At 47.2% G+C, this 139,556-nt stretch overlaps 6 protein-coding genes, 1 long non-coding RNA gene and 9 other non-coding genes across 30 annotated transcripts; 5 read left to right on the forward strand and 11 right to left on the reverse strand.

Annotated features, from left to right (window-relative positions):
• Nucleotides 1–19,991: 19,991 nt before the first annotated feature.
• On the reverse strand, nt 19,992–20,064 carry TRNAV-AAC. The gene has a single exon. It is a non-coding gene; the product is annotated as a tRNA-Val (tRNA).
• A 297-nt stretch (nt 20,065–20,361) lies between these two features.
• TRNAP-UGG lies at nt 20,362–20,433 on the reverse strand. Its single transcript has one exon. It is a non-coding gene; the product is annotated as a tRNA-Pro (tRNA).
• A 2,424-nt stretch (nt 20,434–22,857) lies between these two features.
• Nucleotides 22,858–22,930, reverse strand: TRNAT-UGU. Its single transcript has one exon. It is a non-coding gene; the product is annotated as a tRNA-Thr (tRNA).
• A 1,286-nt stretch (nt 22,931–24,216) lies between these two features.
• TRIM7 (tripartite motif containing 7) lies at nt 24,217–33,860 on the reverse strand. The gene is made up of 8 exons (XM_032335233.1): nt 33,051–33,860; nt 32,023–32,118; nt 30,665–30,895; nt 29,874–29,896; nt 29,462–29,577; nt 28,921–28,956; nt 26,922–27,460; nt 24,217–26,456 (listed from the first exon to the last, which is right to left on the reverse strand). The coding sequence occupies exons 1-7, from the start codon at nt 33,543–33,545 to the stop codon at nt 26,949–26,951; spliced, it is 1,509 nt and encodes a 502-aa protein (XP_032191124.1). The 5' UTR covers nt 33,546–33,860; the 3' UTR covers nt 24,217–26,456; nt 26,922–26,948.
• LOC116585886 lies at nt 32,668–40,780 on the forward strand. 2 transcript variants are annotated; one of them, XR_004283796.1, is made up of 4 exons: nt 32,668–32,797; nt 38,185–38,335; nt 40,199–40,367; nt 40,691–40,780. It is a non-coding gene; the product is annotated as an uncharacterized LOC116585886 (long non-coding RNA). The 2 variants fall into 2 exon arrangements; XR_004283797.1 differs by lacking the exon at nt 32,668–32,797 and adding an exon at nt 33,990–36,324.
• Nucleotides 36,060–36,131, forward strand: TRNAA-UGC. Its single transcript has one exon. It is a non-coding gene; the product is annotated as a tRNA-Ala (tRNA).
• On the forward strand, nt 36,598–36,670 carry TRNAK-CUU. The gene has a single exon. It is a non-coding gene; the product is annotated as a tRNA-Lys (tRNA).
• Nucleotides 40,781–45,530: 4,750 nt separating the features above from the next.
• Nucleotides 45,531–45,603, reverse strand: TRNAK-CUU. The gene has a single exon. It is a non-coding gene; the product is annotated as a tRNA-Lys (tRNA).
• A 322-nt stretch (nt 45,604–45,925) lies between these two features.
• On the forward strand, nt 45,926–57,488 carry TRIM41 (tripartite motif containing 41). 10 transcript variants are annotated; one of them, XR_004283794.1, is made up of 8 exons: nt 45,926–48,696; nt 52,490–52,585; nt 54,272–54,535; nt 55,100–55,122; nt 55,322–55,449; nt 55,896–56,321; nt 56,647–56,710; nt 57,157–57,184. XR_004283794.1 is itself a non-coding variant. In XM_032335222.1 (8 exons), exons 1-8 carry the CDS (start codon nt 47,887–47,889, stop codon nt 57,276–57,278), a joined length of 1,689 nt encoding a protein of 562 aa, XP_032191113.1. In that variant the 5' UTR covers nt 45,927–47,886; the 3' UTR covers nt 57,279–57,488. The 10 variants fall into 10 exon arrangements, 8 of the variants coding, with proteins under 8 accessions (XP_032191112.1, XP_032191117.1, XP_032191113.1 ...); XM_032335222.1 differs by having other exon boundaries at nt 45,927–48,696; nt 55,896–56,077; nt 57,157–57,488; XM_032335223.1 differs by having other exon boundaries at nt 45,927–48,696; nt 55,896–56,071; nt 57,157–57,488.
• On the reverse strand, nt 45,940–46,012 carry TRNAV-CAC. Its single transcript has one exon. It is a non-coding gene; the product is annotated as a tRNA-Val (tRNA).
• Nucleotides 57,489–58,369: 881 nt separating the features above from the next.
• On the reverse strand, nt 58,370–62,905 carry RACK1 (receptor for activated C kinase 1). Its single transcript, XM_032335240.1, has 8 exons — nt 62,685–62,905; nt 61,494–61,665; nt 60,833–60,980; nt 60,501–60,596; nt 59,984–60,094; nt 59,430–59,570; nt 58,923–59,033; nt 58,370–58,482 (listed from the first exon to the last, which is right to left on the reverse strand). Exons 1-8 carry the CDS (start codon nt 62,791–62,793, stop codon nt 58,417–58,419), a joined length of 954 nt encoding a protein of 317 aa, XP_032191131.1. The 5' UTR covers nt 62,794–62,905; the 3' UTR covers nt 58,370–58,416.
• Nucleotides 61,118–61,195, reverse strand: LOC116587427. The gene has a single exon (XR_004284436.1). It is a non-coding gene; the product is annotated as a small nucleolar RNA SNORD96 family (small nucleolar RNA).
• On the reverse strand, nt 62,333–62,400 carry LOC116587435. The gene has a single exon (XR_004284443.1). It is a non-coding gene; the product is annotated as a small nucleolar RNA SNORD95 (small nucleolar RNA).
• Nucleotides 62,906–62,942: 37 nt separating the features above from the next.
• LOC116585883 (vegetative cell wall protein gp1-like) lies at nt 62,943–83,592 on the forward strand. 2 transcript variants are annotated; one of them, XM_032335237.1, is made up of 5 exons: nt 62,943–63,242; nt 79,529–79,574; nt 80,181–80,235; nt 81,589–81,678; nt 83,192–83,592. In XM_032335237.1, the coding sequence occupies exons 1-5, from the start codon at nt 63,112–63,114 to the stop codon at nt 83,569–83,571; spliced, it is 702 nt and encodes a 233-aa protein (XP_032191128.1). In that variant the 5' UTR covers nt 62,943–63,111; the 3' UTR covers nt 83,572–83,592. The 2 variants fall into 2 exon arrangements, with proteins under 2 accessions (XP_032191128.1, XP_032191130.1); XM_032335239.1 differs by having other exon boundaries at nt 63,153–63,261.
• On the reverse strand, nt 75,268–77,949 carry TRIM52 (tripartite motif containing 52). Its single transcript, XM_032335236.1, is given in 2 exon segments — nt 75,268–76,314; nt 76,317–77,949. Coding segments are annotated over 2 exon segments (825 nt in total). The 5' UTR covers nt 76,885–77,949; the 3' UTR covers nt 75,268–76,057.
• A 6,306-nt stretch (nt 83,593–89,898) lies between the features above and the next one.
• On the reverse strand, nt 89,899–104,160 carry LOC116585876 (class I histocompatibility antigen, Gogo-B*0201 alpha chain-like). Of its 4 annotated transcripts, XM_032335228.1 has the most exons (10): nt 103,850–104,159; nt 103,188–103,304; nt 100,799–100,906; nt 94,525–94,785; nt 93,279–93,554; nt 92,157–92,348; nt 91,132–91,407; nt 90,914–91,018; nt 90,533–90,565; nt 89,899–90,291 (listed from the first exon to the last, which is right to left on the reverse strand). In XM_032335228.1, exons 1-10 carry the CDS (start codon nt 103,896–103,898, stop codon nt 90,233–90,235), a joined length of 1,476 nt encoding a protein of 491 aa, XP_032191119.1. In that variant the 5' UTR covers nt 103,899–104,159; the 3' UTR covers nt 89,899–90,232. The 4 variants fall into 4 exon arrangements, with proteins under 4 accessions (XP_032191119.1, XP_032191120.1, XP_032191121.1 ...); XM_032335229.1 differs by lacking the exon at nt 90,533–90,565 and having other exon boundaries at nt 103,850–104,160; XM_032335230.1 differs by lacking the exon at nt 103,188–103,304 and having other exon boundaries at nt 103,850–104,158.
• Between the last annotated feature and the right edge of the window lie 35,396 nt (nt 104,161–139,556).

Here is a 139,556-nt window from a genome sequence, read left to right on the forward strand (position 1 = left end):
TCTTGTCCTAAGCCATTTCTTTCCAAGTAACCATCTCATTTAGGATAAAATTACCTTCCTTTACCTTTAACAAAATGTATTCCCATTCCTTAAATCTTTCTTACTTATTATCTATTTTTCTATAGAGTTTCCCTTATTTCCATCAGTCTTAGTTACACTAAGCAGAATTTGATACTCTTAGAAACCCCTTAATCTCTAGTGAAGACTAAGTATCAACCAATTGTGAACTGTTACAACAGAATTCTTCAGGTGGTAAACTTATGAATCAGTTAAGTGGCAAACAAGTTTACCAACAGATTTAAATACTCTTAGTTTCTTTGCAGTAAGAAGTCAAAAGCACAAACCTATAACCAGTAATTAACGACTTAGCATTTTATCCTGTTTGGTTAAGACCTAGATGTTCATAATTTAATTCCATTTGTCATCCAAGCAAAACTTTAAAACTTTCAGGTTACCAAAGACTTTGAAAGCTACTTCAGCAATTACCCATTAGAACTTTGAGACAGACAATCAACCATCAGTTTAGTTATTTCTTTGCTAACAAATTTTAATAAATAACATGAGCTTATTTGACCTTCAGTAAACTTTGAAGTTTTACATTTACTGCTGATAACTTAAAAGACAGGTCTTATTTTAATTAAACCAACAAACTTAACTTAGTTCCAACATTGATTTATGTTTCACCTGGACCCACTCCACTTTGAATGTTTACCTGAGACATGGTTGGGAAGATCTGGAGTGAGGGGGTGTTAGGTCCAGGGGGTGCTCTTCTTGCTCCTTGACAGTGAGGAGAGAAGGAGCTGTGGTGCATGATCTAGAGGCTAGTCATGCAGGCTGCGCACACGTTGGTATAGAAACACGTAAGGGGGAAACAGAAGAAACAAAGTGCTGCCAGGAGGCAGAGAAAGGATTCCCAGTTTTGGAGCTCCTAAGCCCCAACAGAGGAGCAGATGCCATGCTTTCCCATTAGCCAGGGGGGAGGGGTTAGGCAGTCTAAGTCAGGCCAGAGAACACAGGGAAACCTCCCCGAAACAAAGAGTTTCGGCAGCTGCTTGGGAATATTCCCTATAGTCTCTGTCCCGAGTCAGACCAACCCCAGTTGGCTCTAGTTATAGCCATCAACACAGGAAGTGAGTAAGGGAGAAGCTCCCACATCTATTAGGAGAAACAGAGAGAAATAAAGCCAGAGTCCCCTTTGCTAGGGATGGCCCAGCAACCTGGGTTTACTAGACGAAGGCTTGTTTACATAATTATTATCCAATATGTCAGGAGGAAATTTACTAGCTGACTCATTGAATCTGGTTTTAGCTCTTAATACCTATCTTTTATATTCCCTTCTGATATGTATGATGTTGCAGACAAGGGGAGGGGGACCTTTCAGGTGCTGTCCTGCTCGCGTCCCTCGCGGGAACTTAGGAGCGTCTTAGCTAAGGTCTATCCGTATAAACCCCGGACCAGGCTACTCCATGGAGTAGATGACCGTTATGCCATATGACGCTCCGCGAGACTCAGGGTGCAGCCCACTCAGACTCCGTAGCCAAAGGCGGTGGAGCCACACAAACATTCATACAGTCAGGCATTCCTCAGATTCAAATGGATCAGACAATTTTCCCTAAACAGAATGTTACCTTAATAACTGATGCAAAGAACATATAGACACTTAGGACGTCGACAGGACAGCCTGGACACAAGAGACAAAAATAGAAATTGCTGTGCGGGTTCGGTTCAGAAACCGAGACTACGGGTTACGGTCAGGAGGAACGCGAGATCCTCTCTAACCGACAGGTGGCCCAAGATAATGGCCCTCTTCGGAAACCCCAAGGCGTCCCCTGGAGTAAACTGAAACCCCCGAGGCGTCCCTCGGTTGCAGCAGGGGAGAAGTCTGAGTTCGTCAACTCCTTCTCAGCCTGCCCAAAAATACGGAGCAACAACGTTGTTGTACAGAACAGAAAAACAGACAAACAGAGAGACAGAGACACAGATGACAGAGACACGGATACTGGCCAGCTTACCTCCCGGTGGGGACCGGCTAGAGTCTTGGGTGGGACTTCAAGAGATCTCGGTGGAACCTCCAAATGAAAGACCCTGGAGCCGCACCCAAGAATCAAACAGCACGCCTCCACTGGATGCAAACTGCAAGAGGTTTATTGGTTACATAGGCGCCTGCGGACGCATCAGCCTTTGTGGGCTGAGCGCGCCGGGCTAAGTTGGGGAGCAGATTATATAGGGCAAGGTTGGGGTGGCGGGAAGCGAGTTTACAGAAGCGGTCCTATAGAAACAGATATGCATGGTTACAGGAGTCTAATTGATTAATTTGATTCAGGCATGATTGGGCGTTGGGGTCAGGGCGTTCTGGCGGTTCCTTGGGACAGCACTCTGGAAAGTCCCGGTACATTTCGTTTCTCATTTGTCTTTCCTTTTGACAGACCAGGTGACCACAGACAATGTTTTGCCATCAGGCTATGGGGACAATAGGTTGCTAAAACAAGCCTTTACCAAGGAGGAAGGGGATCTTTCAGTTCCACCTCAGGGGATGGTTCAGTCCCTCTGGAAACTGAGATCACCAGCTTTAATCTCTTCCTTCCATAGGAGAAACGATAAATCCAAAGGGATTCAGAACCCTGCAGTGACAAGGTGCAAACCCAGCCTTTTCCACAGGAAGGGGTCTCTTCACCCTCCCACCTCTTGCACTTGAGTCTCTCAGATGACATGAGCTTCCCCCAGTCATGGCCAAACGCACTTCTTCTCACCCTCTCCCAGAGGACGGTTGCACAGAACAGCTCTCTCTCTCCCAGTTCTGCGACGCAAGGTCAAGGCCTGACTATCTGTGCGCTTAGCATGGTGGATTAGGTCATTTGTCTTTTTCGTCTGTTGTTTGCAAACTTGTTTACTGAAACCTAACACAAAGGAAAGTACACAAATCCTAAGAATATAGCTCAATGGATTTTCACAAAGGGAACATATCATGTAACCAAAACCCTGGAGAAGTAACATATTACCAACAGCACAGAAGATCCCTCTTGCCTGCCCAGTCCCCCGGGGCTACACCCAAATATAACCCCAGCCTGAATTTCCAAATTTCCTTGCCATTGATGAGTTTTGCCTGTCTGAGCGCTAGGTGAACGGACTCCTGTAGTATGTGGCATTTTCATGGCACTGAGGTCTTTCAACATGGTGCCTGTGAGATCCGTCCATGTCACTGTGTGCAGTTTGTACGAGTTTTTCACTGTTGGCGCTGTGTCATACGACTCTGTACAAACTCTGCCGAATAAAAAAGCATCTTGATTTAGGTAAGAAGAGGCTTTCTTCAAAAGGACCATTGCAACAAGGGGAGGAGCTATTGCAGAAGAGGGAAGGCTCAGACCTGTGAGATCTTAGAGTACCTCAAAGATTAGGTGGGAGTGATCAGGAAAGCTCAAATGAGCTCCCTGTGGGAGGGTGGGGTGAGAGGCTGGAGTGATCAAGCCACAGAACAGAACATGTTTTGTTTGTTTTTATTGTGTTATGCCAGTCACCATGCAGTCCATCATTAGTTTTTTGTTTGTTTGTTTGTTTTTAGATTTTATTTATTTATTTGACAAAGTGAGAGATCACAAGTAGGTAGAGAGGCAGGCAGAGAGAGTGGGGGAGGGGGGAGGTAGGCTCCCTCCTGAGATCATGACCTGAGCCGAAGGCAGAGGATTAACCCACTGAGCCACCCAGGTGCCCCCATCATTAGTTTTTGATGCGGTGTTCCGTGATTCCTTGTTTGCGTAGAATACCAGTGCTCCATGCAATACATGCCCTCCTTAATACCCACTACCAGGCTACCCCCATCCCCTCACTCACCTCCCCTCTACAACCTTCAGTTTGTATCCCAGATTCCATACTCTCTCATGGTTTGTCTCCCCCTCCAAGTACCTCCCCTTTAGTTCCCGCTTCCTTCTCCTAATGTCCTCTGTGTTATTCCTTATGCTCCACAAATAAGTGAAACCATATGATAATTGACTCTCTCTGCTTGACTTATTTCACTCAACATAATCTCCTCCAGTCCCATCCACGTTGATGCAAAAGTTGGGCATTCATCCTTTCTGATGGCTGGATAATACTCCATTGTCTATATGGGCCACATTTTTTTACCCATTTGTCCGTTGAAGGGCATCTTCGTTCTTTCCACAGTTTGACTATTGAGGTCATTGCTGCTATGAACATTGAGGTCCATGTGGCCCTTCTTTTCATACATCTGTATCTTTGGGGTAAATACCCAGTAGTGCAATTGCAGGGTTATAGGGAAGCTCTATCTTTAATTTTTTGAGGAACCTCCACTCTGTTTTCCAAAGTGGCTGCACCAACTTGCATTCCCACCAAGAGTGGAAGAGGGTTCCCTTTTCTCCACATCCTTTCCATTTGTTGTTTCTTGCCTTGTCAATTCTTTGTGGTCAGCCATTGCCCGCAGTGGAGGCCCTTAGCAGGACTTGCCTGAGGGGAAGGGAGCTGCCTCACCCACAAAGAGTGACTGATGCCTGGCCCACCCACCTCAGTGGCCCCTCAAATGGGACTTTTCTGCATGCTCCTTCCAGTTCCACAGCTTCGCTTGGAACAGCTGAGGCCTCAGTCATGACTGCCTTGCAGCTCAGCTTCTCCCGCTGCCCATTTCTGCCAGCTGCCTTTCCAGGTCTTGATCCCAGGAGCACTTGCCAACAAATCTCCTGCATGCAAATCTTTGCCTTGTGACCTGTGTGCTTGGGATGCAACCTATGAGCCAAGTGAGTTTCCATGGGCGTACGCCAGGTGTGACATTCAGGTGTCAGCCTGACGTCAGGAGCAGCCTGAGCAGAATCACACACCTGCTCTGAACCTGGGCATCTTCCCGGTAAAACAGAGGAGAACCTCCTGGGTCATGACTGATGTTTGCACTACTGACAACTGAGAAGTCCTACTGTGGACGGTGTTGTTAAAACAGTTAACACAGCTGACCAGAGTGCATGCTGGTGAGGGGCTCTGGGGCCTGGCATCTGCTGGTCGGATCCTCTGACCACTTGCTATGTGACCCTAACCTCTTGCTGGCACAGTTTCCTTATCTATAAATTTACTTTCTAGGGCTGTGACAATATTTAAGTGGGTTTGATGCCTGCAGGCCAGGTTCAGGGACCGAGAGAGAGGAAGTCCCACAGGACTAGCCAAGCGGGTCCTTGGTTTCCCGTAGGATGAAAATTGAACATGAGCCAGGAGGAGGTGAAAACAGTTTACTGACGATACATATATATAGAGAGAGTTATGGATAGAGCATCCAGGAGACTCAGAAAGGAAAAGAGCATGGGTCTCATTTGCTTCGGGGCTGGGGTTTTTATTGGCAATTATGGTCTGATGCACATGTCCTTTTAGGCATCTGGGAACTGGTCAGAAAAGGATAGCGTCCAGGTGTCTTCAAAAACCACTCATTTCCTGAAGCTGGGGGTCTCGGCGTCAAGGCATTTGGAGTCAGGGGTCTCGGAGAACCTTCATTTATGGTGACCCCGCCCCCTCACTGCTTGGATGTTATCTGTTGTGCTGGAAGACTCTGAAGACAACATTAACTCTTCCTCCCTTACCAGGGGGATGCATACATTTGCTCCTTACAAGGCATGTGTAGAGCGTGGTGGGGATACAGGTCCTGGCAAGAAGAAAAGCAGGGAAAAGAGCAAAGGGAGAAAATGGCTTTTTCTTTTTCATGGGGTCCCTTCAGTTTCCTTGTCTCAGGTTGATCCAAGTCAATGGGTGAGAAGAAAACAGATGAGCTATCTAGTGCTTAGTAAAGGGTGGCCTTTATCAAGGGTGATTTAAAAAAAAAAGACAAAACAGAATTCAACTGAATAAATCTTAAAAATTTTACTGGCTTTATTCAAAAATTCATGAATTAGGTAGCATTCAACCTAGTGGATAGCAGGAGCTCTGAGGTGCCCTATAAAATGGAAAACATTTGTAAGCAAAGGAGCGGAAGCAAGGGAGTTCCACTAAGCAAAAAAGTGAATTGGTTATGGCAAGGTCATGTTTCTTTAGAAGGCCAGGGGTCTACCAGGCAGATTACCTAACGAGAGCTAATCAGGCTGTTCCTGGCTGGCTGGTTTAAGATTCCATTTCTGGGGGGCGCCTGGGTGGCTCAGTCCTTAATCATTGCCTTCGGTTCAGGTCATGATCCCAGGGTCCTGGGATCAAGCCCCACATCAGGCCCCCTGCTCAGCGGGAAGCCTGCTTCTCCCTCTCCCACTCCTACTTTTGCTCCCTCTCTCACTGTCTCTTTCAGTGTCCAATAAATAAATTCTTTAAAAAAAAAAAAAAAAAGGAAAAGATCCCATTTCTGGGAGAGCCAAAGCTATAATTCTCAGACCAGTGATGTGTGGCTTAGCATAAGTGACTCTTTTTGGGGCCCCTTATCTTGGCAACAAGGGCAAGGGTGTCTCCCAGGATTGGGAGGGCCTCAGAAGGGCAGGCCACTCACTTAAATCAGGCTGACTCTGGAGATTCATATTCACCCTAGATCTACAAGGACACAGGTGACAGGGGTTGGTAGGACCCCATCTGGCAGTTGAGAAAAATTTCTGGTATGTCAGGGTAAACTAGGTCTTTGGGTCTCAGATTCTCAGGAGAGCTAATGGTGAAAACTTGTTTAGTTTTGCAGTCAGAATGATGTAGTTTTTGGAATGTTGGTGTGGTCCAGAGCTGATGGCCAAGAAAGAATTCTTGAGATATCTGAGGTACAAAAAGGTGGTTTTGGGGGCACCCGGGTGGCTCAGTATATTAAGTGTCTGTCTTCAGCTCAGGTCCTGCTCCCAGGGTCCTGGTGTTGAGCCCCACATGGGGCTCTCTGCTCAGTGGAGAGCCTACTTCTCCCTCTCCCACTCCCCCTGCTTGTGCTTGCTCTATCTCTCTCTGTCAAATAAATAAAAATCATTTTAAAAAAAGGAATCAGGGGCGCCTGGGTGGCTCAGTGGTTTAAGCCTCTGCCTTCAGCTCAGGTCATGATCTCAGGGTCCTGGGATCAAGACCCGCATCGGGCTCTCTGCTCAGCAGGGAGCCTGCTTTCCCCCTCTCTCTGCCTGCCTCTCTGCCCTCTTGTGACCTCTGTCTGTCAAATAAGTAAATAAAATCTTAAAAAAAAAAAAAGGAATCAATTTGCAATATAGAGGGGCGCCTGGGTGGCTCAGTCAATTAAGCATCTGTCTTTGCTCAGGTCATGATCCCAGGGTCCTGGGACTGAGCCCTGCCTCCTCAGGTCTCACTCTTGGGGGTCCCTGCTCAGCTCAGTGGGGAGTCTGCTTCTCCCTCTCTCTTTGCCCCTCCACCTCTGCTCATGCTCTGTCTCTCACTTTCTCTCTCTCAAATAAGTAGATGAAATCTTTTTTTAAAATCTATAATATAGAAATAAATGTGCTGCAGGATGCATGGGTGGCTCAGTCATTTGAGCATCCAATCCTTGGTTTGGCTTAGGTCCTAATCCCGGGGTCCTGGGATGGAGCCCCCATGTTAGGCTCCGTGCTCAAGGCAGAGTCTGCTTGTCCCTCTCCCTCCACCTATGCTCCTCCCCTGGTGCATGCCCACTGGCACACACACTCTCTCTCTCTCCCCCTCAAATAAACAAAACCTTTTTAAAAAGAAAGAAAGAAATGTGCTGTTTTATTGACCTAAAAATAAGATATAGAAGCTTATCTAATAATTACAGTAATTTTCTAAATCCCAAAGAGCATAAATTGTAACTCAAGGTATCTGTCTCAACTACGATGTAATGTGAAAACATCTGAGGTTTCTACTGGCAATGAAGTTACAAACCCTATTAATCTTGGGGTGCCTGGGTGGTTCAGTTGGTTAAGCATCTGCCTTGGGCTCAGGTCATGATCCTGGGGGTTCCTGGGATCGAGCCCCATCTCAGGGCTCTTTGCTCAGCGGGGAGCCTGCTTCTCTCTTTGCCTGCTGCTCCACCTGCTTGTACTCTCTCTCTCTGTGTCAAATAAATAAATAAAATCTTAGAAAACAAAAAAGTCTCGTTAATCTTACTGGGATCCAGGGACACCTGGGTGGCTCGATGGGTTAAGTGTCTGCCTTCAGCTCAGGTCATGATCTCAGGGTCGCAGTCCCACGATCAAGTCCCACATCAGGATCAAGTCCCACATCAGGCTCCCTACTCAGCAGGCAGTCTGCTTCTCCCTCTGCCCCGCCTTCCCCCCCCCGGCCCCCAGTTTGTGCTCACTCTCTGTTTCTCTCTCTCTCTCTCTGACAAATAAATGGATAAAATCTTTTTAAAAAATCTTACTGGTGTCTGTAGTCTGCATTCATAATAAAAGGAAAGACTTGATTTCAGTTAGTGATTAAGAAAAATATGAGCGCTGATGTGAGAAACAAAGGTAGAAGAAAAACTATTAAACGTCCTTACTACCTACAGCCAGCCCACAAACAAGCCCTTAAAATAGGCAGAGTGACATTCCTCTAGGGACCCAACAGCCTCAATGCTAATATTTTGCTAAGGGCAAAAGGCAACCTTAATCCAATCCCCAGGATCCTGTAAGCCTACTTTAACATATAAAAATTCTTTTGGAAACTCCCTTTATCTCCACTCCTCAAGATACATGTTGGCAATCATCCCCCAAGCATAGGACCCACCGATGTAGGGTCTCATGACTCCGGTTTTACGAGACAGTAATAAATGGCCTTTTCCAAGACCCCTCCAGGTCCTGGAAACCTTGCTTCCAAATTCCTTGGAGATCTATACTATCCCTAACCTCCTCCCAGCCTGACCGTGTATAATGGACCACTTCTCGGGACCAGGGGGCAGCTCTTTCTGTCCACCGGTCCTAACCCTTTTTAAAACCACACTTTTCACTGAAGACGTCTCAAGAATTCTCTTTTCACTGTCAGCTTTGAGCCCTAACGTCTTTCCTACATCAGATGTGTTCCCATCCAGGTTCACAGGCTCTTACTGTTAGTGGCTACCCCCAGAGTCAGCAAACCTCTTTTCTGTGACTTAGGTTGAGTCCCTCACTTCCAAAGTTCCAACTACCGCCTGTCCACAGTAGATGGCGCCCACAGCAAGGCACTCTGGCCCCGTGTGGGGCTAGAGTCCAGAAGACCTGCAAAATGAGAGGCTGCAAACTGTGTTTGAGCACATTGTGTGATTGGGAATGTCATTATGAGCATAACAAAGAAGGTTTTCTCTGGAAGACTGGTCGTGTTTCACGAAATATGTGCCTTGAGGTAGGAAATGATTCACAAGGTTGGTAGGAATTAAGTCTGTCCACACACCTGCCCCCTGCTCTGTCCAGGCAAGAGGGTGAGCAGTGCCTGGTCTTTGCTCACTCATTACTAGAGGTAGTAAGTCTGGTCTCCCCCTCATCGCGAGTGTCTCTTCTGTTTTGTTTCTCACTGCAAATTCTGGGCTTTGTTCACACATCCCTTTGAGCTTGGTTAATGCAGTGAACACAGAAGAAATGACCCTTTTCTGATGCTCTGGTGGTAAAGGGGTGTGAGAGTCCTAACTCGAGGGTGTGCCCACGATCCTGGAGAGAGAGGATGGCAACAATGGAGTTGCTTGGTGGGCATATGAGTTGGACAGCGAGAAGCATTTCCAGAGAGGATGGGGGTGGGAAGGAAGAGGTGATTGGACCATAGAGAGGGCATACATTTGTTCTGGTGTGGAGCTAGAGCTTCTGGCCTGCAGAGACTTGGAGTAGAAATGAAAGAGGAAGCCAGGTGACAGAGCCGGGCTGGAGGTACAAAATCAGGAGGACTTGATCCTGCTGGCATCCGTGGCAGTGGGCATGAGAAGAGCAGAGGCCCAGGCCCATGTCCTGCAGAATCCCAACACTGAGGGCAGATGGAAGAGGAGAGTCAGACCCTGAGTCCCAGGAGCTGGGATGAAACCAGATGTGGTATCATATTACAAGCTCAGTGTGTTGATGTTCCAGAAAACTGAAAACGATGGTGACTTTAGAGTGCTGGTGACTTTTACATGCTTGGAGGTCACCCACCACCGTTGTGAAAACTGCGTTGGGTCATTCACTCACCATCCAGCACGGATACTACTGCTTCCACCCTGCCTGAACTTGGGTTTACAAGATGATCCAGAGATCCCACTCCTAGATATGTATCCAAAGGAAATATAATCAGTATTTTGGGAGATGTCTGCACACCCAAGTTCATTGTAGCATTATTCACAATACCTAATGTGTAAACGACCTAAGTGTCCACTGATAGACCAATGAATAAAGAAAATGTGATCTATTTATAATGGAATATTATTTAGCCTTAAAATATAAGGAAATCCTGCCATTTGTGACAACATGGGTGAACCAGGAGGACATTGTACTAAGGAAAATAAGCCGGACACCAAAACACAAGGACCGCATGAGCTCACATATATGTGGAATCTAAAAATGTCAAACTCAAAGAAACAGACAGTAGAATGGTGATCATCAGGGACTGAGAAGCAGGGAAATGGGAAATGTTGTTGAAGGGTACAAACTTTCAGTTATAAGATGAATAAGTTCTTGAGAACTAATGTACAGCATAATGACTATAATTAATAATAATATATTGTACACTTAAAACTTGCTGAGAGTAGATCTTATGTATTCTTACCGCACACATAAAAAATTAATTATGTGAGATTGTGGAGGTGTTAATTAGCTTAATTAAGTTAATTAGTTAATTATGATGATTATTTCACAATGTATATGTACATCAAACAACACATTGTACACCTTAAATATGTACAATTTTTAGTTGTCAATCCTACCTTGATAAAGCTGGGTGAAAATCTAGATTATGGAACAGCACTCTTGTCTAGGGATACAGGAGCTTACACACAAGCGAGAGCCAGACAATAAAAAAGAAAACCAGCAAGTGACACATGATTTTAGCTCTTGATCGAGGCCTGGGTCAATGTTTGAAAACTCAATCAATGTAATTCACCATATTAACAAACTAGGAAAAAAAAAAAAAAACCATCTGATTACCCCAGTAAATGTAGAAGAAGCATTTGATAAAATCCAATATCCTTTTTTTAGGAACATTTAGTAACAGGCTTTACTTACTCTCCAATAGAAACTTACATAATGTTTATAGTTATACAGCGAGATATAAAGATAACACAAAACATTTTCTGGATTCGTAACTTTTTTATTGAGGCATAATTGACATATAACATATTTCAGGTGCATGACATAATGATTTGTTATTTGTATAGTTGATAATTAATACCTGTTTACACTAACTGAAAGAAATTCAAATATTTTGCTTTTCAGGAAAAAGCCATGACCATGAAAATGCAGGTCTTTGTTTATGTTTTGTTTCTTAAATTCCACATACGAGAGATGCCTGGGTGGCTCAGTCAGCTGGGCGCCTGTCTTTGGCTCAGGGTCCTGGGTTAGGGTCCCACTTTGGGTTACTTTTGTGCGCTCTCTCTCTCTCTCTCTCTGACAAATAAATAAATAAATAAAATCTTTAAAGAAAGAATTCCACATATGAGTGAAATCATATGGTATCCATCTCTCTGTCTTACCAAAAAATCATATTTAAATGGGTTTCTTTGGTTTAGTTCTTTTTAAGAACTTATTTATTTGTTTGAGAAAGAGAGAGAGCACATCCAGTAGGGAAAAGGCAGAGGGAGAGGGAAAAACAGTCTTGAGCAGACTCAGTGCTAAGCATGGAGCCCAGCAGGGAGCTCGATACTAACACCGGGAGAGATCAGGACCTGAACTGAAACCAAGAGTCCATTAAGGTCTGCTCCTGCCGCAACCCCCTGGCCTATTGCTCTTTGTTTAAATTTTCATAAAAGTAGGGGGAAATGATGTAGAAGGAATTTATGGCATGGAAGTACAATAATTATACTTTGTAAGTATCTTTGCAAAGCAAGTTATAAAACAATGAGAAGCATTTTTGTTTTTAAAAAGTGCATATGTTAAAATATGCATGAAAAGAATCCAAAAAGCTCTAAGGCAAAATATGAAGAATTGGATGGCATGGTGATTTTCATTTTCTTCATGCTTCTTTATGCTAATTACTTCTTCTCATACCTGTCTATTTTTTCTACAGTGTGCATATATTAATGGAATAATTTTTAAGTGTCTAAAAATACAAATGGGAAGTCCTAAGGAACTAGAGTAAGTTGACCACCCACATAATACATGCAGCAGGGAAAGCCCCAAGACGCACCCCAGCACCCAAGGGTGCCTCTGTTTCTGCCCATTCTGTTGTAATCTAACAGTGAGCCCACTTAGTCTCATGTGACCAAGGGAAAACAGAAAGTTAGAGTCTCATGTAGCCAAGGGAAAACACGGGAAGGAGGGAAAGCCAGAACTCGCTCATGTTTTCAACAAATACTAAAACAAAAAGACTGAAGGAACTTGGAAAGGCTCTTCTGCCAGGAGATGGTCCCATATCTGGTTCTTGTGTCTATAACTGTGGCAGGCAGAATTCAAAGATGGGCCCCAAGTGTCCCATCCTGGTGTCCACGCCAGTATACTCCTCTTCCCTTGAGTGAGTATGAAGAGATATCATGCCCGTGGTCATGATACATTTTATGGAAGAAGCGATTTTGCAGATGTAATTAAGGCCACTGGTCAGTTGGCTTTGAATGAATCAAAAGTCATATTATGCTGAGTAGACCTGAATTAATAAGGTGAATTCTCAGACAAAGGTGAAGTGCTGGAGAGAGGCTGCCTTGTTGGTCTCAAGGGAGAAGTAAAATGCCTATCGTGCAAGGGCCAATGAACCAGCAAGGGGGCTCTGAGAGCAGCATCCAACCAGCAAACAGCAAACCAATGGGGATTTCAGTCCTACAACTACAAGGAACTTGATTCTGCCAACAGCTAATAAGGTTGGGAGAGAATCCTAAGCCTCAGAGAATATGGCAGCAATGGTTAACACCATCATTTTACCTGGTGAAACATGAGACAGTACCTTGCTAACCTGTTCCCAGACTCCTGACCCACAAATCTGTATGATAATAAATTTGTGTTGTTAGTACATTAAAAGGATTATTCGCCTCGACCAAGTGGGATTTATTCCTGGGATGCAAGAGTGTTTCAACATTTGCAAATCAATCAACATGATACATCACAAGAAAAGACAAGAACCACATGGTCCTCTCAATTAATGCAGAAAAAGCATTTGGCAAAATACAGCATCCCTTCTTGATTAACTCTTCAAAGTATAGAGTAGCGGGAACATACCTCAATATCATAAAAGCCATTTATGAAAAGTCCACAGAGAGTATCAAACGCAATTGGGAAAAACTGAGAGCTTTTCCCCTAAGGTCAGGAACAAGACAAGGTTGTCCACTCTCACCACTGTTGTTCAACATAGTACTAGAAATCCTAGCAACAGCAATCAGACAACAAAAAGAAATAAAAAGTATTGGAATCAACAAAGAAGAAGTCAAACCCTCACTCTTTGCAGATAACATGATACTTCATGTGGAGAACCCAAAATATCCCACCCTCAAATTGCTAGACCTCATGCAGCAATTCAACAACGTGGCAGGATACAAAATCAATGCACAGAAATCAGTTCTATTTCTATACACTAACAGTGTGTGCGAAGAAAGAGAAACTAAGGACTCAATTCCATTTATAATTGCACCAAAAACAGTAAGATAACTAGGAATAAACCTAACCACATAGGTAAAGGATCTGTATTCTAAAAGCTACGGAACACTTATGAAAGAAATGGAGGAAGACACAAAGAGATGGAAAAATATTCCATGCTCATGGATTGGAAGAACAAACATTTTAAGATTTCCGTGCTTCTCAGGGCAATCTACACTTTCAGTGCAATCCCTACTATTTACATTTTTCACAGAGCTGGAACAAACAGTCCTAAAATTTGTATGGAACCAGAAAAGGCCCCAAATAGCGAGAGAAATGTTAAAAAAGGAAACCAAAGCTGGGGGCATCATCATTGCAGACTTCAAGCTCTTTTATAAAGCTGTCATCATCAAGACAGTATGGTACTGGCACAAAAACAGACACATAGATCAATGGAACAGAATAGAAGAGATAAAATTAAAAAATAGAAAAGAAATAAAAATAACAAAATAAAATAGAAAAGAAAAAATGGTCAACCAATCTTTGACAGAGCAGGAAAGAATATACAGTGGAAAAAGGACAGTCTCTTCCATAAATGGTGCTGAGAAAACTGGACAGCCACATGCAGATGAATGAAGGTGGACCATTCTTTTACACTATACACAAAGATAAACTCAAAATAGATAAAAAGACCTCAATGTGAGACAGGAAAATCCTAGAGCAAAACACAAGAAGCAACTCCTGTGACTTCAGCTGCAGCAACCTCTTTCAAGACACATCTGAAAAGGCAAAGGAAACAAAAACAAAAATGATCTTTTGGGACTTTATAGAGATAAAAAAAAAAAAAACTTCTGCATAACAAAAGAAATAGTGAACAAAACTAAAAGACAACCTATGGAACAGGAGAAGATATTTGCAAAGGACATATCAATAAAGGGCTGATATCCAAGATCTATAAAGAGGTTCTTGAACTCAACACCCAAAACACAAAGAGTCAAGTCAAAAAATGGACAGAAGACACAAACAGACACTTCTCCTAAGAAGACATACAAATGAACAACAAACACATGAAAAATGTTCAACATCACTAGTCATTAGGGAAATACAAATCAAAACTACAATGAGATACCACCTTACACCAGCTAGAATGGCTAAAATTAACAAGACAGAGGACAACAAATGTTGGCGAGGATTTGGAGAAAGGGGAACCCCCTTACACTGTAGGTGGGAATGCAAGCTTGGAAAACAGAATGGAGGTCCCTAAAGTCATTAAAAATAGAGCTACCCTATGACCCAGCATTGCACTACCAGGCATTTAACCCGAAGATACAGATGTAGTGAAAAGAGGAGGAACCTGCACCCCAGTGTTCATAACAGCAATGGCCATAATAGCCAAACTGTAGATGGAACCAAGGTGTCCTTTAACAGATAAATGGACAAAGAAGATATGGTTCCTATATTAAATGGAATATTACTCAGCCATCATAAAGGGTGAATACCTACCATTTACATTGATGTGGTTGGAACTGAAGGGTATTTTGCTACGTGAAAGAAGTCAATCAGAGAAAGACAATTATCATAGGGTTTCACTCATGTGTGAAATATAAGAAATACTGCAGAGGATCATGGTGAAGGGAGGGAAACCTGAATGGAAGAAATCAGAGAGGGAGACAAACCATGAGAGACTATGGACTCTGGGAAACCAACTGAGGGTTACAAAAGGGAGGAAGTAAGGGGATGGGGTAACTGAGCGATGGGTATTAAGGAGGGCACATTATGCGATGAGCACTCGGTATTATATGAAACTGATAAATCATTGAACACAACATCTGAAACTATTGATGTACTATACGTTGGCTAACTGAATTTAAATTAAAAAAACACTAAAACAATTTGTGTTGTTTTAAGCCACTAAATTTGTGTTAATTTGTTATTCAGCAATAAGCAACGAATAATTGCTTTCCAATTAAGGAATTGGAATGGTCTTTCCAATTAAGGAATTCATATTTTTTTAGAAAAATAAAACTGTTGTGCAAAGACATCTTTGTTATATAAATATTTTTATATGTACAAAGATCTTAAGAAAGAGAGAGAGAGAGAGAGAGCATGAAGGGGAGGAGAGGCAGAAGCAGGCTCCCTGATGAGCAGGGAGCCTGATGTTGGGCTCGATCCCATGACCTGACAGGAAGGGAGACACTTAACCAACCAAACCACCCAGGAACCTCCCATGTTGTTGTTTCTAACAGTAAGCTAGTTTGAGTCTGCTTGAGCTGCTGTAACAAAATTCCACAGACTGAGAGGCTTATAAACTACAGAAATTTATTTCTCACAGTTCAGGAGGCTGGAAGTTCGAGATCAATGTGATGGAGTTCTGATGAGGGCTCTCTTTCAAGCTGCAGACTGTCGGCTCCTCACTGTGTCTTTATATGGCAGAAGGGACCAGGGAGCTGGGCGCTAGGATTGCAATGTTTGTGGGGGGACACAAACATTCAGACTATTTTGTTATTGTTGTTGTAATTATTCCACATACAACTCTGTAAGATTTTATTGATTCAGTGTAAATATGGTGGATCTTTGGACTTTCTCCGGGTCTGAGTTATAAGCAAAACTGCCGGGAGCATTTTTGCACATAATTCTCGTTATTTCTGCACTCATGTCTGTGGAATTGCTCTGTCATCGTGCGGGATATACTTGCAGTAATTCTAAGATTTGTCACACACAACCTTTGTCTTGACCTTATATAAACACAAGTGTGCGGGGCACCTGGGTGGCTTAGTCAGCTACATGTTGGACTCTTGATTCAGGCTCAGGTTGTGATCTCAACTCAGCAAGTAGTCTGCGTGAGATTCTCTCTCTTCCTCTCCCGTTGCCCTTCCCCCTCTGCGTGTACTCATTCTCTCTCTCTCTCTCTAAAATAAATAGTCTTTTTAAAAACCATGAGCGTGGAAGGTGGAAATTAGTCGGGAGGATAGAGGCATTTTGAGGTATTTAGTAGATTCTAACTTCTGACTCATAAATAGAGAGGTGGTTTTGGAAGAAATCTGGACAGGTTGAAGATTGCTGTTTTTGCAAAACGACCCATGATTATGTAGGCCTTTTGTTTTTACTTTAAAACCTTTTTATCCTCTTAACACAGTTTTTCACAGAGGGAAGGTTTATAATTTATATGAGGTCCAAATTATACATTTTTCCTCTTTGGTATCAAATTTACAAACTCTTCACCCAGCTCTAAGTCCTGAAGATTTCTATTTTTATTCTAAAAAATTTATAGTTTTACATTTTACATTTAAGACTGTGATCTCTTTTGAATTAATTTTTTAATTTTTTTAATTTTTTTTAAATTTATTTATTTTCAGAAAAACAGTATTCATTATTTTCTCACCACACCCAGTGCTCCATGCAATCCGTGCCCTCTATAATACCCACCACCTGGTACCCCAACCTCCCACACCCCCGCCACTTCAAACCCCTCAGATTGTTTTTCAGAGTCCATAGTCTCTCATGATTCACCTCCCCTTCCAATTTACCCCAACTCCCTTCTCCTCTCTGACACCCCTTGTCCTCCATGATATTTGTTATGCTCCACAAATAAGTGAAACCATATGATAATTGATTCTCTCTGCTTGACTTATTTCACTCAGCATAATCTCTTCCAGTCCCGTCTATGTTGTTACAAAAGTTGGGTATTCATCCTTTCTTTTGAATTAATTTTTGTGTAAACTGGGAGGTTTGGGTTGAAATTCATTCTTTTGCTTAGGGACATATATTCTCTTGCCTATGGATCTGAATTGCTTTTACACCTTTGTCAAAAATTAATTGGCGATAAAATATTTGCAAACCACATAAATATGAGAAAGGACTTGCAGCTGAAGTATATAAAGAACTATCAAAACTCAATATTGAAAAAGTCTTCAATATTAACAGAATAAAGGGATAAAAAAACCCACATGAGTACCTCAATTGATGCAGAAAAGTTGTTTGACAAAACTCAATACCCTTTCATGATAAAAACCCCTGACTAACTAGGAATAAAGGGAAACAGTTGAATGGTTAAACAAGGTTTGGTACATCTATACCAGGGAGCATTACTGAACAGTAAAAAGAAATGAACTGTTGACACCTGGAATGAATCCCAAAGGAATGACGCTGAGTAAAGAAACCAATCTCTAGAGACTACTACTCATTCCACTCACATGGAATTCTTGGCATAACAAAATTACAGAGATGGAGAATAGATTAGTGCTTGCCAGATGCTAGGGATGGGGAGCAAGGGAGATTAGAAGGGGTTGTGTGTGGTTATGAAATGGGTAGCCCAAATGAGCCTTTTAGTGATGGAACTGTTCCGTATTTTGATTGTGGTGACAGTCAGAGGAAGCTACACATGTGATAAAACTACTATATAGAGAAATCTGAATAAACCCTGTGACCTGTACCAAAGCCAATGTCCAGTTTTGTGACCATACTGTAGTAATGCAAGATGTCAGCTTTGGGAAGGGCAGGTGAAGAGGGCATGAGATCTCCCTGCATTTCTTTGCAATTCTATGTGAAATCTATATTTCAAAATTTTGGCCAGGGGGAGGGTTGCTTTTTGTTTTGAAGATCTCAGATTCCGAACTGGTTGGCACTCTCTTATAAGAACTTGATACTCTAACTTGGGGAAATGTGTAGACCATGAGAGCCCTGCTAATGGCAGAGGCTGTGGTCAATTCACAGTTCCTTGTGGTTGCGCGGACACATTTTCTAATCTGCGCTGAGAATCTCAGTGTGGGACAGAGATGGTTCTCACTGAGTAGAAGGTCCTGTTATTAAAACAGGAGATACTCAGCTGAGACCGCCTCTGAATGCCCATAAGCCCGAAAGATGCACACTTTGGCTTGAAAACACACAGCTGCATACAGTTCTAAGAATCTCATGACAATCTTTACATTAAGAAACTAAGCAAGAGAAAAATAAATCTACTAGGATGGTACAGTAACCATAGTGTACTCCACTCCAGCACTGGCTACCCACCCCTCAATCTCTCATTAAAAGTCAAAACCCTAGGGACAGAATTCAAGCTTCTCTCATCAGCAAGAATTTAGACCCAGCTTTTCAAATGAGGTTTGGGAAGATTTAGCGACATAATCTAAGTCTAAAAAGCATGCTTCAAATCTGTATCTACAGCAGATAGACATGGTGCAGGGGGTAATTAACGGAATAAGAAACTGGAGGTTAATTCACCAAATACTGATAGTTCTAAGTTGTGGGTTTTCCGGTGAATATTTTTCTATATTTTTTTCCCTGAATGTGCTGTTTCTTTTTTTTTTTTCTTTCCTTTCCTTTCCTTTCTTTTTCTTCTTTTCTTTTTTAATGGATTTTTATAACGGGGAGGGTAGGGAGGATTCCTCGTAGGGTATCCATCCAGCGTGAAGGTTCGATATCTCCAGCTGGAACACCTGTTTAAAAGGGTGGACACCTCAGGCAGCAGAACTGTGACCTCTGAGATCATGGCCACTTCTAAAAGCGCTGGTTCTATTGCCAGAAAAAAAAAAAAAAAAGGTTATGGGTTAAAAATATAATTAAGGAGGTGCATGCAGGGTTCCCCTCTCCTTTATTTAATTTCTAAAAATAATGCACACTCACGGATCAATTTGGAAAAACAAAACAAAAAAACAAAAAACAAAAAACTCTGCAGGTGATACAGGCTTCCCTTCCGCGGGGTTCCCACCCATTCTCCAAAGTGAACGGTGGGCGTTAGAGCCCTTCCCCAAACCAGGGCCGAGGGCGTGCGCTCCGCGAGTCCCTCTCCTCTGCGCGCGGGTGGAGCCCGGGGGTTCTGGTCAGATTAACCCCGGCGGTCGTGCCCTAACCCTAAATTCTTCCCAGCGCTTTCTTACCCTGAAGACCCTTGCAAAGTTATCAGCAGGGAAAGGCGACACCCCAAACCCGACTCCGGCTTGGTAGTGTGGCGGAGCAGTCTAAGGCGCTGGATTAAAACTCCAGTCTCTTCGGGGACGTGTGTTCGAATTCCACCGCTGCCAGCCGAGGCGCGCGGGGTGCCGTTTTGCTATCGATCGCAGACTGGGACGAAGCGGAATCGGGCACTGTCCGCTTTCAGTGTCACCCACCCAGCGGGCGGCCAGACGCCGCGCTCTGCGCCTTCTGTGCGCGAGTGTTCCGGACAGCAGGTTGGGCTGGGGCAGGTGGTTACAGGCGCGCGGGGCAGGCACCCTTGCCTCCGTCCTGAAGGAGCGCACAAAAGGCGCCGACGTCTCCAACTAGGGGGAGAGGATGGTGGACGTTCTGAACCGAAGCCAGGTTTGTCCGGTACAGTCTCCAAATACACCCCAGGGTAATAAATCCCGAATAGTAGTTGACGGTGGATGTTCTAAGCCGGGGCCGAGTTTGGCTCATGGTCTCCCCAGATTTTAACCAGCAGGAAGAAAAGGAAGGAGAAAAAAAAAAAATCATACAGACTGTTTCCGCCCGGTTTCGAACCGAGGACCTTTCGCGTGTTAGGCGAACGTGATAACCACTACACTACGGAAACGCACTGGTACCAGTTTCTCTGTAATGTCCTTAATCGTCGCGAAAGCCTTCCATGGCGGCGACCACAGCGTTCGGTGGCTGAGGAGAGAAGGCACCGCTTCCCCAATCGGCGGAAAACAACCGCGAGCCGCTGTGCGAGCAACTGTCGGTTCCGGAGCGACGCACTCGCTCTTCCACCTGCCCTTCTGTCCGACCCCCCAGCCCCTCGGAACTTTCGGGTCCGCCATCTGCCTGCCTAAGACCCCAACCGTCCGCCCGAGAAGAAATGGGAGTTTAAAACCACGGAAAATGAAAAAGCGGGCTCGTCCGGGATTTGAACCCGGGACCTCTCGCACCCAAAGCGAGAATCATACCCCTAGACCAACGAGCCATCCCGCTCCCAAGCTTTTGGTTCAGTCCATAATCTGGATCTAATTGGACTAGGTTTTGGTCACCAATGGCAACTTTTATTTTTAACGTTCTGGAATTATCTCCTAGACCTCGGGGTCGCAGCCCCCGCATGCGCCGTTAACATCACCTGCGGGCAGCTCGCCCCGCGAAAGTACCCAGATCCCTCGAACCCTCTCGGTGCGCTGGGAGAGCCTCCCCGCGAGCGCGCCTCGGACAGCAGGCAGGGGCACTCTTCCGCTTTGGGGACGGAGATCCCCCCGCCCAAGGGAGCCCAAGCGAGGCCCAAGTCTGGAGGCCCCGGGCCTGGGCGCCGAGCCCGGGACCAGCCGGAGTGCTCCGGGAGAGGAAAAGGAGCGGGGTTTGGAGGGGAGGCGGGACAGACGGGGTCTTGCGCCGTGACGGGCGAAATGAAGCCCGAGTGGTCCCTTCAGGTGGGGCGCCTGGTAAAAGGACGAGGGCTTTCGTGTTTGTCTGTCTGTTTGTTTGTTTGTTTTAATGCAAATGTGAAAAGCAACGTAACGCTTTGCAAAGCTATTTGCAAATGTAGAGAAGTGTAGGGCAGAAACCAGATGACCGGCGGCGGTGCCCGGGTGCCCAGCTCGGGAGGCTTGCACCAGAGCGCGCGCGCACTCGTCGCGCAGGCTGGGCGCCGCCCCGGCTCTCGGCGTGGAAGCGGTTGCACGGGAGTAGCCCTCGCTCGCGGCGAACCAGAGTCCAAGGCTGTGAGAGCGCTCTCCTCCTTCGTCTTGGACCTGCTTTCCCCAAAAGGCTTTAACTGCACTGGGCTATTCGGAAGTTTAAAAAAAAAAAAAAAATTAAAAAACAAAAAACAAACCCATTTTTTAAAAAAACTAATTTTGGTTCCCTTATGTAAAATTCACGAAACTCCACTCAGAGCTGGCCCAAAAATTCCCAGAAAAATTCCCTACGAAGATTGTTGCAAAACAGAGTGGGAGATGAATGGGGCTAACCCTCTTCCAGGAAACACAGTGCTCATGTCCCCACTGCCACTCCAGGATCTTGACCGCTCCATTCGATGCTCCCCTCGGCCTCTTCCTCGGAGCACAAGATGCTAACAGGCCTCTTCCTTAACTGGCACCGTCCTCGCCTCCTTTCGTGCGCGCAAAGTGTTGGATGGGCTCTGTCCTGGGCCACCGTGTGTCCTCGCGCTCTTGGTCACGACCGCCTCCGAGTTGCAAGCATTGGCTTCCCTTCTCTATGGGATTATATCAGAAAAGTGCGAACAGACGTCCTAAACTGGGAACACCTGCCCTAAAGTTTTTCAGTGCGACATTTGCTTTTTTTTTTTTAACCATTTTTTAAAACCATTTCGGTTTCCTTTTAAACACAGAATTAATATATACTAAACTGACTTCCATTCATTTATGTTGTTCAAGGAAGTCAAGCGTACGAAATGCAAGTATATCCCCAGAGAGCGATGGGGGCGCTGCCACATAGGCAGGGAGCCAGGCTCGCGGGAGGGCTGGGGACCCGCCTGTCACGGCCTTTGCCTGCACACGACCAGGCGGCGACCCTGACCCGCCGCGCCATCCCAGCCCGCAGGAGCCCTCTGTCCGGTCAAATGGGACCTTCAAAAAGGTCACCGCGGTAACTCCAAGCCGCACTCCAGCGCCGTGTGGGTTTCGGAAACAACCCAACCCGGTGCCTCAAAGTGGAGAAAACCACTCGCGGAACCCTGGGGAGACGCGGGAGAAGGGATGAGTGGACTGTTGAATGGGCGCGCAGGCCTTGCCATCAGCCCGCTCGCATCCAAAGAGCCAAGACTGCATCAAGGTCCGGACAGATGCGCCCGGCATGGGCCGGGAGCGCACCTGCACCTGCCGGCACCTGCGCGTACCGGACTCCCAGGATTCATCCACCCCAATGAGCCCACCCTCAGGAGCAGGGCACCTCGGGAGCGACCTGGCCTCGGGAGCGACTACCTCACTACAGAGCCTAGATTGTGGGGACCCACGGGCAAGCCAAGCGAGGGCTTAAACCTAGCCCCCCTCCCGACTGAAACAGGTTCCCAGGGTGTGTTGTGGGAAGGTGGGCGTAGACAGCTCGTCTCCACTAAACCAAGATAGAGGAGACGAGGACTCTGCCCTGGGCTGAGTGGGGTGAGAGGAGAACGGAAGGATCCACCGCGGACTTCCCGAGAGCGAGCGAAACGCGCGAGGGACCGCTTCGGAGAGGTTGCGCGGAGCCCGCGGAGCCTGTGGCCGCAACGCCACGGGTGCAGGGGGTCTGGCTTCTCGGGAAATGCGGCCACTTCTCGTCACCCCGCATCCGAGGAGCCAAGACTAGTCAGTTCCACCTAGGGCCTGGCTCCCAGGAGGACGGAAATTCGTGTTGGTTCACGACTCTTCCGCTTTTCCAAAGGAGTGAAAAAAAAGCCGCGTAAAGGCCCCAGCGAGATTTGAACTCGCGACCCCTGGTTTACAAGACCAGTGCTCTAACCCCTGAGCTATGGAGCCAGCTGCAAGCAAGTTTCCTGCGCAAGGGCAGTTGACCGCCACCATCCACCGCGCAGCCTCAAAGTGCCACGGGGAGGAGCCAAGTGCTGAGAGGCGAGCCGCCGCCTTTCAACCGAAGAGAGCCTAATGTCGCCGCCGTCGTCTCAGCAGCGATGTCCGCCAGTGTCAAAGGAGGCAGGTCAAGTCGCAGACCCTGAGAGAACTACCCGCAGAGAGAGGGCAGACGGAGCGCCCCGCCGGGCTGTGAGTAGGAAGACAAGACGCTACGCGGGCAGGGGTGGGACCTCCAGCGGGCGGGGCTTAGGAGGGCCCGAGGTCTTCCGGGGTCTTAGGGGTCAGGGGAAAAGACCCGTTGGCTGGAGAGGGCTAAGACTGGCTGTGTATGAGCTTGAGGGCACGAGGTCAGGGCTGCGAGGGAGGTGTTAGGGGGAGAGTGTGAACAGGCCTGTCCTGAAGGAATCCAGGTGCGGGCTTGGAGGGTGGGATTCAGTTGGGCAGCGAGAGATCTGGAGGGAGAGCCCGAGAGGTGTCCGAGAAATCAGAAGGTCCGGGCGTGAAGGATTAGGAAAATTAGACAAATTAGGAAAAGGCAACCCATTGGGACCGCCTTAACTCTTGCGGAACCAGTTTCCTAAGAGCCCCTAAAGGCCCAAGGGATACGGGGCATGGAGAGTATGAGAGCCCAAGTGAGGGACAGGAGATGAGAAAGTGGCGGGTGTCCGAGATATGGAAGCAGCCCAGTGTCCATCACTGATGAATGGATAAAGAAGGGGTATATTTACACAATGCAATGCTATTCAGCCGTACAAAAAAACCAAACAATAACAAAAAAAAAAAAAAAAAAAAACGAAATCTTGCCATTTGCGAAGACATGGATGGAGCTAGAGAGCCTAATGCTAAAGGATGTAAGTGAGAAAGATAAATATGATTTCACTCGTGTGTGTAATTTAGGAAACAAATGAGCAAAGGGGGGAAAAAGAAAGAGAGACAAATCAAGGAATAGACTCTTAACTGTAGAGAACAAACTGATGGTTATTCAAGGGGATGGGGTGGGAAGAGGGGTTAAATAGGGGATGGGGATTAAGGAGTACACCTGTCATGAGGAGCACGGGGTGATGTAGGGACGTGTTGAATCACTATAATGTACACCTGAAGCTAATGAAACACTGTACGCTAACTCACTGGAATTAAAGACTTGAGATAAAACTTAAAAGAACAATAAATAAAGAAAGAAAGAAAAGAAAAGAACAGCATGATGGCTACAAGTGGTAGACCTTAACCTGGTGGCCCAACCTGCCCCATGGTCCCTGCAAGGCCAGGTGACTTGGGTCTGTGGGTGCCCTCCAGTCTGCAGGCTGAGCCATGTAATGGTCTGCTGTTGTTGTTGGGTTTTTTTGTTTGTTTGTTTTGTTTTTGTTTTTTTGTTTTCAGGGAAATGGCTCATGCAACTCAAGGATCTGGGATTCACAGATGGGATCTGAATGAACCAAGTTAAGCCAGTCATTGCTTTCAGAGACCCAAACATCTCCCAGATCTTGGGATGCCCAAAGGATGGGAGAGAAAAATGCACACAATCACACAAACCCTCACACCTGCAGAGTGATATCCGAAGTCACTACACTGCCCTGGTGACCAAAAGAGAGCGTCTCTTATCCCCAATCTGTGATTGTTATTGTAACTGTTGTTATATTTCTTCAGATATATAGATGTCTGTGTAGTTACTCTGCAAATACACATACTCCAGTAGGCACACAATCCCATTTGCAAACACAAAAGCTGGAAATACCCACACAGCCAGCCAGCCCTGCAGTCCCCAGAGCTGGCCCTATAGGCATCTCTCCAGATAACCCCCTTCTGTGACCTGTAATATATCCTGCAGCACAGTTGTTATGTGACTTTAACTGTGCTACTCAATGCAAAACCCATACAAGCCCAGATACCATTAGGGCTTGATGATAACATCAGCCAATTTAATTAGGAAGTGAATGTTAAAAATGGGTTTTGCTTGTGGAAACTAGTGGTATTCAAATACATGCATTGGCTATAGTGTTCTAAAGCTACTCTCCACATAGGACTCACCCTCTGGAATGAGACAATAATACTGTAGCCTGGACTCTCTTTTTTTTAAGATTTATTTATTTATTGGAGAGAGAGAGCATGAGCTGGTGTGGGGGCGGGGGGAGTTGTGCAGATGGAGCGGGAAAGAGTAATCTTAAGCAGGCTCCACGCCCAGCACAGAGACCCACAAGGGGCTCTATCTCACCACTGGAGATCATGACCTGAGCGGAAGTCAGGAGCCAGGCACTTAACTGACTCAGCCACCCCTGTAGGCTGGACTCTTACATGATCCTGTTCCCAGCCCATAAATCACTAGATTCTGATTACCTGGTGCTTTGTCCACTGGGTCTGCCTCTAGAACAGTATCATGCCTGCCCTGTAAGACCGTTGTATGCAAAGTGTGCTTGAAACCTCTCAGGGACGAGCACAGGAACTCCATGACACTTGCAGACCAGACTATCCAGTTGTCACTGTCCCTACGTGCCCACACACCTGTCTAAACCTGTGCGGGACAGAATAGGCTGAGATTGGCTTTCATCTAGCCAGGTAACCAGGTAGTGGGGGATGAGATCTAGGCCCCTGACCTAAATATGGCGTGGCTAATATTTAACAACAAATGAAAAATAGGGTCTTATCAAACTGACATAGGTCTGTTTGCAATACCTAAACCTTATTCACGTGCTGATAAATGCCCTCTTTGTAATCCACACACATACACCCCTGCCCCCTCCATCCAAGATATTAACACATGTGCACACATCGCTCACACACTTAAACACACCTGCTCACCCAGTCTAGCAGAAACCTTTGCTTCTGCCATGCTCTTGCACTCAGACTGGTGGAGTCAAGAATGAGCTCAGCTACCCTAGAAATGAGCTCAGTCTATATTTCCATCTCCTCTTCCCTTTTCCCTGGGGAGCAATAAGTGGGGAACAGCCCAACACCCCCTCCCCAAAAGCCCACCCAAACAGAAGCTAGGGAACAATCAGCCAAGGGATTAATACCCCACCAGGGCACAGGCTGAACAGACCTTGGCACCAGACTGCTGCTGGCATACATTTGCCAAGTTCCAGAAAGGGTATGTCAGAGGCATGTCTGTGCTATGTGCAGTCCCCTCCTGATGGCAGTTGTGTCTGTAAAATCGTAAGTGCTGTTCTGTGTTTCAAAATTCCATAACCTGTGGTCTCCTTACTCAAGGGAGACTATACCTTGGCATCTGAAAGGGGTTCAGGCATCTGTGAGAACACAGGGCTGTCGTGGCTGAGAATGCACATATCACTCTTTCTGTATCATCAGCTTGAGGAGTACTGGTAGGTAGCCAGGTCCTGGGCTTTCGTCTCGTGTACAGGTCAAGAATCTCCTTCCAGTTCTGGCCCAGGCTGTTCTCTGAGCTGGGAGGGAGTACAGCACTCCTTTCTGAGTAGAGACCCCAGGCCGGCTGGATCCAGGTGTCTGGAGGCAGAGCTGACTGCAGACAAGAAGGTAAACCAGAAGGGATGGTGAACTGGGCTGTCTGGGCCTGACCCTGCGCACTGACAGCACTGGGTTTGGTGCTGCTGGCCAGAACCAGAGGCCATGCCAAGCCCAGGCAGGAAGCCCCAGAGATGGGAAGTACCTCTGTCAGCACTTGGGCTCCCTCCTCATCCCCCTCCACTTCCCCATAACTCAGGCCAGATCCACTTGCTGCCAGCAGGCAGAGGACAGGCCCTAGGGGCCAAGGACTCTCTTCCCCCGCTCAGGTGCCGGCGGAACCCTTTTCCACATCGCCTGTTCCGCTGGCTCCAGTGTTGTGGGTCTGCAGGAGCCCCTCCAAGGCCGCCCAGGCCAAGTCCGAGGAGCGGCGAGTGGGGCAGGCCCGAGGTTACCAGGAGGCTCCGACACTGCTTCCCCTGGGCAGCCGGGACAAGGAGGAAGGCACCCTTGCCTGACTCACCCTCTGGGGCAGGCGGACGAAGCCCTCTCAAGGCCAGATTCGCAGGTAGGTGCCGGTGGAGCAGACGGAGAAAAGGGGGAACACGCGCTCGTGGAAATTGACGCGGAAAGTGTACAGGTGGCGCATGTCCTCCGCGGCGTAGAAGGACACGGCCCCCACCTCCAGATCCAGGGCCACCCGCACGCGGGACAGCTGGCCACAGCTGAGGGGCGTCCGCTCGGGGCTAGTCACCGCCCAGTACTTGCCGCTGTTGAGCTGCAGCGCCCAGACGCCCTCCTCTGGGGTGAAGGGCGTGAGGCCCTTGCGACGCACGCTCTCCCGCGCCACGCCGAAGGCCCAGCCATCCTTGGAGCCCACTTCCACCTCCCAGTGGTGCCGGCCAGAGGAGAATCCACAGGACGCCAGCACTCGCGTGTTGGTGTCAAAGCGGCGTGGGTGGCAGGGCACGTCCTGCGCCCGCTGTCCGAGGCGCACGCTCTTCAGATCCAGAGAGAGAATGAGGCGCGGGTTGGCCGTGTCCGGGTCCAGGGTCAGCTCCACTGAAGGCAGACACAGGGAGGGATGTCCCGTGCAAGCCCCTCGCTCAGCCCTCCCCGGCTACCTCTCCACCGCCATCCCCCCACAAGCACGCGGGGAAGTCAGACAGGTGGAGGGTAGGAACCTGACTGGGATGCCAGTTCAAAGAGATCCACAAATCCCATTTAAAAGACAATGGGGGGCGGGGATTTTGAACACTAGATACTGGAAGGGACTGTTACCTTTTCTAATGGTGACTATGGTTTCATGATTTTCTAATTTTTTTAAAGTATATCTTTAGAGATAACATTTATGGAAATATTTATGGAAAGAACTTATTTGTGATTTGCTACCAGTGGGAAGGAGTGGGTAAGGGTGTTTAAGAAAAATATTAGTTGAAGTTGTGTGATGAGAATGTAATATTCATTGAGATCTCCTACTTTTGTGTATGTTTAAAATTTTCATAATAAAAACTTAAAATGTGCACACTTGTCCTAATTACTATCTTCCAGGACTGCTGTTGCCCAGGGGAATCCCACAGTTCAGTATCCCTGCCCTCCTGCAGCTTCCTTTCTGGGGGGAGGGGAGAAGAGACAATAAAACATAAATATGGATGATAAGAAGAATCAGGAGAGAAAGATGTAATTTCAGAGTGGCGAGGGAAAGCGAAAAAGCCTCACTGCAATTCAGCCTCATTGCAATTCAGCAATGACATAAAGGAAGTGAGGAAGCCCCATATACTGAGGTCTAGAGGAAGCATATACCAGGCTGAGCCCCAGCCAATGCAGTGCAAATGCCCTGAGGTGGGTGTGTGCTTGGTGTACTTCAAGAGCAGCTAGGAGGGCTTGTCATGTCTACACAGAGGAAACCAGGGGAAGAGTGTGCACTGAGGCCTGATCCCTCAGCCTGGAAGACCACAGTGAGGACTGTGGTGAGGGAGACGGGCTGTCCCAGGGTTCCGCACAAAGGAGGGGCATGGTCTGACTCAGCTGGTTTAGATTGTTCCAAGGTAAATTCTGACTTAGCTTGTTCAGTCATCAGCATCAGGAGTATGTGCCCTCCCCTCGCCTGCCCTCCTGTGGGTTTGGCTCCCATTCACCCCAGAGCTCTGCAGTAATCAGAGGGAGTAAACTCCCTTCCTCTCTTCAGTCTCCTCCTGCTTTCCCTGACCACCCCCAACGCGCCACCCCCCAACACACATACAACCTGTGTCCCCAGGAGAGGTCTCTGTCTGTATGGGAGTGGGGAGAGGGGATAGCGCCTGGTCCAAGGGAGTGACCCACAATGTATAGGCCTACAAGTCCCACTGCAGCCCGAGGGAGCCAGAATTGGGAGGCAAGGATGAGGAAGCAGACAGCAGAAAGCAGAGGCAGGCAGGCAGAAGGAACAAACATGCACAAAGCCCAGAGAAACCTCATGGGCAAGGACTGGATTCTCTGCATGGCCAGATAATGGGAACTCCCTTTCACAACAACCATCATACCTTTCTCCTCTTTCTCCAGCTCTCCCCGAAGATCCTCTGAGGAGGAAAAACAAAGCAGTGTATGTGTAACTGACTGGGGAGATTGTCTATTTGGCAATGATAGCAATACCACCTCCTCTGACATTTATAGCCCTACCGGCTCACCCACTCCCCAGATACCCCAAAGGCTGAGAGTTGATGTGCAGGCACTGGGTCAAGTGTCAGGGATGGGGAAGGGCAGTATCCTAGCTCTACCTCTCCAGCTTCCCCCTCTTTTGCCTGAGCTGGTCTGAGCTGAGCTCTTCTTCTTCATCCCTCTTTTTGCACCTATATCCCCCTCTACCCTGACTGTCCCTGGGGGAATCTTTGTGCTAGGGAGATGGGGGGCTGCTGCTGAATGGATTTGCTACCACCATTTCCCTGCACCAGTCTGGCCTCGACACACCCTAGCTCCTATTTTCTCACATCGCTTTTGGAAAGGCACATCCTTGGTGCCTAAACTACCAAAACACAACATGGCCACCAGCACTGCATGGCCCAGCCCCAAGCACAGGCCTCTTACCTTTGAACTTCTTGAGCAACCCCTTTAAGACAAAGGTCTTGAGGGAAACATTCCAGACTTTATTCTTCATCTCAGAAGAGACCGTGGTTGGCTTGGGGCCAGGCACATTGTTGCATCTGCAGGACAAAGACCCTGAGGAAGGCCCCCAAACACTGTCCTATTCCCATTGGGCTAAGACAATTAGGATGGCAAGGTCCTCCTGCTGGGGAGAGTTGAAGAAAGGAGAGGCTGATCTTACACCAAAATATCCACAGCCAGGCAGGTGGACATTTGCCTTGGGGAGGTACACAGATAAGACAGTGTAGGAGCTGGGAGGTGAGAGGTCAGGGGTGAGGGAGTGAAGAGAGACAGCTCAGTGGAAAAAGAGAAGAGCCAGCTTGGAGAGGCCTAAGTAACTCTTAGGTCCACTCACCTCCTTAGTGTGTTTCGGAATTCCTGGAAAGAAGGATAAAAGAAAACCAACTCAGCATCAGGTAACCTCAAGTCACCCTTGATAAAATAAACTGGTCTCTTGTCCTGCTTCTAGAGGAATAAGCAGTACCGTGTACCAGCCCCCACCATCTGCATGGGTCTAGATGGCAATGGCTTTCTGCTGGTGGCTGATGACTGGGTGTCTCATCACCTCCCTTCCCACAGCTTTGCAAAGGCTCCCTTCATTACAGATTCATCACTGGAGCCATGTGCTGGGATCTAGTGTTTCCTGCGCTCTGGACACCACCCCAGATAAGAACAGTCCTTTGGCAATGACTGGTCACTCAGATCAGCATCTTTTAAATGACCATGCTTGACCCATTTGTGACCTGTGATGCTTATTTGTGGATCGTGACTATTTACTTTCAAAGAAAGTAGAGTAGAAAATGTCAAAATATCAAATGCATGTATTAAAGAGAAGCATTCTTTTCTGAGACTTTTGTCACAAGGCTTCTCTATGCCTTGTATATAGCTCTTTGGATCTCCTTTCTGTCTGTTATGAATTCATGAATCGCTGAGTAAAACCAGAAAGATCTTTATTGTGGCTCAAGGTCAAGAAAGTTTTGAATCTTTTTATACCTTTAACCCTGGGAGAATCGGGGCAGTCTTCTCCAGTCCTCTTCTGCTCAAGTATGTGATTCTACTAAACTCACAGAATCTGACTCTGTTCTCACTTGCCATTTGTGATGCCTTAGGATAAATGATTCATACCTCTGGCCAATCCAGACTCACCTGGAGAAAGTCAAGGTCAGGCTTTCGAGATGTCTCCTGGATCTGGCTGCTGAGCTTGGAGAGCTGGGTGATCTCACCCCCAAGCTGAGCTATGTTCTCATTCTGCTTCTGTGTCACCTCCCGGGACAGCTCCTCCAGACGGCCCAAGAGCCTGCCCTCCTGCTCCACCAGGAAGGCCCGCAGTGCCTGGAACTCTGCGCTCACCTTCTCTCTCTCAGCTGCCATCTGCTTCTGTGTCAGGAAAGTAGAAGTTGGACAGGCAATGGCACATCAAGATGTAGCATTTGGAGAGTAGCCTCAGTCATCCCACCGGACAGAATTCCACCCACCTCACTGTTCAGGGGTCAGAGGCTCACCTATACATACCCACCACCCACATCTTCTAGTTTAAATATCCCAACTCTGAGCACACAGCGGCTTCAACACATGCTCCCATATCCCCTGTCACAAATGTGCTTTCTCACCAACCTAGAGCAACAGCAAACTTGCCACAGAACCACCCTGGGCTATAGCTGTCTCATTTGGAAAGGAGGAAGAATAAAATAGGGTCTCTCAGAGCCACTGTATGGATTAAACTGAGGTCACTTCCTCCTCATGCCCAAACACATGTATTCTGAGTTAAAAACAAGACCGGGGGCCCAAAATGGAGTCACCCATGCTAAGTCCCATACCAGGAAACAGAGATGTAATTACAGATTCAATTTTCCCAGAAATAGAATTTTTAAAAAGACAAGCAAGAATCCCCTGATCAGCATTAGTTAACTAACTACCTGATAAACCCCTACCCTCCCTCCCCAAGAGGGAAAGTAACTTTGTAATAACCAATCTGCTTTTTGGCCTAGTATAAATTCCTTGTTCCTGCTCCCTTCTGCCTATAAAATCTTTTGCCTTGTATAGCTTTCCAGAGTTTGGGGTTTTTTGTTTGTTTGTTTGCTTGCTTGTTTTTGTTGTTCTTGTTTTTTTGTGTGAGAGAGAGAGAAAGAGAGAGCACAAAAAAGGGGAGCAGCAGGCAGAGAGGCAGGCTGCCTGACATGGGCTCATTCCCAGGACCTGGGATCATAACCTGAGCCGAAGGCAGACGCTTAGCCAACCAAGCCACCCAGGCGCCCTTTCAGAGTTCTTTCCTATCTGCTAGATGGGCTGCTGCCCCATTCATGAATTGCTGAATAAAGACAATAATATCTGCAAATTTTACTCAGCTAAATGTTCTCCTTTAACATTTGTCATCCCTCCAATTTTCACTCTTGACTTTACTTCTTTTTAAAGAATGCCCCCACAGGGCCAGGATGGTGGGCGATCCTCTGTTGTCACTGAAAGAGGGCCCACCTGGGGGAGCACCAGGGGGGTGCTCAGCTCACCAGAAGCTCCTTGCTCTCCTTCTCTTCCGTGGAACGGAACACCTCATAGTCCTCCAGATCCTTCTTCAAGACCTTCAGCCTGGACTCTAGGAGTTCCTGCGGGGGGGGGGGGGGGAGGGTGAGAAAGGAGACATTATGGGGGAGGACTCTGGAAACCCCAACTTATGCCTTTCTGGAGCTATCCAGGAGAAAGAGAACCTCTTCATTGAATAGAGGAGGCAGGGTTCAAGCCATATCTGGACATAGGGATGGCTACCACCTGCACAGGCTCACATAAGGGAAGAGGGCAACTGAAGGGTAACTCCTAAGCCCCAAGGTCTTATTTCCTAAAGACCATCTGTACACAATACAAGCTGAAATGCAGGCTATGTACAAGCCCAGCCTACCTAGTCTTCCCCTCTGCTTTCCTCCTCACCATCAGAAAGCCTCCTGGATGGGAGGGCTGGAGTGGGGTAAGGACTAAAGAAAGACTGGGGGCTGTGTGCCCATAGCCTCTGTGGACACTCCAGAAAGGAGGCAGGGAAGAGACTGACCCAGATCCGTATCTTTGACACAGCCCAAGACTGCCTTTGGTTCTCTACTCAACCCAGGAGTCCCCCACTGCCTGGCCCCAACCCCTCAGAAGGCCGTCCCACTCGGGCCCAGGACGCGAGGGCGCAGCACACCGCCACGCCCAGGGAAAGGGCTGAGAGAGGGGGCAGGGAAGTGTGGGTGTGGCTGAGACACTGCTGGAAGCCGTGGAGAGAATCGCCAAGTCCGTGGAGGTATCGCGAAGGTGGGCCAGTAGGGAGCCCAGAGGGAAACTCGAGTATGGGTGGGAGGGTGGTGTTGGCGGAGCAGCGGCGACACAGCGAGAGCCGCACTCAGCACCCAGCGCTGGGTAGGTAGCTCGGCAAAGGAGGAAAGAGGCAGGGTCTCCCCCGGGCCCCCCGCCTGCCCGCCGGCCGTCTGCGCCGAGCGCGCGGGAACGCCGCGAGAGCTGGGTCTTGGCTGTCTGCGCGGGGGTGGGGGCAGGGCGCGGCGCTCACCTTCGCTTCCTGCACAGCCTCGTCCAGCGGCAGCACTGCGTGCGAGCGGTGTTCACGGGCGCGGTCGCACACCACGCATATGGCGCGCCCGTCGTCCTGGCAGTAGAGCTTGAGCGGTTCGCCGTGCTGGACGCACCCGGCCGCTGCCGCCTGCGCGGGCCCGCGCTCCCCCGGCGCGGCCGCCGGCAGACTGAAGCGCCGCAGCAGCGTGGTCACCGAGGCCAGCTGCCGGTTGGGCCGCAGCTGGCCGGGTCGCACGGGCTCTCGGCACTGCGGGCAGGGCAGCGGGCTGGACGCCGCGGGGGCTCCCACGCCGGGGCGCTCCCAGCAGCGCGCAATGCAGGAGCGGCAGAAACTGTGACCGCACTCGACGGACACCGGCTCGCGGAACATCTCCAGGCATATGGAGCAGGTGGTCTCCCCCTGCAGCTCCGCGGCCAGTGCCAGCGCCTCGGCCCCGGCGCCGGGGTCCGTCCGCGGCCCCACCGCCGCCATGCGCTCCCTCGGCGTGCCTGAGCCGGGCGGTGCTGGGGAAGTAGAGGGGCCCGACAGTATGCGGCTCCGAGTGGGTTGGCCAGGTCCGGCCTCCGAGTACCCAGTGGGAGAGGAAGGGCGGGGCTGGAGCCGGACTGGTGGAGACCGGAGCTGAGAGCTTGCCCGGCCGGGAAGCGAGACCGGCGCGAGCGCGCGATGGGCGGGCCAGACCGTATTTATCGATCGGATCCAAGTGCGGGCGGGCGCCGTGGGCCCCACTCGGGGCCCCTCAAACACTGGCTTTGATCTGTAGCCTCTTCCGTCCCCTGGCGTCCCCTCTCCGTCGCCCCCCCCCCACCTCGCCCAGACCCTCCGCAAGCCTCTCTAGGCACCCCCAGCCTGACCCAGTCAGCCGTGGGAAACGGGCCTGGACTGGTGGGCGCACAGCTGGACGCCACTCCCGAGCCCCACCTAGCACGGCCGGGCCAAGGGCCTAGCGCCCGGGCCGCAGTGTCAGGTTCCCGGAGTGCAGGTTTGTCCTGGACCGGGGCTGAGCTAAATTTAGGGTCTGGAACGTGGCTCTTGCCCCCACCCCCAAGCGTGCCTTGTATCCACTTCTGTGGCTTCTTCTCCCACCGTTGTTCTCCCCCTTGTTTATTCTTTCTTTAATTCTTGGCTTTGAACAAATAATACATTTACAATACATTTTCCCATTTGAATCTCCACCAAATGAACCCAGTCCTCTACTGTCCCTCCAGAACTGCCAGGAATATTTGGTTCCACCACCATTCCTCATTCCCAAAGGGCACTCGGGGCGGGCAATAGACACCACCCTCCTCAGAAACCACTCTTGTCAAAGTCACCAGTGACCTCAGTAACCTAAAGGCAAAGGCTCCTCCTCGGGCCTACCTCACCTGCCCTTTCCTCTGATGCTTCCTCCTTGCTGACACTCTTCCCAGGCATCTTTGTGGATGCTGTAGTCCCTGGCTCTCCTACTTTTTTCTTGGCCTCCCTCGTGGGTTCTTCCTCCTCTTCCTGCACTTGCTCAGTTCTTGGACCTCTGTCTATACTCACTCCTGATCTCTTGCACTTCCTTGGCTTGAAAGACCCTCTTGCGGATGCCACAGTACACATCCCCACCCAGCATCCCCTGCTGTTCCTGGTTCTCACATCCCACTCCCAGTAGCATGTTCTAAGGGGTATCACACACTCACCATATCCACAACTGTACTTCACATCTGCCCCTCCACCTGTTCCTTCCAGAGCCTTCCCCACACCACCCCATGTAACATCAACTCCATCCCTCCAGGTGCTCAGGCCAAACTGGGAGTCCTCCCTGTGACTCCCAAGAGGAAAAAATGCACATGCTCCCCCCTCAGTCCCTGTGTGTCCTCACTCACACCCTCCACTGCACCATCTCCAATGACCTCATGATCACAACAGTTCTCTCCCCTTTGGTCACACTGCCCTACCCCAGCTTTTCCACCCAGCTCTGAGAACAGTCCTGTTGAAATGTTAAGTCAGATCAATTTTAAGTTCTCCTCTGCTCAGACCCTCCATTGGCTCCCACTGCTCAAAGTAAAAGTTGAAGTCTTTTATAATCCTCCAAAGGCCCTACCTGTTCTTTGACCCCACCCCCTGCACCCAGCCTCTCTACCTGCAACTCCTATCGCTCTTCCCTGTTGACTCCTCTCTTCTCACAGGGACTGCCTTGCTATTCCTGCAAAATGCCAGCAAGATACTATTTCAGCACCTTTGAACTGGCTTTTACCTTTACTGGGACCTCTCTTTTCCCATACTTGCATGGCTTTCCCATACTTCCCACCTCCTTCCAGTTCTTGTTCCAAATGTCATCTCTCAGCAAAGCCAGCCGGGACAACACTGTTTAAAATCACCTCTTACCACACTCTTGTCCTTCAACCTGGCTCTGTTTTCTCTCTAACACTCTGGAATTTGAGCTGTTAGAGGAGATGACGGTGTCAGTTTTGTTCGTGGCTGGACCCCCAGGGTTCTAGAGCAATTCTTGTTGCACAGTGAGAAAAGTAAACTTGTCTTGGGTTGAACTGATTAAAACGTGGTTCCAAATTCAGATTTACAGATGTGGTTCACAGCGAAAAATGTGCCCAGGGTCTATGCTCCAGTCTCCTTCCATCCCAAACGATCAACTTTCCGATTATGAATTATTTTTACACAAATATTATGTCGCTTACTACACTCCCGTTCTTCCTGGTTAATAAACGTAGCAGCCTGTACACAGACTTCCTTTTTGGCTCACAGTTCATTTGGGGCATCGTGCCTGATGGTTTCCCCTGTTTTCCACGGCTGCTTTCGGGTGTTTATTCCGGCCCTGTTCTCCCCGCCAGTGTCCCTCAATGGATACCCGCTGCCCTGGAGTCAGTGAAGGGCTAGAACACACCTCCGGCCCTGCCCGACCGGCTTTGCAAGCATCTGGGCTGTCTTACTAGGCTCGTCGCACACCCACTGTCCATACTAATAAGCAGCCAAGGGAAGGTATAGAAAAGGTTCTAGGAAAGTGGGGATGTAGCTCAGTGGTAGAGCGCATGCTTTGCATGTATGAGGCCCCGGGTTCGATCCCCGGCATCTCCAACGCGGTGTTGCGGTTTCCTTTTTTCCTTCCGTGCCAAGTTTCCAAACGGCGAATGTTCGCAGAGCCCTAAGGGGAAATCCCGCATCTTGGAGTTCGCCCAGAATGGAAACCTCGGCGGCGGCCGCAGTGGCGGGACCCACCCACTCCAATCCCCAGATCCTACCTCAAACCTCCTGATTAAAATATCACAAGGTGAGCGTGCTAGTGACATTAGGAAGCCCACGTTTCCCCCTCCTTTGCGCCCTGCGCTTTCTGGGAGTGGGAAAAGGCTGGGTGGCTGGCAGAGCAGAGCAAGCAAAAAACAGACCCAGGTGGGAGGGGCGGTCGGGCAGGATCTGTGGAGGTTGAGTTTTCAGGTTTTCCTAGCGGCTGGAGTTTGCAAATAAACCCCCTTTTATGTCTGGAGCGGCCTATAACCCGAATCCTACCTTGAATTAAGAATTGTTGAAATATAAGTCCTTAGGCGCCCGGCTAGCTCAGTCGGTAGAGCATGAGACTCTTAATCTCAGGGTCGTGGGTTCGAGCCCCACGTTGGGCGCTATGTGTCCTTTTTTGTTCACTTCTTGACTCCCTCCGGGACGAACAGAGAAATTCTATTCTGGAAATTTCTTGTGTGCGATCCTGTGGATATAGGTTTTTTTGTCGATATAGCTTTGTTCACTAATTTATGATTTACTGCTAACAAAATGAATTTTATAGAAGTGTATGTGAATTATTGGTTTTTAAAATTGTTCAAATATGTGTAATAAAACTTCCTGTTTCACTAATTGTTACATGTACAGTTCTGTAGCTTTACACACATTCACACAGTTGTGCAGCCATTACCACCATCCATTTCCACAACTTTTTCATCAGGCAATACTAACTCCCAGTTCTGTCCTTCTTCCAGCCTCTGGTAACCACCATTCTACTATCACTATGACTACTCTTCATTATATATATATATATATCCACATGCTACACTTTTTTTTAACCCTTCATCTGTCTATAAACACTTGGTTGGGTTCCTTCTGCCCTTTTGGCTTTTGTGAAAAATGTGGCTATCAGCATGGTGTGCAAATATCTGTTCAAGTTCCTGTTTTCACTTCTATTGAGGATATACCTAGAAGTGGAATTGCAGAACATACGTATTTCTTTTTTTTTTTCTTATTTTTCTTTCTAATTTTTATTCCAGTGTGACATATGGTAGTTCTATGTTTAATTTTTTGAAGAATCAACCATAGCATTTAACACAGAGTTCCACAAAATGAATTTTTAAAACATTTTTTTTGAGTAGCTTGTACACTGTACTGTTAAAAAATTGAACCATACATAAAAATATTCAGCAAAAAGGGTCTATCATCTTCCCTCATTAGGTAACAATTTTTGTACTTGTGTATATAGTCTTGCACAGTCACATATCTTTTGATGCAAATATATTTCTATTTTCCTCTATTTTATACAAAAAGATAATTATAACTCATATTTGAAGATCTTTCCATCTCAAGATGTAGAAAATTTTCTAAATCTTTTTTTTGCAGATGCATAATGTTCACCTGTAGATGACTCATAGTTTATTTAACAGATCACCTACCGAAGGACATTTGTATTGTTTTCAATCTCTTGTTATTATAATAAATTCTGCAGTAAATAAGTATGTAGTGTTGTTATTTTGCACTTTTGCACTCATATCTGTGGGCCAAATTCCTGGGAGTAAGATTGCTGGGTCAAGGTTTATATGTGATTGTAACTTTATGGAAATAAATCACTGGACTGTAGATCCTACGGGGTGATTGATAATCCTTCCTGTCAGCCATGAACCATGTTGCCTATTTCTCCACTGCTTTGGTGACAACGGGCAGCTTTAACAAATCTGACATGACTCTATCCCCCCAAAATTCCCTCACTGCTTGTCCTACAAGATAAGATGATATCCATTGCAGGGCACTGTCTGACGGGAAGAGGGGCCTTCCTTTTGCAGCTCACAGGAACATACTCAGGCAAAAGATTCTGAAGATCAGCGTCACTCTTATTTATGGCTTCTATAGGACAACATCATTTTTCTTTTTTCAGGCTTGTTTCTGTGAAGGCTATCATGTTTTCTTCAAAACCATGACATCACTGCAAAGCCACGACACCATTGGAAAGGCCTCAATTATTTCTTATTCTGAGAATTTTCTCCCTTGGACAGAAAGAATCCAAGTAAATACAAGAAATTAAATTTGTATGTGATTTTCCACTTGGTCTTGGTGTCATATGGGGCATATTTAAATTATTAGGTCATGCATGTGACTTGTAGTTTATGATAATTATATATAATTTATAATTTACTTATATAATTATATAAATATATGATCTACATATAAATAAATAAATCAACCATCCTCTTGAATATTTTCATTTAAAACCTCATTTGAGACCGATAATTATCTCCTCGTTTAAGCTATTTACGGCTATTTTCTAGCTAGTCTAAAAATACTCCAATATCAGCTATTTAACAGTCAGTGGTTTCCCTTTACTAGAGTTGGCAAAGCCTTTCTCTTAGGGTCTGTGTAGCATCAGGAGAAATGGTTCAACTACCATCAAATGCTGCCCTGTTTATAGTATATCACATTTGTTTGTGGGTGCAAAATCCCCTAAATAAAAGGCAGGTCTCGGTCACATGGTGTTGTCCTGGGGAATGTATATTTGGGGCAAATAGGAAGACAAAATGTCAACCAGAGCAACCTAATTCTGGAGGACTGCATGCTAAAGGAAGAGTGGCCAAATAGATGACCCAGAATGACCTGCTCTTCCATTTTGTGTCAGGACCAACTGGATTAAAATCACTGGATATTTTGGGAAACTCTCTCTGCTGTCATTTGAGATGTTTAATGTCCAAGGACTAAGGAAGGTATTTTAATATAGAAAAAAACACTAACTTGTTGTGATTAATATTCAATTTATCTAGTTGTAAATGTTAAAGCCTAGTTTTTCTCAAGGTTTGAAGTTCAATTTACTAATACTGTTGTTGTTTTTTAAATCAAACCAGCAGTTTCTGGAACAGGAAAAGTTACTAGTTCCTTTAACTAGTTCCTTCCCTAGTTCCTTCATGAATTGTGATTATCAAAAGGCGTCATTCTGAACAACTGAGCCACTGGTGATATTTTCTTTTAGACATTCCAGGTGACAATTACGGACTGAACCCCCACTGAGTATGGAGGAGAAGGGGGCACTGATTAGGTCACAGCTAGAGTGCAGAGCCAGGACCTGTACCTCAGTTGCTGCTATTTTCTCCCTAACCACCAACTCATAGCAGTTAGAAACACCACGTGTATTGTCTACTTGCAATCTTCTGAATGAGCCTATGTGTTCATTATCTGTCCTTAAAAACTCCACATCGAAGTCCTACTGTATTTCTCATTAGCCTGGAAGTCCTCTTAAGAGTATAGATCCGGTGTCCTCCACACATTTTTCTAACCACTTGTAAACAAAATCAGCAGCTGGTGTGGAACGATTCACCAGAAGTCAGAGCCAGGGAGGTATGGCTGTGAATCCTTATCCTCCAAGTTCCTGGTCTTTCTTTTCGTCTTGAATCCACCAAGCACACTCCTACTTTGGAGCCTTCCAACACTCAGCTCCCTCTCCCAAAGGCCTCTTCCCAAGATCTTTGAAAGGCTGGCTCCTTTTTTCCTGACTAAGCTCACTGTCACCTCTTCTGATACATCTTTTTTAGCCCTTCTCTAATGCTGTCCTCTGTTTGCTTGCCACTCTGTCAGATCTCCCTCATTAATTTTCTAACAGTTCTTTTCACCCTCTGAGATAGAGCCAGTGGGGTGGGAAGAGATAAAATTGGAATTGTAGAAGAGAGAAAACTGAAGCTGGATGATGGGTACTTGGCATTTCATTATACCATTGTCTCTACTTTAAATTTCCTAATAAAAATATTTTTAAAATAAAGCAAAAGGGTATATACTTATGAGTGAGAGATTTAAAAAATTAGATAAGTAATTTTGTACAGTAATGATATTGGGCTTGGGGGGCTCCCCCAAAAGTCGCTGGGCTGCTTCCCTGAAGCCTTCACTTTCTTTCCCCCCTTGAACTCTAGAGCCTGCTTCTACACACCTGCAGCATCCCACAGGCTCCAGACCAACGAGCTGACAGTGAGGCTGGGTGAAGGCGGCTGGGTGAGACACCTCTGGAGGGACTGATGGTCCTTTTGACGGTTCACCACCGCTGAGGAGGACACAGTGGGAGGAATGCAGGATAGATGCCAGGTGGGTTTGCCTTAGGGGGCAGGCGGGAGCGGCAGTAGGGCACCACTTGGAGGAGCAGGGGTGGGCCCCCTGAGGACAGGTGGATGGAGGCCCCAAGCTGAGAGTGAAACCAGGGGGGTAGAAGAATTTAAACTTGCACGTGGGAGTGGCGGTGGTGTGGACTGGCCGCCATCGCCGTTGGCCTCACCCAGCCAATCACTGACAGTCCGCGGGCAGAACCAAAGCTGCTTTCCCCGCGGGGCTTGCTTGAATTTCTCTCGGTGCCCTGCGGCTTTTCCTCTCCTCCATCCTTTAGCTCCCACTTCTGTTTCCTGTACCCCCAGGTTCCCTCACCCTCTGTGAAGTGTCTGTGCGTCAGTGGCGTCACCTGGAAACCGGGGACAACAATGTTACCTACCTCCCGGGGTGGTTAGGCTCCTTTGAGGCTGACCCCTAAAACAGGACCGGACACCATCAGCACAGAGCGTGTGCCTGGTGCGGTAATTACCACTGCTAGGTCTTCCCTGAGAGTACTTTTCCCTGGCCTGCCTGACTTCCACCATATATTTCCAGCTCATGCCTGCTTGCACTTTTTAATATTTCATGTGTGGTTGCGTGGCCTTCTTGCCTTTTGTTGCCTTTTAACCCATCATGCTCGTAAGTTCTTTGAAGGAGTGCTCCAAAGACATCTACCACCTTCTAATACCACAGACCTCGAGGCCTGGACTGTATTGGTTGAAGTGAACGGGTCAAGAATGAGAAAAGACAAGAGTACGTGTAAAAATATAAAAAGTATTCAAACATATATGCACGTAGGTTCCAAAGACAGATGACTGAAGTAAACAAATTCACTGAAACTGTTCTAGATAAAGAGAAAAACACTAATGACTTCTTATTGTTTCCATCCAGTTTTGAACCAGGGACTTTCCACATGTTAAGTGAACGGGATAACCACTACACCACAGAAACAGATAATTGTGTGGTTGTTTCATGAGTCTAATAAGACTTATAGTCATGGACCCTGCCAGGGTCTCTACCCAACCAGGGAGGCAGAGCTCTTAGAACCATTCCTCGTGGCCCCCGGTAATATTGTCTAACTGCCCAACTCCACCAATTAGTAGATCCGGAAGCCGGTCACATTCAGCAACTCAAAACAAAACAAGGAATGAAAGAAAGCAGGCATTGCAGCAAGGAAGGTAAATGCGGCTTTGGAGGTTTGAGACTAGATAATTCTCTCCATTTTGTCTCTTTCCTCTAGCAAAACAGCTCAAGGGTTTAAGTTTTCACCCATTTTGAGCTGGATTGACACTAACGATCTAAAGAATTAAGGAAATGGTAAACATATTCAAAGAATATGAGCTTTGAATATATTTCATCAAAATGTAGATATAAATTAGCCAAAAATAAAATTAGTTTTACATATGCTTCAGAAATGATTGTTTCTTCTAAATTAGGTGGAATTATCTATTAAAAATAAAAAGGATATTGAAATACCAAATTATAAGTCAATGTTATTTAAATAAAGCTGAAAATTTAAAATTTGGAAATGTAATTAAATCTTTTAAGTATTTTCTAAAAATAAAACTAATCAATTCTAGCATTGAATGTCCATATTTGGGATGAGGCTTAACACATGGTATATGTAGATCTCTATATCTGCAAATGTAAGATTATTATTGATGATTTAATATTGCAAAATGGGTTTTTTTGGTCACCTATGCTGATTCTGTGGAGACAGGAATTGGAATAGAGGTGGAGTTCTGCTGAGTCGGGATCCTTGAGAATTTCAATTTGTAAGCCCCTATCCACCAAACCACTGGGCAGGAGGTCCTCTTGTATGAGTCTAGTTCTCTCATCAAGATCACCAGGGGCCTGCAGGTGGCCCAATCCATAGAGGCCTTATCACATTCCTTTACTAGACCATGTATGGAATTTGACTCTATAGATCTGTTCCTCTTTTTTTTTGTACGTCTTGACTCCCTTGGCCTCAGTGGAAGCTTCATTGCTAGCTTTACTCCTATTCTGACTCCTCCATCTGTCTACTCAGGACTATCTCCCTGGAGAATCACACTGCGATTGACAGCTTGACCCAACCTCTACCCCACCCATCTGTGGCTCCAGCAAAGACAGCTCTCCCCAAGCTTCAGATACATGTGTCTTGGACGTTTCGACATGTCCAACCTGTTCAAGACTGAACTCCTTACTTCTCTCTCACCCCCCCCCACTCCACTCCTTAGTATTAGAAGGTGGAGAGCCAGTAATGTATCCTCTAGAGTAAGAAGGCACATTAAGAGAGGAAAAATAAAGCAAGCCACTCCATATTGCTTATGGTGAGTTTCATTCAGGATAACTTACTGAGGGACTATGGGTGGGGACAGACCATCCAGGCGGTGCTGGGCCATTCTCCACAGCTATTCTTTGTGCAGTCCAGACCTTAATCCCTAGATTTTATGGAATGAGGAATACGGTGGTGAGGTCAGAGGTAGTTATCTAAAGTGGCGCCATCTGTACATCAAAGGATCTCTACTAGTTACCTAGAGTGGTGCCTCCTGTGTGCCACTTTAGGGAAGATCAGAACAAACCTTCCCAAATTCTGTGTCATGACATTAATTAACCTCCACGGGCCTGGAACATGTAGTGGGAGGGAGGTCATTGCCCTGGCTTGAAGAGGATGGAGGGCCAAAAGTGGAGTCAGTGTTGGCCGTACTCCTGCCCTCAGACTTTGATTTCTGTTACTAAACCATCTAAAGCAGAACCCAAGGAGCCCCCTCTCCTGCCCAGGTATAAACCTTGCACCTAGTTCCTTCACCCACTTCTCCCATCTGACTGCTGCCTCCCACTGCTGTGCTAACTGCTTCCTGTCTAGAACATGACTGTGTATCTCCAGTTCCTCTCTCTGACTCAGTCTCACTCCCGTCACACCTTCTGGTCACCGTTCCTGAAGGATTTACCTTCTGAAAGGTAAATCAGAGAGAGTCTTTCTGCCTCCATGGCCACTTTCGCCAAGGAGGATAAAGACCAAAACTCCTCCTTTCCTTGTGTTTGCTGAATGTCTGAACTGATCAGCGCTTGCTTCTTTTGTGCTAAGAGCAGCGGATCACTTACCATGTGGAGGCCAAGAAAAACAAGGCTGTACCCACCTTGAGTCTAGCCCTGACATAAGCACAGCCATCTTGACAAAGCAAAAGCTGGCACCTTGTGCCTCCTCTCCACCCACTCCCCTCCCCTCCGTAGTATGTGTGACATTCCTCAGGCACCCCTGGCTGCCCTAAAAGAAAAACAAATAGTTAACTTGCAGAGATCACAATCCTGCAAGACAGGAGTCTCCCTTGGTTTACAAATGTCCTAGAGATTTACAACAAAGAAGCTATCTTAACAATAATATTGCCCTCCCCACCATAAAACTAAAGGAGGCTGATGCAGAAGGAAATGTAAATAAGTTAAATTTCTTCTAAACCTAAATCTCACTAACAAGGACACTTGATAGGAGAAATGTGAAAGTTTATCTCTAAACCTCCAAAATAGTGTCAGCAATCATTCCCAAGCATATGACCCAGTGATATACATCTAAAGGGTCTCATGAGGAGATTTTTATTACTGATAATGAATAACCTTTTCCCCAGACAAAAGCTGGCCCCTCAAGGTCCTGGAGACCTCGCTTCCAAAATTCCTTAGAGACTTACATCATCATAACCCCCTTTGTCCTCACCCACTGCCGAGTCCACCCCTACTCTGCTTTTTAAAAACTCTGACTGTAATCTGGCTCAGGATCCAAGTCCCTACTCTGCTGTGTCAGGTATACTTGGGCCCAAGCTTAAACTTGTCAAATAAACCCTTGTGTGATTGCATCGGTGCTTGGCTCCTTGGTGGTCTCTTGGAAGCGAAAAGTCGGGCATAACAACCAGATGGATTCCCATTTGGGCCTGGCTGGAGGGGCAACCGTGGAAGCAGTGGAGGGGAAAGAGACACAGGAATTGTAGCAAAAGGATGCCCCTAGCTTGCTGGGAGATGGCAACGGGATGCCTGTCCGCTCTGGCTTCCCCTTAATGAAAGCCAGGATCTTTTAGGATGTTTTCCATTTCCAAGGAAGAAGGTTAAAAAAAAAAAAATTAAAACCCTGAAACTACAATTTGCAAATGAATCCACAAATATTTGTCCAAGAAAAAATGTCAAAGTTGAAACTCCTGGGACACAAGCTTATTTAGACGCATTAATTCCAAGCTAAGACCATACAGTAACAGTAAGTTTCCCATGAGCCAGGTAGGACTGTACAAATAGGCAAATCCGCCTATTTTACAAACTTTGAGCAATTCCTGTCCAGACTGCCCTTATAAGGTGTCAGGCTAAACTTCCCCCAATTCCCGTATTGGACACAGGATTCTCAAGACTGAGGGCGATTCAGCCCTCTGCTTAGCAAGTCCAGCAAACCAGCTTTGCGTGCCTGATAGACTTCTCCTGCGGTCTGAGGGGTATCCACGGAGACTCGTCCATACAGAAACCAGAAAACGGACTGAATTTGCAGGACTGGAAAAGCAGCTCAACTGAAGTTAACGAAGAATTTCTGAAGAGACCAGTAAACTGACGATGTTCATGCTAGGGTTTCCAAAATAAAGGATATTTTTACATGCCTCTCTGCGTAGTGGCAACATTTCCCAACAGATGGACCCTTAAAAAGCGGAATGTACTGAAGAGGAGGGCCTCCCATCGGTAAGAGCACTCTTGTGTCCCCAGAACAAGACCCGGGGCACGGCGAGAGCGGGAGAATGCTCAGCCTTTCAGTCACCCAGTAAAGTGGTCGCGAATCGGGCGGCCGTTGGGTCCCCCGCGGCTTCCAGGAGCCCCACCGCACCCTGTGCTCCTGCGCGCCGCAGACACCGGACTGCTAGCCCGGTCCACAGAAGTGGCCCCATCCGCGTTGATCGTAGGCGGGCAGATTTCAGTGAGCGGAATGGTGGCCCAAGGAGCAGGCCCTCGGGCGTTAACTTATCCGCGGGCAGCACCGACCCCGTCCTTGCGGCCTCAGCCAGCGGGGCATGCGCTGGGAGCAGTCTATTGTTGGGCTGCGGGGAGCCACCTGCCTAGCTCCCGCGCGCCCGGCGGAGTTCCACTCGCTGCCGGTCTGGAGAGACTCTCGTTTCTAGACTTTGCTTCAAAAGTTCTATTTTCCCTTTTCAAAAGGATCTGCGCCCAACGTGGGGCTCGAACCCACGACCCTGAGATTAAGAGTCTCATGCTCTACCGACTGAGCTAGCCGGGCACATGCGAAAGTTTCCTGTTCTATCCCAGAAGACTGAAATGCTCACCAGGGAGGAGGCAAATATGGAGCACCTACTGTGTGCCCGACCGTCCTCGTGACTAGGACTAGAGAAGCCGACGATAAGGCTGCCCCAACCCCGGAGAGGAGGCTCTGCGCACGCTTGCGGGGTAAGAGCGAGATCAGCTGAGGAGGGAGCCTCAGTTTACATGGGAGCATTTATGGAGGACGCGCTCCGCACTGTCCCGTCTTACTGCCTGTCTCCCAACAAGAAAAAGAGGGAGACGTGCACACGTCCTTTCCTCATGCACGGGCGGGAAGTGACTGCAGACTAAAAGTTGTTTCCGCCCGGTTTCGAACCGGGGACCTTTCGCGTGTGAGGCGAACGTGATAACCACTACACTACGGAAACCGATAGCAAGATGTTCTAGCAAACACCACCCTGAAGCTACACAGGATCGGGAGAGACCCGGTTGAGCGAAGACGGGATTTCCGAGCAGCAGGGGTTCCCTGCGCCGGCGGCCGAGCTGTGTTCGGGGCTCGCGGCCACACTTCTCCTGGTACGGCCTCGTCTGGTTGCTCACCCACGAGCACTGCTGGTTCGGGCGTGTTCGGCCACCCTTCTGAGGAAGCGGACGTCCTCCGGGCGCATCAACACGGGCGGCAAAGCGCCTCCAGGACCGGGTGAGTAGCGCGCGCGCCCAGTCCGGGCATCCCGCGGCGGCGGCCGGCGCTCCGCGGGAAGTCGGCCCGCGAAGGACGCTCCTGTCACTGCCCCTGCAGGCTTCCCTGTCTTGTTTCATTAAAGGAGAAATTCTTCAGAAGCCTCGGGCATTGTTTCGGTCGCCCCAAAGAGACGCCCTGAGTCCCAAAGCGGCACTTTTAGTCACACAGTCCCGCAGCCTGGACGGGAGCCTCTCGGATAAACTGAGCACCGCAAACCCGGTTTGACGCCCTGCCCTCAGGCTGGGCCGCGCGCACGCACACCTCGAGGCGGTGTGGGCACCGGGCGTGCGTGGCGCCCAGCGCCGAGCTTCATCGAATGAACCGACGGCCCCGAACTCACCCACAGTGCGCTCAGCAACCTGCTAACCACTTTGAAATGACGGTGACTCTAATTTCACAAAACCCTATAACAGGAAAGCGTGCCCTTTACATGAGCAAACGCAGGACGACAAAGTTACCAGATACACCCTACACCCTGTCCGGTGTTGCACACGGCAGCATGACACTTCTCAGCACCTCGCTTTCCTCACCTCACGACATATCCTGAAGAGGATTCCCTTTCTACAGCTAAAGAGTGTTCCACTGTGTGAATGTCCAGGTCATGATTTCGCTCCTCCTTTACGGAGGAGCAATTGGACGACTCGTCTGAACGACACGAGAGCGAGCGCAGGGCAGTTCCTCAACCGCGTGTGGAAACGCCCACTGGCTGAGGGAAGATGGGCAAGGACTCCGATCCCCGCCCCAAGCCGTCTCTGAGGAACTGAGTTCCCAAACAACAAAATCCGTGGCCTAGAAGGGCCGGAAGTACTTGAGATGCTCAACGGGACCCGCCCCTCCGCTTCCGGAATCGGTTGTGGGGAGTCCCTGGTGCAGTCCTTCGTGTTCGGTTAGTAGCATGGCGCCGGGCCGACGCGGTCACGGCACCGAGAGCGGACGGCCGCTAAGCGCTTCCGCCGTTCCCCGAAGTTTGCCTCCAGTGGCGGGGGATGGGGGAGGCCGGTTCTTCCAGGTCCTCCGCGTTCCCTGCTCCTTCATATTACAGACACGTGGGCCTCCATCGTTCTAGCCCTCCCGCCCTGTTCCCGTGTGCCTGCTAGAGCGTCTCCTCGCCGTTTCCTGTCGCCCAGGGGCCCGGGAGGAAAGAAGGGGGCGTAGCGCTACCGCGGAGGGAACTCGCGAGCTTAGGTGACTCGCAGACGCCGGAAGTGTTGGAAGGAAGACCGGAAGTGAGGGGGCGGAGCCAGGAAGTGAGGAGGGGCGGGGGTTTATGAGGAGGCCAAGGGAACGTTGGGACAGATTTGCACTCAGGGCCACCTGAGGGACTTGGCTGTAACGCTGAGCTCTGTCCCCTCTACTCGCAGAGACACGGTTGTCGTCTAGGAGTAGGGAACTCTGTGTGGAGGGGTGGGTTGTCGGGAGGACCTTCCTCTGTCCGCGCTTGAGGCAAGGTGTGGAGAGGCGGGGTGGGGGTGGGGCCGGGTCGTCAGGGCGTCTGAGAGGGAAGACCCCCGCCCCCCGCCCCCCCCACCGCCCATCTACACTGGCTGACTGGACACTAAGATGGCTGCCGTTGCCATGGCACCCAACCCTGTGCAGACCCTTCAGGAGGAGGCGGTGTGCGCCATCTGCCTCGATTACTTCACGGACCCCGTGTCCATCGGCTGCGGGCACAACTTCTGCCGAGTGTGTGTAACCCAGTTGTGGGGAGGGGAGGATGAGGAGGACAGAGAGGAGTTGGACCGGGAGGAGGAAGAGGAGGACGGAGAGGAGGAGGAAGTGGAGGCTGTGGGGGCCGGTGGGGGGTGGGACACCCCCATGCGGGATGAAGACTATGAGGGCGACATGGAGGAGGAGGTCGAGGAAGAAGAGGAGGGTGTGTTCTGGACCAGTGGCATGGGAGGGTCCAACTGGGACAACATGGACTACGTGTGGGAGGAGGAGGACGAGGAGGAAGATTTGGACTACTACTTGGGGGACATGGAGGAGGACCTGAGAGGGGAGGATGAGGAGGACGAGGAGGAAGTGCTGGAGGAGGACGAGGAAGAAGAGCTAGACCCCGTCACCCCACTGCCCCCACCTCCAGCCCCTCGGAGGTGCTTCACCTGCCCCCAGTGCCGAAAGAGCTTTCCCAGGCGGAGTTTCCGCCCCAACCTGCAGCTGGCCAACATGGTCCAGGTGATTCGGCAGATGCACCCAACTCCTGGTCGAGGGAGCCGTGGGAGCGAGCAGGGCATTTGTCCCAAACACCAGGAAGCCCTGAAGCTCTTCTGCGAGGTGGATGAAGAGGCCATCTGTGTGGTGTGCCGAGAATCCAGGAGCCACAAACAGCACAGCGTGGTGCCGTTGGAGGAGGTGGTGCAGGAGTATAAGGTGAGAGAAGTAGAGGATGGGAGCTGAGTGGGGGTGGAGAGGAAGAAAGAGGAGCTGGGAAAAGGAAACATGTCCCCTCCTAACCCCAGAACTTCAAGCCCTGGTGCTCTGATTCTCCTTTTCTTAGCACTTCACTGGCTTCAAGGTGGGTTAGACTGAGAAGGATCCTGCTCACAGACAGCAGAACAGTGAAGACCAGGAAGATTGGCTTCCTCAAAAGAAATTGGGCAAAGCCCGGGTGATAGCATATCATTGGGTTGCATCTCTTAGGGAAAGCACTCCTGTTTCCCATTTCCAGTGTCTCTTAAGTATAGGAGTGCAGGTGACAGGCTCCTCAGGCTTTACCACCAGTCTGATTTTCCTGTGGATGAGTCCTCACTCTGTCCTTGACTCAGACCCCTAGAGTTGGGAAGGACTTGGGACCTCAAGGAAAAAGAAAGTGCCTTAAGGAGCAGGAATGTAGAAATGATTACTAGTGTCATACCCCAGATACTCTGCACTTGCCGTTTGATGGGCTTCTCACCTACCCCCTGATAGGGCTTGTTTCTCCTCACGGACTTTTGCTGGATCTGCATCAGTCTAATGTACTAACTAGAACTTACCTTTCCTGAGAACGCAGGGAAAAGGGAGATGCTTCTTAAGTCAGAAGACTGGGCTCTGCACTTGCGAATATTCACTCAGGCATCTCTGAAAGTTTTGGAACTCTAATTTCTCCAGGATTAAAAGTTAATTTTTACTGAACAGTTAACTTATGATGTACACCAGGAACTGTACTAAGCACTTTTCATGGACTGTCTCATTTAAAACTCAAAACAATCGTGTAAGTTTGATATAGTTTCTATCCCTGTTTTACAGGTTAGGAAACAGATTTAAGTAATATACACAGGGCCACACAGTTATTAGTAAGTGATGGACTTGGTTATGATCCCCCTCCCCTGTGCCTGTGCCCCTGCATACTGTTAACAGTGTCACCACCATTTAGATGTCTTGTTTGACTTTCCTGACATGTGACTTCTTAGAGTCTGATTCTAGTTTGGTTAATACTTTGCACCATACTTCTGGCCTTCAGTCTTTGGGGATACCTATGAGACAGCCAGCACAAATAGTAATACTTAGTGAAAGCTGGGATGGGTTTGAAATAGTGAGTCCAGGAGAAAGAGAGGGTAGCTCCCATGTGCAGAACTTTTTTGTGTTATGACCCATGTTTTTGTATCGTCTAACACAGTAACCTCATTTAGGTAATCTTATCATTACCCTCATTTTAGAGTAACCAGTCTAGAACTTCTTAGCTACGAGTAGTACAGCTAAGACAAACCTAAAATCCTTTCATGACAAGTAACTGTTTCTTCCACGCAGTGATTGTCCTAGTTACTGGGGGAGTTTTCAAAAGTACAGTGGGCCCTACCCCTTGAGATTCTGAGACAGAGACAGGGAGAATATCAGAATATCTTTAAGAAAGCCCAGTGCAGCATGGGAATCACTGCATTGGTAACATCACCTGTTTTTTAAACCCTGCATTATTGGGGAAGGTTGTGATCTCCTTTTGTCCTTTTTTACCTCTTTTTTTTTTTGGCTCCTAGTTAACCATACACATCAATGGACCGTCAGTTTGTTAACTGAATCTTGGGGAGGACTATTCATGGGTGTTCCACCCCTTCTCCACCCTCCTCCTACAGGACTCTTCTGAAGAGCTTCTGAAACTGGATTTTAATTTGTGTTAGCCACATCTGTTGTATGCCAGCCCAGTAGGGCTCTGCAGTTTGAGGAGGCCATAGAGATGCAAATAATCTGCCATTAACTGATCAGTAAATGTAAATACATAAGTTTTACTATATAGAACTAAATCGAGTGATTTCTTTTCTAATTTACAGGCTATGTTATGGGCAGATAGTTAATCCTTTTCAAATATGTACATTAACTAGCACTAGCTTGAAACAGTGTTGTTTTGTAGAAGTATTTCTTTATTGAATAGGTAATAATACAAATGATGTTTAAATAAAGCTCCTAAAAAGTTGAAAGCCCTTGATAATTTTTCTTAAATAGTACTCTGTTTGTATTTGTGCTTATCAATTTTTTGTCAATTTTCCAGTATTTAGGAAAAATATTAAATGAGAAATTTAAGCATCATAAATTCTGAGTAGATTTGGAGAAAAGTAGAAAGTAGTATGAAAAGACAATTTTTTGTAGTTCATGCTACTTTCATGTTAGTGATTGCTTGTAATATATATTTTTTAAGATTTTTATTTATTTATTTGACAGACAGAGATCACAAGTAGGCTGAGAGGCAGGCAGAGAGAGAGAGAGAGGAGGAAGCAGGCTCCCTGCTGAGCAGAGAGTCCGATGTGGGGCTTGATCCCAAGACCCTAGGATCATGACCTGAGCGGAAGGCAGAGGCTTTAACCCACTGAGCCACCCAGGTGCCCCTGCTTGTAATATTTTTAATGTAGTTTTTTCTACAACCACTTATCCTGTGCAACAACTGCCTGTTGTACTGTGGGTCAGTAACCCCTTTAGTTCAAGGGTCATTATCAGGTTGTCATTGGCAGCTTAGACACAGGTAGAGAATACTAGATAACAGTTACTGATCTTTGGTACATGCCAGACTGTGTGAAGCATACTGTCCATTAGGTAGATTCTGTTATTACCAATTCCCGTGTAAGGTGAGGAAACTTGAAGTGTAGCTTGCATCAGGTCACTTGGATACATTCAGGTTTAGATTGGAGTCTAGACTTAAGCTCTTCTGCCCTGTACTGCCTCTCAAGGAAAGGAGAGAGAAAGGCAGAAGTAGTGGGAGACATTGAAAAGGGAAGAAAACAGGTTGGGCCCATCTCTGGTCTCTAACAGTCTTTTAAAGAAAAAAGATTCTGTTACAAGTGATTGGAACATAGAGCTCAATGCATATTGGCTGTGAAGATTAAAACCATAGGAAGAGAGGGTTTTTGTTTTTCATTTAGTAAGTGAGTGGGAGAGAAATGGACAGAGAGGCATAGAAATCATGTGGGTCCTCTGCCCCCAGGAGTCCCTGTGTCTTGGGGGAAGCATACTTAAAAATCATTACAGTGCCTCAGAAGTATTAAAAAGGTTATATTCATGTTCCTTGGGGTGACAGGAAGTGGGGGCAGGGAGGATCTGGACCATGGCCGGGTAGCTGGGTTTTAAAGGAAGAATGCCTTGGGCCAAATGGAGAAAGGCAATCCCAGGTAGAGGAAGCAGCATGGATAAAGATACAGAATTACATTCAGGAAAAGACAGTTTTATGTGGCTAAAACTAAGAGTCTGTATTAGAAAGGGTGAAGTATAGGAGAGGAGGCTAGAAACGTAGAGGCAATGAGGGCCTCATATTTTGCAGATGGTGGAGAACCATGGAAGGATCTTTAGGACAGGAACAAAATTGTCAGAGAAGTTTTTTAGAGATGAAAGTTATAAGGAAGATTGCTAATGAGGGGGAAGGGACCATAGGCAGGAACATCATACAGGAGGACTTCATGTGATGAGGGCTTCAAGCCAGGTCCATCCCAACTCTGAGTATGGAGCTCTGTAGTCCTCAGGATCTTACTTTTAGAGAATCTGGGGTTCTGTACATGGCTTCTGTACATGGGTACAGGCAGAGTATTGGAGGCATTTGTCATCAAGAGAAGAAAGGGGAGGAAGAGAGGATGATGCTTATTTGATACCTGTGTTGGGGATCAGGCTTTGGGCCCCAGTGCACTGCAGGGAGGATGGGGCAGATGGGCACTGAAAGCAGGTGCCTCTCCTATCCCAGGCCTCTAACCTTCCTTTCCCATTCCCTCAGGCCAAACTGCAGGGGCATGTGGAACCACTGAGGAAGCACTTAGAGGCTGTGCAGAAGATGAAGGCCAAGGAGGAGAGGCGGGTGACAGAGCTAAAGGTGGGTGAATGTCCTTGATAGGGCTGACTGGCTCTGTAATCAGGGCAGGGAATGCCTATGGGCTGCCTGTGCTCAAGAGTGGTGGCTAGATTCCCTGAAGAGGGGCAGCCGAGGCCTGGGAGAGAAGTAGACATATTCTTAGGATCTGGAAGAGAGAGGGGCTTTGGATAGTAGAGTGTTTGTTCGTAGGTTCCAAAATAGAGTGGTAGCAGGCCTGGTGAGGAGAGGTTGGGTCCCTGGCCCAGGGCTGCAAAAAAGCAGGCTTACCAACCAGACACCTCGCTCCAGGCCCAGTCCCCACCACACCAGATAGCACAGAGGGCAGAAGTGAGCAAGGAAAATCCATGTAACAGCCATCAGAGAAGTTCTGAGTAAGAGAGGGGGCACCAGGGTGTTTAATGGAGGATAGGAATTTGTGACTGTTAGCATGGCAGAGACTGAGTCTTTTCTAGTTCAGTGTTTCTCAGCTGTTTCTCTTGATTGAGCACCTCTCCCCAAAGAGTATTTTTCTATATTTTTCCCCATAATATCAACCCCTCACCCCCAACTCTACCCGTTTTTGTAAGGTCAGCAAGCACTGAGAATGCCTTGGCACTGAGCTTTGGAGACCAGGCCTCTTCCCTCATCTCTCCCGTGCCTACTGCCCTGGCCAGTGAGGGGTCTTGCCGCTTTCTAGGGCTTTTGCTTATTTTTTGCACCTACATATTAGGAACTGTGCTGCTGGCGACTGCCAGGGACCAAGTGGTGGAATCAGTCTGGGAGTCCTCTTTCCTCTAGTCAGATACTCAGATTGTGACTTCTGGGGTCCTGGGTTACAGAGAGATGATGTCAGGATTTGAGTGTCTCTGGGACAGAGGGTGAAACTGACTTCCTTCACTCACTTGGTCAGTCAGAACTTCCTTTCCCCTCTCTGGCCTGCTATACTATGTCCCAAGAATGTCTCTAGCTGATGGGTGGAAAGCATGCCCTTATCTAAGAGTCGCCAGCCCAGGCAAATGGGATGAGAGTGAGCAGAAGTTTTCTGTCATTACATTTAGAAGTACCTACACCATGATGCCCATGATTTTGCCTCTTGGCTGTTAAAATGTAAAATATTATTTGGCCATTTATAAAAAGTTCACTAGACTCCTGATCTAGAAGGATTAGGTGACTTTTCTCAGGTCATTAGTGGTATAGTCAAGATCTTAACTTGACATCTTGATTCCTGAATTTTTTATTCATTCATTTCAAAAAGTTCTTACTAAGTACCTGCTTTGTGGTTGGTGCTCTTCCAGGGTCTGGGGACCTTGTGGTAAACAGAGATTATGCAGTGGTGGTAAAGGATGTTAAAAGATACTTCAATGTAAACATAACATTTTAAATTAAGATTAATGCCATCATATACAAGGATACTTATGGGGGTGGTCCTGATTTAGATCTGGAGGGGAGGGAAGGCTTCTCTCTAGGAATATCTTTAAACTTAGACGAGAAAGATGAATGAAGTTAGTTAGCCAGGGTGGAGATAAGTTGCAGACGGAAATTGTTGAGTTTGAGACCAGTGTGCTGGGGGTGTGGGAGTGGTGCCTGGTAAGGCTGGGAGGTGGGGAAGGGGACAGGGGCCTCTTTCCATTTGGGATGTAGGGCTCCGTTACCTTGGTTGAGGGGCAGCAGTTGCAAAATTGGAAGTTTATGTTTCTGTGTGTTGAGGTGGTATCCACCATCCCCTTTGCATCATCCCAGAGCCAGATGAAGTCAGAGCTGGCAGCTGTGGCCTCGGAGTTCGGGCGGCTGACACGGTTTCTGGCTGAAGAGCAGGCAGGGTTGGAGCGGCGCCTCCGAGAGATGCATGAAGCCCAGCTAGGGCGTGCAGGAGCAGCAGCCAGCCGCCTGGCAGAGCAGGCTGCCCAGCTGAGCCGCCTGCTGGCTGAGGCCCAGGAGCGGAGCCAGCAGGGGGGCCTGCGGCTGCTCCAGGTGAGCAGTGTCCCCTTCTTTATCACCCCTTCTCCCCAAAACCCCTATTTGCTCTGTCAGGCAGTGCTTACCAAACGTCTGTTCAGAGCTGCCTCTCTCCTCGTTGAGAGGACCCCACAATGATTTAACCTAAGACCAAAAGGTTTTTTGAGGCTGGGGACAGAGTTAATGCCAAATGTGGTGTGCATGTAATAATACCCAGTGAAAAGAAAGAAGATTCAATTGTAGAATGAGGGTTTTAAAGGAGAGTTGAGGAAAGAATTTTTGACAGAGATATCCTGAAAAAGATTCACAAGTCATGTTGTGAAAATTCTTTTACTGGGGTGAAAATTCTGTTACTGGTCTCGTAACAGATTGAGATGAATTAGGTGTGCTGAGGCATAGGGATGATTGAGATAGACATACGCTTATTGAGGGCCTTGAGGATGCTTTTTCTTACTCCTTGTTCAAGTTCAGTCCTTTCTCTGGCTGGAATCAGATTGGGAGAAAGGAGCTGTCTCTGTGCAGCTGACTCTCTCTTTGTCTCTTTTTCCCTCTCCCTCTTTTTGTTTCTGTTATTCCCAGGACATCAAGGAGACTTTCAATAGGTGTGTTGCCACCCTTTTCCTCTGTGACCCAGTGGCATCTGGTTCCCCATCCCTACCTTTCTTGGATATCCCGCTCCTTTCCTTCCTTCCCCAGGACCTGAGTTTCTGCCTCCTGGACCCTCCTCTCCTTCCCCTCAGCTTTTGCTCTTCCCTCTGGGAATATCATGGTCCCACCCCCTGCCCGGTCCCCTTCCTCCAGGTGTGAAGAGGTACAGCTGCAGCCCCCAGAGGTCTGGTCCCCTGACCCGTGTCAACCCCATAGCCATGACTTCTTGACAGATGCCATCGTGAGGAAAATGAGCCGGATGTTCTGTCAGGCTGCCCGAGGTAGGGAGGTCACTTCTACGACCTTCCTTTGCCTTTCCCTTTACAAACCTGAGATTGAGTTCTGATTGGGTTCTGAGCAGGGTGGGGGGGGGGGGTTGGGGCTGAAGTGGAGCAGCATACAGGTAGGGGCCTCAAGCCAAGAGTAGCTTTTATCTAGACCAGGTAGGGGGTGGGGTGGGGAGGGGAGGGTAGCAAGAAGAGCCAGGGCCAGAGGTTAGACCTGTCCAGTGTCCTGGAAACAAGAAGTGGAGGCCATAGAAACTCAAGTCTGGCTTTTAGGATGGGGTGGGGTGAGGACACCTGGAAGCCTGGGAGGGAGGGAGGCAAGGGGTGGACAGCAGGAGAGGCTGAATCTTAAGAGTTGGCTACTGATGGGGGAAAAGTTGTTCTTTTGTTCAGTTGTTCTGGCGTATTTGTCCTCCCCCCCCCCCCCCCACCGCCCCAAGTGGACCTGACGCTGGACCCTGACACGGCTCACCCAGCTCTGATGCTGTCCCCTGACCGCCGGGGGGTCCGCCTGGCAGAGCGGCGGCAGGAGGTTGCTGACCATTCCAAGCGCTTCTCAGCCGACTGCTGCGTTTTGGGGGCCCAAGGCTTCCGCTCTGGCCGGCACTACTGGGAGGTAGAGGTGGGCGGGCGGCGGGGCTGGGCGGTGGGCGCTGCCCGTGAATCGACCCATCATAAGGAGAAGGTGGGCTCTGGGGGGTCCTCTGTGGGCAGCGGGGATGCCAGCTCCTCACGCCATCACCATCGCCGCCGCCGGCTCCACCTACCCCAACAGCCCCTGCTCCAGAGGGAAGTGTGGTGTGTGGGCACCAACGGGAAACGCTACCAGGCACAGAGCTCAACGGAGCAGACACTGCTGAGCCCAAGTGAGAAACCACGGCGCTTTGGCGTGTACCTGGACTATGAGGCTGGGCGCCTGGGCTTCTACAATGCGGAGACTCTAGCCCACGTGCATACCTTCTCAGCTGCTTTCCTGGGCGAGCGTGTCTTCCCTTTCTTCCGGGTGCTCTCCAAGGGCACCCGTATCAAGCTCTGCCCTTGATTAGCCTGCCACCCGCAGGGGCCCCTCTGGTTAGCACTTGGGGGGCGGGTGGTGGTGGAGGGTGGCCCATAAGTTTGGGGGCTCAAAGGCTCCTTCCACTGTTTGTTGCTTCCTGCTCCCCTTTGACCCAGGCCCGCTTCTCCCTCTAGGAGCCTAAAGAACCCTCCTGGCCTGCAGCTCAGCCTTCTCTCACCTGCAATGTCTGTCCAACAGGTCTGCATGGGTCCCTGATGAGAACAGCTGCCTGGTTTTCCTTCCCTCTATCCACCTAGGGGTCTGCGTTTGAGTAGGGGATGAGGGGAGATTTAACTCCATTACTTAACTTCCCTTTCCCTGCTCTAATACCTTGTCAGTTATCAGGCTGGGGGTACTTGGGCAAGACACAGGTCTGCTCCCATTCCATTTTCTGATGCACATTTTAGCTAAGGGATTTGGAAGCTTTTTTTGGGGAGGCAGGTTGGGTGAAAGGGTAGAGCTGGGTAATAAATGTCTACTCTCCAGGGGAAGTAGGAGGGATTCTGAACTCCTTCCATCCTCAATTTCTACCTCCATAGACTGGCCAGAATTTAGCTTGAGAGCTCTGGAATGGTTGACATGATTGAAACTATATACCATTTTATCACCCAATAAATTATTTTCTCCTCCTTCCTTTTTTCCAGCACTCAAACTAGGAGTAAAGCTCACCCCACCCAACCCCTCCAGGTCTTTTCACTGCCAGGCTCCTTTCCCCTTTGCTCAATGGAGTTCCTTGTGTCAGTTTCCAGCCTCTTCATGTCTTTAGTTCTCTCCATTTGGTGAGCCCTGACCAGGAGCCTGGGGACTGGGGTTTGGATCCCCGGAAGAGCCTTGGGTATAATCTATTTTTCTAGTAACCCCTTGCCTTCTGTCACTTGTCAGCTTTTGTCCTCTACTTTGACAGAGGTCAATTTATGTTCCTGGGGAAAAGGGAAGATGGGTTGTGTTGTGGAAATAAAAAGTTTATTTGCTTCTTTGGTGGAGTCCTTTCCTTTAGATGAGCAAAACCGGGATGAAACAATCTCCATAGTAAGCCAGTTCTTCTGTAATGCCAAACAACTGAGGACTGATTATACCTTCCCGTGATAACTTGCCTTTTGCACTGGTCACCCCTTTCCCAGGTTTGATCTTATTCCCAGATGGTGGTACTCATCCCCCAGCCCCATTTGAATGACCTACAGGTTTTTTTAAATTGAAACTCTTTTTAGAATATACTTGAGATTGTTTCCTGCTTTATGTAGATCACTGCTTTGAGGCTTTAAGACTATGGTTTTTCCAAGAATCTTCACATTTTCATAATCTCTGTGTCATTTTATCTAGTTTAAATACCATAAAAGCGGGAGAGGTCTCATTACCATTATGAGTTGATAGAAAAGGAAATGGAAAATCTGTACAGGTTACATCAACATGTTCCATGTTACTCCTCCACCATTTGAGAAAAAAGCCTTCTGTGACTCTTATTTACAAATACCTGCAGACCACTCTACAATTTTTAATGTCCAACAATGGAAGGAGTAAAAAGTAATGATTAAGCAGCAGTTCTTCTCGTGAGTTGTTTCATCACAGATGAAGGATTCAAAAATCTCCAACAAAAAGACTTAACCTCACTGCCTATCCTAAAACCTGGGGCATTTCAGAATATCTTCTTTTATAATACTGCTTTGAGCAATGACAATACCTATTTGTTCAATTATTTCTTATGTGTTAGAAGCTAGAACTGAGGTTTTACTAATCCTGAAGAACATTTTCTCTAGACTTAAGGGAGGCCTAGAGGATATATAGCTAAGACACAGGATATTGTGATACAGCATAGCATTACAAAGTAGCTTTTTTTGCTTATCAGAGAAAGACAATTTCTACAAGTCAGAAAACCAATGTTTTATTCCTAAAGCTCTGCCATATTTCTAACGGGTGCCGATGGTCACCTGCCACACACGCACCAGGTTGTCTGTGTAGCCAGCAAACAGAGTCTGCAAGGGAGAAAGGATAGCAACAGGTCATGTCAGAGCCACAGAACTCTACATTTCTAATAAGGATGGCCTTTCTTTTAAGATTCCTAGTCTTCTAACCACCAGGTTGTAGGTGGTATGTATTCCAGAGAAGACAATGGCTGGTATATTAAGGAGTCATACTTTTGTAAAATGGTTAAGTCATCTAAGGTGTCAACTGAAGGCAGGTAATCACTGACTGCTATATCAATTTACCTTTGAAGGCAGGTAATCACTGACTGCTATATCAATTTACCTTCTGATGTGGGAACATGTACTCTATTCACTGACACAGCTAATCTGGTCCTCCCAAATCACCCTGGCAAATTTCGTCATTTTAACTTCATGTCAAAGATACACCAAGGACATAAAGGGGGAGAGAAAGGGTAGAAGCCAGGTCACTTAGGGAGAGACCTACTTACCTGGCCATCAGCAGACCAGGCCAGAGAGGTACACTGAGGTGGCTCTGCCTTGCTGCTCGTACTGATAACTTCTTGCTTTAGTTCATCTACAATGATCTTGCCTTCCAAGTCCTGAGGAAGAGGAAAATAATCCAGGTAAGGAGAGACCCTACTACAGGCATCTCTGGGTGCAGGGCAGGGGGAAAGAGGCTGAGGATGTTGCTGAGCAGCCTAAAAATGCACAGGACTGCCTCTCTTCCTCCCCTCCAGAACAACCTAGACCAACATGTCATTTATGCTGAGACTGAGTACGCTGTAATTTGCCATCCCCTTTAGCAGGTAAGTATCTGCCACCACCGTAAATTCCAATCATGGGAAGCTGTTAACTTGCTCTTCCTGGATCTCCACTGATAGCCCCACGGTTCAAGAAGCTTGAATCCCATCCATGACAAATCAGGAACTCACAACACTGCTAGGGCTCAGAGAATACAGCCAGGTGCCTCAGCCTGAACTGTAGCCCACACTCACCCAGATCTTGATGCTGGGGCCTGTGGCAGCACAGAGCCAGTATCGGTTAGGACTGAAGCACAGAGCATTGATGATGTCCCCACCATCGAGTGTATAGAGGTGTTTGCCTTCGTTGAGATCCCACAGCATGGCCTGGCCATCCTGGGAAGAGAAGGGAGTGACCAAAGCAGTATGCAACCTATTCAGATGTTAATGGTTTCAAAATTCCGTCCCTCCCCCGCAACAAATGTCCCCAAAGCTAATGATTCAAATACCAGTATTTACTTGAGTGCCTTTCCTTTAATCCAGGAAACCTCACCAACCCTGCAACATCCTGACAACTTCTAAGTAAATCGCTACAATTAGTTCTGAAAACTGAAACCTCCTAATCAACAGCTTCAAGTAATCAGCTTTACTGAAAACAATCTTTTTGTTTCAAAGAGTATGCCTTATTTATGTCATTTCTAGAAAGCAATCTTAAGAAATACTTATTCGTGGATAACTATCTCATTATTCTAAGTATTCTTTCTAAAACACTGTCCCCCACTGAGTAGGAACTCCCAGTTCCGGAATACCTTCCCTCCAGAAGCGCAGAGGGATCCATCTGGAGAGACAGTTACAGTGTTCAGGTACCCCGTGTGGCCGATGTGATTGGTTTTCAGCTTGCAGTTTGCCAAGTTCCATACCTAGGTTTGGGACATTGAGGAGTAATAGGTGAAAATACTGGCTCTGAATCCACTGGCGTCAGGAGGGCTCAAGGCAGACAAAAAGGCACGGCACCTTATTTAAAAGCGCTCAAGGACAGGGTGGCCATTTTTTATTCTATCAGTAACAAAAAGGTTCAAAGAATCTGGGACACCCAAGGACAATTAAGATTAAAAAGGATTAACAAATGTTCTGTATTGCTTTATGAGGGACACTGGGCTTAATTAGCTACCTCAGAGCAAGTTCTCAAAAACTAATGACCTGTACTTAGAAGGCAGCAATAGGAAAAGCCAACTGAAGGACAAAGCTTTCAAAGTTAGAACCACCTGGGAGGCAGTGGGAGCACCCTGTGGCTGGTAAAGGCCCTACACCTGGTTCCACGCTCACCTTGACCAGCTTGTCCCAGCCACAGGAGACAATAATGGGATTGCTGCTATTGGGTGAGAATCGGACACAAGATACCCACTCCGAATGGCTTTCATCCTGCAAAGGACAGAAAAGCAATCAGGAGAAACTATCCTGTCTCTATGAAACCAGAACCCCACCACACCCCCTTCCCTCACTTACATGGAAAATATTCATACCCCCAGAACCCAAACCTTAATATTAACAAAACCCCTTTAGAGTCCAGGCCAGGCCTGAAATCACCACATACTGCGAAGGTTAAGAAGAGGAGAGAATCTTGAACATGTGCTCTCTGCATGTGCCTTCACAGTTACCTGGACAGTATATTTGCATACACCCAGAGTATTCCACAGCTTGATAGTTTTATCTCGGGAGCCAGAAACAATCTGCCGGTTGTCAGAGGAAAAGGCCACACTCAGCACGTCCTTGGTATGTCCTACAAATCTGCGTGTGGTGGTACCCCTGAGAAGGAAGACTTGGTCAGTCTCTAAATGCCACAAACCTCCTTCCACGTCACACTGTTTCCCTGGCCTTGCTCCTGTCTCACTGCAGCTGCCATTAATCACATGATCCTGGAAATGGGTCTGATCACAACAGGCATCCCTTCAGAATTGCAGGACATGTCCTCACTCCCACGTGGGGATTGGCTGACAATGTCGTTCTGTCATCACTGGGATCCTCCATTATGCCTGAGGATCCAAAGCCTGAGCTCCCAAGCTAACCAGCTTCAAACACTCGCCTACTCCCAACCACAGTGTGTGGCAAAACTGCTCAACCAGCCCACTCCTAACAATTCTGCTTAACTAATTAAAAGTAGCAAGGATGGAAATCTAACAACCCCAACCAGCTGCTCTACGTACTCTCAGTTCCCACAGTGAACTTCACTGTCCCTTGGAAACCACGTCCCAACAGCATCTACCTCATTTCTGCTCAGCTTTTCCCCATTGCCCTGGAGTTAAATGAGCAGCTACTTGCGTTGTGAGATCCCAGAGACGAAGGGTTCCATCCCAGGAGCCGGAGAGGGCAAACTGGCCATCTGAGGAGATGACCACATCACTGACAAAGTGGGAATGACCCCGAAGAGCACGCTGAGGGATGCCATAGTTAGTCTCATCCCTTGTCAGCTTCCACATGATGATGGTCTTATCTAGGGGAAGTTAAGAGAGAAACCCAGTGAGGAATCCCATAGCCACTTGCTGATAATCCAGGATCCCTCAAGGTCATTGCTGGATTCAAGAAAACAAATTAAAGACACTAAAGGGCAGAGGAGAACCACAGGCTGAGAGCTGTTATTACTGAAGGGAAGCGATTGGCTATTTAGAAAGAAGTCAAGTAGAACTAAGTAATGCCACAAAAATTAAACTCAGGGGTGCAGAATTTGATTAGACTACGTATGTCCTCTTCTAATATTCGGATCAACTCATCATCTCTTTTATGTCTGCTCTGATGTCTAAACCATGAACACTGCCGCTTGGGTATGGGAAGACGAGCTAGCTATGGGATTCCTACAACTGCTGCTGGAAAGCTGCCTTACACGCTATGGGACTGGTTGCTTTCACGGAAACGTGTTAAGGCTCAGCAAGCTTTCCAATTAAGCGCCAAACATTATCCTGGCCCCAGACTACTTTTAATAGTGGGCGGCGGGGGAGGGGGGGTGGGAGACACGAGAAGCCTCCAAATGCTGCCAAATTTGGAGAATGAAAAAACCGAGAGCGCGGGGTGGGGGGGATGGAAGGCACGGGCCAGCAAGGAGATTGGAGTCACAACGTTCCCTTGGAGTCCATCCACTACCCACTACGAACAGGGCCGGGCGGAAGCTCAGAAACAGCCTCTGGATCTCAGCACAGGCACTCAGATGGCATGTTGGGGTCATCACCGCCCCGCCCGACCCCGTAGGCTCCTGGGCACGCTCAGCCACACCTGCGAGAAGATGGGCAAGAAATAAAACCCAACCCTGCAATCCTCCTGCCAGCCACGAGCTGACAGATCTCCATCTCCGCCAAGTGGGATGTCTCACGGGCTTGTCCTGGCTGAGGCCTAGGGCCGGGGCCGCATACCGCAACCCACACCCGGACCGAGTTTTCCAAGCAGCCAACTCGCGCTCCACTGACAACGCCAGGCGACCCCCCTATTCCTCAATCCTCTGCCCCGCACCTTAGCTCGTACCTCGAGAGGCGGACAGTATCATGTCCGGGAACTGGGGAGTCGTGGCGATCTGAGTCACCCAGCCGTTGTGGCCCTTGAGGGTGCCACGAAGTGTCATCTGCTCAGTCATGTTGGCGGCGAGCGCGGGTGTCACCGAGGCGACAAGGATGGAGCTGGATAGTTCAGAGAGACTAGCAGCACAGCCGCTCCCGCCACGGCCCTGCAGAGAAAAAGAGAGAAAAAGCCCCCGCCGGAACCGGAAATACCCGCCCGTTGGAACAAAAATGGCGGCCCCCGTCGTTCACTTCTGCTTAAGATGGCGGTGCCACGTAGGTTAAAGGGCGAGTTGAAATGACAAAACTTCATGGTCCTCTCTCCGACGCAACATAGTTTGGCTGAAACCAACTCCACCAAGTGTTTGAAAAGGCCCTAAAACGTCCACTGGGGTATGTTGTGTAAGAAGCAGAAGAGCAAAAGTGCACGGCACGTTTCCGGAAGGATCGCCCGGCGCCTTCACTGCCCCCATGTGGCGCAGCGCGAGCGCCGCCCTTTCCGCTTGCTGCTCGGCTTCGTTTCGAGGTGAGAACTGCGAGCAAGCGTAAGCAATATGAAAAATGTGGTGCTTGGTTTTTAAAGTGTACTGCTCAGGTGAACTGTTAAACCCTGACGGGTTTCCATCGCAGAGGGCGGCTGCTCCCTCAGGAGGTTTTTGCTCCGAGGAAATTGGCTAAGCCACTCTCTGTACGGAAGGAGTTAGTGCAGGCGGAGGTTCAAGCATGAATGAGTTACGGAGCGGAAAACCGGGGAGGAACGAAAAACTGGCCTGTGGGCTCCTTGTCGGCCACCCAGCTCTCGCCCGGGCAGGAGTGCGGAGGGCCGTCACAGAAACAAAAAGGAGAGGAAAGGCCTCCGGGCTCTGACTTCTGGGGACTCGGGTGGAAAGCCGGCTTTGAGCCTCACCACCTCACAGAAAGGTCGGCGGGTCTGGGGGTCTAGGCGTATCCCCTCAGACTGGGAAGCAGTGGAACATGGCTCCCAGGCTGCTTAACGTCCTCCCGTATAACCGCATGGTATGTGAATATGTGATGCCTCCCACTACCGCACATCCTTGCTGTTAAGAGACGATGCTGGCAGACGGCGCCGTTGTCACAAATTTTCTTTAAGGGGAAGATGCATAACCAGAATGATAGCAGTCGCTGTCATCTATGCAAAATAAGGGGGGGATTATACATAAGTATTTATTTTCTGTTTGTAACACGTGTTAAGTTTCACATTTGTGAAAGAGGTTGGAAATAATATTACCCACCAGAAATGGTGTTGAGGAGAGTAAATGAGTTCAGATAGGTAAAGTGCCCAGAACAATGCCTGGCAGAATGAATGCAGGCAAACTTAAACTCCCTAACACCTTTTGGATACCAGGTTTTGTTTTAAGTCTTGTGGGATACAGCTGTGATAAAGATGGTGAAGAGCTGGTTTTCTTGGAGTTTACATTTGCTGGGGTGATCGGATAGGAGACTGAGAGAAAGGAGAAGTAGGAGACAGCCCTGTGGATATATGGGAAGCAGGGGCGGGGGAGGGGAGAAGGATTCAGTGCCAAAAGTCCTGAGCTGGAGTGTGGGGGCTTCGGAAAACCAAACAGTGAGATGGAGGTGAGGAGCAGTTGACAGAGGGGGCCAGCAGGCTTGGCAAAGGGCCATGGCTTCTCAGGGTGGGGTCCTATGTTTCAGGGGTCCCTGTTACCTGTCTCCATAACACCCCCAGTTAGCTACCTTTTCTCTTTTCCAACACTGAACTCGAACTGGACCCCAACTCATACCCATGATTTGTTTGTCCTGTGGTCATGGGAGACCCACACCGATATCCAGCTTGCTGTTCATAGCTCAGGTCATGCCAAGTACTCTGGACGGTTGGGACAAATGGAGGGGTGAGAGATTTCATGCATCTTCCAGTGCAGATGCACAGTGCAAACACTCCCCTGGCTGTTGGCCTATATATGCAGAGGATTGGCTCTCAGTTCAAGAACACATACATGTTCATCTCCTACCCACACTCTAAAGAGATCATTGCTTAGTCATATCATATCCGCCCCCCCCCCCCGGAGAAATCTTTTTGGCTCTCTGTTTTCTTGAATTTTGCGAGGGAGCCCCTGTGGAATCAACGTCCCTGAGGTAGGGTCACTAGTACAGGTTTATTTTGTTTTTGTATGTCTGTCTGTCTACCTATCACAGAGAGAGCACAAGCAGGGGGAATGGCAGGCAGAGAGAGAAGCAGGCTCTGTGCTGAGAAAGAGCTCATGTGGGATCATGACCTGAGCCGAAGGCCAATGCTTAACCAACTGAGCCACCCAGGCATCCGCTGGAGTACAGGTTTAACATGAGCTTCCAGGTTTCTCAGGCTTGCTTAAAAACACCACATCTCGGCACTGGTCGGTTCCCAGGCTAGCCCTGCCCTCTCCAGGCCCCTTCTGCGGGTGTGGGGGGTCAGGGAAGCCGTTCCCCAAGTCCTCCCTCAGGCTACCAACACCAGACCAAGATTTCTGTAGCTGTCTTTGGCCTCCAGCAATTCCGCGGGCCCCTCCCTACACTAGCCCCTTACTCTTTGAGACAGTTCTGGCAGCTCCCCCTCCTGCTGGGCCAAGGGAGGAATTAGGGTTTTGCCTTGGAGCCCACCAGCACCGATCTGGCAATGCCAGCGGAGGAGAGGGAGAAATGGAATGTAGTAGACTTCCTGAACAACCAGGCCACAGGATTGGGCTTTCTACCTCGAAGTTTCTCTCCAGTCACTGCCTGGCTTCTTTTCTCTTGGAGAGGATGTCGGCAAGCCATAAAACCACTGAGGGGCACTCCTGAATGGAGGGAGGCCTGGCCCTGACTCTCAGGACACTTTGGTGTAGCTAGGTGTAGAGATGGGGTGCAGCGGCAGCCTTCCCCTCTCGGCCCAAGTTGGAGTTGAGCCCCACACATGCCTGCTTCCCTCTCAGCCCGCTGACTTCCTGCTAGGCATATGGGCCCACCTGGACTACTCTCTCCTCAAGCCTGGTCCCTTCCAGAGGGAGGACTAATCTCAGCTGCTGGATGCATCTTAGGAATAAGCTTCACACTTCCCACAACAGTCTGCTGCCTCTGTAAGCATCGGTGGGGGCCTCAGGGCCTTTTTTTTCCAGGTGTCTTTGATCTGGCCTCTCAAAGGTGGAAACCTGCTGGAGGGCCCCACCTGACCTTGGGAGAAATTGGGGAAAGTTACTCTGCCTAGTTGTTCTGCTTCTCAGGCCACCCCTCTGGTAAGTTCCCCAACCACTTCTGGTCCCGTCTCCTGGGCTGCCTGTTTTCTCCCATGCCCCGATTGGCACCACCTTCATTCGTCAGACAAGGTAAACAAAGGAGAAATTTGTAAGGATGTCTGTCTCACCATTTCTTTTCTGGTGGCAATCCCTAAGATCACACAGCTGGAAGAAGTCCCTCTGGTTTCCCTGCTAGAGGCCTATGACCTCTCTTCTAGGAACAGAAGCCTCTATTCCCTCCTGCCAGCGTTCAGGAGGTGAAACAGGTCTTCCCTTCAATGAGGTGGTGAGGACTATTGTGGGAGATAGGTGAGGGCTTGGGAAAGGGGTGTGGCCAAGACCAGAGGGCTTCTGTCAGCTAAAGCAAGTGGCTTCCCTTCATTTTGCTGTTCCTCCACAGATTGTGGGGTTGGCATTGGCTTGCACCATATTCCTTTTGTGGGTACACTGGCCCTCCGCTTCTGCATCTGTCAGTTCTCTCAGAACGCACACATTGTTCTGCCTGGAAGCCCACCATATCCCACCCTCACTTTTCTTCGTTAATCTAAGCTTCCTTGAGGTCGCTGCCTTAAGGAAACCCTCTGTGACCTTCAAGTCTAGGTTAGGCTCCTTGTTTCCTGCCCTCATAGTGATGGTGTTTGGGGCCTTCCTAGCTCTTAGCTCAGTTTGCCCTTAATTGAATTCCTCAGGGCTTTTCCTCGGTGCCCTGAGGTCAGGGACTGATGGTCTGTTTGGGCTGCTACATCCTCTGGTAGACGGTTTGGTTGTGGAAGATTCTAATTTTGGTGACTAGCCTCATAGGCTATGTAGTTAAGGGTAGATAGTTAAAAGGTGTTCCAGGCAGAGGGATCACCATGGGGAAGAGTTGTTAGAGTGGTTTGCATGCAGAGGTTTGGGAGATGGTTTCAAATGGAAAGGTAGGAGAGAGTGAAACCCAAGGTGGTCGGGGAGCCCCTATCAGGAAGGAGTTGACTAGAAAGGAATTTTGTCCTGAAGCCTCTAATTGTCTCTTTAGGATTGTCTAATCCCTCTCCTGCCTAGACTTGATTTTGCTGCCAGTCATTTGTTGTCAGAATGGAGGGTAGGTTGGAAGAGTGAGACTAGAAACAAGAATTTAGAAGCTGGACAGGAGGGTCTGTAAGGAGGGTCATGAGAGTCCTATAAAAGGAGGCACTGAGGACTTTCCATTGGCCATATGAGTGAGTGATCAAGTCAACATCTCTAATCCATCTCTCTCTTCCCTCTCCTACCTTTTTCACTCCAATATTTAGAATTGGGCTGTGATTATAGAAACTGTTTCATGATTGAGGCCTAAAGAATTAAGCTCAAAAAGGTTGGACGGCAACATGGGAGGTTCTGTTCTTATTGTAGGTTCTATTCCATACCTGGTGAGAGGTAGGGATGTGACAATAAATCACTGCCAGGAACGGATATTACAAAAAATCACATATAATTTCTTTATGTGTCTTGATAAATATTTAGTGTCCACTTTAGGCAGGAATCTGAGTTCTAACAGTCCCCTAGAAAGCATCTAAGGCATTCTGTTGGTATTTTCCCTGGGAGATGGGACTGTGGCATTCCCCAGGCCCTAGGTGCTTCAGCAGATATGCAGAATTATAAACAAGCTAGGAGAAGGCAGGCCTCTGGCTTGTTAAAGGATTTAAAACACCATTAGGTGGTAGGGAGAAATAGAAGGTGACCCAAGGTGTTTTTTTTCAGATTTTTACCTGGAAGAGAATTTGGTAAGAAGTAGGGTTGGGAGAATATGTTGAAATGGAACTTTGAGGCTGGCTAGCTTACCACAAAAGGGCTGAAGAGAAAATAGTCCTTCATGCTCATACTTGGGTTAAAATGCCAGAGCTTGCTGAGAAATTCCATCCTTTGCTGGTGGGGCGGGTAGAGAGAAATCTTTGTGCTTAGGGAATGGCAGACAAAAAGGGGGTGTGACCTCCAGGGATCCTCTTGTAGGTGGCCTTGGTCTTTCATTTTTGTGGAGCCCTGCTTTGGTACCAAGTGGAATTGTCAATCAAGTCTCTGATGAACTCTGCATCTGAGTCCTTTAGGATGGGGTAAAATATTAGGAAGGTCTAAGCTATGGAAGAATAAGAAAAAGCTCCTCCCTGTTTTTTTAAGGCTGTTTTTAACTCAAATCTACTTAAGGCCATTTTCCTCCTTTTGGAGGGATGGAGGTGGGGAGAAGAGTAGTAACTTAGAGGGCCATTTCCTTCCTTCTTTGCTGATTTACTGTTACGTCTTCAACTTCTCACGTGCCAAGATAAGCTATTTCCCCCTGCCCAGGATACTCACACTGTGCTAAGGACTCTGGTTTGTAGGCAAAGACTATGATTAAAAGTTAAATTTGTCACCACTTTTGGCTCTCACAGTCTCCTCCTTTTCAGCCCTGTTATTCCTAAAACCTCTCACTTCCTTTTTTCTCATTATCACTGCCAGTACACTACTTTTCCTTCTAGGACTCCTTGATCTCTTTACCACCCTCTGTCAGGATCTGGGTGTGAGAGGAGAAAGGGAAGAACCCACTTACCTCCTTTAATGCTAGGTTTTGCCCCACATCCCATTGTCAGAAAGTCAGGCACCAAATAAAACCTTATTTATTCTCATATTCCTCCTATTTTGAGGCCCCAGTCCTGGCTTTTTTTTGGGAAGAGGGTAATGCAGTTTGTATTTTACCTACTTCCTATTAGAGTTCTCCCCTATCACATTTCTCACATGTGATCCACATGAATCACAAGTGGAAATGTTCAAGACTGTTTTAGTTAGGGGCGCCTGGGTGGCTCAGTGGGTTAAGTGTCTGCTTTTGGCTCAGGTCATGATCCCAGGGGCCTGGGATCGAGACCCTCCTCAAGCTGTCTGCTCAGCTGGAAGCCTGTTTCTCCCTCTTTGCCTGCTTGTGATCTCTCTCTGTCAGAGATCTTACTTGACAGAGATTAAATAAAATCTTAAAAAAAAAAACAAAACTGTTTTAGTCAGAATTTTAGAAAATACAAGAAGGCCTTTTAAATATTTTCTTCCATGCCCCAAAATACCTTTGAGTCTACATCTCTTGATTGGGAAAAGAGTTGTCTCACTTCTTTTTCATCATCCCTTTGGACTTGCTTCTACTCCTGAGAGTCCTAAAAGGATCAGAATTCAACCTGCCTTCTTTCTGTGGAACTATACAATTCATTGTGATTTGACAGCCGCTAGCCATGTATGGCTATTTCAAATTAATTAAAACTAAATGGAATTAAAAATTCAGTTCCTTAGGGGGCGCCTGGGTGGCTCAGTGGGTTACGCCGCTGCCTTCGGCTCAGGTCATGATCTCGGGGTCCTGGGATCGAGTCCCGCATCGGGCTCTCTGCTCGGCAGGGAGCCTGCTTCCTCCTCTCTCTTTCTCTGCCTGCCTCTCTGCCTACTTGTGATCTCTCTCTGTCAAATAAATAAATAAAATCTTTAAAAAAAAAAAATTCAGGGGCGCCTGGGTGGCTCAGTGGGTTAAGCCGCTGCCTTCGGCTCAGGTCATGATCTCAGGGTTCTGGGATCGAGTCCCGCATCGGGCTCTCTGCTCAGCAGGGAGCCTGCTTCCCTAGCTCTCTCTCTCTGGCTGCCTCTCCATCTACTTGTGATTTCTCTCTGTCAAATAAATAAATAAATAAATAAAATCTTTAAAAAAAAAAAATTCAGTTCCTTAGTTGGACTAGACACATTTCAAGAGCTTAAGCTCAAGGTAGCTATCGATACCTACTAGGTCAAACAGCACAGATTCAGAACACTTCTACTGTTGCAAAGTCCTTTTAGACCTGATATAGTAGGCGGTCTCGTGTCCCCCTTTTTGTTACCCTGTTTTATCAGTTGATAAATATTTGTAATAACTTCATTGTTACAGGATAATTTTCTGGGTTGGGGGGTCAGGGATTGAGGTTGGGGAATAGCATAGAATCTTCAGGTCCTATAAAGATTTCTGGAGGCATGGCATAGGGGCCAGAGGTTGATGGCCAGTGGCAGAGAAGAGACTAGGTTTTAAGGAAGTGCTTTAGGAGCTGATGTTATATTGTATTACTCCAGGGCCACACACAGCCAATAGGAGCAGACAGGTTCTGGTTTTATAAGTTCTGCATAGTACTTAAAAACCAAAGCAAAAATGGGGCGCCTGGGTTGCTCAGTGGGTTAAGTCTCTGCCTTGTGCTCAGGTCATCTCAGAGTCCTGGGATCGAGCCCCACATCGGGCTCTCTACTCAGTGGGGAGCCTGCTTTCCCCTCTCTTTTTCTACCTGCCTCCCTGCCTACTTGTGATCTCTGTCAAATAAATTAAAAAAAAAAAAAAAAAGGCAAAAAACCCCCAAACCAACAATCTGTCCTATGGCCATGCTGCAACTGATGTTTGCTGAAGTGACTGCCTTATTAATCATTTCTAGATCTTCATTTCATATACTGCTTTATCTGTCATAGCCCTTGTTCTCCCAAATGGCAGTGACAGAGGCAGCTCTGGTTTAAAAAAAGGTTTGCTGACTCTGCCATCTGCTTGCCAAGAGCTGGAAGAAGTAGGAGTCATATCAGTTAATCTGCTAAGACTATGTTTAGTAATGTTCTAGCTAGGTGGAGCTGTTCTTCCACTGAACACTTAAACACCTGGGTCAGTCACAGGCTATAGGGCATAAGTAAATCTGGTAACGGCACATCTGTGATTTGACCACTTTCCCTGAGTAGAGACTATTAGTTCTCAACCACGGATGATTCTGCTTCTCTCCCCTCTCCGTAAGACATTTGGAAATGTTGGGAGACATTTGTGGTTTTCACAACTGGTGGAGGGGTGCTACTTACATCTGGTGGATAGAGTCCAGGGATGCTGCCAGCCATCCTGCAGTGCCCAGGACAGCCTCTCTCCCCCCAAAATAATTATCTCACTCAAAATGTCAGTAGTGCTGAAGTTGAGAAACACTGGTCTAGACTATAGTGTGGATCAGTTCTTAAAGTCATGACTATTCATGAGGTCCAGACTCAGTGGGTAATAATTAAGGCTGGCAAGTGTCTATTAAATTGGGAAGGAAAAAAATCAGGAGTCAGTGGAACTGTGGTCTCCATGAAACTGAAGGGCAGGTGTAACTGGAGTGTGTTTGACTGCACTAGAAGGCTAAGAGCTAAGGTCATAGTGCAACTGGAGATGAGGATTTCAGATGTGTAGCAAGTCTGTATAAAGATGAGGTCCCAGGTACAGCCACAGGAGTAGCGAGGAGCAAGTTTAAACAGTCTGACTTGTGATACAGCAGTCAACAGCTGAACCTAGTAGGGAAAACATTCAATAAACAGATGGGTATTTGGTAAATGTGGATATACCCGTTTTTCTCAACGTTTTTGTAACCCATAGCTCTACTTTTCATATACCTAAAAATCTCATACTCCCCCTCTTTCCGTGTTGTTTAAAATTTCACAATTAAGTATCGTGACTAAAAATCAAAGCAATGGTAATTTTGGAAGCCAGGATATATTCAGATGATGTGATAACGTTGTCACTGTTAAGCCTTAACTTTTCTTTCCTGGGTGGTGTAGAAGATGTAACAAAACACAGGCTGTTTTAACAGTACTCTGGTGCTGTTTTTTCTCCAGAGCTAGATATACCCCCTCCCCCCAGAAAGCTTTTAAGATGTAAAGAGAAAATGGAATAAATTCTTTTAATCTGTTTAGACATTTTACATCTCAGTTTCTCTAGAGTATTTATCTGGAAGTTTCTAGTCAAAGCAATCAGTCTTTGAGTTCCACATAATCCTCTTGCAGTGCTGTCAGTGAGGACCAAATATCAGTGAAAACATTCTTTCCAAAAGTTACCAACAGGTAGGTTTTAAGAAAAACGTCAAGAACAATCACCCAAAATAGTTCTGGACATTTCATGCTTTTTTCTTGAAATAACATGAATCTAGTCCTTCAAATGGCCAAGCAAATTAGACATTTTTAGTACGAGTTTGCTATGTGTAGCTGAGTTTTTGGTAAGTTTTGCTTCAGGTATTTCAAAACAAGCAGGGATTGTTGGTGCTTGCCTTCTGACATTTCATAGTCAGTGTATTTTAGGCTTCAGTGCATTAAATTCTGCTGAAAGTTTTAATTTTTGAAATTTTAAAAGTACAGATTCTCTTAAGGTGGTATTCCAAAATCAGAGGTGGTGTTTTGCATTGGTGTTCCAAAATCATTCTGTCCAAAAATTTAGCTGAATACAGTTCTTTGACAACCAAGGAACCTCAGTATGTAACAGAAAATACTCTTCAACAGGATTCTCAACAGATCTTCAAAAATCAAGGCAAACTGGGACCAAATCTACTATTTTTCACAAAGGTTACACTGACAGCAAGGTGAAGATTTCCAGTAGATTATGTGCCAGCTGATGGAAGTTGATGCTTGGTGGTGATTGCTATAATACATCTTAAACACGGTTTTCTTCAGTTTTGCCAAAAACCCAGATCTAAAACACTACTGTAATGTATACCCTTATAATATTAAGATTTTCTTCCAACTCAGTTCATTTTGTACAGCTTCAAAAATACTGTTTTTAGTGGTCAAGTATTAGGCTTGTGAAACCAGCACACTCACAGTTTTTAAAGCCTATTTTAAACATAAGCAAAGCACATTTTTATCAGTAGATTCTTCTCAACTAAGCGAAGAAGGATGAGCTGAAGTTTTTAAAACTTGAAGTTTGATATATTCAGTCATCAATCCAGAGTTAAGCCTGCAGGAGGTAGATGAAGAAAGTCTGGAATTCCTCAATTTCCTCTTAAAGTTGCGGCAGCACTTGGAATGCAAGGCTTCAAAAGTTTCTCCATTTTTTTCTCCTTTGCAATTAAAAGGGCTATTTCATATTATGCTTTCATAGCCTTTGAAGATTGATGTTAATATTCCAATACTGTCCAATCTTAAAGCTGCAGAGAATTGTGCTTTGCAGAATACTCCAGTGTTTTTATACTATAAATTTAACAGTGTTTGGCATGGTGTCACTGGCCAACATTTTCAGGTAACTCAACTGAAGAAGTTGACCCTATCTTCTGTGTCATAATGTGAATATATACTTCATAAAAGCCTCAAAAAAGGGGCGCCTGGGTGGCTCAGTGGGTTAAAGCCTCTGCCTTCAGCTCAGGTCATGATCCCAGGGTCTTGGGATCAAGCCCCGCATCGGGCTCTCTGCTTGGCAGGGGGCCTGCTTCTCTTCCTCTCTCTCTGCCTGCCTCTCTGCCTACTTGTGATCTCTCTGTCGAATAAATAAATAAAATATTAAAAAAAAAAAAAAGCCTCAAAAAAATTTTTGGCTGCCATCTTTAGCTACCTCAAAGGAGAAAACAGCATCTGGTCCCTCTTGGAGAACGATGAGTGATTTTATTGGCGGCAGCTGGGTGGCAGAGCAATATAGGCATCCAGTTATGCCTGAACCCCAAAAAGTGAAATCTTTGTTCATTTCCTCTTTATACACCCATCTGCCGCCTAAAACCTGACACCATTTAATGGTGCCCTTGGTCAAATCTAAATGATCTTTTCATAATCCTCTGATTCTAGCTTGAAGAGTCAAGATGAACTCTAACTTAAGGGATGGACAAAATGGAAGATGTAAATAAGTAAGCTTTCAGAGCTAAAAAACCTCTTTTTATACAAATTAAACTTTAAAAGAACACTGACCTCAAAACAATATAACTGTCTTTTTATGTTATAAAAATAGAGGTATACATAGCACCATCCCCACAGTGGACATATGTAGTTACCCAATCTGTCCAACTTCATTAATTATAGGCCTTACTCTGAACGCTTCTTGTTCTGTCTTTGTACTCCCACCAGCCAAGGAGTTCTTTCCAACTTTATTTCTTAAGAAATATTTTTTCTTTTTAACATTACAACACTAATTTTATAAACTATACAATTTTATAAACTGTATCTGCAGTGCTAATAAAATTTGTGGAGGGAGAGAATGCCTTTCTCTCCTATTCCTAAAAGTCACGGACTAGTCCTTGAGTCTATGAGTGACAACACCCTACTCAGTTCCTAAAACTAAAAAGCTTGCTTACCTCCAAAGTAGATAAAAAATGTGTTGAATTGGTAGCTGTCAAGAATACACTCTAACCAGAACTGTGAGAAGGGTAATGCATAATATTAAAAAAAACCATATACAAAAAGAGTTTATTATGTTAACTATTATTATGATAGTTTATTCGGTAAAATTCTAAGTTATGTTCCTGTAATGTATATGTTGACCAATGAAAGGCAGTAACAAAACAGTGTCATCAATTACTAAAAGTTTATACATACATAAAAAAATTTTACCTCTTTGGTGTAATTCTATGTGTGGCAATACCACCTACCTAAATTCTGGTATGTGTTTGAAAATAAAAGTTAAATTTCCTTTTAAATACTCTGTATTTTTGAACGGGATTATCTCCAATTTGTTTTACTTGGTTTTGGTGTTTATATTTACTGGTATGCTTTATAAGTAACTCCTCAAGTTTCAAATGAGTATTCTCTGGCTTCCCAGGTTGAAAAGACCATCTCTCCTGTTTAAATTGGCTTTCAGTTAAAATTTTGGTTTCAGAATCCTTACAGAAAATTCTAACAGAGGACTGAAAGGTTACCTCCTTACATAAGTGGCAGTGTGCTAAAACCCAGAAGTATAGGACATAGTTTCTCCTGGCGGCAACTTCTGTTACCCTGGGGAAAGCATGGTGTTGGGATTTATCCGTAAAGTCAAGTTCGTATGAGGAAATTAGCAGTGATTTGTAGTTAAGATTTCTGTCTTATGTGTCCATTTACCAGTAACTGTAAGTTGAAGGGTAATGATAATAGCAAATATATGATGTCTTAGGACAGTGTTCTGATTATGTTTTGACTGCAATCCAGAGTAAGCAATACGTTTTACTCTCAGACTAAGTATACACACGTGTACATATAAAAGTTTCAAAAGACAGTGTTTTCCTTAGTGTGTTCCATGCACTCTGATATTTTCTGTTTAATATTAAAGTAATGCTGGTCATGACCCATTTACTTTAAGACCCACTATTTGGTCAGTCCCCATATTTTGAAAACCACTACTCTAGGATAACATGAGGAGATATTTTATAAACTATAAAGCACACCAAGATGTGAGCAGCTGCTAATATTCAGGACAAAACTTTTATGGACCTGAGACATCCTCTCCTTCCTTGGGTACTGCTGCGAGTCACATTCACCTAGGCTTTTGGTAAGAAAGACAATATTCCAGCTGTCATTGAGACAACCCTGTAATACTCAGATCAGGAAAGCAATGTATTAATCAAATCAGAACCCGAAGAAAAGAAGACAAGCTAGAGGAAAATAAAAAAAAAAAAAAAAAGCAGACATTTGTTCAGTGCTTTATGGTTTATAAAATACTTTCACATACATGCTCTCTTAATCTTAAGCCTAGGGAAAAATAAACTAAGAGGTAGAGACCTGCCCAAGATTAGACAGTAAGTGGCAGAGCCAGGTCATCCAATCCTAAATCCCTCACTCCTTTTACTGTGATAAAATACCAGGAAAGGAGAGTGATCAGGGCATGAAGCTTCTTCTGATCCATTAAAAAGATGTAAAAACATTTTTATATCCTCTGCCTTCCTCTGTAGGGAAACTGTTTTCCCTATATCCATTGTTACAGAGGATGAGGAAGCAACCTCAGACTTTGGGAAGGGGTATGGCCAGTTCCACTTAATTAGACCAGGACTCAAACCTGGCATTTCAGCCTACCAATACCAGTTATGTTTTTTCTGTATGTGTGTTTCTTCTCCAGTCATCTGTTTTGACATTGTGCTCTGAGGTCCCAAATATCTATCTACAAGCTTTCTGTTCCTATGTGTTAAGGGTCCTGTAGTCTTAGTCAGGTACAGACTCAAGACTCAACAGAGGGAAATCAAGAACTAGGGATATGTGGCCTATACTGAGATTGAAAGGGAATAACGGTAGTAAGTTTCTGGTGACTGTTGTCTTTGCTCAGCTTCCTCAGGGGAAGCCAATCAGCCTCAACCAATTTGCCTACCTATGCCAATCTTCACTACTGTGCTCTCATCTCTCACAGAAAGGTTCAACTAGCAAGTACCCATCTCTCCCAGTTCCCCTTGTTTTCTCCACTCCCTTCAAGCCCTCACCCCTTTTCCCTCCTTGTGCCTCTCACCTTATACTCCTGCACCATCTCCTCCAGTGGCACCACGCTGTGCTGTTTGTGGCTCCTGGATTCTCCGCACACCACACAGATGGCCTCTTTGCCCACCTCGCGAAAGAGCTTCAGGGCTTCCTGGTGTTTGGAGCAGATACCCTGATCATTCCCCCAGCTTCCTCAATAAGGAGTGGGGCACATCTATTGAATTATCTGGACCATGTTGGCTAGCTGCAGGTTGGGACAAAGTTGCGACGGGTAAAGCTTTTTCGGCACTGGGGGCAGGTGAACTGACGTGGAGAGGCCAGAGGATGCAGGTGGGTGTCAGGATGCAGCTCTTGGTCGTTCTCGTCGTATTCTTCCAGTATCTCCTCTTCTGGGTAGACATCAATTCTCAGGTCATGTCTCATGCCTCCCAGGTAATAGTTCTGGTCCTCCTCCTCCTCTTCCTCCTGGTCCCACACATAGTCCGTGTTGTCCCTGACGCCGCCATCACCAACCCAGACTTCATCATCATCTTGGTCTTGGAACAACTCCTCATCGGCATTGCCCTGGTACAAAACCTCTTGAATGGAGGTCTCCCATCCACCGATGGCCCCCTCCACGTCGTCGTCCTCGTCCTCCTCCCATTCATCTACCTCCACTTCCCTGTCTTCCTCATCATCCTTGCCCCAGAGCTGGGTCACACACCCGCGGCAGAAGTTGTGCCCGCAGCCTATGGATACAGGATCCTTGAAGTAATCCAGGCAGATGGCACACACCGCTTCCTCCTGAAGATCCTGCACGGGGTTAGGAGTAGTGGCATAGCCAGCCATTTTAGTGTGCAGCCTGTGGGTGTGGATGCCTCGGCTCGGAGCTGAGGAGCTGGCGGACTGCTTGCGGGCCTGCCCCCAAGCTATGCTTGTGACCCCAGGCTGTTATCAACTCTGCTTTTCCTCCTCAGGCCCGAAAAGATGCCTGGCTCCCCTCCCGCAGGCTTTTCCCAGCTCAAGGGACGAAAGCCCTCGGTCCAGGATGCAGCCTCCACTTCTCTTTGAGGCTCAGAATGTACACCCAAATCCTGACACGTTTCTCGCTTCCCTCCGGGTTTGCCCGACCCAGCGGCGTCCTCCTCAAGTGTCGACACTCCTCACCCAGCCCGAGGCGACAGAGAATGACGTAGGCGCTCTAACCCCCACTTGGAAAGGGGTAGACTGAGCCTACGGAGGACCACATTCTCTATGATGCCACAGGGGACGCCACAGCTGGGAGCGCGGCCGGCCATGTAGCCGGACCGAAGAAGAAAAGACTGGCGAGAATAGGCACAGGTGAGAAGAGAATCTATTTACGCCCCCGAGTCGCGTTAGCGCCGCTTCGATTGGGAAGGCCTGACTGTCTTTTAGCAGAGCCAGTACCCAGGAACCGACCGAAAGGAGAGTGCGGCGGCCAAGCTCGCGCTCTTGTGCACTTCCCGCCCTTCTAGCCAGAGATCTTGGTGGTAGTGAGAACGCCCTCGTCTCGGAGGTCGCGCTCGGGGGCGTGGCCTGTGCAATCGCCGCGGGGTGAGGCTTGCTGCCGCCCGCGGTTACTCTGAGGTCAGGTGGACTCGTGTGGGGGCTCGAGTGCCTCCCTTTTCTCAAAACTAGTTAACCCTTTTACTGCTGCCTGAGGAGCCTCGGCCTCCTAGCCGGTTTTCTCCCGCGACTTTTACTCTGACCACTCAGTTACCTCAGACTCCGCATGCCCTGCACTGACTCTGTAGACGGTTTCGCCTTCATCGATAACGCTTCTCTTCCCCGTCCACTCGCCATCTACCCACGCTTGCGTGAATCCGTTCATCCATCCGCTCGGCTGCCCATTTATTTCATTTTTAAAAAAGATTCTATTTATTTATTTGACAGAGAGAGAGATCACAAGAAGGCAGAGAGGCAGGCAGAGGGAGAGGGGAAAGCAGGCTCCCTGCTGAGCAGAGTCTAATGTGGGGAATCGATCCCAGGACCCTGAGATCAAGACCGGAGAACAGGCTTAACCCACTAAGCCACCCAAGCGCCCCTGCCCATTCATTTTAATTCTGTTCATCATACACACGCATAACCCATCCATTTACCATATACTTTATAGGAACAAAAATGTGAGCAGGGCATGATCAATCCCTTCAAGGAGTTCAGGTATAAGCATGTGGTTATCTGTAACTCAAGGTTTCACAAGGTCTGTTTTTTCTGTTTTTACTTGACCCTCACTAAGAAATGCACTGCACACGTTAATCCAATACAGACTTGCACATGTATAACAGAAACAGAATTTCTGGATATTGTCCTTTCCCTTACGGCATTTAATGCACCCTGATATGTTCTATTTTGCTTAAGTAAAATGTTGTTCAAGACCCACTGGTATGATTGGACCCCTCATTAATTCGTCACTGGTTTGAGGAGCACCACCTGCACTACTGGAATCCCTCCTCTCCCTCTAGGCACAGACTTGAACAGTAGGTTCTAGAGAGCAAGGATGGTAAATGGGCTGTTAACATTGTACATGCAGCTCCTCGATCATTGTGCCAAACATACAGCAAGTACTTACATAGCTTCTGGGTAAATAATGAACCAATCCAACAAATTGCAACCATCAAGCCCTGCTGATTTTTATCTCCTCAAACCTAGGCAGCCTTCTCTGTCTCTCTGTTCCTGCCATCCTAGACCTGACCGCATCAGCTTCCGGCTGGATGGATGGAGTTTCTTAACATTTCAGTCCATCCTGCAGCCAGCAGAACCATCTGCCTGAAATGGAAATCTGACACACTCATCCCAGGCTGTTGCCTCTGTCTTTGGGCATATTCTCCCACCTAGAAGGCTTTTGTCTCACTGCTCCCCCCAGATATAGCTCCCTAATTATCCTTCAGGTCTCTGTCCAGGCACAATGTGAAGATTCTTCCACAAGGCTCCTCCCAGGCTGTGTTAGCACTCCACCTGTCACTTTGTGTGATCTTCGGTTTTCTTAATAACTGTGCTGCCATATCCCCATATGGAAAGTAAAGAGTGTTGTTGTGAAGTTGGTATTCCAATTATTATTGACATCTGTAATTAGATCAGCGCCCACTGGTGTTCTCTTTGTATCCCCATTACCTAGTTATATTCCTTTCCTATAGTAGATGAGCCATAGAAGAAACTCACCCCATTTCCTGTCCTCTTCCTCTTTGAATAGGATCGAGAGATTGGGACTGATGAAAAAGTAGCCCATCTCTCATTTAGTGGTTCTCAGAACTGTATGTTTGGAGAGGGAGGGATTTGAAACCTAGGCCTGACCTGCCTACAGTGGGGCATCTATTGGGAGTGTTTGTTATGAAACTAACAAATTCCCTGTGTGTAGTCTGGGAGACTACCCAGAGGTCTTAACTGAGCCTGAGGAGCCATGAGGGAGAATCTTGAGCAACAAGAACTGGAACTGTGTTTCAGGGTTGGAATACTTACCCATCTCTGAATGCAGGTTTTACCTTACACATGAAATGGCAGAAACAGCTGAGGAGAACAAGGTAAGAGGGGGCTGCTCAAAAGCAAATTCTTGCCTGCCCTGGAGGGGGGTGGGGTGCACTGAACCCAGGCAGGAAGGAAGGCTGAAGGAAAAGAGCAAGGGGTAACATGTACAGGGAAAAGATGGTGGGAGGCTAGAGGGAGCACCTTGGAGGAACTGGTAAAACTTAAAAGGCATATAGCAGATACCCATTCTAAAGAATACCTAGATGTATAACAATCTTTAATACCGGGGGAGGGGGCGTAGGGAGAGGGTGGTTGGGTTATGGACATTGGGGAAGGTATGTGTGTCAGTGCTGTGAAATGTAAACCTGGCGATTCACAGACCTGTACCCCTGGGGCTAATAATACATTATATGTTAGTAAAAAATTTTTTTTAAATTGTATATGCCGTTGTCACCTGCCCTCCCCATCTTTAATACCTATTTCTTTTATCTTCTCTAAATTACCCTGCCTGAAGTTCAAGTGCCAGCTGGAAGGGGCTCCTTTCATATTCCCTCAGATTGTTGTAAAGCTTATCTGATCTTTACCAGAAGAGAAGTGAGGCTTGGTTTTAAGCCCCTTTGCAACCCTGGCATCCCTGCAACAAGGCATACTTCTATCTGCAGGAGGACTGCTTGCTATCTCCTGAACCCAACCTGGAGCTGTGGGTTATCAGAGCAGGTGACCTGGCACACCCATGGCATCAGGCCATTTTCTCAGGGCATTGGCAAAATGGCAGCAGTGGGGGTACTCGGGGGCTGGAGCTTAGCAATGGTGGTAGCTGCCAGTGTATTTTTCACAGGATGTTCAGAAAATGTATCATGGAAACTCACATCAGCTTCTTTGGTTTTTTAAGATTTTATTTTATTTTTAAAAATTTTATTTATTTATTTGACAGAGAGAGAGATATCACAAGCAGGCAGAGAGGCAGGCAGAGAGAGAGAGAGGGGGAAGCAGGCTCCCTGCTGAGCAGAGAGCCTGATGTGGGACTCGATCCCAGGACCCTGGCATCATGACCTGAACCGAAGGCAGCGGCTTAACCCACTGAGCCACCCAGGCACCCCTAAGATTTTATTTTTAAGCAATCTCTGTACTCAAGGTGGGGCTTGAATTCATAACCCCAAGATCAAGAGTTGCATGTTCTTCCCACCAAGCCAGCCAGGTGCCACTCACATCAGCTTTATTAGGCTGGAGAAGCCCACTTAAGAGTTCAGTGGCAGATAATTTTTTTTCACTTTTTCAAATTATATTCGGTTAGCCACTGTATAGTAGTACATCATTAGTTTTTGATGTAGTGTCCAATGATTCACCAGTTGCATGTAACACCCAGTGTTCATCACAAAATGTGCCCTCCTTAGTGCCTGTCACCCAGTGACCTTATCCCCGCACCCACCTCCCCTCTGAAACCTTCAGTTTGTTTCCCAGAGTCCATAGTCTCTCATGGTTCATCTCTCTCCCCAATTTCTCCTCCTTCAGTTTTCCATCCCTTCCCCTATGGTTCTTTGCACTATTCCTTCTAGTCCACATGAGTGAAACCATATAATTGTTTCTCTGCTTGACTTAGCATAATCCTCTCCAGTTCCAACCATGTTGATTTAAATGGTAGATATTCATTCTTTCTAATGGCTGAGTAATATTCCATTGTATGCATGAATCACATATTTTTTTATCCATTCATCTGTTGAAGGGCCTCTCAGCTCCTTCCGCAGTTTGGCTATTGTGGACACTGCTGCTATGAACACACTGCTATGAACACTGCATGTGCCCCTTCTCACTACACCTGTATCTTTGGGGTAAATACCTAGTACTGCAATTGCTGGGTCATAAGGTAGCTCTCTTTTTAATGTCTTGAGGAACCTCCGTCCTGTTTTCCAGAGTGGCTGTACCAGCTTGCATTCCCACCAACAGTGTAAGAGGGCTCCCCTTTCTCCACATTCTTGCCAACACTTGTTTCCTGTCTTGTTAATTTTTGCTATTTTAATTGGTGTAAGGTGATATCTCATTGTGGTTTTGATTTGTATCCTGCCGGTCCAGCTGGAGAAAGACACCTGAAAGTAGGGCTGGGAGATTTAAGGAAAAGAGAGAGAGAGAGACAGCGGGCTCAGGAGGACTACTCCATCTCAGGCAAGTAGCAACTTTATTTCTTCATGTAATCACTTTCATACAGCTTCAGCACAATGCTGGTATCAATACTCAATCATATATGTCAGTGAAAAATGAGTCAGGCAGGATGTTAACAGGCTATTAACCTCCAGACTTTTGTAATAATCTTAAGGTTCCAAGAATGTGTTTTTTCTTAAGATAAGTCATAAGTGAATCACATAAAACTATGCAGATGTTATTTTCACCCTGAATAGCCTTTCAGAGTCAAGCCATGCGAGCGTCCCCGCTGGACTTGCTCCAGGTTCCCTTGGCACACAAGGGCGTCCCCAAGTGTGTCTAAGTTCACTTCTTATCCAGGCTTCCAGAGTCGTAACAATGCAAACAGTTCCCAACAGTATCCTGCCACATTGTTGAAAGGATAGCCTCTGCAGTATCCCATAGGTTCTGGACTGATGTGTTTTCATTCTCATTAGAAAGTCAACTATCATGTATTTCACTTATTTTTGGAATATAAGGAACAGCATGGAGGGCATTAGGACAAGGAATGGAAAAATGAAGGGGGAGAATCAGAAGGGTAGATGAACCATCAGAGACTCTGTACTCTGAGAGACAAACTGAGGGTTTTAGAGGGGATGGGAGAGCCCAGTGATGGGTATTAAGGAGGGCACGGACTGCAAGGAGCACTGGGTAATATTCACAATAAATCATGAAAGACTACAGCAAAAAACTAATGATGTCCTGTATGGTGGCTAACATAATAAAAAGTTTAAAAAAAATTTTTTTAATTTAAAATTAAAAAAAGGGGGGATGAAGGGAAGGGGGCTATAATCTCTCAGTGTGGGCAAAGTGTAGGGTGTTTCGGTTCTTCTTGGGGATATTTTGTTGTGTTTGTTAGAGGATACTACTTCCCAGAAATACCGGTAAAGTAAAACTGGTGTATATGCAAAGGTAATACTGAATGGGTAAAGAAGGACTACGCTAAAGCATATATTTGCAAAAAAAAAAAAAAAAAAAAAAAAAAATAGTATGCAAAAGTCCAAGTTAAAAAGCTACTATGAAATATAAGTTGATATACTGAACATCTAGTTGAAATGAGAAAAAGGTTAAAAAAAAGAGAGAGAGAGAGAGAGGAGAGAGAGGAAGCGTAAGAGAAAGAAAAGAGAACCGTATCTGAAAAAGACACAAGCCGTTGAGTCAACTCCTGGAGTTCAGTACAGTATTTAGCCCCTGTGTGGGGTGTTACAGTTTTATGCGGACCCTAGGGTTGCCCCCTCTGGTTCTTCCAGCCCGTCTTGGGGGGCAGGGGCCTGCATCGCCCCTGCTCAGGCCACCCTGCTGAGGTGGGGGGATGGTCTCCTTCGAAACCCGCGTTTGGAGTTTTGGCGCTTTTGTTCTCCGGCGGCTCTCAGGGCGTCTTCCCGCCTGTACGGAGGGGCCAAGCAAACATGGCCACCCCCAAACCCCCGTCCCAAAGCGGAGAGACCACAGTCCGCTCCTCTCTGAACCCTCCAGAACACAGTCTCCGTTTCCGCAGGCGCCGCTGAACACCGCCACCGCCCCGCGCGCGCGCCCCCGGCGACCTCCACCCCGGTCGGTCCAGGGGCTCCGGGTCTGTCCCTGCCCTCGCGCCTCAGAAGGGGCAGGGGCCCCGGGTCTGCGCGCCCCCGCGCTCCCTCCCCGCCGCAGCTCTCGGACCCCGGTGGGGCCCCTGGCCCTGCAGTGCTTCCCGCGGCTACGGTGCTGGGTGCTTCTGCGCCGTCTCCGCAGGACGCTTCCGCGCCCCAGAATCTTCCACCTACCTTTCCCGGGGCGCGCGTACCGCGGCTCCCCCGCGTCAGCTTACCTTCAGACTCTGCCCGCAGACCCGCGACGCCGCCCCTCCTACCGCACCCGCGTGGTTTCTCCTGCATGTAGAGGTCCAGACACGTATCCCTACATCTCACGCGGACTTCGGGGGTGTTCCTGACGGCCTGGAGAGCTCCAGCTCAACTCGCCGTCCCGTGGCGGCCGCGAGGGTCCCTGCTCCGCCGCCATCTTACCTCTCTCCTCCCGATCGCCGGTATCTCCGCTCCAGTTCTCGGTGAGGAGGCGAGCCCTCCTCACACACACCCCCTGGGGACCGTCTGTGGGAGACGCTCCAGAGAGGCTTGGGCATCTGTGGGAGGCGCTAGAGAGGGGCTCGGGCATCTGGGGGAGGCGCTCCAGAGGAGCTCGCGCTTTGGCCGGGTTGCACGGGGCTTGACAAACTGGCCCCCGGTTTCTTTTTTTGAGTCCCAATTTTAAATGTTAAAGGAGTTGTATGCATGTATAAGCCAATCAATCAATCACTCTATGTATGTAAATAAATAAAATAATAAGACTATGTATGTGGTTGGAGACTGGCCAGAAAAATCTAAAATATTTACTATATAATACTTCAGAGAGAAAGCTGATGCCTGGGCTAGGATGCGTACAAGAGGGGACCTCCAGAGTGCCTTTTGATGTCGGAATTCTGGCGTTTCTCTCTCCTGGGTTCAAGAGTCAGGCCCTTGCCCACTCCTAGCACTCCAGAGTCAGATTCCAGAAGTCCTCGCCGGACAGGGCGAGTGTAGCCAGCCAGTCTGCCTTGAGGCTGGTTGTGGGTTTGTGGGTGGTTTCACCATTATCGACTCCAGAAATGCTGTTGGTTCTCTCTCGGCCCCACTTGAAATGTGACCAGCATACAGAAATGCACAAATCATAAAGGCATAGCTCCAAAAGAAATTTCAAACTGTACACCCAGGACAAGAAATGGAGCACCCCCAGAAATCGCAGATACACTTCTGTGCAGGCAAGTGCTGTCCTCACTCCGTTAGCCATGGATTAGTTTTGTCTTTTTGTGAACGCCACAGAAAAGGAACAATATGGCGTGAGCTTTTATGCTCGGCTTCTTTCATTTTACTCAACGTCCAGGAGATTCATCCATGCCATTGTTTGTAGTAATACATTCTTCATTCCAGTTTGGTATAAACATTCCAGTGTGTGAGTAGGGCAGATGTGTTTATCTGTTCTTCTCTTGATGGGCATTTGGGTTGTTTCCGCTGTGGGTCTATTAATGAACAGTGCTTTGAACACCTGAATCTGTCCATCACTGGGTGAACGAAAGTATGCATTTTCTTCTCTGGGCACAAGATTTCGGAGTGCAGTTGCTGAACCAGAGGGATACATATCTTTACTTTTTGGTACATCACTTAGCTATTCTTTAAACCTTGGAATTAAGAGCCCCCTGTACATTGGTCATTTCATGCGGGTGGGTTGGGCTGGACCAGAGCGGGACACTGATACTGATTGAGAGGCTGTAACCAGGCCCCTGGAGGGCTACCCCAGGCCTGTCCTTGCTGGGCATCTCCCCAGAGTAGGCCGGGCCAGCTGGCATGAGATACCAGTCCTCAGGTAGCACATGAATTTAGGGATTTCAAGAACAGCATGTTCTCATAATCAGAGATTTTAGGGGAGACCTTAAGCTCAGCCTGTCCCCAAGCTCATTTCTCTCAAGGGGACTTCTCCTTCCCTTCTGTCCAGCTAGCCTTTAGAACTGAAGGTGATGAGTGCTGGGCCCCTCATCTCCTGGTGGGTACAGAGGCTGGATGCCGGACAGGGGACCCACGACGGTTCCCCCGTGTCTTCTCACCTGGTGCTCAGGCAGGGAAGAGCAGGGGGGCTGTGTGCTTCAGAATCCACTAGAGAGCTCCTGAGAAGGACCTGCCGCTCCCGCCAGCCACGCCCATCTGATTCCTGGTCAGGCAAGGGCCTAACCTGGGTGAAAGACCCACCCTGGAACTGGCAGGGTTCTTCTCCCTCCCAACCTTCCCAGACCCACCCCAGCTCCCTCCCACTGGCTGCTGTGTTACTTCCAGGCAAATGCCTGGAAGGAGGTGGTTGCAAAGACCTACCCTGCCTTCCCTCTGAGTTGATGCCCTGAGTGGGAAGTGGATTACTGTACAGCCTTCCTTTTCTTAACTCAGGCGCAACTTCTCTCCATCCTTGCTGCAATGCTTTGGCTCTCTGTGTCTCTCCCTGTCCTGGACTTGCTCTAGCAGGTGGTTCCATCAGCACAGCCAGCAAGCAGGCCTGGAGAAGCCTGGGCTGAGGGTCAGCCCCTTGATGTGGGGAGCTGGCAGGCTGACTCCCTTCTCTCCTGCTGTTTGCCTTGAGGTGTTGCTGTGTGACTCCATACTGGAACTTACTCTTCAGTTATGTGGCAGCGGTATAGGGATGAGGCTAAAAAGACACCAATGAGACAGCCTGTGTCTTCAGTCCTCTCCTGTGTCTATTGGTCTGTGAGCTTCTTCAGGAAGTTAGAGGGGGAAAAAACAAAAACAAAACCAAAAAACTAGTCAGGGCCTGGGCCTTCCTGCTGGGCTCTGTTGCCAGCCAGACCCTGACTGCCTGGACATGCCCTGGGGATAGCCCAGAGACATGTGCTGTGGGCATCGTGGAACCCCAAAGCAGGGTTGTTTAGGAGGGCTTCCAGGAGGTGGCTTGAGCATGTCTCAGAGAACTCCTGGAGGCTGTGGGGAGCACAGGTGTGGCATTCTAGGATTGGAGCAGTGCAGTTACTTGGGGGGACTGAGACTACATTGGAGATGGCTTGTAAGGAAGCCTTGTATTTGGGGATACCTGGGTAGCACAGTTCTGACTCTTGGTTTTAGCAGAGGTTGTGTTGGGCTCCATGCTCAGTGTGGTCTGCTTTGAATACTTTCTTCCTCTGGCCCTCCTGCTCATTCTCTCAATAAAATAATCTTTGGGGAAAAAAAAGCCTTGTATTTGGGGGGCATAGAATCTAATATTCTTCACTGAATGTTAATTACTTATTAATCAATGCTTTCCTTCATTTGATACATCATCACAGCTAAGCTCTTGCCAGGCCACACTGAACTCTACCCTAGATCTGGTGACCTAAAAAAGGTTGTGGTCTGGGACCAGACTCCGGAGGGTTAGCAGGTAAGGTTTGTGTAGAGTGTAGGGGTACATTGGGGTGGCCTGAGGACTAGAAGGCTAGTAGCATTCCTCCCACAGGGGAGATGTCCCGGCCTCTGTGAGCAAGGGCATGGTCTGTAGCTGGAGATCCCATGTCATGAGCCAAGGTCAGCGCAGTGTGGGCTGAGAGAGGGAAGCAGTTCCCAGGAGCAGCAAGTGGAGGTAATGTTCTGATGGATGGAAAGGCTGCTTTTCCTGCAGATCTGCATTTATGTATGTATTGATTGGTTGGTTGGTTGATTGCAAAGCTGCTGTCCTGCACCTGCCAGGTTTATAGGCCCCTTTAGTGCTTCCAAGGGCACTCAGAGCCCTCCTACCTTGCTCTTCTGCCTCTGTCCACTGCTAAGACTGTGGTCAGTATTGAGGGGGCACCTAGGGAGACACTTAAGGCTAAGATGAAGTTCCTCTGTGCCTGCCTTCTGCCCTCTCACAAGCTTCTCTCCTTGGAGTGTTGAGGAAAGAACCAGGGAGGCAGGCAGGCACCTGGGCTGATCCAGCTGGGTCCAGGGCCCCTGTCTTTGGTTGAGATCACTGACCAGCCATTGCTAAGCAGAGAAGCAAAAATGGGGGTGGGAGCAAGGCCTGGGTTATGGCAGACTGCCATAATTCCTGGGCCTGTTCATCCCTCTTTGAAATTAGACTCAGGATGCCCAGGTTTACCTCCTACCTGGCCAGAGGGTGCTGGCTGAATCGTGTTCCTTTGCCTCAATTTTTGCAGGTGCACCAAACTGAAACCAGTATATATGCTTGGGGTATGGGTAGAAGGTAGGAGAGAGAGGGGGAGAGAGATGCGCGCTAGAGAGAGCAGACATCCTGGACCAGAGGAACTCTAACATGAGAGGCCGAGGGAGGGGGCATGATGGTGTGCGGCATGTGGGAGGGAGAGTGTCAAATTATCAGGGGCTTGTAGAGATGTGTAAGGGTCCCTTTAGGTCTAGAATGTATTTTTTTTTTTAAGATTTTTATTTATTTATTTGACAGAGAGAGAGAGAGAGAGAGAGAGATCACAAGTAGGCAGAGAAGCAGAGCAGAGAGCCCAACGAGGGGCTTGATCCCAGAACCCTGGGATCATGACCTGAGCCGAAGGCAGAGGCTTTAACCCACTGAGCCACCCAGGCACCCCTCTAGAATATATTTTATGGTTCCATGGGCAAAACACTGAACTAGGCTGTAAGGGAATTAGGGAACAAAGTAAAGCCAAAGCGAAGCTCAGTTTCCAAGATCTCAGAATCCAGTTCAGAGCAGTTACTGCCTGAAGGTCAGGATAGCGGTGCCCTTGGCAGCAGGAAGACCAGATTCTATCCGGGATGTGAACTACTCTAGCAGAGGAAGGGTTAGTTGGACTCAGGAAAAGGGGGGGAACAGCCTCTCCACCATCTGCTTCTCCACCAATACTCTGGGCCCTTATCCTGCTTCAGGAAAGACCATGTGTGCCCTTCCACAGGTGGGGGCCACTTTGTACCCCAATTTTTTTTTTTTTTTTTTTACCATACGGTCAGACACCTGTAAAAATAAAACCTTTATTATCACAAAACCTTATTAATACAGATCCACAAGCCCTTATCTGAAACCCCTCGGGCCAGATATATTTAAGAATTCAGAATTCCTTGGGTTTTAGAAAGTGCCAAGGCACAGATGCTGAGCCTCACATAACATCTCCAGAGGTTGTCTGGCGTGACACGCAGTAATCAGACATCAGTGCATCCGTAGAAAACTATGAAAAGGCCACACTGGCCCACAGATTGCCTCATTTCACTGCATGTTGGGTCTGGATGCCGAGGAAGAAACTTCTTCGGGTTTTGGATTTCAGAACTGCAGATAAGGGATTGCAGAGCTGGACTTAAACATGCCCATTTCCAGAATGGCACTGTGGCGGTGCCATGGTGAGGTGCCCAGACTTGCCAGAGTTCCTAGGCTTCCCTCCTGGCTCTGGCACGAACCAGCCATAGGACCCTGAGCTTCCCTTTCCTCTTCTGTAGCATGGATTTATTAATTCTCCCTCACAGGCGTGCCATGAGGATTGCACAGCTTAGCACTTGTGAAGTGCTCAGAACCCTGCTTTGTACGCATGGATGGCATCACGGAGACAGGCAGACAGACAGACATGTAAGACAATTTCTGTACATTCGGGTGGTTCAGAGTTCCCTGCTGAGGCCCTTCAGGCCACCAGGGCAGATGGATCTTTTCTAAGTATCACAGATCTTCAATATCCTTGGGCCTGGGGCCTCCCAGGGCAGCAGACATGAAGGTTTCAGAAGTCCCAGAGGAGTTTCTGTCATACCTTGGGGTCCTCCAGAGAGGTGGAGGGGGCCCAACCTTGTGTCCTTTATGACAGTGCAGTGGTCCCAGTGCTGTGGCTCTAGAATCCCCTCCCCCTGCACATCAGGTGGCCGAGACCAGAACTGCTTCCCGAATAGAATAAACAAGAATGTGTGCTCCCCAGGAGATTCTTGTTCACAAAGAAGACATGGGGTTTCTGCTCCACCGAACATTAGAGGTGGAGCTGGACCTTCCCCAGCCACACCCTTAACAAGAATCTCAACAAGCATTTCCATGGGACAAGGTGGAGCGCCTCTGTCCCTTATTGTAAAACTTCAAACCATTCAAAAGGACAGGATGGAAAATACTAACCATATTGTTTCTGATCCTCCAGCTGCCCTTGGCTAACAGGCCCCTGGGCTGTCTGTCCCTCTGCACTTGTCCTCAGCTACACAAAGACCCCCCGCAACACACCCTCATCCCTACACACCTGCACGTACATCATGAACCCCCTCCCCCTCACGCTCCCAGAACCACACATCCTTACAGACCCTAACACTTTAATCACCTTTACAAAAGAAAATACACATTCACGCAAGAACACACTTCACAGAGAGGCAGGCATTTGGCCATTGCATCCAGATGCCCGCAGGTGGGGTCAAGATGCTGCTCCCTTAACTCCTGGACCAGTGTTCTGCTTCTTCCCTAACTGCCCAGAGCCTCAGTTTTCATGCTGGGGAGTGGCGGTGAGAATCACATTGCCCAACTCAGAGAGAGCCCAAGAGGCTCAAGCGGGATTTACACTTAACAGGAAAGCATTCTAGGGCACCTGGGTGGCTCAGTGGGTTGAGCCTCTGCCTTGGGCTCGGGTCGTGATCTCGGGGTCCTGAGATCAAGCCCCGCATCAGGCTCTCTGCTCCGCAGGGAGCCTGCGTCCCCGTCTCCCTGCCTGCCTCTCTGCCTACTTGTGATGTCTGTCTGTCAAATAAATAAATAAAATCTTTAAAAACAAAACAATACAAAAAAAAAAAAAAAAAGGAAAGCATTCTGCTTGCTAACCGTCCAGTGAGAGCCCATCCAAGGAATTACTCCTGCCCTCCTCGGACAGGAGACAGACTTGGAAAAGGACTTCAGGAAGATGAAGAAAGTGATCTTAGTGGCACAAACTGCTTGGAGTGAGGCTGATGGAGCCATGGAGGGCTCCATTTTGGGATGGGGTGGGCCCTTCACAGTGGGGTCACTGCGGCCAGCCAGCTAGTGCCCTGGAGGCCCCCACACACCCCACAAAACACCTCCTTGACCTGACGGTGAACATGTGTCAACAGAGTAGCTGAGCAGCCTCCATTCTCACTGGGCTCACTGGAGGGTCCTCTCCACCTGCAGGGGAAGAAGTGGGGAGGTGACCTGGCTTGCTCCCCAGCCCTCCCCCAAAGCCAGCGGTGGCTCCCTGTCCCCTCCACCTGGCTCCTGGACAGCGGGAGGGAGCAAGGGATGAGGCCGTGCTGGAGACAGAAAACTCTCACCCACCACCCTTCCTCCATCTTTGGTTCTCAGGCATTGTAGCCATGCTTGGGAGCACCTGGGACTTCCTCTCTCCCCCTCCCCATCCCACAATCACCTGGGGCTCGTTTGCAAGATTCCTGATTCCTGGCTGTGGGGAGAAAAAGAACACAAAACCAGTGATCAGGTGTGTGGTAGGCAGAGGCGGTCCTCATTCCCTGCCTTCCATTCCTTCTCCCCCTCTAGGGCCCTTCCAAGGTCAGGCCTAGTGGTTTTCCCTGGCTGCAGGATCCGCAGGGTCCTCAAGGATGATGGATGGCAATGGGGTGGGAGTACTTGGGCTTTTCCACAGACGGGGGACAACAGCTCAATTGTAGTTGCTGCTCCCCAAGAGGGAATCGTTCTGCTGTAAGGATGGGTGAAGAGCCTTTCTCCCTACAGGGCTTGGCCAGCTGTGAGGGTACCTTTTTTTCTTCCACCCTTTTTTCTTCCTACCTACCTTGAGAGTACTGCTTGATGAAGATCAGCACTCCAGCCGTCAGCAAGAGAAAGATCAACATGGGGATAACCACAGCACTGGTTATCCACTGATGAGGGGGTGCTTCTGAGGAAGGCAGAGAAGAGGGGTCAACAGCCTCAGACCATGGGGCTATCTCTAGGGACCCTGGCACCCTTCCCTGCTCCTCCACATCCCCTCCACCAGGTTCAGCTCCTCACCCCAGGTCACAGTGAATGTGTGGTTCAGGCCAGAGTGTTGCACATGGCAAGTGTACCGGTCCTCCATCCTGGCTGGCACCTGCACAGCTGCCCACGTCTGGTAGGTGCCATCTCCACTGGGGCGTGTCTCCACATACTCAGTCTCTAGCACCAGCTCCTCCTCACCCAGCCACCAGCTCAATGAGATGTCCCGTGGGTAGAAGCCCCGGGCCCAGCATTTCAGTGTGATGCCGCCATCCTGAGCTGTGTGTCTTGTCACCTGCACCGTGGGCGGCTCTGCAGAGAGAGGTTGAGAGAGAAAGGCTGGTGAGAGGCTGCTCTCTGCCCACTCCTCATGTTTGATCCTAGGCTCCTCTGGCATCATCCAGGGTGGAGGACAGGAAGGAGTTGGAGACCAGGTCTCTCCCCAGGGGAGGCATTCAACCAGTATTGGAGGAAGGGATGACCTACTGCCAGCCATCCCAAAGGGGCACAATCCTGGGAATTCCTTAGTGAGGACGTGACTTCCTGCCCCCAACCTCCGGGAAGGTTCTGGGTGGGGCTGTTGGGTCCTATGTTGATAACCCCCTTCTTCTCACAGAAACCCTATGGTTTTCTCAGAGACTACATGCATCCCCATTACTCCTTCACATGGTAGGTGCCTAACAAGAGGCTGAATGAAGGCAAGGATGGTCCTTCCCTCACTTTGGAAGGAAGTGGTTGTGAGTGTAGCTCCAGAGTCAGCCCAGAATTAAAGCCCAGCCTGTCTCCTGTCCACACTCCCCCATGCTCTCAGGGCCTGAAGGGGATTCCTGAATTTTTGTTTTTTTCTCTCAGCGTTGTTCCAAACGACACTGTGCAGGTGTGATGGTTCATTTTATGTGTCAAATTTACTGGGCCACACAGTGCCTCAGCATTTGGTCAATCCTTATTCTGGGTGAGATGCCCATTTGAATTGGTAGATACAGTACAGCAGACTGTTCTCCCCAGTGTGAGTGAGGCCCCTTCCAATCACATGAGGATCCAAACAGGACAGAAAGTCTAACCTCCTGCCTGATCTCCTGCAGCTGGGACATCAGTCTTTTCCTGTCTATGGACTGAAACTGAAACACTGGCTCTCCTGGGTCTCTGGCTTGCCAGCTGCAGATCTCGGAACTCCCAATCCTCCATGGTCACGTGAGCCGATTCCTTAACTCTCTCTCTCCACATCCTGTTTGGTTCTGTGTCTGTGGAGATTTCTGCCTGGTCCAACAGGTGACAGGTAGATGATATCCCCTGAGCGCTGGAGCGCTCAACAGTCATGTAAGACACCAGTATGGTGCTTCCGGGAGACAAGGCTATTGTCACCATCCCTGTAATACTGACAAGGACACTGAGGCACAGAAAGGGCAAGTGACTCGCCCAGGGTCACAATGTGGCTCTGGATGCTAGGGTCCAATGCCTGAGCTGGGACCCACCACACTCTGCTCTCATAATCACATCTTCTCTTGATGTTATTTGCCCTGCCTTCCCTTCAAGGACCATCCTTCCTGTTGCCTCAGCTGATTCACATGGTGCTGCTCAGTCACCAGACATCCATGGTGTGCTGATGCTCTGACCAGCCCCACCCACCAGCAGCCGATGAGGCCTCTGCCACAGCACCCCCAAGCACCCACCTTCCCTAGTGTTCATCCCAGTCCGTCCCGCCAGCCCTGATGGATGGAGTCAGGAGAAGTACAGGACACACCTAGGATCTGAGGAGCATGTTTAGCATGAAGGGTGTGTGGGGGCAGAGGGGCAAAGGGCCTCAGCTTCCCTGGCAGTCCCCAGTAGTCCAGGAATGCTATCCCCTGGGACCTGAGGTCCATTTCTGAAGGAGAAAAGCAGGACGTTAAGCCCCTGGAGGGCTTTATGAATCGCCTAATTTAACATACTCACTCAATGGGTGATTAACATGAGGCCTAGAGTGAAGGCCTCACTTACCAAGACCACAGTGTGGTTCACCTCGTCTGGAATGAGGGCCCGAGATCGAGTTCTGCTCTACATGAGGAAGCCCTCGGCTAGTCAGCCTTCTTTCTGGGGCTCAGTGGGCTTAGCTGAGACAGGGGAACACAATCTGCCTCCTCACCTCCACCCCCAGACTCTCAAGCACAGGAGTGTGGGCCCTGCAACGACAGACTGCACCTCACCTTTCCGGGTGAGGCTCTGGCCACCCAGCTCCAGGTACCTGCGCAGGGAAACAAGGCAGAGGCCTTCCAGGTAGGCCTTGTCGTACTCAGCGTAGCAGCGCTCTGTCTCCCACCAGCTCTTGGTCCGCATGGCTGCAGGTTTGGCCGACACCCAGTTCAGAGTCTCCAGGTCCAGTGACAGGTGGTCCTGCCCATCGAAGCTGAACTGCCAGAAGCTGTGGGTGTGGCCATCCTCCCGGATCTCACAGCCGAACATCCGCTGGGTACTGTGCATGCCTGCATATGTGGGCGAGAAGGCTGCCATTTGCTTGCGCTATGGGGTTGGATCCGTGAGAGCCAGAGAGAAGCCCAGCGCCTGAGGGTGCCTCTGAATGGTGAGGGGCAGGGTGGCGGTGTTTAAAAAAGAAGGCTCCCCTGGGAACTGTCATGAGCAGCCAGGGCTGAGCGGCCTCTTGGGCCTCTTACAGGAGAATCCTTGGGTTCATAGCTAGAGCCATCAGAAGAACTCAGTTCTTTATGGTTGGAAGAGATCCTCAAGAAATACTCATGGTAAGACTGGGTCACACCCCAAATTCAGATATGTGAAAGACATGTTCAGATGTGAGGCTAGCTGCTAGCAAAGTGGCTGGGGTGCTTATCCTCGGGCCTCTGGGCTACTGTGTAGCTCTTCCCAGTCTCTGGTTTTTATACCTAAGACTGGGTTTCCAGGCATGGGAGGAGGGCAGCACTGGCAGCAGCCAGCAGGGGATGGGAGCTTGTCCCTGCTGAGAGGAGGGGGTGGCCCGAGGGAACCGCTCCTAAATTCCTCCCGTGCACTGGGTAGAGCAGGGTCCTCAGCTAGGTTCTCTCTCCCACCCTGAGCTGTCTGCCTGCTTCAAGTTCATGTGGCTTCCCACCCTGCATGGCAGAGGTGGTGTCTGAGAGCCTGGCAGTGGGTGTGAGGGAGGGAAACCTCTGTCAGTCTGCAGGAGTCTGGAACCCCAGGTAGCTGAAGGGGAGGCATTGTGGGGCACAAGCTTACTGTGCTGACCACATGGGCTGGCTGCTGGAGCCACAACAGATTCTGAAGCCCCGGGAGGCCCCGCTTCGCTGTGGGGATAGAGTTATGCATCAGGGCCATGCCTTGAATCCTCTTATGGGCTCAGGGGGGCGGCCTCTATCCACTAATGGAAAGGCATAGCTGCCCAGAGGGTCAGCTTGAAGAGTGTGCAGGAAAGGGGTGGGGCAGCGGGAGCCTCTGACGCACCAGTGCTCTGGTTGTGGTAGCCCATCACGGTCCACGTCTCCACCTGCTGCACCTTTGCCCAGGCCCTCTGCTTCTGAGTCTCTGTCTCCCAGTACTGGGCATCCACAGTTGCCATCCACGGGGCCTGGGGCTTGGCCCTGTCCACACGACTGTCATAATGGATGAAGGGCTGGTCGTCCACGTAGCCTACAGCCAGAAACTGGGGAAGGTCCGGGCCTGGCTCTGACAAGGCCAGGTAGTGGTAGTGGAGAGAGTGTGTCCCTGTGAAGACATAAGACAGTCAGACTCATGTGCCCTGCCATGAGTGTGCCACACTGCAGGCCTATGTGACTGGTGGGGGTGGCCATGCAAACCTAACCAGGGTATTTGCCATCAGTAAGAGCAAGAACTGGGGATTTCGGTTAAAAAGTAAGGGTAGCCAAATAGTTTAAATAAAGAATCAATCATTCAGTCAAACATCGAGGCCAGCGTTCATGTGGTAAGTCTTGCGGACTTTAGGCTTGTGGAAGTTTTCTGCCCCTCCGCCTTCACTCAGGGCTTACTTACTCTTTACTTACTTACTGACTTCACACTCTTCTCTGTAAGTGTGATTATCTGGTTTCCCATCTCACAGTTTCAAAGGTATGATAAAAAAAAAAAACCTGGTTGTTTGGCAGCTTAATTTCTGTGGATTTATTCATTCTCCAGAGCTACCTGATAAAGTGAGACCACTATTCCTAGCTTGAACCACTGATGCCAAGTTGGTGGCATCTTGACTGCATTCCCCACTCCCTCCTGTTCCCACAGGAGACACTGCCAGTCATCTCTTTAAGTCCAAATGCAACCTCAAGGTTTGTTCTCCACCATCTCTAGAAGCACCAGCTTATCCATTCACCTTAGTGCTGGAGATGAGATTTAGCAGCTCACCCTGACTCAAGCTATAAAAACAAATGCTGTATCTTTAAAAACCTTACCCCACCTTTCTCAGGGGCTCACTCCCAGAGACTCACCCATAGCTCACATCTTCTTTTTCTTTTTTTTTAAACTGTGCACCGCAATATTGAGTTTGAACTCATGACCCTGAGATCAAGACCTGGACTGAGATCAAGAGTCTGATGCTTACCAACTGAGCCACCCAGGGGCCCCTCCCTTACTTCATTTTTTTTTTTTTTAAGACTTTATTTATTTACTTATTTGACAGGGAGATAGCACAGGTAGAGCAGCAGGCAGAGAAGAGGGAGAAGCAGGTCCTCTGCTGAGCAGGGAGCTTGCCATGAGGCTCAATCCCAGGATCATGACCCAAGCCAAAGGCAGATGCTTAACCAACTGAGCCACCCAGGCGCCCCTCTCTTACTTCATTAAGGAAGGTTTTGCTCAGGACCCTTTGGTGGCTCAGTTGGTTAACTGTCTTAGCTTCAGTGCAGGTATTGATTCCAGAGTCCAGGAGTCTTGGGATTGAGCCCCATGTCCGGTTCCCTGCTCATCGGGGAGTGTGCTTCTGCCCCTCACTCTGCTTGTGCTCACTCACTCTCAAATAAATAAATAAAATAAAAAGGTTTTGCTCAAATGCTACTTTTCTCAGTGAAGCCTTCCTTGCCCACTCCACTTTCTGTGGAGCATTACCACCACATAGAAGATGTACACTTGACTTGGTTTTTCTCTCTTTTTTTGCCGATTTTATTTATTTATTTGCCAGAGAGAGAAACAGAGCACAAGCAGGGGGAGCGGCAGGCAGAGGGAGAAGCAGACTCCTCACTGAGCATGGAGCCCGATACAGGATTCAATCCCAGGACCCTGGGATCATGACCTGAGCCAAAGACAGACGCTGAACCACCCCAGCATCCCTACCTGTTTCTCTTGTTAATAGTCTCTTCCCTGTAATGTCAGTTGCCCAGGGGCAGAGGTTCCTCTAAGGATCCTTCTTTCCCAGCCTAGAACAGCTTCTGGCACATAAAAGATGCTCAATATTTGAACATTCAAATGTGAAAGGAGGAGTCAAGTACATCTCCTCCCTCATAGCTCTCTTTAAGCTCCGTTGAAGCCACAGCAAACTCGGCCCTGGCCCTTTGTACCTGCTGTTCCTTCTGTCCCAGCCATGCTCCTTCTCTTCTCTTGGCCAATGCCTCTCATCCCTCAGCTTGCAGTTCAGGTGCCCCTTCCTCCAGGAAGCCCTACTGCTTCCACCTGCCAACCCTCAGTGCAGCCTCTGCATTCCCTGTGAAACTGTGGGTTCCAAGGGGGCAGGCAATACATCTAACTGTGTCACCACTATTTCCATGGGTCTTGGGGAGAACATCATGCTTGGCACACAGTGGGTACTGCCTGCCTTTATTGAGAGGGAAAAAAACCCAAGAGCATGAAAGGCAAGGATGATGATGATCACAGCTGTCACTTTTGGAGAGTGACTGCTCTATGTCCTGCACCAGTCTAACTGCTTTTCTTTCATTCACTATCGCAGTTGATCCTTATTATGAACCTAAGACGTTGGTGTGATTGGCCCCATTTCACAGAGGAAGGAACTGAGACCCAGGGGAGGGTGAGTACAGTACCAAAGCCATGCACTAGATAAGAGAAGCCTGGATTCTCTCCCCAGAGCCCATTTTTTTCCTAAGCTTAGGAAGAGGATGAGGAGCTCTCTTCTTGCACTGGTGAAACTTTTCATGTGAGGCAAGAGGGATCAACGTTGAAAGGGAGTGAAGGGCTGACATTAGGCCTGGGCTGGTGTAGGCCTCCTGGGAAATGACGGACTCTCAGGGTGCTGTTTCTTTACAAACCACCGAGTTACGATTAGTGGGGTTTCCTGGACTGGGAGCTATGAGCAGGGACACAGGCTTTGCTAGGAACAGAGACTATGGCTTCTGTATGCTAAGGTGACCCACCTGGTCCTTGGCTCCAATCTGCAGTAGCTGCCTGTCCTGAGTGTGGGGCAAAGAGACTGTGTCTTTGGGTAGTTGCCTTCTGGGTGATGGGGAAGCATGCACACTGTACTTTCTGTCCTCTCTCCTCCTTAGCTAAGGCCACACGGTGTGGTAGGCTGAATTCTGGACCCCTAAGACATCCCTGGAACCTATGAATGTTACCTTACACGGTAACAGGGATTCTGTAGATGTGATTAAATTAAGGATCCTAAGATGCAGAGATTATCCTGGATTGTCTAGGCTGGCCCTGAATGTTTCCTTATGAAAGGGGACAGAAGGACACTCTGTGACTACCACAGAAGGGGATGTGAGAACGGAACAGAGAAAGAGGCAGGAAGGTGCAATGAGCCAAGGAATGCAGCTCTAGAAGCTGGAAAAGGCAAAGAAATGGGTTCTTTCCTAGAGCCTCTGTAGGGAGCTGTCCCATGGCACCTTAGTCTCAGCCCAGAGAAGCCCATTTTGGACTTTTGACTTCCATAACTCTATGAAAATAAATGTGTGTTGTCCTTAAGCTACAAAGTTGTGGTACCCTTGTTATAGCAGCTATAGAAAACAAATACACATAATATGAGACCAATGTCTGATGTGTCTTTTGAGTTTGGTGGACAGTTCAAACCTAGGCACCCTGGAAGTCCTGCTACCCTGGAACAGAGAGAAGGATGCATAATCTGGGAAGAAGGACGTCCTCTGAGAGCTGTGCCAGTTTTCAAGCTGCCTCCAAGATGGGGACCTGGTGGATGCTGAGAGAGGGTGCAGGGACCCTGGGTCCCCACTACTGAAGCAAAGAGGCCACAGAGGTGCTGATATGCTCTTCCCTCAGTGTGAGGAGTTGGGAAAGGACAAGTGAGCCAAGTTCAGGCCTGCAGGGAAGGGAGCAACATACATCTGGTTGTTCTTCTGGGACAGATACACAATTTCCTTGCTAGATCATGTGACTATTTATGACTATTAACTTGCTTTAACAGCCAGTGACTTCTGGTTAAAAATGAGAGGATGTCTACCCATGTATTATTTTGTAAAGTTACAAAATAGTTCTAAAGCACGTAGGTACTGGTCCCTGTCCCAAGCACTTTACAAAATTTTTGCTCCATTAACCCTCATAACGATTTTATCGGGCAGGTACTGCTGTGCCAATCTATGACTAATAGGGAAACTGAGCCCCAAAGATGCAAAGTCGCCTGCCAAGTAGCAAAAAGCAGGGCCAGACGGCATACCCAGGTTCTCACGATGCCCCCTGGGCCGCATCTGCCCTTTAGTGAACCCACGAAGGGCTGACACTGTGTAGGGGCACACACAAGCAGCCCTCTCCCCACGACATCTCCCCACTCTTTGCCCTCCACAGACACCTCCCTGGACATGGTTTCAATGGGCTCAGCTCTGCCCAGCCTTGCCCATATGGCCAGGCAGGGTCCTCCCTTTTGCCCCACTCAGCAAGTACCTTCTGAGCACCTGCTGTTTATCTGGCCCTCTCAGAAGCCCTGGGGATGCTGGGAAAGCACAATGGCCCCAAGTGCATGCTCTTAGGAAGCTCCCATGAAAGCAGGATAAGCAAGATAAATGAATAAAATGTATGACAGACTGGCCAGCAGTAAGCTCTGAGGAGACCAAAAAGAAAAAAAATAAATAAAGCAGAGACATGCAACGTGTTAGGGGTGGGTTTAAAATTTTAGATAGAATGGACAGGGAAGCCCCCCTCCACCCCCAAGGAGACTCCTGAATAAAGACCTGAAGGAGCCATGTAAAGGTCTAGAAGAGAGCTTTCTGGGTCTGCAGAAGGGAAAGCTAGTGGAAAGGTCCTGGGGGCAGCAGTATTCTTCTGATATTCCGAGGCTTTTGCAGTGACATGGGAGAAAAATAAAATGGTGGTGTGACTCAGGAGCTATAGATGTTAGCAGCAGCGGGGAAAGAATGGGTTGACTCCCAAATCCTTCCTAGGCTTGTCCAGATTGTTCCTGGAATGGCCTGGATACAGCCTCTGGCCTACCTCTCCCTGCCGGGGAGGTTCTGGTTTCTGGCATCTGCTCTGCCTTGGACTACTTCACCCATGGTCCACACCCTGGCATCTGGGGCCCATACCAGGAGTCAGGGGACAATTCAAGGACAAGTTCATGATTGTGGCCCCTCATTCAGCTGGCTTGCAGCTATTGCCTTCCACAGACCCTATCGGGGGCTACCCATTCCTTCTTCCCTGAAAATCCCACTGCTGTCTACTCTGCCTACTAGACGGTCCTGGGAGCCTGGCCTGCTCTCTGGGTGGGAGGTGCTCCCAGGCTGCCCATACCTGTCTTTTTGCTCCGGGAGGACAGTATGAGCTGGAACTAGATTCCTCCTAGCTAACTGGATCCAAGACAGACCCTCATGCCTGGTGCTCCAGCCCTGAGTGCGGCAAAAGCAGTTGAGGAATCATTAGGCTACCTCTGTAGTTTTCGGGGGGAGCACCCCTACTAGCCTGGGGTTAGTGCCGGCCACAGTAAGACCACAGCAGGAGGAAGTGGGGGCCACATGGCAGGTGTCCAGAGGAATCTGCTTATGCTGTGACATGCTGTGACATGCCCGTCGCTGCCTCAGGCCCCATGTTATCAGCCCTCCCCCACTTCTTCCGTCACTGCTGAGTCCTGGTCACTGAGACAGTTCGCCAGCCCCACAAGAAAGGGGCAGTGCTGCCCTCTTTCACACAGCTTCCCTCTTTCTCTGACTGGTGGGGGAGGGAGGTGCCCCACCCCTTTCCTACAACCCACGTGGCATTGCCACTCTCTAGCTGTGTGGCTCTGTTCCACAGCTCCAGGCTTTGATTTCCTCATCTGTAGGTGAGGGCAATTACTTGACCTGTTCCACAGTGCTGGAGTGTTCAGTGAGCTAATAAATATAAAGAAGTACAGGCAGGGGGACGCCTGGGTGGCTCAGTTGGTTGAGCAGCTGCCTTCGGCTCAGGTCATGATCCTGGCATCCTGGGATTGAGTCCCACATCGGGCTCCTTGCTTGGCAGGGAGCCTGCTTCTCCCTCTGCCTCTGCCTGCCCTGCTATTCTGTCTGCCTGTGCTCGCTCTCTCTCCCTCTCTCTCTCTGACAAATAAATAAAAATCTTTAAAAAAAAAAAAAAAAAAAGAAGAAGTACAGGCAGGGAGAAAGGGCTCTGCAGACATCATGTGCTTAGCCTTCATCCTTTCCTATCTGGAAAGGAGAGGTGGGGATGGGAAAAAGAGAGCTGGAGTGAAGAAGCCCCCTGGGGCACCCTCCAGAGGGTCTGGCCTCTCTGTCCCCCACCAGGGCAAAGACAGCCTACCAGATTCCCAGATGTGGAGGTGCCCTCCTGCATCGCTGGGGGCCCCTGGCCTCTGCCATCTTGCCCCCTTGTCAGCAGGTGGGCAGTCCCTTACCTCCAGGCCATGGTTTGTTTTCTAACTTCAGGTTGGCTAGTTCTGCCATCACCATCTTCGCTAAGGAAGCTGGGCCATCGGCCACCACAGGCAACCCCCAGGGGCTCTCTGCAAGGGGGAAATGGAAAAGGGAAGTATGATTCTCAAGGCATAAATATGTTACACATCCTTGTCTCTGCTTAGAGAGATGGTATGAAATGATGAAGAGAGGCACGCTGGAAGGGAAGAGGGACAGGGAAGCCTTGTCTCAGGATTGACTAGGAGCTTCTTCAGCATGGAGGTGTAAAACCAACAGGGCTGAGTTCTGGGTCTTGGTGCCAGAGCTTTAGAAATACTGATTTGTGGCATTTTTTACTGTATTCCTGTGAGGTAGGCCCTGATGGCGCCTACCTGGAAGGCAGGGCTGAGTTGCCCCTACCCCTGCCAAAGGTTCCCCACCCAGCTATTCCTGCCCCTCCTGGACGTTCTGCTTGGTCCTGCCCAGCTCTGTCCACTTGCTCAGCTGTGTCCTAGCATTACCCATGTGGCGAACAGCTGGTGAGCACCTATTACAAGCCAGGCACTGAGCTAGGTGGGGGGTGGATGTGAGGACAGAGATAAACCAAGACCATCATGGGCCTGAAAAAGCTCAGGTCTGACAAGGAGGACACAACAAACAAGTAGGTCCAATAAGCTGAGCAGAGCTGATAAGTGCCATGGCGCAGGAAGTCCCAGGCACCAGAATACCTTGGGGTGGGAGGGTGCTGGGGTCAGGGGCCTTCTAAGCTGAAACCTAGAGGGGACCTCAACAGCTGTGGGGCTGGGTAAGGAGGGAAGAACATTCTAGGCTAATCAATCTAGTGTGGTTACAGGACCACCTGCCTCAGTGCCACGTGGGAACTTGCTAGAAATGCAAATTTGCAGGACCCAACCTGGCCCTACTGAATCCGAAACTCTGGCTGAGGGTGGGGGGGGGGGGGGTCCAGCTTTCTGTAGTTCAATAAGCCCTCTGGGTGATTCTAAAGGTTGAGCCACTTCAAACTTCCCTGCTGCAGCACTCATGATACCTGCTCCATGAAAGCCACTTCCTCATCCCTAGCTTTGGAAGTGAAAGCCGGGCACCCAGGAATGTTGTGAGGGGGCCTTCTTCTGGCTACCTCCCCTCCATGTGCCATCTCTCTCCTACGGTTTAGTACACCCTGGGGTTATCTCTTCCCTCCTCCTCCTCGGCTTGGGGTCCCGACTCCTTAGGTCAGCCCTGGTCAATCCCTCCATAAGATGACAGGGCCTATGTGCAAACACCCATGACCATCTCTGCCACACAATATTGGAATCGCCTATATGCCCCTATATTACACCCAGGGAGAGTTGGGGGGACTGTGTGAACCTGAAAACCAACACAGTCTTGGCCCAGAGACACAGTGGCCCATGCCCCTGGGGTCCTGTTCCAAGGACTGAACTCTCCCTCAATCTTTCCAGACATCCAAGGTGATTCTCTTTCAAATGTTTTCCATGGGTCGCTGAGGGCTGAATCCTCCTGTGTGTCCGTCCTGTTGACTTCAGGAGCCTCAGCTTGGAAGGAATAAAGAACCTCTTGACTTTCACTAACCTCTGGCTGAAACTTAGCCTTTCTCCTATGGTGAAGGCAACAAAGCTGTGCGGGATTAGCAGGACCCGTGCTTTGGATTTGGACAGAAGCCACAGGTGCTTCTGAATCACATGACAGTTGTTGCAGACACCTGGACATATGCTCTGCTCTCACTGGTTCCCAGTTCTGGGAATTGTTGCTATTTGGGGCTATAACTTAAGGTGTTAACTTAGTAGCACACATACTACACCTCACACATTTATATTTCTAGTTAAATTCTATTAACTACTATATTAAAATTTTTTAATAGCTTTATAGAAACATAATTAGATTCCTTTGTAAGCCTATATATTTCTATTTACTTATTCATGTTTGTTTATTTAGACAGCACGCTAGCAGGGAAGGGGCAGAGAGAGTCGGAGAGTGAGAATCTGAAGCGGGCTGCACCTTACACTCCTGGGGAGTCTTATGGGTGCTCCATCTCAGGACCCTGAGATCATGACCTGAGCGGAAATCAAGAATGGACATCAAGACTCCCAAGCTTAAACAACTTAACAACTCAGGCACCCCCCCCACCACCACCATGTATTTCATTTTATGCATTAAAAACATTCTGAGACCGGGTCCAAGCCATAAAAAAGGCTCAGAACTCCGACTTTAGATCCTGCCAGAAGCGTCCTCCCTGGGCCCTAGTTTAAACTTGTAAATATTAAATTAAGGACTGCTTTGTGAGTTGAAATGGCTTCTTGTATGTGAAGCACTTCAAAGAGTTGGGCCTGAGGGTGACCCCCTCTTGGTATTACTGTGATAGTGGACACTTCCCCATCTGTGCTGATAAGCGTTCCAACATCTGTGTGGCAGGAGGGCGAGGCCCCAGGGCAGCCGTGGGGAAATCCAGGATGAGGTCAGGCTCGGGTAGCAATGTCAGAAGAATTAAAACTGGGAAAGAATGGAAATTCCGGGCCAGGTCAGAGAAACCCTCCTTGCACCTGTTCCCGCCCCCCCCCCCTCAGGGGACGCCCTGGTAACCCGAGACCGCCTCGTCAAGCCTCCAGGGACACCCACCGTGAAGGGCGGGAGCCTGCCCGAGCTAGCTGGCAAGGGGACGTGCCTGCTTCTCTGATTCCTGCCCCCATACCCAGGGCCTCCCAGGAGCGCCCAGCCCCAGGAACCGAGCGGCGTCCAACGGGGGTTCCCACGGGGACCCCCAAGAAGCTACGACACCGGCCGCGTCCTGGCCGGCGTCACCGCCAGCCCTCCGCGTCCCGCCGGCTTCCCGCAGGGCTCTAAGCCAGACACGGGTGCCACAGTGGGAAGCCCCAAACGGGGGCTCTAACCCAGGGCTCCACGCCACCTGCGGGCCTGGGTCGGCTCTCACCCGCCCCGCTCTCCAAACCAGGAATGGCCTCCGATCGCCCCAACCACGCGCTGCCGGGCGTCCCCTGGGGTTCTGCCACAGGGCCCCCGCCTCTCCGCCCCATCACCTGCCGCGCTCTCCGTTATTAGACGCCACAGCTGCAGGAGCAGCAGCATCGTCCGCGGCGGCGTCCAGGCGCGCGCGCCCCCGAGGACCCGCGAGCCCGGGTCAGCCAGCCTGGCGAGCAGCCCCCGGGCGTCGATTTCCCCGGAGTCGGTCCTCAGCTGTGCTGGGTGGGGTGTGCTGGCGCTAAACCCGGAGAGCTAGCGCAGGGGTCCGTAATGGGGCGCGGGTCCGTAATGGAGCGCTGGCGCGACCTCAGCCGACCCGCTGGGTCCTCGCTCCGCTCTGCCCCGCCCCGCTCTGCTCGGCCCAGGCTCAGCTCCGACAGCGATTGGGCTGCTTCGCCCCGCCCTTCTTAGCTCCGCCGGGCTCCGGTTCCGCTCTGCCCCGCCCCGCTAGGCTTGGCTCAGGCTCCCCTCAGCTCTGGCCTGCTCTGTCCCGAAGGCGTCTGCAACAAGCATCATGAGATTCGGAAACACCTGTGGTTTCCACTGGGGAGGGAAGCGCAGGTCTTGCTAATACTGCCGAGCTTTGCTACCCCCGTTCACGGTGGGAAGAACGGCTCAATCTCTGCTAAAGGTTGGAGAAAATAAAGGTTATTTTTCCATCCAGGATTACAGACCCCTGAATTCTCACCAGGAACCCTCATGTTTTGGATAATAGTTTTCACCTGGGGGGTTTCTGTTACTGAAAGGGTCCGCAGACAAAAGGACGAGACTGATACAAAGCGAAGGTCAAGCAAAGCTTTATTTCACGCCAATACCAGTCGACTTGGGCGAATTCTTCTGAGGCTCTGCACCTACCAAGGAGTGACATTCTTTACTCACCTGGTGAGGCTGCTGGGAACTCTGTAAGCAAGGTATCAGGCCAACAGTTCCAAAGGCGGAGCTGAGAGGCCAACAGTTCCAAAGGGCTTTATAGCTCCAGGTTTCATAAAGTCAACCTTAGTTCCTTTAAACTGTCTGGTCATATCTGAGTCTTTTCAAATATGACATCCCAGTCAAAGCCTTGGTAAAATAACCCATGTTTCCAATGGTGTCCTGTTGCAAAGAGAACAGATTCTTATTGAACTTATGCAAATGACTGATTGCCATGGAAGAAAGAATACTTACTGAGCCCTTTTGGTTTCAGAGGGTTTAGATAGAGAGAAAAGTTGAATGCCTTGATTCGTTTGCAAATAAATATTTTTCCATTTCTGCAAGTCACAGATATCTTAAGGAAAAAAGTTTTCTTGGTCTGGAAGAACAAACATTAGAGAACCAGCAATGTTTAAAATAACCAATACAACACTATAATCTTTTAGTTCATTTAGTCCCATATTACTTTCCATGTTGCTAATTCTGGTTTAGTCCGAATGCAGCTTTTACTTCCGGAAATTCTTATCCGTTTCCATTCCAGGATTTTAATATATCAAAGACCTGTATTTGTCCTGAAAGTCTCCCATATGAATTTCCTTTAAGGCAGAATTCATCTTACAAGAGAATTAAAACAATTACAAATGACAAAAACTCAGAATAGATATGGCTAAATTACCAGGTGATGACCTTATCAAAACATTAAAACTTTAGGAAATGCATAGAATCTCTAGAATAGTTACAGCATTTACCCAAATGTAACCCAAGGTTTATTATTGGTTTAAATCTTGTCAACAATTGCTAAAACCTTAGAAAGTTTTAAAAACATATGCCTAAATATAATTAGGGATGTTAAACACCTGATAAAACAAAACATAGAAACTAGGTTTTCTGGGCAGGCAAAGAGAAAACCCTTTACATTTCAATTAACCGAAGAAAACTTTGCCCTTTTAAACAGAGAGAAAACCAGCTTTTCTATACCAGTGTCTTTTCCTTTTTTATTTTTAAGCATGCAGTCTTAAAATATGAGTTTTCTGGGTTTCCCTCCCATCGTGAATGATGTCGCAGACAAAGGAAGGAGGATCTTTCCAATGCTGTCCTGCTCACGTCCCTTGCAGGAACTTAGGAGCATCTTAGCTAAGGTCTGTCCATATAAACCCCAGACCAGGCTACTCCCTGGAGTAGATAACCGTTATGCCATATGACACCCCACGAGACTCAGGGTACAGCCCACTCAGACTCCGTAGCCAAAGCGGTGGAGTCATATAGACACATTCACACAGTCAGGCACTCTTCAGATTCAAACAGGTTGGACACCCTCCCTTTTTGGGTATCCCTGGCTAATGGGAGGTGATCAGTCTCCCCTTTCACTCTTTACAGATTAGAGTGGGTTTCTATGGTTACAGGCAATGGAGGATGGTAACAGGCCCTCAAGGTTGGGCTGCTTCCTTAATCTCTCAAGGCCAAATGGCCCTTTCACTTGGAAGTATAATCTATGTGGCGTCAGGTCAGGATAGTGCTAAATCTCCTTGGAGGCTGTTTTTCTTTCTTTCTTATTTAAACAGTATCAGGCATCTGTTTTTTTTTTTTTTTTTTAAGATTTTATTTATTTGACAGAGAGAGATCACAAGCAGGCAGAGAGGCAGGCAGAGAGAGAGGAGGAAGCAGGCTCCCTGCTGAGCAGAGAGCCGGATGCGGCCTCCATCCCAGGACCCTGAGAACATGACCTGAACCGAAGGCAGCGGCTTAACCCACTGAGCCACCCAGGTGCCCAAGCATCTGGTCTTTTTCTCCCTTTTTTCTTAGTCTGTCCTGACCATACCTAAAATTCCTTTTCTGAAGATTTCCCTTCACAAATCTTTTACAACTTTCCTTTGCATTCAGGTTTTATCCCAAGCCATTTCCTTCCAAACAACCATCTCATTTAGGAAAAAATTACCTTCTTTTATCTTCAATAAAATGCATTTCCATTCCTTAAATATTTCTTACATATCCTCTACTTTTTCACAAAGTTGTTTCCCTTATTTCCATCAGTCTTAGTTACACTAAGCATTTTGTACTCTTAGAAACACCTTAAAAATGGGCAGAAGATATGAACAGACACTTCTCCAATGAAGACATACAAATGGCTATCAGACACATGAAAAAATGTTCATCATCACTAGCCATCAGGGAGATTCAAATTAAAACCACATTGAGATATCACCTTACATCAGTTAGAATGGCCAAAATTAGCAAGACAGGAAACAACATGTGTTAGATGGGATGTGGAGAAAGGGGAACCCTCTTACACTGTTGGTGGGAATGTAAGTTGGTGCAGCCACTTTGGAGAACAGTGTGGAGATTCCTCAAGAAATTAAAAATAGAGTTCCCTATGACCCTGAAATTGCACTACTGGGTATTTACCCCAAAGATACAGATGTAGTGAAAAGAAGGGCCATCTGTATCCCAATGTTTATAGCAGCAATGGCCATGGTCGCCAAACTGTGGAAGGAACCAAGATGTCCTTCAACAGACGAATGGATAAGGAAGATGTGGTCCATATACACTATGGAGTATTATGCCTCCATCAGAAAGGATGAATACCCAACTTTTGTAGCAACATGGACGGGACTGGAAGAGATTATGCTGAGTGAAATAAGTCAAGCAGAGAGAGTCAATTATCATATGGTTTCACTTATTTGTGGAGCATAACAAATAGCATGGAGGACATGGGGAGTTAGAGAGGAGAAGGGAGTTGGGGTAAATTGGAAGGGGAGGTGAATCATGAGAGACTATGGACTCTGAAAAACAATCTGAGGGGTTTCAAGTGGTGGGGGGGGTGGGAGGTTGGGGTACCAGAGGGCATGGATTGCATGGAGCACTGGGTGTGGTGAAAAAATAATGAATACTGTTATGCTGAAAATAAATAAATTTAATTAAAAAAAAAAGAAATACCTTAACCTCTAGTCAGTTATTAACCAATTGTGAACTGTTACAACAGAATTCTTCAGATGGTAAATTTATGAATCAGTTAAGTGCAAAACATGTTTACCAACAGATTTCAAAAGCACAAACCTACATCCAGTAATTAATGACTTAGCATTTTATCCTGTTTAGTTAAGACCTAGATGTCCATAATTTAAAACCATTTGTCATCCAACCAAAACTTTAAAGTTTCAGGTTACCAACAACTTTGAAAGCTACTTTAGCAATTACCCACTAAACTTTGAGACAATTAACCATCAGTTTAGTCATTTCTTTGCTAATAGATTTCAACAGATTTTAACAGAAATAATGAGCTTATTTGATCTTAAGTAAACTCTGAAGTTTTACGTTTACTGCTGATAACTTAAAAGACATGTATATCTTAGTTAAACCAACAAACTTAACTTAGTTCAAATACTGATTTACGTTCCACCTGGGCCCACTCCACTTTGAATATTTACCCGAGACATGGGTGGGAGGATTTGGAGTGGGGGGTGTTAGGTCCAGGGGCTGCTCTTCTTGCTCCTTGACAGTGAAGAGAGAAGGAGCCATGGTGCATGATCTAGAGGCTAGTCAGGCAGGCTGGACGCACGTTGGTGCAGAAACAGGAGAAGGGGGAAACAGAGGAAACAAAGTGCTGCCAGGAGGCAGAGAAAAGATTCCCAGTTTTAGAGCTTATCAACTCCAACAGAGGAGCAGACATCATGCTTTCCCGCCAGCAAGGGGGAGGGGGCTAGGCAGTCCACATAGGGCCAGAGAGGGCAAGGAACTTTCCCGAAACAAAGGAAGTTTCAGCAGCTGCTTGGGAATATTCCTTAAAGTCTCTGTCTCGAGTTAGACCAACCCCAGTTGGCTCCAGTTATAGCCAGCCATTAACACAAGAAATGAGTAAGGGAGAAGCCCCACACCTATTAGGAGGAATGGAGAGATGAAAGAGTTCCCTCACTCTCTGCTTGCCCCATTTCTTTAAACACAACAAGCAACACAACAAACAACACAACAAGCAACAAGAAGACAAGACAAAGACAGGCGCAGCAGCCCTTCTTCGACCAGATGTTAAAGCCAAAGATGTGCAAGATGTAATCCCAGCTTAAAAACGTAACCCGCCGCTGTAGGGAATTTTCTTGGTTCCCTATGAGCATCCATTGACTCAGCAGGGAATTTTCTCAGTTCCCTATGTGCATCCGTAAACCCAACGGTTGTGGTCCCCTTGACACACTCGTTGGTGGGGATTTTCTTGGTCCCCTAGATGCACTCTCTGGTGGGGATTTACCTGGTCCCCTAGATGCACCCAATGTTGAGGATTTTCTTGGTTCCTGGATTGCCTGGGAGGGTCCGTACCCACCTGGCAACCCCCCCTGAGGGATGAGGCATCCCCGCATCCACTCCAGCCCTGGGAGCTATGCTGCGTCCAGCTTCTCCCCGGTGGGCTTTACTACCCTGGAGCTCCGCAGACAGACAGACAGACAAGACAGACAAACAGACAGATAGGATCTCAAGGGGTCTTGAGATCTTACCTCCAGAGGCTCTCTGATGCTGGCTCAGTCCTCGCCGTTTCATCCCGGACAAGCCCCCACTGAAAGGGTCCATAGACAAAAGGACGAGACTGATACAAAGCGAAGGTCAAGTAAAGCTTTATTTCATGCCAAGCATCGAGAATCAAACTGACTGGCCAGGGCCATCTCTTGCAAAGAGGCGACCACTCCCAGTCTCACAGACTAACTTTTATAGAGTAAAGGCCATGTGGTTGAGCCTGGCCACACACAGGTGGCCAATTGAATTACATTCTACCCCATGATAGTCATCTAATTCAGCCTATGACCTTGGCTAGAATTGGCGCCTTTGTCTGGTGCCCAAAAGGCGGGGCTCACACTCTTTGGCTGGTAATACGTGTGCTTTCCCTTGATTGGACGTTTCCACCTGGCCAGACAGGTCCTTGTATGTGGGCTCCATTATCAGGGGCTGGTCAGTCATATTTCACCAGTTCTGTTTCTAAGCGCTCTTCTCTTGGGGGAAGGGGCAGGTTCAATCTAAGTTTACTGCATAAACAACAAAATGGCTCGCTCTGGCTAAGTAGGCCGTTACAATACTTGAAAATTCATGGGGAGGACTTGGGCGGCCCTTAGTGAGGTGGGTTGGGGAGCCCCTCGCCTGTCAGAGGGCACGGCCGAGAATGCCACGAGTCTAGCGCTCCCGGGTCCTGGGGCCAAGCTGCCCATGGAGTCTTGTCAGGCCTTCGCCATGGAAGAAGCAAGACTGTGTGATCCAGATCTAGAGCCCACGTCTCGTGTTTTAATGTCAAAGATCAGAGTTGCAGGGAAGGTGGGCATCAAAAAGTCTGGTTAATCAAATAAAAATATTTAAAGGAAAAAACCTGTAAAATTAGTGTGATATGATTGTTATAGTCACAAAGGTTGTAACATATCTGCAGATAAGTATTGTAAACATCAAGGAGAAAGTTATTTTTCTAGGCAATCCAGGTTTATTTTGGGGGGCCAAACCAAACAGAACAATCCAGTTAGCGAGGTATAAAGCAGGATGACCTACTTGTCCCGGTTTTTGCACCGAATGTGGCATTTGTAGTTGTATTTCTAGACGTTTTGCATATTCAGGTGTCTGATTAATCATTATGTTTTCTATATAGTCAAGCCGAACATTTACATATTGAGACATATGTTATTGTAAGGACCTGTTTAGCCAGAGCACGTCCATCCGGTTAAACAATAATTTTGTTGTTTAAAACTTAAACTGTTCCTGCCCCCCTTCCCCCAGGGGACTTAAAAACATGTCCCGGAAACCAGTCCCAGGTAACAAAACCCAAATACAAGGGTGGGTCAGGCCAGGTGGAGACATCCGATCAGAGCGGGGGCATATACTGTCTCCCTGGTTACCAAGGAGTATGGACCCCACCCTTTCGGCACCTTTTGGGAGCCAATTCTGACCAAGGTGATAGGCTGGTTCAAATGTCTACTAGGGTAAATTGTAATTCAATTGGTCACTTACACGTGACCTAACATGACTGTGCAGTTTTCTCTGTGTGTTACAACTTCATTGGCCACCTGTGTGTGGCCAGGCCCAACCACATGGCCTTTGCCCTTAAAAGCTAGTCTGTGAAGCAGAGAGGGGCCACCCTCTCTGTAAGAGGCGCGGTTCCGAACGTTCAGTTTGATTCTTGATGCTTAGTGCGAAATAAAGCTTTGCTTGACCTTCACTTTGTTATCAGTCTTGCTCCTTTAATCACCGACCCATTATTGGGGGACCTTACATTATGATTATATTATAATGCAATTGTGAATATTTTTTGTTACAATGAGGGCATTATGTTGATTTTAATTTTTAATTCTATGGATGTGTAGGTTAAATTATCTTTGGATTTCCCCCCCCCTTTATTAAAGGTTTTATTTATTTGACAGAGAGAGACACAGCAGGAGAAGGAACACAAGCAGGGGGAGTGGGAGAGGGAGAAGCAGACTTCCTGCTGAGCAGGGAGCCCAATGCAGGGCTCAATCCGAGGATACTGGGATCATGACCTGAGCTGAAGGCAGTCACTTACTGACCGAGCCACCCAGGCACCCTTAAGGACAGAAAGGTTGTTACAAAACGTTTGTGATAAGGAGAGCTTTTCTGGTGGGGCTTGGACACACACCCACACCACAGGTAAAAATTGAACCCTGAGCAGGGGAAGGGGACAGGTAGTGGAAAGTCTCTCAGAGGTGGTAACAGTTGACCCCAGTCTTGACAGAAAGGGTAAAGAAGATGAAGGTAGGATGAAAAGCAGTTTTGTGGGGGCACCTGGGTGGCTCAGTTGGTTATGCTACCAGCTACCAGCTCTTGACTTCAGCTCAGGTCATGACATCAGGGTGCTGGGATCGAGCCCTGCATTGGGCTCTGTGCTCAGCGCAGAGTCTGCTTGAGGATTTCTCTCTCCCTTTCCCTCCTGCTTCTCCCTCCTGACCCCCACCCACCCACTCATGTATTCTCTCTCTAAAATAAATAAATCTTAGAAAAGAAAAGTGGGGTGTAGGCATGGCTCAGTCTGCCTTCAGCTCAGGTCATGGTCTCAGGGTCCTGGGATGGAGTCCGCATCAGGCTCCCTGCTCAGCGAAGAGTTTGCTCCTCCCTCTGCCCCTGCCCCTTGCTCAGGCTTGCTTTCTCTCAAATAAATAAATAAAATCTTAAAAGAGAGAGAGAGAGAGAGAGTGAGAGAAGACAAGAAAAGTGGCTTGTGGGAGGGAGGTAAATACAGGTATACCAAGGCCGGCAGAGAGGTGTGAGTGGTGGGCTGGGGTAGCTCTGGGGAAAGAGAAGGTCATGCATCTGGGCAGGTTGTCAAAGCCCACCCACAGAAGGCCTTATGTGTCTGGCTAAGGAATCTGGATGTCAGCTTCAGGGCTCTGTAGGGTCCCTGAACACATAAGTTGCCAGGCCTACCCATCCATTCAGCTGGCAGGGTCTATGCTCTGCACCAGACACCCCACCAGTCACTTGGGACAGGTGGAAATCAGGTGGGGTCCCTGACAGTGCAAAGTCCACAGTCTGGACAGAGGTAGATTGGCATAAATTACCCTAATCTCAACAGCCAACACCAACACAGAGATAACCAAGGATGGGCTGCACAGGCCCTGTTCTCAAAACCCTTTCCTTACAGCTGTTGTTTAGTCTGTTCCATAACTCCCTGTGACAGGACCGTCATTAGCTCCATTTTGCAGATGGGGAAACTGAGGCAGACTGTGGTTAAGTAAGCTGCCGAAAGTCAGGCAGCTGGTAAGAAGATGGGCTGGTATTTGAACCCAGGCCATCTGGCTCCCCACAACATGCTCTGAACCATTCCATTTGTGGACTGGGAAAGGATATATAGCACCCTGGGTGCTATGATGGAGGTTTAGAGGGGACACAGGGAGGGAGTGCCCAGCATCTAATGGGGGCTTACAAGGGGTGTCTTGGTTGCTCTTTTTCTTTCAGGGGATGATGGGAGACCAGCTTTCTGAGAGGGGAGGAGAAACACCCTAGGAGGCCAGCTTCACGCAGCATCTTCATAGATAGGGCTTTCTGAGCTCTGGGGACTCAGCCAGGCATCCTGGAAGCACTCACTGCTTCCTCTGGGGGTAGACAGTGTCTCTGGGCTCCTCCTGCTTGCCTGTTTATGGCCTTGGCCAAGAGACACCATGGACCATTCTCCTGGGGTCTCTTTCCCAGGGACATCGTCCAAACTCTCCCCTATCCCTGCCTCCCCTCTCTCCACTGACCTCTTGCCCAAAGCTTCAGGGTGATTCTCCTTCTAGTTTTTCCCACAAGCAGCTGAGGGCTGAGACCTCCTGTAGCTGTGCCTAAGACTCTCAGATCCCAGATCCCTCCCTCTGGCATAGCTCACCTTTCAGAACCCAGAGCCCAGGCCCTGGAGCAGCATCCTAGGCCCACTCCTAGCAGGGTAGGGAGGCTCGTCATAAAAGTCAAGTTGTTAACATCTTACCTTACAGCTCAAATAGTTAGCTAGAAACAAGTCAGTTAATAAGATAACCAGCAATTCTAAAGTTAGCAGTAAAGGCAGGGACAACATTATGTTTACAAGTGCACTGGGGCAGGACTTCCATGGGCAGGGACTTTCCAGGCTTCCGCAGCATCTGCCAGGCTCTGCTGAGAGACACGGATTGAGACCTCTTTTGATTGCCCAAATCCCTTGTTGAAGGAGGACAGCACTGGAAAGCTGAACCCATTTTGTGCTTAAGTCCTGGGGAGCTTGTAAGACACAGTCTCCTTGAGCAAAACAGAAGTGACCAGAAAACAGAAGTTGTAAGTTTTTGAGAAACACAGTGTCAGGGAATGGGGGGTCTTCAGAGTCGAGCATGTTTATATTCCGTTTGAGAGTGGTGGCTGATTGTGTGTCAGTTGCTGGTGAGCTGATTTTCAGAAGTGTGGTCATTGGGACAAGTCGTCACTGATGGATGATCACACAGCTTGAAAACAGGTTCTGGGGTCACACATTCTCATCCTTCACAATCTTTATCTGAGGTGTTATTGGTAGATGTACCAATAACAGACTCCTTGAATGATGTCTTTACTTCTCTGGCCTGAGACCCTCGAGAGGAGGTAGAAACATGGAAGACTGCAAACAGGACACATTTCTCTTCCCTGGCTTAGGGATGGAGGTGTCCTCTAGTGGGGGACTGCTGTCTATGTTTGCCCAAGAGCAGGAGGAAACCACAAAGTGCTTTGACCTCTCTCATGCTTCCTTCACCTCAGGGTCTGCTTAGATCACCTCTGGAAAGGATGAGGCAAGAGAAGAAATACTAAAGGTTGGCCAGGTCCACAGTCAGGAGGGATGCTGGAGGATGGGTGGGGTGGAAGGAAAGAAAGGAATGGAAACAGTTGAAGGCTTATGGTGGGTGAGAATGGAAAGCTAAAGTGACCTTGTGCTTTAGGTCAGGAAGCCATTCCAGGATAGCAAGGGAACATGACTGGGGCCTTGCAACCCTGATGGGACACACAGCCTTATAAAGCTCACACACCTCTCGGAAGGGCCAGTTCCACACTGAAGGGCAAGTCCGAGTTAGCCCTCCTGTCCTCAGGATGGCCTGTCTGGAGAGGTGCCACCCTTTCCCCATCTCTACTACAGGGCTGCCCCTCAACACCTCTGTTTGGAGGAGGGCATTTCTCTCTGACCCTTAAGAGAGGATGGGGTTTGGGACGAAAGGAGGAACAGAAGGACTCAGAAACTGTGGGAAGCCCTGCCTAAATCATCCTGTGATCCTATGGTCCCAAACAGGGACTTTACCTGGCTGCTCCACGATGTAGCCTACACTGGTTTCCCACAATGTTGGGAGAGGATGGGGCAGTTGAGAGGGAGATGAGAATAAAGAGATAGGAGTGTTTCTAGCTCATATGGGGAGGCTCACAGGGCACTGAGCAAGAGGATTGTGGTCATTGACCATCTGTGGTAGGAGGTCACTCCTCGGCAAGAAGGACCCTGACCCTCCTCTTCTTTGGTAGAGCCCTCCTTCTCATACATTTCAGAGAACCCCAGCATAAAGGTAGAAAAGGAGGACAAATAGGACAGAAGGATAGGAGGACAGGGAGGATTAAGGGAACAGGAAGACAGGAGGGTGAAGTGGACAGAATGACAGGAGGACAGAAAGACAGGTGGATGAGATGGACAGGAGGACAAGAATGACAGGTGGACAAAGAAAACAGAAGAATGAAGAGGATGGGAAGATGAGGAGGATGAGGTGGACAGAATGACGGGAGGACAGAAGGACAGACGGCTGAGGACAGGAGGATGAGAAAGGAGAACTAAGAGGGCAAGAGGACAGAAGGACAGGTGGATGATGAGGACAGGCAGATGAGGAGGATGAGGATAGGAGGACAGGTGATGAAGGAGGGCAGGAGGAAGGGAAGTCAGAGGATGAGGAGGAAAGGAGAATGAGTGACCTGTTGCTGACCAGCAGCTAAAAGGAAGTGGTCCCACAGAGACTCATATAAGGGCAGGAGGGCAGGGAGATTTCTTCTTCAGAACCTAGTCCTACCACAGAAGGTATTATCAGGCAGATGATTGGCCATGTGGTCAGGCTCTGGGACAACCTAGAGTTAGTTCTTCTGAAGGGAAGGAGACCGGCCTCATGGAGATCCATCCATCCAGTCCAGGAAGGGTGCTTTCTGACCACCCCAAGGCCCCCCAAAAAGCCACTGCATGTGAGAAAGCAGACAGGACCAGAAGTCATGGGGAGTGCGTTGTTCTCGGATTTGGCTGTTTTTCTGGGGGATCATTAAACTTGCTTTTCCACCTCTTGTCTTTCCTTCATGTGAAAATTAGCTCTGGAGTTCACTTTGCTTTCGGTTTTCTAATAATTATTGTCACTGAAGGAGACTGCTTTTTGTTGTTGTTGTCATTATTTTACTCAGATGCTATTTGTAACATTCTTGTCCCTGGAAGAGCTGAGTGAGGCCAGAACCTGGGATGTTTCCCAAGAGAAAGAGAAAATCGATTCTAACCAGATCTCCTGGGTTCTGTGGCTCCAGGGGATTTAGGAACCCCCTGAAATTGTCAAATGTCCCATGTGTGTTTTTTGGAAGCGGGCAGGGGGAAGTTGTTGGTTAAAGATTTAACAATATTCTCAAAATGTATTTGACCAAAAAAAGATGACAAGTGGCTCAGAAAGATGCTTCCCCAAATCCTCTCAAATGAAATAATTCTGGGATCCCACGGATTAAAGAGAGAAAACAGAGAGTGGAAGTGAAGGAGGCAGGGAGAGACAGGGAGACAAAGACTGGGAGGAGAGAGACAGTTATAAGGAACTGTGAGTCAGCAGCATCCCTCAGCGCAGGCCGAGGTAAAAGCCTGATTTTAATCTCAGGCTCCTTGGACCCTGCCCGCCTCTTAGGTCCAAACCCCGCCTCACGGATTAATCCTAGTAACTACATTCGGGAACTGTAAACACATCACCAGTTCTCAGGTTGGATTGGCCCAAGGAGTTTAGAAAAAAAAAAAAAAAAAAGGGAATGTAATTCAAGTTTGTTAATTTACTCATTTGTGCGAATATTTATTTGGTCAGCTGCACTTAGTCTATCAAGTATGTGAGCAATAAGTGAACTTCTGCTTTTTCTGCTTATACAGTCATCTGAAAACGCCACTGTCCTAGAACTCCACTTCTTCCCCCTAACATCCACTTGGGGCTGCAGTATTTGTTTTTGTCCCTTCTGTGAGAAAACAGTATCTGTAGGTGCTAGAAAGGGAATGGCAATGCAGAAATGGGGTTTTAGGGGCACCATCGAAGCATTAATGAGGACCATTGGTTTCTGGGAAGAGGCCAAAAAAAGGGCTAGATTGTCCCAAGAGGGAGCTTTCAGAGTGGCAGGTGTGTGTGTGTGTGTGTGTGTGTGCGCACCTGTAGGAAATTCGGAGATGGATCAACTTCCTTCAGGTGGAGGAGTAGTCTCACAAGGGGCCTCAGTGTATTCTAAAGGGGAAAATTAGGCTCAGGTCAATGAGAATCATGCGGTTTCAAGGCATTTTAAAGGTCAGGGGAAGTTTGCCACTCCTGCTACACCCTGTGGCCATGCTAACCTGAAAGTGGAACTGGGAGTACAGCACCCCCAGCGTCAGGAGCCTGTGTCTCCATGCGCGCGCAGAGAAGGACAGCTCTGATCGCTTCCAGCGGGAGGACGGCGGTACAGCACCAGGAACCGCCTGGACGGGAGAGGGCACTGGCTGTTCAGGATGGGGGTGGGGGTGGGAGTGGCAGGAGCCTCGCAACGTCATCCAAGCATAATATTTTGAGGGAAAGAGCCAAGAGCTCAGGCTTTAAAATGATTTCTTCTGCATCTTGGTGAGTGTGTGCACGTGTGTGTGGTCACCAGGGCCGAGGGGGTTAAGGTGCACAGACTGGAGGGGCTATACCCTGGAGCTCTACCCCTACTCTCATAAGCTGGAAAATAGCGAGCTCGATGAAGAGAAACCTCTTCCAGAACCAGACTGTTTTCTAGTCCCTGGCCCCTATTCAAGCCGTGGCTCACGCTCCAGATTAAAGGAGGAGTGGGGAGTCAGAACAGGCCGCTGGAATAACCAACATCATTCATTGTAGCTCCAGTATAGTGGGAAACAAACCCAAAGTACACCTGCGGGGGCTGCCTGCATATGTGATGATACATTATGGATATAGGTAGAATATTATTTGTCATGAAAAAAAATGAGAGTGCTCTGTGTGTAGGAACATGGAAAGATCTCCATCTATTGGGAGAATGGGTGTCTGTTATGCTACTTCTTCTGGGGAAAAATAAGAATTCATATTTTTTTTTCTAGTATATACATTAAGGACAATATAGAAAACATGGGGACCACCAATTAAAGCCATCCTATAAAGAAGACTTACACCATATTCACAGGTCAGAAGCTTCACTGTTGCAGCTGTCAGTTCTCCTCAATTATTCTTTAAAAAACCTTTAAATTTTATTTTTCACTCTTTTAACTTTTTATTTATTAAATTTTTAAATTAAATTAAATTAAATTTTTTTTCAGTGTTCCAAGATTCATTGTGCACCACACCCAGTGCTCCATGTAATACATGCCCTCCTTAATACCACCACCAGGCTCACTCATCCCCCCGCTCCCCTGCCCTCTGAAACTCTCAGTTGGTTTCTCAGAGTCCACAGTCTCTCATGGCTTGTCTCCCAGTCTGATTTCCCCCAACTCACTTCTCCTCTCCATCTCCCCATGTCCTCCGTGTTATTCCTTATGCTCCACAAGTAATTTTCACTGTTTTTAATTTGAGTGTAGTAGACAACGCTTTTTGGTTTTAGGTGTACAACTTAGTGATTTGATAAGTTTGTATATTATGCTGTTTCCCACAAGCTACCTTCTGTTCCTACACATTGCTATTATGATATTACTGAGTATCTTCCTTATGCTGCGTCTTTTATTCCTGTGACTTTGTCATTTCATAACTAGAAGCCTGTATCTCTTACTCCCCTTCACCTATTTTGTTCGACCTGCTACTCCCTTCCCCTCTGGTGCCATCGGTTTGTTTTATGTATTTATCGGTTTGATTCTGCTTTTTATTTGTTTATTTTTTTTTTTTAAGATTCCAGTTATGAGTAAAATCCTACCCTATGTGTCTTTCTCAGTCTGACTTATTTCACTGAGCAAAATACCATCTGGGACCATCCATGTTGTCTCAAATAGTTAATTCCCCTCCATTACTCTATGGATTCAATTCAATGCCAGTGGAAACCCCAGCACGATTAATTAATTAATTAATTGTGTTTATTTAATTTTAATTTCAAGTCTTTATTTAAATCCCAGTTAACTAACATACAGTGTAGTATGTAGTATCAGTTTCAGGAGTAGAATTTAGTGATTCATCACTTACATACAACACTTAGTGCTCATCATAACAAGTGCTCTCCTTAATGCCCATCAAACTATGTCCCCTCGCAACCCTCAGTCTGTTATTTTTAGTAAGAACCCATTTAATGGTTTGCCTCTCTCTCTTTTTTGCTCCTTCTGATCATCAGTTTCATTTCTTAAGTTCCATACATGAGGGGCACCTGGCGGCTCAGTGGTTAAGTATCTGCCTTTGGCTTGGGTCATGATCCCAGGGTCCCTGCATTGGGCTCCCTGCTCAGCAGGAAGCCTGCTTCTCCCTCTCCCACTCCTCCTGCTTGTGTTCCCTCTCTCACTGTGTTTCTCTTTGTCAAGTAAATAAAATCTTTAAAATAAAATAAAAATAAAATTCCAGGGTGCCTGGGTGGTTCAGTTGGTTAAGTGACTGCCTTCGACTAAGGTCATGATCCTGGAGTCCCCGGATCAAGTCCCACATTGGGCTCTCCGCTCAGTGGTGGGGAGTCTGCTTCTCCTGCTTACCTCTCTGCTCTCTTTTGCTCATTCTCTCTGTCAAATAAATAAAATCTTTAAAAAAATTCCATATATGAGTGAGATCATTTGGTATTTATTTATTATTATAAAATTGAGGTGAAAGTCACATAGCACAAAATTTACCTTTTTAAAATGACCAGTTTGGTGGCATTTAGTACATTCGCAACCTCTATCAGTTCCAAACATTTTCACTGAAAGCCGACGTTTAGAAAATGTTCTAAAATTATTTCAATCACCTGAAAAGGAAGCCCTGCAGCCATTAAGCAGTTGTTCCTTGGATTGCGAAAGCCTCACCCTGCCTCACCCTGCCTTCATGTGGCTGCCTTCCTCTGTGTCTCTTCTCTTTTTATAAGGACATCAGTTACGGAATTAAGGCCCAACAGAATTCAGTGCATCAGCAAAGACCCAATCTCCAAATAAGGTTATATTCATGGACACTGGGGGTTAATTAAGACTTCAGCATGTCTTTTTGGGGACACTGTTAACCCTTTCTGCCACCAATATGCATTCTGTCTCTGGATTTCCCTATTCTGGGTATGAGATTTTGCATCATAAATACTAATTATAAAGTTGCCACTCATTCTAGAATGAAAAGCTACTGTACTTTGAACTCCTAGTTTGCTCCAATGGACTTTTCTTTTATAACAGGTCCTCCCAACTTCCCCCTTTTCTCTATAAAACAGCATTCTTCTCCTTTGCTCTCCAGACTTGCCTACGGTTTTGCCATAGCTTGCTTGTCCTGGATTGTAATTCCTTGCTATTCCCCAAAATAGCAAAACCCCATTTTTGCTGATAAAATAACTGACAGTTTTATTTTTAACATTAACAGTTCTTTAGTAAGTCAAGTCTTAATTCTCTTCCATCCTTTCATTCTACTCCTCTCTCGCCTAATGACATTTGTCCTGCTTTGACATGTATCATTAAATTCATTTGCATCTTTGAGAAGTCTGTGTTGTAGTTTGTGTTTTTATCTTTAATTTACGACTAGTACAATTCTCTGGAACAGGTTCTTTTTTATTTTTTCTCACAGAATTGTGATCTATGTCCATTTTGCCGTGGGGACAGTGGAAACAGAGTTAGAAAATAGAGTTATAATTGCTAGGTGTTCCCAAAATGGAGCCAGGAGGCCATTAGGAAAACAGTTTATGCACTTCCACACCCAGATGGAAACAACTCTCACACCTGAGCCTTAACCACATAACCACATCCTGCAACATTTTCATGTATTAGATAGTCAAACTTAAACTTTCTCAGCATCAGTCACAACTTTTTCAACAACAGTTATATAACCTTGCAGTTTTGGTCTTTATAACCCCTAATTTCTCCCCCAAATTGGGACACTCATTCAATTCCTCTTGAGTCTTTTGTCTCCTGAATTGCAACTCCTAAGACCCCAAATAAATGCGTTGTTGGTTTATACAGCCTCAGTCTGAAATTTGTTAGCTATATTTCCATGGTGTATGTGTGGTATACATGATGTATGTGTGGTATACATGGCATATACATGGCATATACATGTATACATGGTATACTGTGGCTCTTTCTGCAACATCTCCCCCACACGTGGCCTCACCTTCCTCGTCTTTGATACTCACAGAGGAGTGCCCCATGTTTGTTTTAATTTCCATTTTTCCTTAGGACATTTGACCTTGAACAATCTTTCTTGTATGTATTGGTCTTTAAGGTTTCTCCTTGTGTGGATTGCCTTTTCATAATATTTTTTTTTTCCATAATGCTGCCTGTTCATTTCTTCTCAAGTTGTAGAATATATTCTGGCCATTGACAGTTGTTTTAAATATCTTTTTCTGGGAAGTGATAAAAGAAGGAGATTTGGAACACAAAGAAGGAAGAAAGAACAACAGAAAAAGTGAACTATGGGGAGATATAAAAACTATCTTCCTCTTGAGCTTTCTAAAATGTGTTAGATGCTTGAAGCAAAATTATTGTCTAATGTGGTTCTCAGTGCTTGTAGAGAAAATATTTAAGACCATTATAGTCTAAAGTGGGGAAGGATAAAGGGGCCTAAATGGAAATAAAGCCTCTACACTTAAACATTTTTTTATATCTTTTTCTTATCTGGCTTCTACTGTTGTGTATATGGTGACTGTCATTGAAGAGAAACCTTCAGTTTTGATGTCATCAAAGCCAACAATTTTCTTTTTAGGTTTTTGCTTTAGGGATTAAAAAATATCATCTACATTATTTTTTTAAATGAAAGTTTGAGATAACTGTAGGTTCACATAGAGTTTTTTTTTTTTTAAAGATTTTATTTATTTATTTGACAGACAGAGATCACAAGTAGGCAGAGAGGCAGACAGAAAGAGAGAGGGGGGAAGCAGGCTCACCACTGAGCAGAGAGCCCGATGCAGGGCTCGATCCCAGAACCCCGGGATCATGACCTGAGCCGAGGGCAGAGGCTTTAACCCACTGAGCCACCCAGGTGCCCCTCACATATAGTTTTTAAAAATGTTTAATTCAAGTATAATTAGCAATGCTGTGTTATATTAGTTTCAGGTGTAAGATCTAATGACTCAGCTATTCTATACACTTCTCAGTGCTCATTAAAGTAAGTGTACTCTTAATCCCCTTCATCTATTTCATCCCTCCCCCCATTCAGCTCCTCTCTCGCAATCACCACTGTGTTCTCTATATTTAAGAGTCTGTTTTCTTGTTTGTCTCTTTTATTCTATGTTCTTTTGTTTCTTAAGTTCCACGTGTGAGTGAAATCATATGAAAACAGATGAATATATGGGTAGATGTGTATATGTATGTACATATTGGGTATATGTATATATGTATATACACATAATGACCTATTAGTCATCAAAAAGAATGAAATCTTGCCATTTGCAATAACACGGAGGGAGCTAGAGTGTATTATGTGAAGCAAAATAAGCCACAGAAATATAAATACCATATGATTTCACTCATATGTGGAATTTCACTCATATGTGAAGAAAACAGATGAATATTTGGGAGGGGGGGAATGGAGGGGCAGAAGAGGGAAGCAAACCATAAAAGAATCAGTGATAGAGAAAAAACTGAGGTTGATGGAGGGAGGTGAGTGGGGGTTGTGCTAGTGGGTGTTATGTATAAGTAACGAATCACAAAAATTCTACTCCTGAAACCAGTATTACACTATGTGTTAACTAACTAGAATTTAAATAAAGATTTGAAAAGAAAAAAAAATAAAGCTAAGTGTATTAGACATCAGAATGTTATTCTTCCTTTCTTTCTCACTTTTGGCTGAGGCTTGGCAACAATTACTGCTCCATTTCAAGGGAAACTGCCACACAGAGATTTCAGATGTGGTCAGGAACTGATTAGATACTGTTACAGCTATCGTGTGTATAGAAGGTACAAGGTGGTAGGTGTGAAGGAATTCCTAGAAGGAACTCAAAACCCTTGGAATTTCCTGAGCAATAGGAATGTCTTTTGTATGCCAATGAGATGACTGGGGTAGAGAGCCTTCAGGAGGGGGGTGCTAATGGCCAAAAAGACCAAGCCAAGGTTAGAGGGTTAGAACTTTCAGCCTCCTTCTTTCCTTCCTTCCCCCAACCTCCAGGGAGGTGAGGGGAACTAGAGACTGAGTTCAACCACTAATGGCCAGTGATTGCATCAATTGTGTCTATGTAATAAAACTTCTATGAAAACCCCTAACGGGGTCAGTTCCTCACTTGCTCAGTATTGTTTGGGGCATCTCTCTACGTTGATGTGCCTAGGTCTACTTCATTCCTTCTGACACAGTGGTCAGTCAAACATATATTCTACTATTTATTAACTATAAAATTATAATTTTATTAAGTAAAGTTATAATACAAATATATTAATTATAAAAGATGTGGTATTACCCAGTGTATAGGCAAAACTACTGTCAAAGAAGGACCCAATCACAGAGAATGAGAACCAGGATAACTTCTCTTTCCCTCTTAGGACAGTGCAGAGGCTGTGTGCTGAGCCTCCAGTCAGGCAGAATTCAGGCCCTGCCTATATTCACACTCCAATATCTCCATGCACTTGTCCCCATCTGAATATTTGTCTCAGTGGAGCAAATACTAATGGCCAGTACTACTACTAGTGGGCAGTAGAGGATGGCCCTGCTCTGCTTATCACATTAAGTTTGTCTAATGTTTCACTTAGTTATCTCACACCTCCTCTATATCTCGTAGGGTTGGAAAGCCAACCCTACGAAATCAGGATTTCCATTCCTAGAGCTCCAGTGTTACTACAGTATTTAGCACACAGTAGAAACCCAATAAGAATTTGCTTAGAGTATAAAGAAAGAACTTGCTTCTAGAATAAAGGAACGAAAGAAGGAATTGTCAACCTGAAAATAAAGAACCACAATGAGATAAAAATGAGCATGTATTTGGTATTAAGGAATCGCAATTGTGGGGGCACAGATTCAGGTAAATACCCAAGCAGTGTTCCCACTCAGAGAGTGAAAGCAAAAGTTTTTATTTTTTATTTAAATTCAATTTAGTTAACATATACTGTATTCTTAGTCTCAGGAGTAGAATTTAGTGATTGGTCACTTGCATATAACATCCAGGGTTTATTACATCAAGTGCTCTCCTTAATGCCCATCACCCAACCCTTTAACCACCTTCCAACAACCCTCAGTTTATTTCCTAGAGTTAAGAGTCTTATGATTTCCTCCGTCTCTGTGTTCATCTTATTTTATTTGTCCTCCCCTGCTTTCATCTGTTCCATTTCTTAAATTCCTCATATGAGTGAAATCATATGGTATTTATCTTTCTCTGACTGACTTATTTTGCTTTGCGTAATACATTCTAGCTCCCTCCATGTTGTTGCAAATGGCAAAATTTCGTTCTTTTTGATGACTGAGGATTATGTCATTGTGTGTATATACCTGTATATACATACCTATACACATATACACACTTTCTTTTTCATTCATCAGCCCATGGGTATTTAGGCTCTTTCCATATTTTGGCCATTGTTAATAATGCTGCTATAAACATTGGGGTGCATATACACTTTCAAATCTGTATTTTTTTTAAGATTTTATTTATTTGACAGATAGAGATCACAAGTAGGCAGAGAGGCAGGGAGAGAGAGAGAGAGAGGAGGAAGCAGGCTCCCTGCTGAGCAGAGAGCCCGATGCAGGGTTCGATGCAGGGCTTGATCCCAGGACCCTAGGATCATGACCTGAGCTGAAAGGAGAGGCTTTAACACACTGAGCCACCCAGGCGCCCCTCAAATCTGTATTTTTGTATCCTTTGGGTAAATACCTAGTAGTGCAATTGCTGAGATGTTATTCAACTCATGAATCATTTAGGGTAGTTCTATTTTTAACTTTTTGAGGAAACTTCAAACTATTTTCCAGAGTGGTTACCCGTTTGCATTCCCACCCATAGTATTGCATGTAGCTTTAAACCATAAAAGGAAAGATACTTGAACAAGGAGAAGCCATTTCATTTCAAAGGTGGAAGAAAAATCAAATAAATAACCACTTTATTTAATTAAAGCAGGAAGTAGGTAAGACAGAACAAGCCTTGCTTTGTGTATACTCTCTCCCCACAGTGAGTTCCCAAATTTGAGGTGTTCATAGGCTCAGTCCTGCTTCACATATATTTATTAAAAAGAAAAACCACAGGCCCATAATGGAGTCCCCTAAGTTAAGATCCCATGTCAGTAAACTAAGATTTAATACCTAACCTAACTGCAGTTTCAAACCCCTAACTGGAATTGCCTGGCCAGCAGTCCTCTGAGAGAACTTTCTCCCTTACGAGGGCAATCTTAACTAAGCAATATATTCCTTGCCAATAGATTTTTTTTTTTTTTTTTTTTTTTAAATTTATTTATTTTTTTTTTATTTCCAGCATAACAGTATTCATTATTTTTGCACCACACCCCGTGCTCCATGCAATCCGTGCCCTCCATAACACCCACCACCCGGTACCCCAACCTCCCACCCCCTGTCCCCCCAAAACCCTTTCTTTTTTAAGCCCTCTCTCTGCCTTTAAAAATATTTTCTTTTCTGCAACTCAGCAGAGCTCCTTTGTATGTACTAGATGAGATGTTATTCAATTCATGAATCATTTAATAAAGCAAATTAGATCTTCAAATTTACTTGACTGAATTATTTTTTTTTAAAGATTTTATTTATTTATTTGACAGAGAGGAGGAATACAAGCAGGGGGAGTGGGAGAGAGAGAAGCAACAGGCTTGCCGCTGAGCAGGGAGCCCAATGTGGGGCTGAAACCCAGGACACTGGGATCATGATCTGAGACAAAAGCAGATGCTTAATGACTGAGCTTAATGACCCAGGAGCCCTTTGCTGAATTGTTTTAAAAACATATCCACTTCCTTGGTTATCTTATCCTGTTTTGTGTTGTCCAGTATCGATTATAAATTGCCAACTCTCAAATCTGTCTCCCAGGTCTCTCCCCAGAATCCAGACCCAAATACCCTAATGTTTATGCCACATCCTACCCTTTATGTCTAGGATGATCTGGAGTAACTGAACATGCCCAGACTTAACTGGAACCCCTACCCCTTTCTCCTTTCCAGTTAATTGCAGTGTCACCCCCCCCCCCCCCCGCCCCATTTGCTCTTGAGCCCATCCACACAATCTTTGTTCTTTCATGTTCCTACAGTACTGCAGCCTGACCTTCCAGGTCTCCTGAGAATTGACTGACTTCTTTTATCCTCACAACTATCACCCTGGTCCAAATACCATGATCTCTACCTGGGATAATTGTAATTGGCCTCCCAGGGGCGGCCCACAAAAGAGATCAGGACACACTGCCCCTAAAAAGACTGCCTTGGTATATTGATTATTTTGAATTGAAGGCACTCGACAAAACAGCAAATTCAGGAAGACGCTTTATCTGAACTCCATTTATTTTTGTAAAGACAGATCTTTCAAAAGGAACTGAACTGCCATAAATACCTTGCCTGGTATTTCATCAGCCATGGAAGAATGACTCATTACAGGAGAGCAGAGTGGAAGTCCATACCCCATGCAGACAAACTTTGTCACAAACTATCAAACCTCCCATGTATTCTCCAAAGGGCCCATTCATCTTTCCTAAAAACCATTTTTTCTCTACTAAGAGGACTATATTTCCCTTCCCTTACCATATTAAGATGGTAGATAAGCTCTCAAATCTCTCAGCCATGATATTCAATCTTTTTTTGTGTGTAATGCTCCGATGGTATAATATAGTAAAAAATTAATAGATTTGTATACTTTTTGTCCTGTTATTCTTCCAGTTGTGGGCATACTTCATTGACCCAGCTATAGAACCTTGGAGAGCAGATGGAAACATTTCCTCGCCTACCCTACCTCTGTCCTGGCCTTTCCTCGGGCAGTCTTACCAGAAAGAGCAACCTGTGCCTTTTTTTTTTTTTTTTTTTTTGTATAGGACTCCTTTCTCCACACAACCTGCCACTAGCTTTGGCCTCGCTGGGGGAAAAACATATTCCTTGAAGGTCCTCCCTGTGTCCTGTCTGCACTCCCTCTACGCCCTGCCTCCTCCTCTCATCTTGTTTTGTCTCCATCACCTCCCTTTTGTTCCTCTAATGGGCCAGACCTGTTCCCACCTCTGTTTCCTTGCATTTATGGATCCAGAGAGCCCCAAGCCTGTCTGTTCCCTTTCAGGTTTTACCTTTTCAGGGGTGCTTTCTTGACCACTCTAACCTGCAACCTGCTTCTACTGGTCCTCCATACCACCAGCACTTGATAGCACCTGAAAGATTGTATATTTTATATCTTTTTAAAAACATTTTATTTGACAGATAGAGATCACAAGTAGGCAGAAAGGCAGGCAGAGAGAGAGAGGTGGGTGGTGGGGGAAGCAGGCTCCCTGCTGAGCAGAGAGCCTGATGCGGGGCTTGATCCCAGGACCCCGAGATCATGACCTGAGCCGAAGGCAGAGGCTTAACCCTCTGAGCCACCAAGGTGCCCTGTATATTTTCTTTTCTTCCTTTTTTTTTTTTTTTTTTTTTTTTTAGATTTTGTTTATTTATTTGACAGACAGAGATCACAAGTAGGCAGAGAGGCAGGCAGAGAGAGAAAGAGGAAGGGAAGCAGGCTCCATGCTGATCAGAGAGCCTGATGCTGGGCTTGATCCCAGGATTCTGGGATCATGACCTGAGCTGAAGGCAGAGGTTTTAACCCACTGAGCCACCCAGGCACCCCTGCCCCGTATATTTTCTACCTTAATCTACTATTTGTCTGTATCTTTTCTGGTCCCATGTGCCACCCCCCGCCCCGCCACCCACCCATAAGGGAAGACATTTTTGTTTTGTTTCCTACTTTTTCTCTTGTGACTAGAAAAATATATAATGATATGATCCATAAACACTAGTGAAATGGATACATGAAGAGGAGGTATTTGAATGGAAGTGAACAGGGAATGCATTCAAATTTCCACCTTTAGGACTCTCCATGTATGGAAAGGATGAACCAATGATGAGCTTTAGATGAGTCTTCTGATGAGCCTTAGATGAGCCTTCTCCTTCATGTGTGTGTGTGTGGGGGGGTGGCTTTTTTATAGTTGTCACAGCAGAGAAATTCACTTACTTCTACTTACATACTTACTCTTCAGAGACTGACTCATTGCAGACATGTTTGATGTTCTCTCTGCACATCCCCTGGAATCCCTTTAGTCATGTTTCTGAAGGGTGTGCCTACCCAAGCTGTTCAGGTGCTTCAGTGGACTTCTCACTCTGTAACTCCCTGGAGGATGAGCAATTCCATGTTGAGCTAGTGAGTTACTCACCAGGAGGAGGGGAGCATCACGGAAGTCCAAGAAACGAGGGAGCAAAGGAAAAACCTCAGGACAGAGCCTGGATGAGTGATGTGTTCATCCAAACTCCGTGCCTGAATGAATTCCTACCACATGAATTCCCACCCTACTACCCAGACCTATACTAAACTTGAGGTTGTGTGTGTGGTTCTGTTAAACATCATTCTCTTCAGTAAGAATCAGGATAGGGTAACAAGGGCAGGGGTCTTGGTAGGATCCTCAGGACTTGTCATCCGGCCTGGGGAAGTGTGTTCACTGATGGGAACAGAGGAAGAAGTAGGAGGGAATGTGGGAAATTTATATTAATAAAACTTCATATGTGTGTGTAGACATACATTTCTCATTTCATCTTCTTAATAGCTCTCCAAAGGCATTATACAACCCTTTCTGTCTTCAGATGAAGGATCTGAGTCTGGGACCTGAGAGATGTGTACCTGGAAGTCTTTCTAGGGGACCTCCCAGGCATCACTAGGGGCCTGTTCCCTAGAGCTTGAGCAGGTTCTCTGCCCTCTCACACTCTGTGAGCCACCCAGGAGGTGATATGGTTCACTGCACAAACACCACAGCTTTTCCACAGCCAGCAATGCCTCTCAGCCCTCCATGCACAAGCCAGCATCCCATCACTGCAGGTGCAGTTTGCTCACCCACTAACTCCGGAGAGAAAAGAGGTTTCTGATGTCAGCGATCACAGATATTTCCACTAAAACAACAGAAAATGTTGAGTCTGATGAAGTGTCCCCTGGAGCCCCTGACCTGGGAATACTCCACAGAACTATTCTCCCTGGGAAATGCAGGCACTGTGTGCTCCTGAGGTCACTGCACTGAGCAAGGGGCTGGAGAGCCACTGTCCTGCCTGGGTAAAGTGTGAAAGACAGTAGGAAGGATGACAGCCTCTGACTTGAGCCCCTCCCTCAGGAAGACTTGGGTGATAGTTGCAAACCCAGACTGACATGATGTGAAAGTGAAACCATCATTTCTTCAAAGAACAAAGAGTTCCAGGAAAAGAAACAAAAAAGTGTTTTGACTTCAGGAGGCTCAGGGACAGAGGGGAGGGCAAAGAGACACTAGGGCCATGCAAGACACGTCTCTGATAATGCCTGTGAGGGCATCTAGCCAAGACTCCCATGGGAGCCCTACAAATAGGGAGGAAGGCTGTGAGCAAGTTTCCAAGGCTTCCAGTGAATGAGAGAAGCATTTTCCATCAGAAGCCCTAACTTTTTGTGTCTTTCTGTTTCTTTCACTTTTAAGAGCCCTGTTGCTGGCTGCCATGTTGTCACACTTGGCCATGATTGACCCTGGCAGATCGTGGGGTCACATCCCATGAACAACTTAAACAACTAGGAGGGTTTTGGGGAAATTTGACAAAACAGTAGGGTGGGATTCTAAAATCATATGGATTCTAAAATTTATACAGACCATTATAAGGTAAGTAGAAAGAGGCTGGATTCTAAAATTTATATTGACCATCAAGAGGAAAACACCAGGGACGCCTGGGTGGCTCAGTTGGTTAAGCAGCTGCCTTCGGCTCAGGTCATGATCCCAGCGTCCTGGGATCGAGTCCCACATCGGGCTCCTTGCTTGTCAGGGAGCCTGCTTCTCCCTCTGCCTCTGTCTGCCATTCTGTCTGCCTGTGCTTGCTCTTCTCTCTCTCTGATAAATAAATAAAATCTTTAAAAAAAAAAAAGAGGAAAACACCAGAATTTCTTTAGAAGAAGAAAATAAGAGGGTCTGCTGTATCAGATAACATTTATTTTAATGGGATAGTATCTAAAACAGTTGATGTGGGCATAAGGATTGACCAACTGACTCACAGAAAGAGGACACAAGGCCCTGTGTAGGATTCAGGCATGTGTGGAGTTCTATGTCATGGGAGAAGTGTATTGGATGTCAGTGGGTATAGAAGGCAGCATCTAGTAAACAGAGTGGACAAACTGGTTCTCCACATGGACAGAGCTTACTGAATCTACTTATATCACTTATGATAATCAACTCCAGATGGATTTAAGACCTAAATTTCAAGTGGAAACTGTAGAAAGAAATATAGCTATGCTTAGAGAAAGTTTCCTTATATGAGATGGTACATGTATAAAGATACCAAGATGATAGCTGTATAGAAGAGACTGGCCAATATGATACTTTTGACTTTTTAAGATTTACTTGTTTATTTGACAGACAGGGAAGAAGGGGCAAAGGGAGAGGGAGAGAGAGTGTCAAACAGATTCTGTACTGAGCATGGAACCTGTCAGAGGGCTCCATCTCATCACCTCAAGATCATGACCCAAGCTGAAACCAAGTCTGTCGCTTAATAGACAGCATCACCCAGGTGCTCTGAGAAATTAATCTTTTTACATAGTGTTGAGATTAAATATTAAGAACCAGTAGAATACTTTTGTCTTTACTGAAGATGGTCTGTAAGATGGTGGTTTGGGTCACTTTCTGGGAGTTGTCTCAGTTTTCCTGCGTGTCTCGCGTGTATATGGGAGGTGTTCCTGGTTTTCAGGCCTTCTGACTTTGACATTTACACCACTGGCCTTCCAGTTCTCAGCCTCCAGACTCGAACTAGTAAACTGCTGGCTTTCCTGGTTCTCCAGTGCACAGACTTCACAGCCTCCATCATCACTGGTGGTGGTGGTGGTGGAGGGAGTTAATACGATGCACGTGTCTGCATACATGATCAGACTCTAACAAGCCTAGAGCCAGCTGTGTCTTTGTAAGTCAACAAAAAGAATACATTTCCTCAGCATAAACTGTTCTACTCACCATAGCAGTGAAACTTGTCTTAATCTCTGGCTCTGGAGTTAGGCTTACGACACATGATAGTGGTAAAGGCTAAATGCACAATGTGTGAAAATCCCTAGCCTAGTGCCAGGAATGCACTAGGTGTTCAATAAACAGTGGTGTCGGGGGAGGAGTCAAGATGGTGGAGAAGTAGCAGGCTGAGACTACTTCAGCTAGCTGGAGATCAGCTAGATAGCTTATCTAAAGATTGCAAACACCTGAAAATCCATCGGCAGATCAAAGAGAAGAAGAACAGCAATTCTGGAAACAGAAAAACAACCACTTTCTGAAAGGTAGGACCGGCGGAGAAGTGAATCCAAAGCGACGGGAAGATAGACCCCGGGGGGAGGGGCCGGCTCCCGGCAAGCGGCGGAGCAACGGCGAACAAAATCAGGACTTTTAAAAGTCTGTTCTGCTGAGGGACATCGCTCCAGAGGCTAAACCGGGGCGAAGCCCACGCGGGGTCACAGAAGGATCGGGGGTGTCTGAGTGTCGCAGAGCTTGCGGGTATTGGAACGGGAAAGCCGGCTACAGAGACAGAGCCGACAGTAAGCTCACAGCTCGGTGTTACCTTGAACCGGTCGCAGGCTTGGTGAGCTCAGAGCGCGGCCGGAGGTCAGGCAGACGGGAGTAACTGGGTGCTGTTCTCTGAGGGCGCACTGAGGAGTGGGGCCCTGGGCTCTCGGCTCCTCCGGGCCGGAGACCAGGAGGCCGCCATTTGTATTGCCGTCCTCCGGAACTCTACGGAAAGCGCTCAGGGAACAAAAGCTCCTGAAATCAAACCCGAGCGGATTACTCACCCCGGCCCCTGGTAAAGGCGGTGCAATTCCACCTGGGGCAAAGACACTTGAGAATCACTACAACAGGCCCCTCCCCCAGAAGATCAACAAGAAATGCAGCCGAGACCAAGTTCACCTACCAAGGAGTGCGGTTTCAATACCAAGGAGAGCAGCAGAATTCCAGAGGAGGAGAAAGCAAAGCACGGAACTCATGGCTTTTTCCCTGTGATTTTTTTTTTAGTCTTGCAGTTAATTTAATTTTTTTCTTTTTCATTTTTTGTTTTTTTTTCTCGCCTTCTGGTAAAATTTTTTTTTTAACTTTTACCTTTTTCTTTTTTAACGTTTTTTAACTAGTTTATCTAATATATATATATTTTCTTTTTTATATTTTTCTTATTTGTTTTCTTTTTTTATTTCTTTTTTTTTCTTTTTTCTTTTTTCTTTTCTTTTCTTTCTTCCTTTTTGAACCTCTTTTTATCCCCTTTCTCCCCCTCACGATTTGGGATCTCTTCTAATTTGGTTAAAGCATATTTTCCTGGGGTTGTTGCCACCCTTTTAGTATTTTCCTTTCTCCTTCATATACTCTTATCTGGACAAAATGACAAGACGGAAAAATTCAACACAAAAAAAAGAACAAGAGGCAGTATCGAAGGCTAGGGACCTAATCAACACAGACATTGGTAATATGTCAGATCTAGAGTTCAGAATGACAATTCTCAAGGTTCTAGCCAGGCTCGAAAAAGGCATGGAAGATATTAGAGAAACCCTCTCGAGAGATATAAAAGCCCTTTCTGGAGAAATAAAAGAACTAAAATCTAACCAAGTTGAAATCAAAAAAGCTATTAATGAGGTGCAATAAAAAATGGAGGCTCTCACTGCTAGGATAAATGAGGCAGAAGAAAGAATTAGTGATATAGAAGACCAAATGACAGAGAATAAAGAAGCTGAGCAAAAGAGGGACAAACAGCTACTGGACCACGAGGGGAGAATTCGAGAGATAAGTGACACCATAAGACGAAACAACATTAGAATAATTGGGATTCCAGAAGAAGAAGAAAGAGAGAGGGGAGCAGAAGGTATACTGGAGAGAATTATTGGGGAGAATTTCCCCAATATGGCAAAGGGAACGAGCATCAAAATTCAGGAGGTTCAGAGAACGCCCCTCAAAATCAATAAGAATAGGCCCACACCCCGTCACCTAATAGTAAAATTTACAAGTCTCAGTGACAAAGAGAAAATCCTGAAAGCAGCCCGGGAAAAGAAGTCTGTAACATACAATGATAAAAATATTAGATTGGCAGCTGACTTATCCACAGAGACCTGGCAGCCCAGAAAGAGCTGGCATGATATTTTCAGAGCACTAAACGAGAAAAACATGCAGCCAAGAATACTATATCCAGCTAGGCTATCATTGAAAATAGAAGGAGAGATTAAAAGCTTCCAGGACAAACAAAAACTGAAAGAATTTGCAAACACCATCCAGCTCTACAGGAAATATTGAAAGGGGTCCTCTAAGCAAAGAGAGAGCCTACAAGTGGTAGATCAGAAAGGAACGGAGACCATATACAGTAACAGTCACCTTACAGGCAATACAATGGCACTAAATTCATATCTCTCAATAGTTACCCTGAATGTTAATGGGCTAAATGCCCCTGTCAAAAGACACAGGGTATCAGAATGGATAAAAAAACAAAACCCATCTATATGTTGCCTCCAAGAAACTCATTTTAAGCCCGAAGACACCTCCAGATTTAAAGTGAGGGGGTGGAAAAGAATTTACCATGCTAATGGACATCAGAAGAAAGCAGGAGTGGCAATTCTTATATCAGATCAATTAGATTTTAAGCCAAAGACTATAATAAGAGATGAGGAAGGACACTATATCATACTCAAAGGGTCTGTCCAACAAGAAGATTTAACAATTTTAAATATCTATGCCCCCAACGTGGGAGCAGCCAACTATATAAACCAATTAATAGCAAAATCAAAGAAACACATAAACAATAATACAATAATAGTAGGGGACTTTAACACTCCCCTCACTGAAATGGACAGATCATCCAAGCAAAAGATCAGCAAGGAAATAAAGGCCTTAAACGACACACTGGACCAGATGGACATCACAGATATATTCAGAACATTTCATCCCAAAGCAACAGAATACACATTCTTCTCTAGTGCACATGGAACATTCTCCAGAATAGATCACATCGTTGGTCCTAAATCAGGACTCAACCAGTATCAAAAGATTGGGATCATTCCCTGCATATTTTCAGACCACAATGCTCTAAAGCGAGAACTCAACCACAAAAGGAAGTTTGGAAAGAACCCAAATACATGGAGACTAAACAGCATCCTTCTCAAGAATGAATGGGTCAACCGGGAAATTAAAGAAGAATTGAAAAAAATCATGGAAACAAATGACAATGAAAATACAACGGTTCAAAATCTGTGGGACACAACAAAAGCAGTCCTGAGAGGAAAATATATAGCGGTACAAGCCTTTCTCAAGAAATAAGAAAGGTCTCAGGTACACAACCTAACCCTACACCTAAAGGAGCTGGAGAAAGAACAAGAAAGAAACCCTAAGCCCAGCAGGAGAAGAGAAATCATAAAGATCAGAGCAGAAATCAATGAAATAGAAACCAAAAAGACAATAGAGCAAATCAACGAAACTAGGAGCTGGTTCTTTGAAAGAATTAATAAAATTGATAAACCCCTGGCCAGACTTATCAAAAAGAAAAGAGAAAGGACCCAAATAAATAAAATCATGAATGAAAGAGGAGAGATGACAACTAACACCAAAGAAATGCAAACTATTATAAGAACATACTATGAGCAACTCTACGCCAACCAATTTGACAATCTGGAAGAAATGGATGCATTCCTGGAAACATATAAACTACCACAACTGAACCAGGAAGAAATAGAAAGCCTAAACAGACCCATAACCAGTAAGGAGATTGAAACAGTCATTAAAAATCTCCAAACAAACAAAAGCCCAGGTCCAGACGGCTTCCCGGGGGAATTCTACCAAACATTTAAAGAAGAACTAATTCCTATTCTCCTGAAACTGTTCCAAAAAATAGAAATGGAAGGAAAACTTCCAAACTCTTTTTATGAGGCCAGCATCACCTTGATCCCAAAACCAGACAAGGATCCCATCAAAAAAGAGAGCTATAGACCAATATCCTTGATGAACACAGATGCGAAAATTCTCACCAAAATACTAGCCAATAGGATTCAACAGTACATTAAAAGGATTATTCACCATGACCAAGTGGGATTTATTCCAGGGCTGCAAGGTTGGTTCAACATCCGCAAATCAGTCAATGTGATACAACACATCAATAAAAGAAAGAACAAGAACCATAGGATACTCTCAATAGATGCTGAAAAAGCATTTGACAAAGTACAGCATCCCTTCCTGATCAAAACTCTTCAATGTGTAGGGATAGAGGGCACATACCTCAATATCATCAAAGCCATCTATGAAAAACCCACCGCAAATATCATTCTCAATGGAGAAAAACTGAAAGCTTTTCTGCTAAGGTCAGGAACACGGCAGGGATGTCCATTATCACCACTGCTATTCAACATAGTACTAGAGGTCCTAGCCTCAGCAATCAGACAACAAAAGGAAATTAAAGGCATCCAAATCGGCAAAGAAGAAGTCAAATTATCACTCTTCGCAGATGATATGATACTATATGTGGAAAACCCAAAAGACTCCACTCCAAAACTGCTAGAACTTATACAGGAATTCAGTAAAGTGTCAGGATATAAAATCAATGCACAGAAATCAGTTGCATTTCTCTACACCAACAGCAAGACAGAAGAAAGAGAAATTAAGGAGTCAATCCCATTTACAATTGCACCCAAAACCATAAGATACCTAGGAATAAATCTAACCAAAGAGGCACAGAATCTATACTCAGAAAACTATAAAGTACTCATGAAAGAAATTGAGGAAGACACAAAGAAATGGAAAAATGTTCCATGCTCCTGGATTGGAAGAATAAATATTGTGAAAATGTCTATGCTACCTAAAGCAATCTACACATTTAATGCAATTCCTATCAAGTACCATCCATCTTTTTCAAAGAAATGGAACAAATAATTCTAAAATTTATATGGAACCAGAAAGACCTCGAATAGCCAATGGGATATTGAAAATGAAAGTCAACGTGGGTGGCATCACAATTCCGGACTTCAAGCTCTATTACAAAGCTGTCATCATCAAGACAGCATGGTACTGACACAAAAACAGACACATTGATCAATGGAACAGAATAGAGAGCCCAGAAATAGACCCTCAACTCTACAGTCAACTAATCTTCGACAAAGCAGGAAAGAATGTCCAATGGAAAAAAGACAGCCTCTTCAATAAATGGTGCTGGGAAAACTGGACAGCCACATGCAGAAAAATGAAATTGGACCATTTCCTTACACCACACACAAAAATAGACTCAAAATGGATGAAGGACCTCAATGTGAGAAAGGAATCCATCAAAATCCTTGAGAAGAACACAGGCAGCAACCTCTTCGACCTCAGCCGCAGCAACATCTTCCTAGGAACAACGCCAAAGGCAAGGGAAGCAAGGGCAAAAATGAACTATTGGGATTTCATCAAGATCAAAAGCTTTTGCACAGCAAAGGAAACAGTTAACAAAATCAAAAGACAACTGACAGAATGGGAGAAGATATTTGCAAACGACATATCAGATAAAGGACTAGTGTCCAGAATCTATAAAGAACTTAGCAAACTCAACACCCAAAGAACAAATAATCCAATCAAGAAATGGGCAGAGGGGGCGCCTGGGTGGCTCAGTGGGTTAAAGCCTCTGCCTTCGGCTCAGGGCATGATCCCGGGGTTCTGGGATCGAGCCCCACATCGGGCTCTCTGCTGAGTGGGGAGCCTGCTTCCTCCTCTCTCTCTGCCTGCCTCTCTGCCTACTTGTGATCTTTCAAAAAAATAAATAAATAATCTTTAAAAAAAAAAAAAAAAAGAAATGGGCAGAGGACATGAACAGACATTTCTGCAAAGAAGACATCCAGATGGCCAACAGACACATGAAAAAGTGCTCCATATCACTTGGCATCTGGGAAATACAAATCAAAACCACAATGAGATATCACCTCACACCAGTCAGAATGGCTAAAATCAACAAGTCAGGAAATGACAGATGCTGGTGAGGATGCGGAGAAAGGGGAACCCTCCTACACTGTTGGTGGGAATGCAAGCTGGTGCAGCCACTCTGGAAAACAGCATGGAGGTTCCTCAAAATGTTGAAAATAGAACTGCCCTATGACCCAGCAATTGCACTACTGGGTATTTACCCTAAAGATACAAACGTAGTGATCCAAAGGGGCACGTGCACCCGAATGTTTATAGCAGCAATGTCCACAATAGCCAAACTATGGAAAGAACCTAGATGCCCATCAACAGATGAATGGATCACGAAGATGTGGTATATATACACAATGGAATACTATGCAGCCATCAAAAGAAATGAAATCTTGCCATTTGCGACAACATGGATGGAACTAGAGCATATCATGCTTAGCGAAATAAGTCAAGCAGAGAAAGACAACTATCATATGATCTCCCTGATATGAAGAAGTGGTGATGCAACATGGGGGCTTAAGTGGGTAGGAGAAGAATAAATGAAACAAGATGGGATTGGGAGGGAGCCAAACCATAAGTGACTCTTAATCTCACAAAACAAACTGAGGGTTGCTGGGGGGAGGGGGTTTGGGAGAAGGGGGTGGGATTATGGACATTGGGGAGGGTATGTGCTTTGGTGAGTGCTGTGAAGTGTGTAAACCTGGTGATTCACAGACCTGTACCCCTGGGGATAAAAATATATGTTTATAAAAAAAAAAAAAAGAACCAGTAGAATACCTGTTAAATAAAGCTTCAAGAAAACTAAAAAATATATTGTATAGACATGCATATGTAAGTGATAAGGCCACAAAAAGGAGAAAAGAATCATAAACATATACTTCATGAAGTTGTTACCCAGGCCATTGTTAGAGATGTTCTATTTCTTGGGATGATTGTTCAGTATGTAGGTGACCACTGTATTACCTGAGTAAGTAAAAGATACAAAATAGAGAAATATCTTAGTTCATTTCAGATTGTTGCTGTATCTATTCTTCTGTGTGTATTCGGTCCTGAATCTCTCCCTCCTGCTGTATTTTGGGGACATCAGAGAAATGTCCTCCATCTGACATACAGAGACAATCACTGCAATGATGGGACAAAGACTGAGAAATCATTCAGTGAGGAAGCATTGGGCAAGAGAGTCTGAAATTCCAGGTAGAAGCAATGGCAAGGCAAAGATGCAGGCTCACACATGAACTTGACATCTGGCTGTGGATGCAGAGGAGCACACACAGCCAGCCAATTACAGCTGCCAGTAGTAAGGTAGGAAAATCCTCTGAGGCCCAGGTTCCCTGGCAGTGATGGGGCTCTTTGTAGAGGGTGAGAGAAAGCTCCCATCAGGGACTCCCCAGGGTTCATCTGCTCCCCAGCAGTGTGTGAGAATCTCTCTGGACATGGTGCTCTCTGTTGGGTTGGCTGAGGTCTGCCGTGTCCTTTGCACCCAAGGGGCTGGGGGCTGATGCCCCAGAATGCACAGCACAAGGTCCAGACTCAAACTCGCTGCTCCTAAGTCGCCATTCAGAAATCAGGATACGTCCTAATTTATGAGGATATTGTAACATTCTCTCTGCTCAGAGGAAAGGAAATCAACTACTTTTTATGTCCAGAGCAGAGCTCCTGCCTATGGAGACAAAAGAATGTCTGGATCCTGAGATTAACCTGTATTTGGGTACACATGTATACACACTAAAACTGGCACATATTAAACAGCGCCTCATGCCTGAATCCTTTGTTTGTCCATGAGCACAAATATTGTACAACTACTGTAAAGGACCAAGGACGTGGACAGCACATATGTGCTTGGCAGATTGCTCTGCTGGCCATTTGCAGAGGGCTTTGTAGCTGAGACCAAGTGCACAGCTCCTTCTCCTCTGGTCAGTAGTGGCTACAGTGCTCAGTGGGCTGAGGCCTGATATCCCGAATGCACAATTCACAAGTCATAGTCCGACCCTCTGGTCTGAGCCCTCTGTGATCACATGACTCTTCCTCAAGACAAGTGGATGAGAACAGGTGTGGGATGGTCACTCTAGTGCCCATAACAAGTGGAATTGTCCTCTGGACACCAGCACAGCTGGTGCCTCTGAGGGTGAAATCCCTACTGGGCCACATCGGAGGTCTGCAGGCCTCTGCTGACTCCTCCCACATGGAGCAGGAATCCATGGAAGAACGTGGAGCCCAGGAGAGACATACAAAATAGCAGACAGTACTTGAGGCCAAAATTAGCAGTACTAGGATTTGGGCCCTCATTTGGTGGGGGACAGGTGCATGGACATCAGGTGAGATCACAGCTGAGGTGAGGAAGAGAATTCCGTGGTGGCTGGAGCATCCTTACTGTGGTCTCTGTTGGTGGAAGTGAGTGATTCCCCTGAGCTGTGCAGGTTGGGTAATGTCAGGGAAGAGTTTTATTATTATTTATTTATTTATTTATTTAAAAGAGTGTGCAAAGTCTAAGACCAAGTCTAAGATCAGGATACCAGTAGGTTTTGCTTCTCCTGAAGCCCCTCTCATTGGCTTGTAGATGGTCATCTTCCTGCTGTGTCCTCACATGGCCTTTCTGTGTGTGTGTGTATCCCTGGTGCTCTTCTAAGGACACAAGTCCTACTGGATAGGCTCCCACCCATCTGAGGGAGTTAATCTTCACTATCTCCTTATACAACCTCCTACAAATACAGGTACAATGGGGGCTAGAGCTTCAACATAGGACTTTGGGGGGGATATACTTCAGTCAGAACAAATCCTAGTTGAAAATAGTTTATAGTAGCAGTACTCCGTGTGTAATGTAAGAGATGGACTAGAAAATGGTGTGGGTATGTCTGAGAACCCAGCACCCCTGGGGAAATTCATTCAGAGGAAGACCCAGGAGGATGACCCAGCAGCTCCTGCAGAACTTAAAGGACATGATTCAGGAAGCTGCTTCAGAGGTGGATGTGTCCATCACCATGTAACCTCCTCAAGACAGAAATCGGTGGTCACAGGCATCAAGTTATAAGTGTACTCTGTATTTGAGATATAAGGGTAGGA

Source organism: Mustela erminea, chromosome 3 (assembly GCF_009829155.1).
Source record: "Mustela erminea isolate mMusErm1 chromosome 3, mMusErm1.Pri, whole genome shotgun sequence".
NCBI lineage: Eukaryota > Metazoa > Chordata > Mammalia > Carnivora > Mustelidae > Mustela > Mustela erminea.

What these genes read in the sequence shown, in the direction of transcription:
- TRIM7 (XM_032335233.1), bottom strand. Translation starts at nt 33,545, where the DNA reads ATGGCGGCGGTGGGGCCGCGGACGGACCCCGGCGCCGGGGCCGAGGCG. An exon ending in AGGAGAGCAAGGAGCTTCTG is followed by an intron (nt 30,896 to 32,022) that starts GTGAGCTGAGCA and finishes TTCCTGACACAG; the next exon opens with AAGCAGATGGCAGCTGAGAG. An exon ending in CTGACCTTGACTTTCTCCAG is followed by an intron (nt 29,897 to 30,664) that starts GTGAGTCTGGAT and finishes CCTTCTTTCCAG; the next exon opens with GAATTCCGAAACACACTAAG.
- TRIM41 (XM_032335219.1), top strand. Translation starts at nt 47,887, where the DNA reads ATGGCTGCCGTTGCCATGGCACCCAACCCTGTGCAGACCCTTCAGGAG. An exon ending in GGCGGGTGACAGAGCTAAAG is followed by an intron (nt 52,586 to 54,271) that starts GTGGGTGAATGT and finishes CTGTGTGTTGAG; the next exon opens with GTGGTATCCACCATCCCCTT. An exon ending in GGGGCCTGCGGCTGCTCCAG is followed by an intron (nt 54,536 to 55,099) that starts GTGAGCAGTGTC and finishes TGTTATTCCCAG; the next exon opens with GACATCAAGGAGACTTTCAA.
- RACK1 (XM_032335240.1), bottom strand. Translation starts at nt 62,793, where the DNA reads ATGACTGAGCAGATGACACTTCGTGGCACCCTCAAGGGCCACAACGGC. An exon ending in CGTCTCTGGGATCTCACAAC is followed by an intron (nt 60,981 to 61,493) that starts GCAAGTAGCTGC and finishes CTTCCTTCTCAG; the next exon opens with GGGTACCACCACACGCAGAT. An exon ending in TATGCAAATATACTGTCCAG is followed by an intron (nt 60,597 to 60,832) that starts GTAACTGTGAAG and finishes TGTCCTTTGCAG; the next exon opens with GATGAAAGCCATTCGGAGTG.
- LOC116585883 (XM_032335237.1), top strand. Translation starts at nt 63,112, where the DNA reads ATGTTGTGTAAGAAGCAGAAGAGCAAAAGTGCACGGCACGTTTCCGGA. An exon ending in CTGCTCGGCTTCGTTTCGAG is followed by an intron (nt 63,243 to 79,528) that starts GTGAGAACTGCG and finishes CTCTGAATGCAG; the next exon opens with GTTTTACCTTACACATGAAA. An exon ending in GGAGGACTACTCCATCTCAG is followed by an intron (nt 81,679 to 83,191) that starts GCAAGTAGCAAC and finishes CCGTTTCCGCAG; the next exon opens with GCGCCGCTGAACACCGCCAC.
- LOC116585876 (XM_032335228.1), bottom strand. Translation starts at nt 103,898, where the DNA reads ATGCTGCTGCTCCTGCAGCTGTGGCGTCTAATAACGGAGAGCGCGGCA. An exon ending in AATAACGGAGAGCGCGGCAG is followed by an intron (nt 103,305 to 103,849) that starts GTGATGGGGCGG and finishes ATTCTTTCCCAG; the next exon opens with TTTTAATTCTTCTGACATTG. An exon ending in AAACAAACCATGGCCTGGAG is followed by an intron (nt 94,786 to 100,798) that starts GTAAGGGACTGC and finishes ATGTCTTCACAG; the next exon opens with GGACACACTCTCTCCACTAC.